A 110,892-nucleotide genomic window follows, 5' to 3' on the forward strand; every position below is an offset into this window, starting at 1 on the left:
ACACCTTCATCCACCTCCACACCTCAGCTCTCCTGCCCTCCTCCACCACCCAGGCTCTCTCCATCCTCTCCCATCACCTCTGAGGATGTGAGAAAAGAGTTCAGTTCTTTGTCCAGGAAAGGCTGCTGACCTGAAGGCCTCAGCCCCAGCGTGCTGAAGGGATGTGCTCCTCAGCTGTGTGGATCTTCCATCACGTCTTCAACTTGAGCCTGAGCCAGATGTTTGTTCCTGAGCGGTGGAAAACCTCATGCCTGGTTCCTGTGCCCAAGAAGAAGAGCCCCAACACACACAGTGACTACAGACCAGTGGCCTGACGTCACGTTATGAAGCCACTGGAGAGACTCATCCTGAGGAACCTCGTACCGTTGTCGGATCATCGCTGGACCTCCTGCAGATCACGTAGCAGCCCCTTATTGGAGTGGAAGATGCCGTCATCTTCCTGCTGCACAGAGCTTATTCCCACCTGGAGGAGGCAGGCAGCACTGTGAGAGTCACGCTCTTTGACTTCTCCACCGAGTTCATCACCATGTGGCCTGCTCTGCTCAGCAATAAGCTGCTGGACACGAAGGTGGAGGCGTCACTGGGGGCCTGGATCACAAACTACCTCACAAGCTGCCCACAGTATGTGAGACTTCAGGACGTTACATCAGACACCATCATGAGCAGCACGGGGACGCCACAGGGGACGGATCTCTCTGTTCCTGTTCACACTCTGCATCTCAGACTTCAGGTTCTGCTCTCAGTCCTGCCACCTTCGGAAGTTTCTGGACGACTCCACCATAGTGGGCTGTATCAGCAGGGACCAGGAGGCTGACAACAGGAGTGTGGTGGACAGGTTCATAGAGTGGTGTGACTGAACCACCTGCAGCTCAATGTCTCGAAGACGAAGGAGCTGGTGGTGGACTTCAGAAGACAGAGAACCAGCCACCATGCATGGCTCAGTGGTGGATATTGTGGTCTGCAAATACCTGGGTGTCCACATAGACAACAAACTGGACCATAAACACAAATGCTGTCCATAAGAAGGGTCAGAGCTGACTGGGCTTTCTTAGGAGGCTCAGATCTTTCAACGTCTGCAGAAGCATGCTGCAGATGTTTTATGGCTTGGTGGTCTCGAGGTTCATCTTCTACGCTGTCGTGTGGTGCAGGCAGAAGGCAGCTGACACTAACAGATTCAACAAGCTCATCAGGAGAGCTGGCTCTGTCATGGGGGTTGAGCTGGAGTCTGTTATGGAAGTGTCAGAGAGGAGATGCTGAAGAAGCTGCTCAGCATCATGGACAACACCTCTCAACCCTGCATGCCACACTGACGTTCTGTCAGAACACCTTCAGTTGTAGACTGAGACCACCGAGGTTCACCACAGAACGCTACAGGAGCTCCTTCCTACCTGAGCCAATCAGACTGTACAATTCCTCCCCCTTCTGCAGAAGGGATTCATAATGAACAAACTTTTCTATGTGCGATATAATCAGACTCTTTCCAAGCAGACTTAAGTGCAATACATCTGTTTACTTCATATACTTCATTTTCTGTTAATCTTTCTAGTTTTTAGTATTGGTATTCAGTTTACATCTTGTACTTGTGGTATCATATTTTATTTTTCTTATTTATTTTAATTCAGATTTTTTGTAGACAGTTTACTCACTTAAGACACTTCACACAAACACTTTTAGAAACTAACTTTTGTACTTTGTTTTTTGTACTTTGTATTCTTTGTTATTTCTATTTTACTACTAATCTCTGAGTAATTGTGTTTATTCCACTAACCTTTGTTTACTGGTTTTTGCACTCTGGGCAAAATATTTCCCTCCGGGATGAATAAAGTAGATCTTATCTTAAAGCTAGCAGAGGTGCAGGCTAAAGCTAGCAGAGGTCCATACTAAAGCTAGCGGAGGTCCAGGCTAGAGCTAGCAGAGGTCCATACTAAAGCTAGCGGAGGTCCAGGCTAAAGCTAGCAGAGGTCCAGGCTAGAGGAAGCAGAGTTCCAGACTGAAGCTAGCAGAGGTCCAGGCTAAAGCTAGCAGAGGTGCTGGCTAAAGCTAGCAGAGATGCAGGCTAAAGCTAGCAGAGGTGCTGGCTAAAGCGAGCAGAGGCCCAGGCTGAAGCTAGCAGAGGTCCAGGCTAAAGCTAGCAGAGGTCCACACTGAGGCTAACAGAGGTCCAGACTACAGCTAGCAGAGGTCCATCTGAAGCTAGCAGAGATCCAGGCTGTGTCCGTAATCACATACTAACTTAATACATACTACATTCTCAATGAGTATATACTGTATACTACGTACTATAAGTATGATTTGAATGCCATCCGTTCACACTGTAGTATACTACTACATTTCCCATAATGCATTTCAAACCTCCAACGACAAAAATCGGAAGTACGGCTATCAAATATCTCGGCTGAATGCCGGCTTCAGGTCGATTTTACGCTAACAAACAGTCGCATAATTAATGTGACAATTTCAAGCCGGCACTCCTCATGCAGTTATTAGCCAGATTATGCGAATCGTTTCAATTGTAGCTGCAGGCTACTGGAGGTAGCTGCTACTTGTTCTGTATGCAAAACGAGCTGCTGCAACTAGCTGCTAGCATTCAGTAGCACGTTGTGAGGCGTCTGACAAATTTAAAACGTTAGTCAGAAAATGCCTATTTCTCAAATCTGTGGGGTGATTAGGATGACTACTCAATCACATAAAATAAAATAAAAATCGCCCCGGTCCGGCCACATATCGCGCGGAGGCTTGCATTTCGGTGGGTAGCTCGCAAAGCATTATGGGCGGTTGAGTATGACTAGTGTGGTCACCGCACATACTTAAAAATTTTCCGGATATAGTATACATCCGGGTATTTCTCGCGTACTCAGTCTTTTCATACTATCTAATGTGAACGCACTACATACTTATTTTGACGTCACACTTAGTATGAGTAGTACGTTAGTATGCGATTTCGGACACAGCCCCAGGCTAAAGCTAGCAGAGTTCCAGGCTAAAGCTAGCAGAGGTCCTGAGGCTAGTTGGATAGCTGTGCTAGCAGGTAGAGCAGCAGAGAGCAGGAGGTTTATTTTCAGAAGCAGAATTATTTCTTCATTGTAGATTTTAAAGTCTGTAGGAGCAGAAAAGTATGCAGTTGTTGGTTGTAAAAGCAAACCTTCATTGACTGACTGTTACTGTAAATGTGGAGACTTCCTAAAACACAGTAAGAAGTGAAGAAATCCAGAGCACACTGACAAACAAACAGAGGACTGAGCTGGAGGCCATCTTTCTGTTGTTCTGTGTCTTGTTTTAGTCATTTTGTGTGTCTTCATCAGTCAGCTGATTTGGGTGTGGGAGGGGGCGGGGGGGGTGTTGGGGGTGGGTTGTGGGTGGGCGGCATGGTGGGGGAGGGGGGTGGCGTGGGTGGGTGGCGGGGGTGGGACGGTGGGGGGGCGGGGGTTTGGGGTCTGGGGGGCGGGGGGGTCGGGTTTTGGGGGGGGATGGGGGGAGGGCGGGTGGTCGTGGGGGAAGTGGGGCTGTGGGCCGGTGGGGCGCCGTGGGGGTCCGCTATGGCCCGTTCTGCTGCCCGGGCCTTGGGGCTCTGGCTGTGTCGGGGGGGGGTCGCTCCGGGCTCCTGGGCTGGGTCTCCGCTTGGTGGCTCCTGCGGGGGGGCTGGGTGGACCTCCTTGGGCTGGAGGGGACAGCTCCCTCCTTTTGGTGGAGGTTTTCATGCATGCCAGACCCACCACACCGGCACCTACCAAAACTCAATAGTGTGTGTTCCTCCGGTTGCTGAGTCAGTGGAGGTTGCTGGGTTAGTGTCTGTGGATCTCACTCTGCTCTATCTATCCTTCTTGTGGCCTCCTGACATCTTCATGATTGATCCAGTTGGGATTTTGTCGTATTAGGTGTTTGTGAAGGGTTTTAGATTTGTAAATGGTTTTAAGGTATGAATTAAAGAGTACAAACAAATAAAATGCACCTTTTCTCTTAGAACACTGTCTATGCCTCACCTTTCTGTCTGTCCTGTGTTTGTTTTATGTTTCACTTGGGTGTGCACAGCCCTCAATGGCATAATGCAGGAAACAGCTTGAAATAAACATGATAGGTTAATTTGCCATGAGGGCCGGTGATGGTCACAGTCACAAAGAAGAAAAAAAATTGCACATGAAGCTTAAGCAATGACACCATGAGTGGTTGGTGTCATTTTTGAGCGGACTTGCAGACAAAAAAAAAGAAGAACGAAAAAAAAAAAACAAAGATGTTGAGTTTAGTGTCACAGAGGAGGAAAGAAATCAGAAAATATTCACATTTAAGAAGCTGCAGTCACAGAATTTAGACTTTTATGATTTAAAAATGCTCAAATCCATTAATGTATTATTCTAATAGTTACCAACTGTGCAGCCATGTTTAGGTGTCTGGACCAAATGTTTGATGTTTCTGCTGATTGTCGTGTTTTAATCAGTATTTCTGATCTCTATCTTCAGGAAATTCTACCTGATAAGATGATTTCCTCTTCTCAGCTTTTAGCTCTGCAGCAGCACCGAGAACATCTGAAGCTTTACTGTCCATCAACACTGCACAAAATGTAGGATTTGAACAGTTTCAGCTGCATTTTTAGTTTTATTTTACAGATCTTCCTAGTTTTCATCATTTAGGTCTAAAATAGTAAAATGACATACAAAGATGAAACATTTCACCTTGAAATCACCTGTTTTACTGGATTTAAATCAGCAAACGTCATCATTTTACACATGCCTGCAATGAATTGATGTTTGGTTCATTAGAAATAATTCTATAAACTGATGTTTTACTGATTGTATAAAATTACAGATAATGTTCCGGAAAAATATAGAATAAAAATATTAATTTAAAAGTTGACTGTAACAGAAATAAGCTGTAAACAATGTCCACATCAAAGGTTCTATTTATTTTTTGTAATTTTATCTTTTTATTTTTGTGTTTGAAAAAATAAGTTATTTTTAAATTATTAACTATTATAATTTATGTATATTAGCTATATGGTCAATAATTATTTAATGTAACATTTTACAGAATTTCTCTGCTTTGTTAAAGTACAGATAATAGAGTAAAATTATTGAGTACAGCTATTAATGTTCATTACTATATTATACTGTAATATATTTTTGCAATAATTTTCCCTCAAAATTACACATTTGTTTTACAATATATGTCAGATTTTTTACAGATGTTTTCAGTATTCGAAAGTGAAAAAATATTTGATTTAAAAATGTCAAAAATAATCTGCATTTTTGAAATCACATGTAATATTTAGTAAAATTACAGGAAGATTTTGTGCATGTTGACTGTAAAAAAGATTAAAAACTGTAATTAATAATAATAAATGTTCTACACACTCTACAAAAATGATTGAATAAAAATATGAATTTACATCTATCTACAAAAATCTGTACTTCTATGAACAATAATTTTAGATAAATAATTTTAAAAAATTTAAATATTTTAAAGATTAGCAATTAAAAATAAAAAATAAAAATATATTTTACAGATATTTGTCAGCACTTAGGTGAGAAAAATATGATTTAAAAATGACAAAATCCATTATTTATTCTGTTTTTAAATTACATTATTATTTTTACAAATAGTAATCAGTTCAGAAAAATCTTTTTTTTACTGATATTTGCATCTTTTTTAATATAATCCTTAAATATTTGTTAGCCTGGTTTTCTGCCAGATTTCACTGTTTTTGTTGTTGTTTTTCCAGTTTGTTTGAAATGAAGACCTTCAGTGTTTGTTTGTGGTTTCTGCAGGATCTTTGCTGTAAAATGTTTCCTTAAAGCAGCAGCAGGAGGCTGAACCCACTCTGGTCTGATAAAGACGTTAAAGGAGGAAATAAGTTCAGTCTGCAGCCGCCGACATGGACCTCAGAGCTCTGACGCTGTTTGTGGGTTTGTGCAGCTCAGGTAGGACCTTATTTACTGACGGACACGTTTACACTTTGATTCTCCAAGCTCTGCGTCAGATAACAGCAGGATACCAAACTAAAGTGTTAGACTGCCACCTCCAGCACTGAGCGCTGGAACAAAGACAGTAAGACGCCTTCTGACAAGGTTTCAGTGTTCACTGATTCATTTAAAGCATGATGTTAAAGCGCTGAGGATATTTAAAGTCCAAAAGCTGAAGGTCCGATCAGCAGGACCCCTTTGATGGATGGACAGAGTTTGTTTTTTCTGCAGTGTGTCAGAGTGAAGTTACTGAGTTTTATCAGCTATAAACATTTCCTTATAATTATAAAAAGATTTAATAATTTAGTATTTATGTAATTTAATTGGTGACACTACAGTCCATAAGAGTGAAGTTAGTGAATTTTATTATCTATAAAAAAATCCTTAAAACAGTGAAAACATGCTGAATATCAAAGTCAGAGTTGTAGTTTGAGCAGCAGGATCCAGCTGAAGGCTGCAGTGATGGTGGAGAACCTACAGAGGATCAGAGGGAACCTACTGAGTGTTTCTGTCTGTTCACTGCAGCAGTGGTCTCATTATCCTCCTCCTCCTCCTCCTCTTTCTTCTCCTCCTCCTCCTCCTCTTTCTTCTCCTCCTCCTCCTCCTCTTTCTTCTCCTCCTCCTCCTCCTCTTTCTTCTCCTCCTCCTCTTTCTTCTTCTCCTCCTCCTCCTCTTTCTTCTCCTCCTCCTCTTTCTTCTCCTCCTCCTCCTCTTTCTTCTCCTCCTCCTCCTCCTCCTCTTTCTTCTCCTCCTCTTTCTTCTCCTCCTCCTCCTCCTCTTTCTCCTCCTCCTCCTCCTCTTTCTCCTCCTCCTCCTCCTCCTCCTCCTCCTCTTTCTTCTCCTCCTCCTCCTCCTCCTCTTTCTTCTCCTCCTCCTCTTTCTTCTTCTCCTCCTCCTCCTCTTTCTTCTCCTCCTCCTCCTCTTCTTCTCCTCCTCCTCTTTCTCCTCCTCCTCCTCCTCCTCTTTCTTCTCCTCCTCCTCCTCCTCCTCTTTCTTCTCCTCCTCCTCTTTCTTCTTCTCCTCCTCCTCCTCTTCTTCCCCTCCTCCTCCTCTTTCTCCTCCTCCTCCTCCTCCTCCTCTTTCTTCTTCTTCTATTTCTCCTCCTCTTTCTTCTTCTTCTATTTCTCCTCCTCCTCCTCCTCTTTCTCCTCCTCCTCCTCCTCCTCTTTCTTCTTCTTCTATTTCTCCTCCTCTTTCTTCTTCTTCTATTTCTCCTCCTCCTCCTCCTCTTTCTTCTCCTCCTCCTCCTTCAGCGCCTCCTGCTGGACACCTTCAGTCCTCAACATTAAACCTCCTCCTCACTCTCTCATCATTAGGGTCCGAGCACCGAGGGTGCCTCGGACAGGCGGTGCAAGGGCACCGACTGTGGTGCCTCGGACAGTCAGGCACCAGCGGTGCCTAGGACCCTATTGAAACCCTAGCGTTTATTTTTTTTACTTATTTATTTTTCTCCCGGCAAATTAATTGGCTTTTTGGTGGCCTTATCATATCCCAAAACACATGAAATTTGGCGTGCACATCAGAACTGGCGAAAAATTTGATATTTTATGGGAGTTGCGCGTGGCAAATGGCTCTATAGCGCCACCTGCAAAATTGAAAAAGTGGTCATTAGGCCAACTGCCATTTTCATAATTAACATGTGTAATCACACTGCAATCCTGATCAATTCCATAGGCCAACATACCCTTTCAGTTGTGGCGCCACCTGTTGGATGGACAAGAAATGCTTTATAAGTAGCCTGTACGTTTTCCAATCAACCTTAAACTTTACATGACTGATCAGAGTCCAACCCTGATCACATCCACTGTTTGAAATACACTCTCAGACGCAGCGCCACCTGGTGGATAGACAGGAAATGCTTTATAACTGCCCTGAACATGCTCCAATCTGGCTGAAATTTTACATGTATGATCAGACTCTGGTCCAGATGCGATTCAGAGGCCGACATGCACTCTCAGTCACAGCGCCACCTGGTGGACGTGCGTGGATTCACCAACAAGCGTGGATGCGAGGGCCCGTCCATCGCTGCTTGCAGCTTTAATTTATTCTATTTTATGTCACATTTCCTCCAACTAAAAGTCTTCTGTGTTTAACATCCATCTTAAATCATTACATTTACATTTTTTTCGAAAATATTTTATTTTTTGCCTTTTTTTCGATAGTGGCAGTGAAGGTAGACAGGAAACAGGGGAGAAGAAGAGTGGGGGGAAGACATGCAGCAAAGGGCCACAAGCAGGAATTGAACCCGGGCTGCTGTGTCAGAGACCGGCCCCTGTACATGGGTCGCCCACTTAACCCGATGAGCTATACAGGCACCCCACATTTATGGTTTTTAAAGTTATTTTATGTTTCTAACTCAGTATTTAATTTAGCAATAAATCTAATTATTTTCCTCAGTCAAAGTTTGTATTTTAGGGCTGATCTCTGCCATTTTACTGATTTTCATTGTTTTGTTAAATTACTGGGAGTCTTATTTTGAAAGCCTCCACTTCCAGTCCCATCAGTGAGTCCTGCTGAGGTCCGGCTGGTCGGAGGTCCAAGTCCCTGTTCTGGCAGACTGGAGCAGCAGCGTCAGTCGGACTGGAAACCAGTGAGGGACAAGAACCTGGACTGGAACCTGAAGAAGGCAGATCAGGTCTGCAGGAGGATCAGCTGTGGTTCTGTGGTTTCATTCAGGAGAACTCTGGACCAGGAACCTCCACAAGACTTGGTCACCAGATATGACTTCAGAGGACGTCGAGTATCGCCCCGATTCAGAGTGGAGATCACCTGCTCAGGTGAGGAGGAACCACCAATAATAATAATAATAATAATAATAATAATGGCATGTATCACTAAAATAATGTTTTTTTTACTCATTTAAATACAGTAGAAACAAAAATTTTACTGTCAAATGCGGCAAAGGAATAAATTAATAAATTACTATTTGGAATAAACATTTGCCATAAACATTATTTACAGATTATTTACAAAAATACAAGATAATCTGAAAACACTTTCAAAATTATTTTGCAATCTTTATAATCGGTACTTTTATTTCAAATAGTGAGAAATTTCAGCAAAATAAGGAGATTTTTGCTCATTTAAACAGTAAAAATTTTATAGTGAAACTTTTTAAAGAGGGAAAAAAATGACTTGTAAAAATACAGATTTTTCAGAAAAACTTAATCACAGATTTGGTCTTTTTTCTTTGTTGTACAGTCTACATGTAAATTAATGTTTCTTTCTGTTCTTTTAGCAGAAATTATCTGTAATTTAACAAAACATGGACAATTTGGAAAGTTGAAAAGAATGATGTAGAAATTCTAGTTTTTGTCCAAACAAAATTTATATTTGGGCTTGTTTTTTTTTTTTTCCCAGTCAACATCTAAACTAATAGTTTTTCCCGTGTTTTTATTTACAATATATTATTTATAATTTTTCAGACCAGAGAAAATCTGTATGAACATAATGATAATATTAAAAAGTGACTGATTAGTTTAATCTACAATATCAGAAAATGGTAAAAAAAAAAAAAAAAAAAAAAAAAGAGTGTTGATCAGTGTTTCCTCAAACGTCACGGCAGGAAAACCTGAAAATATGAATAAATTATTCCAAAAATATTCAGATAAAAACTGTTGAAATGCTGTAATTTTTTACAGTGTGAATCAGCTCCGACACAGGAATGTTGTAATGATGGAATTTGTCCAAATGTTGAACCTTCTGATCTTCTATCTCCTCCTGCAGACTCTGTGAGGCTGGAGAACGAGACTCACCTGTGTTCAGGTAGACTGCAGGTGAAGAGGAACCAGGTGTGGTCCTCAGTGTGTTCAGATGGATTTGACCAGCAGGATGCTGAGGTGGTCTGCAGGGAGCTGGGCTGTGGTTCTCCTTCAGGGTTTGAGGAGGAACTCTATGGAGAAGCTCCAGAGTGGATCCCAGAGTTCCGGTGTGGAGGCCATGAGTCTGCTCTGCTGCACTGTGAGCGCTCAGATAGAGACACCTGCTCACCTGGAACCACCGTCACACTCACCTGCTCAGGTAGGAGGAAACATCTCCAGCAGCACAGTTTGAACTTCAAATCCTGGTTGTGTTTGTTTATCCTGTGCTGTTGTTTCCACTCAGATCCAGGAGTCCGGTTGGTTGGAGGATCTGGCCGGTGTGACGGCACCCTGGAGGAGAGAAACTGGGATGAATGGAGTCCAGTGGACTATCCGGACTGGAAGCTGTGGTCTGCCAGCTTTGTGTGCAGAGACCTGGACTGTGGATCTCCACTTTCAATCAGGAGAAGAGAGACGGGTTCAAAGAGCATCTCGGGATTGAGATATGGCTGCCTATCCGTGTATCGGAATTACTGTTTCGGAGCACATCAGACCTCCTCTGGTGTCATAGAGCTCACCTGCTCAGGTAAAACGATCAAGAGTCAACTTTACAGTGTGTTGTAAAATGTGTATCCAGTGAAATATAACAGGGAAAACAGTTTCAGTGTATTTAAATCAGTGTAGACCAGTTGTGGGTTGTGGAACCTGACGTGGAACCTCACTGGTGGGGAAGCATGAGCTGGTGCAGGAGGTGGAACGGTACCGGATAGATATAGTTGGGTTCGCCTCCACACGGTTCTGGAACCAGACTCCTGGAGGGGGGTTGGACTCTCTTTTTATGGAGTTGTCCAGGATGAGAGGCACTGGGTGGGTGTGGAGATCCTCACAAACCCTCGGCTGAGAGTCTCTTTGTGGAGTTCTACCTGGAGAACCAGAAGGTCGACTCTCTGCTGCTGGATGTTGTGGAGGGAAAACTGACTGTTGTTGGTGTTGATGCACCAAACAGCAGCTCAGAATACTGAACCTTCTTGGAGTCTCTGGGTGGTTCCTGGAAGGGGTTCCACCTGGAGACTCCAAAGTTCTCCTGGAGGACTTCAACCTCTCATGTCGGTCATGATGGAGACACTTTGAGGAGGTGATTGGGAGGAACGGCCTGATGTTGACCTGAGTGGGGTTCTGTTGTTGGACTTCTGTGCTAGTTATGGATTGTCCATAACACACACCATGTTTGAGCATAAGATGACTCATCAGTGTAGCTGCTACCAGAACACCTCAGACCAAAGGTTGATGATGGACTCTGGAGTCGTGTCTTCAGAACTGCAGCTGAATGTCTCAGACACTTGGATGAAGAGAGGAGCAGAGCTGTCAGTGATGGTGGAGAAGACGTCCAGACAGACCTGGTAAACCCAAACCTGTAGTGAACTGGGAACGTCTGCTGGAGGTCCTGGTCCAGGGGGTTTTCAACTCCCACCTCCAGAAGAGTTTCTCCTTCATCCCGGGTCAAATTCAGGACGAGGAATCTGAGTGGACCATGTTCAGAATCTCCATTGTAGAAACAGCTGTTAGGAGCTGTGGCCAGAAGGTCTCTGGTGTCTGTTGTGGTTCCAACCGTAAAACCTGCTGGTGGACACCAACGGTGAAGGAGACCACCAGGCTGAATGAGGACTTTCAGGCCTGGTTGGTATACGGGTCTAATGAAAAACAGCAGACAGGTACCTGGATGTTGGACTCCACCAGGGCTGTTCTTGTCTCTGATTCTGTTTGTGGTCTTCATGAAGTGGATCTCAAGGTCCAGCTGGGGTGAGGAGGGTGTCTGGTTTGGGGACCTCAGGATCACGTCTCTGCTTTATGTAGATGATGTGGTTCTGTTGGTTCATCAGACCTTCAGCAGCTCTGCAGCAGTTTGCAGCTGAATGTGAAGCGACTGGGATGTGAGTCAGCTCCTCCAAGTCTTCATCATGGTTCTCAGCTGGAAACTGGTGGATTGTTCCCTCCAGGTTGGAGGAGGTTCTGCCCCAGGTGAAGGACTTTAAGTATCCAGAAAACTTTATTTTTTACATCCAGTTACCCAACTTTACGATTCTAAATGTCTAGAAAACACTTCTTCCTGCATTAAACACCTGAACAGTCAACATGTAAATGAATCATCATAATCTTTATTCCAGACTCAAAATGGTCCATAAAATTACATACAAATACAAATTTTAAAAAAACAAACAAAAAAAACAACAAAAACACTACACATGTAAACTATATAAACACTCTCTCCAGTGTCTCCAGAGCACAGAAGTGTACCGGACACTGCTCTGCCCAGGTTTGACAAAGGCTTGAATAACTTTATTGTCAGAATCCATGAGTCGCTTAATAAACTTAAAAATAAAATTTCTAATAACAACATTCAGTGTTCTGACATTATTTTGCACAAACAACTGGCTCGCACTGGACCACCGAGGGACCTTCATTAGAAGCCTAAAGGCATCATTGTATGCCACATGCAACTTTTTAAATCTGGCTTTTGTGTAGCCACACCACAAATGGGCAGTATAAAGTGGTGTGCAAAAGGCTTTAAACAAAGCAACTTTAACATTACGTGTACACGATCCAAATTTTCTAAGGAGTATATTAGCTTGTGCTTATAATTTACAATACTGCCTTTGAATATCATCATCATCAGACAGGTCGTTCCTGATGATATGACCAAGGTATTTTACCTTTTCCACCACAGAAAGCTCCTCTCCCACCAGATAGAACGCAGGAAAAACAGCTTTACTCTGGTCTTGAGCCCTCACAACCATCACCACACTCTTTAGAATTAAATTTAATGTCATACTGCTCTCCATACTCTGAGCAGACCTTGAGCAGTTGCTGCAGGCCAGCAGAATAGGGGGGCATGATGACCAAGTCATCTGCATAGAGTAGGTGGTTCAAAAGTCTCTCCCCCACCATGCAACCAGTTTTACAGTTATTTAAGCTCACAGAGAGATCATCCATGTAGAGGTTAAAAAGCATAGGGGACAAGATCCCCCCTGCCTCACTCCATTGGTCACATGAAAAGGCTCTGAAATTGCACTTCCCCATCTGACCTGCACTGTTTGGTGCGTGTACCAAAAGTGTAAGACCCGAATTAAAAGATCATGAATTTTACGTTGTTGGAGCTTTTCAAACAGCTTGCAGTGGTTCATACGGTCAAAGGCCTTAGAAGCGTCTCAGAAGCACAGGTGCATGGTGGAGTTCTGCCTTCTATACTTACTGCCTCTTTCAGGGCATAAATGCACACGTCTGTTCCATGGTGTATCTTAAAACCAAATTGCTCATCTGAAATGACAACATGCCTCTGTAATCGAATCAGCAGAACACTTTCAAAAACCTTTGAAAAGACACTAGGCAGGGCAATAGGCCTGTAGTTGTCCACATTTGTGATTCTCCCAGTTTTATCCTTGAGAACCGGGACCAGCAGTACAGCCAGCATGGAGCTGGGTGAAGCACCATGCATTAAAAAGGCAGTAAAACAAACTGAGAGTAAGACCACAATTCTGTAGCTGGCGAATTTCAGGTGTTCCGCTGTGATGTGATCTAAGCCACATGATTTACCCATAGGCAGTTTTAATACAGCTTCAGCTACCTCATCTGTTGTAATAGAAATATTGTCAGAGCACACATTACCAACATTAAAACAATCACTAATTACACAATTAAAAAGGTCACTGTAATGCTTTCTCAACAACTTCACAATATTTTCAGGTCCCATGACTCCTTCAATACTTGAAGGCAAAGGAACTTTAGAAGCATTTATACACACGTGGACAAAATTGTTGGTACCCCTCAGTTAAAGAAGGAAAAACCCACAATTCTCACTGAAATCACTTGAAACTCACAAAAGTAACAATAAATAAAAATTTATTGAAAATTAAATAATCAAAAACAGCCATTACTTTTGAATTGTTGATTAACATAATTATTTAAAAAAACAAACTAATGAAATAGGGCTGGACAAAAATGATGGTACCTCTATAAAAGATTGAAAACTATTTGACCAGAGTGACATGATTAACTCAGGTGTGTCATTTAATTGACATCACAGGTGTTTCCAAACTCATAATCAGTCAGTCTGCCTATTTAAAGGGAGACAAGTAGTCACCCTGCTGTTTGGTGAAAAGGTGTGTACCACACTGAACATGGACAACAGAAAGCGAAGGAGAGAATTGTCCCAGGACATCCGAAAAAAAATGATAGACAAACATCTTAAAGGTAAAGGCTATAAGACCATCTCTAAACAGCTTGAAGTTCCTGTGACAACAGTGGCTCATATTATTCAGAAGTTCAAGACCCACGGGACAGTAGCCAACCTCCCTGGACGTGGCCGCAAGAGGAAAATTGATGACAAATTGAAGAGACGGATCGTTGGAATTGTATCCAAAGAGCCCAGAGCAACCTCCAAAGAAATTAAAGGTGAACTCCAAGGCCAAGGTACATCAGTGTCAGATCGCACCATTCGTCGTTGTTTGAGCCAAAGTGGACTTCATGGGAGACGACCAAGGAGGACACCACTGCTGAAAAAAACCTCATAAAAAAGCCAGACTGGAATTTGCAAAAATGCATGTTGACAAGCCACAAAGCTTCTGGGAGAATGTCCTTTGGACAGATGAGACCAAACTGGAGCTTTTTGGTAAGGCACATCAACTCTATGTTCATAGACTCAAAAACCAAGCATACGAAGAAAAGAACACTGTCCCAACGGTGAAACATGGAGGAGGCTCAGTAATGTTTTGGGGCTGCTTTGCTGCATCTGGCACAGGGTGTCTTGAAAGTGTGCAAGGTACGATGAAATCTGAAGACTATCAAGGCATTCTGGAGAGAAATGTGCTGCCTAGTGTCAGAAAGCTTGGTCTCAGTCGCAGGTCATGGGTCTTCCAACAGGACAACGATCCAAAACACACAGCCAAAAACACCCAAGAATGGCTGAGAGAAAAGCGTTGGACTATTCTAAAGTGGCCTTCTATGAGCCCAGATCTGAATCCCATTGAACATATGTGGAAGGAGCTGAAACATGCCATTTGGAGAAGACACCCATCAAACCTGAGACAACTGGAGCTGTTTGCTCATGAGGAGTGGGCCAAAATACCTGTTGACAGCTGCAGAACGCTCATTGACAAATACAGAAATCGTTTAATTGCAGTGATTGCCTCAAAAGGTTGTGCAACAAAATATTAAGTTATGGGTACCATCATTTTTGTCCAGCCCTATTTCATTAGTTTGTTTTTTTAAATAATTATGTTAATCAACAATTCAAAAGTGATGGCTGATTTTGATTATTTAATTTTCAATAAATTTTTATTTATTGTTACTTTTGTGAGTTTCAAGTGATTTCAGTGAGAATTGTGGGTTTTTCCTTCTTTAACTGAGGGGTACCAACAATTTTGTCCACGTGTGTAATCCCAACTTCCTTCCAAAAGTCTTTTACATCATTTAACAACAGTTTTTGAGCTGGGGAGTCAGCCCTCATCTTATTTTCTTTTCTTTTTATGTGTCTCACGGCATATTTAAACTGTCTATCAGTGTTTTTCTTCAGCTCATAAACCGGGCCAGCCCTTGGTCTTCCTACAGCCACCCAGCTTGTTAAGGCCTCTCTAGCCCTCCACAGATGCTCATTCCATCCAGGTCTGATCTCATGTTGTTTGCGCCTTCTCTTACAGAAGGGTTCACTTGAATTCTTTAATGCAGTCACCACCAAATCATACATGCTACACAGATCCAAGTAATGGCTTGGGTTGTCACAGTTCATATTTCCACACTTAATAGCATCATATGGAATTGGGATATTTCCAAGACTCGTTTCTGTGAGGTAATGGTAGTACTGTAAATCACACTCAGTTAGCCTGGCCCACTCAACTTTGCCATCGCTGGCATGCTTAACATTGTTTGTTAGCTCAGGTAGGCTGCTTACATTTAGCATGACAGAGATTGGCATGTGATCTGCTGTCGCCATCCCATATAAGATTGCAATATCTTCAATACACTCATGAGCATCTGCTGTGCATAGGCAATGATCCAGCCAGGATGTGGTGCCCCAGCCTTCACTAACACATGTGTAGCTGTCACTAGGTAAAAAGGTCTTACTTGACAAACTTAACTTCTTCTCAGTACAAAACTGAATTAAATGCTGACCAAACGTGGACTTGACATCTGAAATATCTGCATTAAAATCACCCATCATATAAATAGCAGTGCAATCACTTTCTTCAATAAAAGAGCCAATAAAGGCCAGTCTGTGCAAGTATTCAGCCTCATTATCACAACATTCAAAAGGCATGTAAACGTTAAGAATAATAAAAATATTTTTACAAGAAACCTTTATGGCTATACACCAATCAGCATTTAAATTGAATATTTTTGTTTTGTGACTTTATGAGATTTTATCTGTAATTTTAACTAACAGGGAAAAATAATATAATTTAAATAAAAATAGACATCACAGATGAAAACTGTTAAATGCTGTAATTTTTACCGTGTGAATCAGCACTGAGCACTGATGTTATGGACCAGAATCAGTAGTTTGGATGGAATTTGTCCAAATGTTGAACCTTCTGATCTTCTATCTCCTCCTGCAGACTCTGTGAGGCTGGAGAACGAGACTGACCTGTGTTCAGGTAGACTGCAAGTGAAGAGGAACCAGGTGTGGTCCTCAGTGTGTTCAGATGGATTTGACCAGCAGGATGCTGAGGTGGTCTGCAGGGAGCTGGGCTGTGGTTCTCCTTCAGGGTTTAAGGAGGAACTCTATGGAGAAGCTCCAGAGTGGATCCCAGAGTTCCGGTGTGGAGGCCATGAGTCTGCTCTGCTGCACTGTGAGCGCTCAGATAGAGACACCTGCTCACCTGGAACCACCGTCACACTCACCTGCTCAGGTAAAGCTGCAGCCTTCATTTCAGTTTTTCTTCTTTTTCAGTCACTTTCTGTAATCAGTCCCTTTCTGTCCAGACCCTGATGATGTTCGGTTGGAGGGAGGAGCCAACCGTTGTGCTGGTAGACTGGAGATGAAACATGACGGAGTCTGGAGAGTGATGAAAATCCAAAACCCCGAACGGAACCTGAACGTGGCGGCTCTGATCTGTGGACGGCTGGACTGTGGTCCTGCAGTCTCAGCAGTAAACAGAACAGAATATCCACATAAAGATGCTTGGTGGGTCAGTCCCTACTGCCCTCTTTCTGGTCTGAAGGAATGTGTGACAGTGAATCATGAACAGATCTCTGACAGCTTGGAAGTCACCTGTTCAGGTAACACCAATAATCACAGCAGCAGTAGATTCCATTAGACATAAATGTCAGGTTCCACAGGGATCCTGAGAGAACAGAACTTTTCAGGTCCAGACTCTAATCCTCAGTTGGATTCAGGTCTGGACTCCAGAACTTCCTCCTTGTTGTCTTTAAACCGTTTCTGAGTATCTTTGACTGTTTGCTTCGACTCATGGTCTGGATGGAAAACTGATCTTCTCCAAGTCTGTTCTCTTCAGACTGCATCAGGTTGTCCTCCAGGATTTCTCTAGACTTTGCTGCATTCATTTACCCTCTACCTTTACAAGCCTTCCAGGACCTGCTGCTGAGGAACATCATGATGCTGCCTCCACCATGCTTCACATCATGATGTCTCATAGGAGTCTTGGTGGAGCAGAATCAGTAGTTTGGATGGAATTTGTCCAAAAATTGAACCTTCTGATCTTCTGTCTCCTCCTGCAGACTCTGTGAGGCTGGTGGGCGGGACTCACCGGTGTTCAGGTAGACTGCAGGTGAAGAGAAACCAGGTGTGGTCCTCAGTGTGTTCAGATGGATTTGACCAGCAGGATGCTGAGGTGGTCTGCAGGGAGCTGGGCTGTGGTTCTCCTTCAGGGTTTAAGGAGGAACTCTATGGAGAAGCTCCAGAGTGGATCCCAGAGTTCTGGTGTGGAGGCCATGAGTCTGCTCTGCTGCACTGTGAGCGCTCAGATAGAGACACCTGCTCACCTGGAACCACCGTCACACTCACCTGCTCAGGTAAAGCTGCAGCTGGAATCACTCCCAGACAGCAGGTAACGTTCCCACAGCGTTGGAGAACGTTACCCACAAGTGTTCATGATTTTATGGAGAAAAAACTCATCAAATGTTCAGAGAATGTTCTCAGAAAGTTTACCGTGATGTTCCTGTAAAGAACAAAAAGTCTGAATGCAGCATTCAGAGGATGTTGTCAGAAACTCAGATCAGGTTCTCAAACCAATATTCAATACGTTTTCCAGATGTTCTCCAGACCTCAGATGATGTTCATAAAACGTTCCTGTAATGTGACATTATTAAAGGAGGAAGGTTTAGCTTGTATGTTGAGGGAACGTTTTTCTTCAAAACACTGATGATAACAAATGACGTTTTCAATGAAACATTCAGAAAATGTTTTTAAGGTGTTACCACCTCAGACGACAGAACGTTCTTTAAAAGATGTTTCCACAAAGGTGGAACGTTCTGTCTGCAAAGACTGTCTGTTGTCTGAGGTGTTGATGTCAGGATGCAGGAACGTTTTCTGAAGACGTTCTGAAGATGTTGTTGAGGGAACATGTTCTAGAATCTGTCAAACGTTTCCACAACGTTCCATGAAAACAAAGGTTCTCGGTGCAACCTTGAGTTTGGAGAACGTTCAGTCTAACAATGTTCTCACCAAGACATCTTTAGTTCTTCTACTTTTAAGAAGAACATTGTGGAAACAGAGAAAACGTTGTTCAGAACACACCAGTAGAACCTTCTCAGAGCTGCTCCTGTCTCCTCTCAACTCCAGACCAAGTGAGGCTGGTGGGAAACAGAAGCACCTGTGCAGGTGAGCTGCAGATGAAGGTCCATGGAGAGTGGAGGCCTGTGGTGGACTGGTACTGGAACCAGAAGTGGACATCAGCAGTGTGTTCTCAGCTCAGATGTGGTTCTATCGTGACTACAGATTTAGAGGACTTTGGATCAAAGAGACCCGTGTGGCATTTCAAGTCCTCCTGCTTCCAGTCGGCTATTTCCCTCCAGGACTGTCTGCTTCTGAACAATGTGATTGAATCCTCCCGGAGTCTGCAGGTGATCTGTTCAGGTAACAACAGCTTCAGGTGTTTCCTGTGAAAGATGAACTAAGGAGCACAAATTCTGCTTCTTGGTTCCTTCTTTCCCTCAGTGTGCAGCTGCAGCAGCCACAAAGATCCACCATGGAGACATTATTTATTCAGATGACCATCATGAGTTAGTTTTTACTGTTTGACTGGAAATTATCTTTAATTTGATAAAACTCTGAAAATATGGAAAGTAACAGTTTAAAAAACATTTTATCAGAGTTTTCTTCCACTAACAGTAAATATCTGTAACAAAACATGTTTGTTATTTAAAGGGGACATATTATGCAAACCTCACTTTGTAAAAGTCTTCTTACAGTCGTGTGTGTTGCAGGAGCTCATTATGAGGTTCGAATTTGAAAACTGTTTCCTCCCTGCCTTGCTACACCACATTTTGTGAAAATGTCTGCTCAAACGTCCGATTTTGATTTGGGTCCGCTTATGACGAAATAAGCGGATTTAACTCCTCCCCCTGACCCTACCAGCGTGCGTTGTCCTGGGTGAGGGAGGGGGTTCTGGAGTGGCGGTTCCCTCACAGCGCCACTCTTCTCTCGTTTCCCGGAGCTCGGCTTCTCGTTTCGGGCGCCGGGCAGGCTCGTGCGAAGTGACCAGGCTCATGGCACCGGTAGCAGACGTAGGCGGCTCGGTCTCTCGTTCCTCTTCTTCCCCAGGCCCGCACTCAGTCATCCTGACGTGCGGCTTGAACGCGGAAGTTGTGGGGGGGCCAGGACGTGAACGCGTGTTCCGCTCTCTCTGCTTCTCGTAGTGCCTCGCTGAGTGTTTGCTTTCCGCACAGCAGCGGCGCCGGGTGGCTCCCCACTCTCGGCTGGTGGTGGCTGGGGAGATGCTCCGGCGGCCGCCGAGGCACTACGAGAAGCTGAGAGAGCGGAACACGCGCTCACGTCCTGGCCCCCCACGACTTCCGCGTTCAAGCCGCACGTCAGGATGGCTGAGTGCGGCCCGGGGAAGAAGAGGGGCGAGAGACCGAGCCGCCTTCGTCGCCGCCGCTCTCCAGACGGCTGCTACCGGTGCCATGAGCCTGGTCACTGCACACGAGACTGCCCGGCGCCCGCACTGAGAAGCAGAGCTCTGGGAAACGAGACAAGAGTGGCGCTGTGAGGGAACCGCCACTCCAGAACCCCCTGGCTGGCTGCCGGAGGCTGGGGAGATGCTCCGGCGGCCGGCTGCTGGAGCATCTCTCCTCCTAGCGGCTGCTGCCTGTGGCGGCCCACCGTTTCGCCGCGGTGGGTTCTTGGTGTGGTGGAGCTGTCGGGGATTACGGGAGCGAACTCTCCGCTGGCCGGCTCTTTTCCTCTTGGGTTTGCTCCCAAGAGGCGGCTCAGTCCCTCGGTGACAGCTTGTTGGAGCTCCCTCAGTTCTTCCTCCATATGCAGACGGGCGAGCGCCATCCCACTTCTGACACCAATGTAGCACTGAGCGTCCTCTCCCAGAGAGGGGAGGGGGAGTGGACTGATGTGTTCATTTGCATACCTGGAAGCAGCCCAGAAACAGCCTGTTCTGAGGAGGGCTGGTGAGAGTGAATTTTTCAACTGCTGAAACTCCAAACAAAGGATGATTTTGGGGCGAACAAACTAAAATACTATGTTTTTGGGCTTCTGAGACCTATATGACGTGACTGAAAAATAGCATAATATGGGACCTTTAAATACAGTAAAAAAAAATCTAAAATTAAAATGTAAAAAAATAAAAATGTGATTTTACAGTCCAACTTTGCAAAAGAACAAAATAACATTTGTAAATATTTAATGTTTTTATTGATGTTTTGTCCTGTTTTCTAGTTCAATACTTTTTGTGATTCTAAAGATAAAATCTGTAATTTAACTAAACTGTGAAAATTAAAAAATATCAGTTATAAAGGATACATTTTCAGTCCTTCATTTTTTCTTTCAAATGATGGCAAACATCTGGAAAAAAATGATTTTTTTCAGGTTTATGGTCAAAAGCTGTTCATAAAAATACTGATTTTTAATGTGCACATTTTTTTCTAGTTATTTTCTGTAATTTAACAAAACTGAAAAAAGAGCATTTTATTACATTCTAAAAAAATCTTAATTGACAGAATTTTTCTAAAAATCTCATCAAATGTCTGTAAAAGAATGAATTAGTCTTAAATATAAATCTACTTTTCAGTGAGATTTCGTCTGTAATTGAAATAACAGTAATTCTTCACCAAATAACAGTTAAAACAGCTGATTTTTTACAGTGTAGATTAAGGAACCTCTGTGTTTCCAGATCTGCTGGTTCAACCAAACATCTCCGTGTCTTCGTCCCGTCTTGAAGTCCAGCAGCAGAAGGTTAGGGTCCTCTTGGGCTCCAACTTCAGCATCATCTGCTCCACCAGGCCTCAGTATCCAGGAGGTTCCTTCCAGCTCGTCTTCAACTCCTCCAGCTCAACGCTCAACTACGTCCTTCCAGCCGTCACACATTCGGCCGTTTTCCTGTTTCCTGCTGCAGAAGGCCTCCACAGAGGGACGTACACCTGTATTTACCACCTCAACGTCTTCTCCCATAACTTCTCCTCCTCCAGCCGGCCCATCTATCTCATCCCCTCAGGTAGCTTCAGAGTCCAGGAGGGGAACACAAGTTCTACTTTCTGCTCAGACAGACCTCCTCAGGCTTATTGGTGTCTTAATTCCAGTACAACGACAGACACTGTGGTGATTTTATTCATGCAGAGGCCAAACCTGGACTGCATTTTCTACAAATCTGTACTTGTTCCTCTTTTAACAGCAGTTTGTGAAATAAATCTGAGTCAGAAAGTTCAATCTTAGCAGCTTTAGCTGTCGAAGGAGCTTCCTTGTGCAGCGATAAACTGCTCCAAAAGCTCCTGCTACACTTGAAACCTAACCATGACACACTGGTTAGCTTTATTTAGTCCACCTTTACTCCCTCCAAACAACTTGCTTTTTGGTTTGACCAGTTTTTAATGGTTTTCAAAACAAAATACATCTATAAATGAATGTACTTTAGCCATTGAGGTAGCTTCTATTTGCAGAAATAAACTGCTCTAAATGCTCCTGCTACACTAGAAACGTAACTTTGACACACTCGCACAAGTTAGCTTGTTTGGTCCAAGTTTTCTACCTTTAAGCAACTTGCTTTGGCAGCTTTATAGCCCTATAAGCTGCAGTCAATTCCAGCCATTTTCAGTACAAAAAATCGCTCATATTGTATTTGTAAATAAAAATATGACGAGAAATACAGGGAATATTGGACGCGCATCGCGAGGTGCATTTCCTTGAAAACGACCGATTCGTGGATCATATACCGTCTTCAAGACATGTTTTGGACAAAATATTTTACTGGCTTGTTTTGTCTGGATGTCCAAGGTTGGATTATGGCCGTTTTTTGTGGAATATTTTTTTCTGTGTGTAATAATGAACCCAGAAATGTGAGTCGCACTGTGTACGTTGAAGCCGTGTATAGAGAACGGATGGATGGATATTCGTTTTTGTCGGACAAATGTGTTTTTCTCACCCGCTGTGGTAATCACATCTGAAAGTGGTTTATACCGGCGGATTCATGAGAATCTAAGCTTTCCATCGGCGTATAGTGTTTGTATAATCGCATTTGCAGCTTCAGACATTTAAGGAAATGTTTACGCAGATCTCAAAGTCTTCCACGGGCACTGAAGTGCAACGGGTTAATTGCTTTCAGCCCAAAATACATCCGGAAATGAATCAACTTTAGCTCTCAAAATAGCTTCCTTGTGCAACAAAAAACTGCTCCCAGTGCTCCTGCTACACTTTGAATGTGACCGTGACACACTCAACACGTCCAGCTTTAGTCCACCTTTACTCACTTCGAATAACTTGTTTTTTGGCAGTTTTTAATGGTTTTAAATATATCTATAATTGAATACATTTTAGCTGTCATAGCAGCTTCCTTGTGCAACAATAAACTGCTCTAAATGCTCCTGCTACACTTTGAAACGTAACTGTGACACACTCGCACATGTTAGCTTGTTTAGTCCATGTTTTCTCCTTTTGAACAACTTGGGGATTTTTTGTAGCAATTTTTACAGCTTTTAACATAAAAGACGAAGAGAAAAGAAAAATCTTTTCTGTTCAAAGTAGCTTCCTCGTGCAGTGATAAAGGTAAAAAGATGGACTAAATCAAGCTAGAATCAAGCTAACAGTGTGTCACGGTCACATTCAGAGTGTAGCAGGAGCTCTGGGAGCAGTTTATCGCTGCACCAGGAGGCTACTTAGACAGCTAAAGTAGATTCATTTCAGGATGTATTTTGTATTAAAAAGTGTCTGTTTTGGACTAAATGAAGCTAACTTGTGTGAGTGTGTCATGGCTACGTTTGAAGTGTAGCAGGAGCTCTGGGAGCAGTTTGTTGTTGCACCAGGAGGCTAATTCTAGAGCTAATCATTGAATTAGGTCAGTTTTTCATGTTTATAGTTACAACTTGAATCATATTTATTCCACAAACTCCTGGTAAAACGATAACAAGTGTAGATTTTAAAAAATTCTTAACAGCTTTGAAATGAAACTAACGACTAAACAGTCTGCCAAGTGTCAGGAGCAGAGATTTAACAGGTTTTCTGTTATTTTATTCTTTGTTTTAGCGTTATAAAGACACAGACAGGTTTGTTGGTGAAAGAGCATTCATTTATGGATTCATTTAGTCTTAAATTCTGTTAAACAAAACTGCTGAAAACAAGTTGTTTGAAGGGAGGAAACGTGGACTAAACAAGCTAACTTGTGTGAGTGTGTCACGGTTGTGTCTGAAGTGTAGCAGGAGCTCTGGGAGCAGTTTATCGCTGCACAAGGAGGCTGCTAAAACTGAAGTTTGTCAACTTTCTGAATCCTACTTATTTCATAAAGACAGGAACCAAAAGTGAAGCTACTTATCACGTTTAACTGCAACAATAATGTGTTTAATCCTAAAATAATGTCAGTAATAATGTGTTTTCTTCTGTTTTTCAGCTCCTCTGATGGATTTGATCATCAGACTTGTCGTCCACCTGCTGGTGATGGTTCTTCTCATCTCTGTCACCTGCTTCTACTCTAGAAAATAGTACGTATAATAAACGTTTAACAGAAACAGAAAACACTGTACGTAGAATAAATGTTTCATAGAAACAGAAAAGCTGTTTTAGTCTTTATCAGACTTGTTTTCTGTCTCATCTTTCCAGCTCTGTAGAAACCAGAAGCAGAAATGAAGAAACAAACGTCGTCGCTGAGCTCCAGTGATCCACGATTTACCAAGAAAAATCCAGAAAATGATCTGTCTGCTTTTGTCCATGAAATAAACTTTCATCCAGAAGTGAAACAACAACAACTTCTACAGAAAACAACAATATTTCAGCTGATTTAAATCCAGGAAAAAATACAGTCAGGTTGTAAAAATACTGATTTTTAATGTGGACGTTATTTACAGTTTTGGCTTTTTATGCTTAACATGTAAATGAATTCTATTTTTAAGTGTTTTTAATGGATATTATCTGGAATTTAGCAAAACTGAGAAAATCTGTAAAATAACAACTAAAACACATCAAATGCTTTATTCCGTCATTGGTAATTTTCCTCAAAAATAAAATTAGTCTAAATTTACAGTCAAATATGAACGTTATTTACATTTTTCATTCGCTTTTAAAATGTTTTTTTTACAATTAACATGTAAATTATTAACATTTTTCAGTGATTTTAAAAGATATCTGTGATTGAACAACAGTTAAAAAACTTTATAAAAAACTTTTTCAGTCTTTAATATTCAGAATTTTCTTGATAAATGACAACAAATGTCTGTAAAACAATGTATTTTTTATGAATCTAAATACAATAAAATTAATCTAATTTAACAGTCAAATATAAACGTTATTTGCAATTTTCATCCTTTTTTAATGCTTTTTTCCACAGTTAACATGTAAATTATTATTTTTGTAATAGATATTACCTCTATTATCTGTAAAATAAATGCTAAAAACATTTTTTTAGTCCTTCATTGGTGAATTTTCTTAAAAGTGAAATCAAATATCTGAATTCTTTTTAAAATACATTTAAATACAATAAAATTAGTCTAATTTTCAGTCAAATATGAACAATATTTACAGTTTTCACTCATTTTTTAAAATTGTTTTTTTCCAGTTAACATATAAATTGTTAACATTTTTCTGTGATTTTTATTAGATATTATCTGTAAATGAAGAAAAATGTAAAAATCTGTGAAATCAGACAAAAAAAAACCTTTTCAGTCCTTAATACGCCTATTTTTCTTCTAAATGGTAGCAAATGTCTGTAAAATGCTTTTTTTGTGGCTTCATGTCCAATAAAAACAATCTAATCTTACAGTCAGATGTGGACGTTATTTAAGGTTTTCACCTGTTTTTATTTCAGAGTTAGCGTGTAAATTATGACTTATTTTCAGAGATTTTACTGGATGATGGATGATGGATGGATGGATGGATGAATAGGTAGGGAGGTAGGTCCCCCCCCCCCTCTATCCATCTCTATCTTTATAGTTTCAGTCTACAGCAGGTACTCACTGTATTTCTCTGCTCCTGTACTATTGTGTTTGTGATGAATGAAGGTCTTGAGTCTTCAAGTCCGAAACATCTCTCAGGTCAGACAAACACAAACCCCTTGTTGTCCCTCTAACCGGGTGTGGATCCTTCTTCTCCCTCTAACCGGGTCTAGAACCTTGTTGTCCCTCTAACCGGGTCTGGATCCTTGTTGTCCCTCTAACCGGGTGTGGATCCTTCTTCTCCCTCTAACCGGGTCTGGAACCTTGTTGTCCCTCTAACCGGGTCTGGATCCTTGTTGTTCCTCTAACCGGGTCTAGAACCTTGTTGTCCCTCTAACCGGGTCTAGAACCTTGTTGTCCCTCTAACCAGGTCTAGAACCTTGTTGTCCCTCTAACCGGGTGTGGATCCTTCTTCTCCCTCTAACCGGGTCTGGAACCTTGTTGTCCCTCTAACCGGGTCTAGAACCTTGTTGTCCCTCTAACCGGGTCTAGAACCTTGTTGTCCCTCTAACCAGGTCTAGAACCTTGTTGTCCCTCTAACCGGGTGTGGATCCTTCTTCTCCCTCTAACCGGGTCTAGAACCTTGTTGTCCCTCTAACCGGGTCTAGATCCTTGTTGTCCCTCTAACCGGGTCTGGAACCTTGTTGTCCCTCTAACCGGGTCTAGAACCTTGTTGTCCCTCTAACCGGGTCTAGATCCTTGTTGTCCCTCTAACCGGGTCTGGAACCTTGTTGTCCCTCTAACCGGGTCTGGAACCTTGTTGTCCCTCTAACCGGGTCTAGAACCTTGTTGTCCCTCTAACCGGGTCTAGATCCTTGTTGTCCCTCTAACCGGGTCTGGAACCTTGTTGTCCCTCTAACCGGGTCTAGAACCTTGTTGTTCCTCTAACCAGGTCTAGAACCTTGTTGTCCCTCTAACCGGGTGTGGATCCTTCTTCTCCCTCTAACCGGGTCTAGAACCTTGTTGTCCCTCTAACCGGGTCTAGATCCTTGTTGTCCCTCTAACCGGGTCTGGAACCTTGTTGTCCCTCTAACCGGGTCTGGAACCTTGAATCACCTTATTCTTGCTCTAAAACCCCTTCCCCCTCAGGAGATCTCTCTGCCTGCCTCCAGGATCAGATAACAGCCATAAAATGTTACGACCTGCTGGAGCACATGGGAGGCTGGCACATAGAGACACACTCTTTAAGAAACAAGAACATCTTCAAAATTCATATTTCTGAGATGTATTTTGTATTTTCAAGTGTACCAAAGTTACTGAAAGTACTTCATCTATAGCATATCCAAAATTGACAGTCCTATCCCGGTCCTTCCGATTAGCCACCCCGGGCCTGGACATGGCAGATGAGGATGCTAGATCTAGTCAGTGGAGATGGATCAGGAGAAATACTCATAGCTGGGAGGTGAAATAGAGGCGGTGAGGGAGTAGACTCTGCTTTCCCCGCCTTCTTTTGCCTCTCCCAATAGGCAGAGATCCAGGAAGAGGAAGTCTAGATCAGGTGGGGGTGTGGCTTGTTAGAGCCTCTCTGGGACCATGCGGCCATTTCGGGTAAGTTTGTGTTGTCAGGTCGTGGTCTGGGTTTTTTCTTTTAAGATAGCATTAGCAGTTAGCAATTAGTACATGCACCTTGGATGAAGGCTGTTTGTATAGTCTCTGTCTGTGGTGAGTTTGGCTGAAGTAATGAAATATTTCAGTAATTAGCAGTTAGCATGTAGCAATATCAAGTTTGGTGAGCTCGCCTGATTTTGGAAGTTAAGCAGGGTTGGGCCTGGTTAGTACTTGGATGGGAGACCTTTTGGGACTACCAGGTGCTGTGAGCTTTTATCTGGACCACCTGCAGAGGACGCTGCTGCTGCTTTACTGCAGACACAACACACACTAGAATACTTTATTTATAAACCTCATTCATTTCACAACAAAAGTGCTACACAATAAAAATAACAAACCATAAAACACTAAAATGCAATGACTTCATTGACAGTCTAACAGCAGGAGACCATGGGGTGGTGTGTTTAACAGTCAGCGTGCTTTTTTTAGTCTCTGGTCAGCCTTTTTGAAAATTTTTCTGCTTTTATTTTGGCAGTGTCGAGGCCAAACTCTTAACTGGTGCTGTGTTTATTCATGTTTGTAGATTTATTCAGCTGAAAGTGAAACAGATCGAGACATTCTCAAGTTTTCTTCTGTTTTATTTCACATCTTTGAAGAACCACATCATCAGCAGTTTGTATTTTTAACACTGAAACTTCACAGACGGAGGTCTCACTCTGTCGTCTGCTCACAAAACCAAACCAAAGGCAAAAAAAAAAATGCTTCTTTAAGGAAATGCATGGAGTCAGGTGATTCTTTAACAACAACAACATGAGACACCAGAAACAGCAGCTCCTCCTCCACAGACTTCTCTCAGCTCTCCGAGTAGAAAAATAAATAACTTTCATGCAGCATTCGTCTGAACATCAAAACACAAAGAAAGAAACGGTCATGAACTCCGTTTGGTTAAAGGGACGTTTTCCTCCACGTACGGAAGTCCAGCAATGACAGAAGCGACAGAATCTGATTCACTCCCAGCAGGTCTGAGACATTTTTCAAAGTCCTGCACCTCCTTGGAAACACCAGGAATTTCTTTGAATATCTATTTTACAGAAATGAAAACAAAACTAGAATCAACAGGAAGAACATTCATCTATAATATTTAGTCCACAGGTGTTGGTGCTACTACATACGATAGATAATTATAAAAACTACACAGCCTGCAGTTCAGCTGAAATATCCCTGAATTTTTGTCACATGACCGTCGGTCGGAGCTGAGTTACTGATCGCTTCACCGTTTCTCTGAGGACTGCAGAATAATTTGGATTTTACAGAATCTGGTTTAAATAAACAGTTTATTTTTGATAAATTTTTAAATGAGAATTTGATGAAATGTCGCATTTCTTCCAACAAAACGACACGTCTCAAATCTATAGTTCAGGGACCATCAAACCGAACAATTCTTTCTGATAAATTCTGTAATTTTTGTGATTTTTTTTTTTTAAAGATAACTTGCCTTGCAAACCCGCCGGCGGGTTTTGTGTGAAAACAACTGAAGCCTGAAAGAAGCGATTTATAACAGCAACTAACTCGTAAACTTTAAAGTTAAGCTATTGTATTTTAGTTTGACAATTGTTTGTCCACAAAAAAACACTTTTCTATGACAAAGGACCACAAAAAAAACATGTTGCATAAAAAGCTGTAAAAATAAATTATTCAGCATTTCTGCTTTGAAGCAAATCTCTGAAAAAGTTTTCTCAATGATTGTGTGGTCCATAAACGTCAGAAGATGTTCTGAATTAGTCCAAACAGCACTCAAAAACCTAAAATGTTAAATTTAGATTAAGATAATAAAAGAAAACTGTCCCATTTGAGAAATGCAAAAGTTTTTTTTCTAATTATTGAAACAGCCAGTGAGGGCAAGATTATACGATTTCTAGCTTGCAAACTCAGGGCTGATTTTGTTACCAATTAATCGGTTCTGGTTTAAATTAAACAAATATTTGGTCAAAAAATGACCAAAATCCACAGGGATTCGCTTCACCATCATTTCAGAAACGACAAACAGAAATTATTCAGGATTCTTGCTTGAAAAAACCCTTGAAACAAATATTTATTATTTGTTTTCTGTTTTCAGCTCTAATTTGATCGTTTTTATGTATTTAACCAGAAAATATTCCTACCTGAGATGATCAACACAAACTGTTTCAGCAGTCCATTAATAACTTCAGGAGAACTACAAGTCCCAGAGTGCACTGCTGTAAGAATCATCCAATCAGAGAGCTCCATTCAGACAATCCACCTAATTCTCAGTTTAATGTGAAAACAGAATGCTTAACGTTTTAGTGATTTCAAACTGGATAAAACACGTGTTTCACTGATGCGTCTTCACTTGTTTTATTTAATTTTTTTAGTGTTTAATGAAGGAAAAGAACGTGAATAGTTTAAATCAACGTCTTCTTTTGCTACTGAGGATTCTTGAGGAAGTGAAAACGCTTTTTGAGAGCCAATGTTCACTTTAACACGCGCGACAATTCTTTTTTTACCTTTATTTAGTTTTAGTCTGTAGACACAGCTTCTGATTCTGATCTTTTTGGATTTTTAGTTTATTTCTGTGACTACAAACCAAATTATTTACTGTGTTGCCACAAAACAATCGACATCGTTGCAGCAAAACATTTTTCTTCGCTACAAACCAGCGTTTTGATGAAGTGTATTTTGTGTTTAAACCAAAGCTTGTAAAAACAGAATAATTTCGTCGTATTTCGTAGACTTTTTTGACGTGATTTCTTTAGGGCTTCAACTAATTATTAATTTATCTTTTATAAACATCAGAAAAAGTCAAACATTAAATCTGAGGTGTTGTCGATTAAATTTACAGCAGTTTGTAACAAAAGAACCACCTCAAACCAGCATTTTATTCTTTAAAAATAACTACATTCTTAAAACGTTTGCGCATTCATTTTTCTGTCAACCAGCTAATCAATAATTAGCTGAGTGTTGCTGCTTTTTGTTTGTATTTTCTTTTTTAAAAAACTTAAGATAAAGAAAGGAAATAGAATAATTTGGTTTGCAGTTTTAGAAGAAATTAAAAGCTTTTTCCCTTTTTTTTTGGTGTTATTTTGACACCATCAGGCTGCCATACTGAAACACTTTGATTTGTTTTGTGCCTGTTTTTTTGTCGTTAATGGACTTCCATATAATTCCATATAAACTAGTTTATCTGAAGTCTTTTGTAATTCCAGCCGTTCATTTAGTTCATTTCTTCTTGAACGCTCCCTGAAACTGAAGATTCACTCTTTGGTCGGACGTCACAGTTTTCCCATCATGCTCTGCTGCGCGGTGGCGAATATTCAGGAAGCTCAGACTGAATCTGACCACTGAATCTACTGATGATCTTTAAATGGACCAGTTCTTCAGTCTGACTCCGGAGTGAAGTGGCTGCTCTAATTCGTCTACAGACACGACAGGATGTGATGTGACTGACAGGAAGCAGGTACGAGGAGGCGGGGCTTATACGAGGCGGCGAATCAGGTTGTTCTTCTCGGGTTCCAGGAACTCGTCCAGCAGAGCGGCCGTGATATTCCGAAGCTCCTCCTCCAGCCGACAGACCTCACTGCAGCAGAGAGAGATGATGTCAGCGAGGCCACGCCCACATGCCATGATGTCACACACATATGAGGTCATAATATACTAATACAACAAGCGGGTCAGCTGACCTTTTCCCCGGCGCGGCGCAGAACTCGGTGTAGTATTTAATCTTTGGTTCGGTGCCGCTTGTCCTTAGCGTCGCCACGACGCCGTTCTGCAGAGTGAAGGTGATCATCTGACTGCTCCTCAACACGGGAAGAACCTGCACAGGTAAACACACCTGTTCAGAAGGTCTCAAACTACAGATACCAGCTGAACAATTATCCAAAATCAACTTAAAACCAAGTGAAAGAAACTAGTCCAGAACCAGCTCTAAGACCTGTCTAAAACTAACTCCAAAACACACTCCAAACCCAGTCAAAAACAGTCCAGACAATTTAAAATCTAGGAGAAAACCTTGCTCAGAACCAGACAAACAGTCTAAAACAAACTTTGGCTTAAACCTGCAGTCTAACCAGCTGTGACAAGAAAATGGTCCCAAACACACGGTCCAAAGCAGCCCAAAAACCAGCCCAAACATCTCCAAGTACGACATTCAACACCAGCCAATACCATCTAAAACTGGTCCCAAAACCAGTCCTAAAGTAAGAACAGCCTATAGTAGATCTAAACCAAGTCAGAATCAATGCAAGCCAGCCTAACACCAAAACCGAGTAAAAACTGATCTAAAACACAAGTAAAAAAACTGATCTAAAACACAGTAAAACCTGAATCTAAAAACCCAAGTAAAAACTGATCTAAACACAAGTAAAAAACTGATCTAAAAACCAAGTAAAAAACTGATCTAAACACAAGTAAAAAAACTGATCTAAAACCAAGTAAAAACTGATCTAAAACACAAGTAAAAAACTGATCTAAAACCAAGTAAAAAACTGATCTAAAACACAAGTAAAAAACTGATCTAAAGATCAAACCAAGTAAAAAACTGATCTAAAACCAAGTAAAAAACTGATCTAAAACCAAGTAAAAAACTGATCTAAAACCAAGTAAAAAACTGATCTAAAACACAAGTAAAAAACTGATCTAAAACCAAGTAAAAAACTGATCTAAAACCAAGTAAAAAACTGATCTAAAACACAAGTAAAAAACTGATCTAAAACCAAGTAAAAAACTGATCTAAAACCAAGTAAAAAACTGATCTAAAACAAGTAAAAAACTGATCTAAAACAAGTAAAAAACTGATCTAAAACCAAGTAAAAATGATCTAAAACCAAGTAAAAAACTGATCTAAAACAAGTAAAAAACTGATCTAAAACCAAGTAAAAAACTGATCTAAAACACAAGTAAAAAACTGATCTAAAACCAAGTAAAAAACTGATCTAAAACACAAGTAAAAAACTGATCTAAAACCAAGTAAAAAACTGATCTAAAACACAAGTAAAAAACTGATCTAAAACCAAGTAAAAAACTGATCTAAAACCAAGTAAAAAACTGATCTAAAACAAGTAAAAAACTGATCTAAAACAAGTAAAAAACTGATCTAAAACCAAGTAAAAAACTGATCTAAAACACAAGTAAAAAACTGATCTAAAACCAAGTAAAAAACTGATCTAAAACACAAGTAAAAAACTGATCTAAAACCAAGTAAAAAACTGATCTAAAACACAAGTAAAAAACAAGTAAAAAACTGATCTAAACCAGTAAAAAACGATCTAAAACCAAGTAAAACTGATCTAAAACACAAGTAAAAACTGATCTAAAACCAAGTAAAAACTGATCTAAAACCAAGTAAAAAACTGATCTAAAACACAAGTAAAAAACTGATCTAAAACCAAGTAAAAAACTGATCTAAAACCAAGTAAAAAACTGATCTAAAACAAGTAAAAACTGATCTAAAACCAAGTAAAAAACTGATCTAAACACAAGTAAAAACTGATCTAAACACAAGTAAAAAACTGATCTAAAACCAAGTAAAAAACTGATCTAAAACCAAGTAAAAAACTGATCTAAAACCAAGTAAAAAAACTGAATCTAAAACCAAAGTAAAAAACTGATCTAAAACCAAGTAAAAAACTGATCTAAAACCAAGTAAAAACTGATCTAAAACCAAGTAAAAACTGATCAAAACCAAGTAAAAAACTGATCTAAAACACAAGTAAAAAACTGATCTAAAACACAAGTAAAAAACTGATCTAAAACCAAGTAAAAACTGATCTAAACAAGTAAAAAACTGATCTAAACAGTCCAGAGCACCCCACAACATGTCCGAATATTACATTCAAAACAATTCAAAATGATCCACAACCAAGTCCAAGGCAGTCCAAAACCAGCACGAAACACTTCTAAACTGGCCCAAAACCAAAATGAGCCTATAATAGGTCCAAAACCAGCCTAAAACTGGTCCAAAACAAACTCTGAACCAGTCTAAAAACATTCCAAACACACATCTAACTTTGAAAGTCGAGAACAACTCTCAAACTATCCAAAATCCTAGTTCAGAATCAGTGGCAAAACCAGCCTCAAAACCAGTCTAAAATCTCCAGAACTACCTCTAAAACATATCAAAAATAATAGTCCAGATCCAAACCAAAAACTACCCCTAAAACACGCCTAAAACCAGATCCAAAATACCCCAGCACCCCCAAACCCATTCTATATAACGTCCCAATAACTACGTTCAGAGAGAATCTAAAACATGTTTAACTTTGGAGGTCCAAACTAATCTCAAACTATCCTGAAACATGCCTAAATCTAGTCCAGTTCCAGACCAAGCCAGTCTAAACTAAGCCACAACAGTCTAAAGCAAACTTAGTTTAAACCTCCTTAAAAACCAAGTAAAAATATTAGTCCAAAACCAACCTAAAACATGCCAAACAATTTGAAAATCCAGTCTAAACCAGATCCAAAACCAGTCCAAACCAGCATGTGACAAGTAAAAACTGGTCTAAAACTCAGTCCAAAGCCACCCCAAAACATGCCCAAATACTGGGTCCAAAACAATCCCCACATGCTCCGAAGCAAGTCCAAGACAGTCCAAAACCAACAAGAAACGCTTCTAAAGTGTTCCAAACAACCTGAACCAGTCTAAAACATTCCAAACACGTCTAACTTTGGAAGTCCAGAACTAATCTCAAAACTGTCCCACAACGTCAAAACCACGTCCAGATTCAGTGCAAAACCAGCCTAAAAACGTAAACCTCCAGTACTACGTCTAAACATGTCCAAAACGCAGGCCAAGATCCAAACCAAAACTACCTGAACCAGTTTGGGAACAACATCCAGAACCACTCTACAACATGTCCTTAAAGCATCCGAACTCTAACCAGTATAAAACAGTTAAAGGAGAGTTACCTACCAACAGCACTGAAGGTTCAGCCAACACTGATCTGATTCAGACTTTTATCTCTTTACTTAAACAGAATTCACTTTTGTACATGTACAGTTGACGTTAGATTTTCTCTGTTGTTGAATCAGCTTTGAGTAAATGTGTGTTGTGTCGCTGATGCTGTTTCTGCTCTCACAGATCTGAGGTCGGCTCGGCTGCTGTCGTAATCCCGTAGTAACGTCTCTAACGTGGACAATCTGGACGCCGCCGCACGTCTTTGGGTAAGAACCGTCACCATCAAAGTTTCTGATGCGACTGAAGATTTCTGGATGGTCGGAGGTCGTTGCAGACGACGTAGGAGGTTTATGAGACGTGGTAACCGTACCTGGAGACAGAAGTAACAAACAGAGGGTGAAAATACTGAAAATTCTGCAAATTTTTTTTACTGAACTTAGTTTTGGGACCACAAGTAAATAAACAGATCTGAAATGACATGGATTAACTCATTGAAGCTAATTTAGGTCAAATCACCAACACAAAATAAGAATTACTACGGTGGCCGACAGGGGCAAACACGCTGCAAACACAGAAATGATCCAAAACCAGAAACTCACAAACGCATGAAACACATGCAAGAAAAAAAAGCTGCAAGAGAAAAAAAATACTGCAAGAGAAAAAAATGCTGCAAGAGAAACATGCTGCAATCACAGAAACGCGCAGAAGCAGACTTGCAAAATCACAAACAGATGCAAATGAAAAGTGTTGCAAATATATAAAAACACACACAAACCCCAGAACAAGCGCAAGAGAAAAACGCTGCAAATTCAATCCACAACGGAAGTGCACCAGACATGAAGAGACGGAAGAAGGAAAGCAGAAGAAAGAAGAAGTGAAAGTTCTGATATTTTAGTGTAAAAGGACGTTTTCATTTAGTTGTAGCATCATTACTTGCTGCATCTTTATACAAATATATTTTTATACAATATTATCGAAGAGCAGCGCACTCCGTTTGTGGATTGAATTTGCAGCGTTTTTCTCTTGCGCTGTTCTGGGGTTTGTGTGGTTTTTATCATATTTGCAGCATTTTTCATTTGCATCTGTTTTGTGATTTTGCAAGTCTTGCTTCTGCGTCGTTCTGTATTGCGCATGTTTCTCTTGCGGCATTTTTCTTGCATGTGTTTCATGTGTTGTGAGTTTTTGGTTTGGGATCATTTCTGTGTTGCAGCACTTTTGCGGTTTGCAGCGTGTTTGCCCTGTCGGCCACCGTACAAAACACTTCATAACTCCAAAATGACAAAATGTTCACCTTTGCGAAATAGGTTATGTTATGTAATTTATTTAAGAATAAGTCCTGAAGAGACTTTATTAGACACACACACAAGGATGGAATTAAGTTCAGTTTTACTTTTTATGTTTTAGTTCCAGAATGTTTTCAGTAGAAAGACTGCATCCAGACGAGCGTAATTAAATAAGTTGACTTGATTGTCTTTAGTCTTATTGTTAATTAAATTACAGATAAATTCCACCTGAGGCCTTTTTACAAACGAGCAAACACAACAGTTGATTCTTATGTGGGAATATCTACTTTCAAGAACCAGAACTGAACAGAAACTTTGTTCAAATGTAATACAACTAAAACAATAACTGTGTGAGTCCGGTGGCAGATACCAAAACTCTTAATGTTTGCTGCCCTCTGCTGGAGAAGCTTTGTAAACCTCCAAAACAATTCTGTTGTTTGATTTTAATCCAATATCTTAATATCTTAACAATATATAAAGACTTCATATATTAAAATTAAAACAAATGCAGTGAAGAAAAACTTTGTTACGTTTTGTAAAGTCACAAATTCATTCATTTGTTTCAAACATTTACGAGTGCAGAAGAACACTCACTTTCTTGTGTTCAGATTTAATAAAGTCGATATTTTGTGACACAAATTTAGATTTGACATTTGCAAAAGTTCCTAATAATGTTTTCACTTTGTCAGTGTGGGTCATTTTGGGTACAGGAGGTCTCGACTTACGGCAGAGTTCTGTTCTACAACCTGACGTAAGTCGAATCCATCAGAGGAGTCTGATTATGCTGGGAGCCATAATGACGGGCAGAAGTTAGAATGTAGCACAGTCCAAGATGGCGTACAACCGGAAGAATTTAAACAAAGCCGTCTTAATAGCGCTGCGTACGACGTATCATCCGCTCGACTCATACTAGTTCCACATAACCAGTTCAGACGTAACGATGAACCGGCATACGTCGTAAACCGAGGACCCCCAGTATGAGGATGGTAAAAATGCAGTTTCATCCATTTAAAACTGGATTTAATTAGGTCCACTACACAGTAAAGTGAGCCGTCTCCTCTGTTTATGTAAACTTATATCTAAATAACTTATTTTTGAGCTCTCTGTCTGATGAATATTGTAAACAGTGAATTTAAGTATCACCCATCATGGCCCTTTGAAGATGTGGAGCAGTAGAATCACTACGTCTGGTAGATATTGTCAGCGTTGGTTCAGCGTCAGGTTTTCTTGTGGAGTAAGCGCCATCTTCAGCCACGACCACCGCTGAGCTGACGCCGTCTTTTCCTGGAACATGTTGCCGCAAAGAAAACCTGAAGAAAACAACACAAGAGAGGCCCGACTTACTCGGCTGAAGTAGTTGAGTGTTTGCACAAATCTGAGCAGTAAAATCATGAACTTTTTACCAATTGACTCCTCAAATGCAAATATGACCTGTGTCCTGTTTTGGAGAGTTCGTGGATTTGTTCCCGATCCATTAAACCCAGGGAAAGTTTCCTGTGGACACAAAGAGACATCGACCCATTTCACCACTTACACTTTGACAGAAAACACAGAAATGCAGTCAGATTAGCGTCGTGTTCGCTAATAACTGCAGGTGTTGTTTCTAGATGTGGCCATCGCACCTCGAAGTGGAAGCCCTCGATCCGAGCGAAGGCCTGAAGGATCTTGGAGGAGACGGTGGTCGCCAACATGTAAACGTTCTGAGTGTCCGCCGGCTCGTGATGACTCTCCTTCCAGTTAAAGAACATCCACCAGCCCAGCAGTGCTGCCAGCTCGTTTCCTGTGAACACCTTCCAACCACACCTGCAACACAGGCAGACACAGGTAAGTACCCCTGCAACACAGATACATGTGAAGGACACCTGGAATACAGGGAAATACTGCAATAAAGGGAAATACAGGTACACCAGACCTGCAACACAGAAACAGGTAAATAGGTCTTCCACACAGGTAGATGAGGGTAAACTACACCTGGAGCACAGTTAGATACAAGAAAACTACACTTGCAGTACACATCCAGGTAAACTACACCTGCAGCTGTGGGTAGATACACCTGTGACACATTTAAAATAGGTAAACTACATATTTAACAGAGACAGGTACAGGTTCCATCAAAGGCAGACACATAAAAATGCCTATAATACAGGTAGTTACAGGTAAACTACACCTGCAGCAGAAACAGATACAGGTAAACTGCCTCTTCAACACCATTAGATCTGCCTGAATCACAAGTAAATCCAGGTGAACTACAACACCAGTAAATGGCACCTTCAGTACGTCTGCAGGTAAACCACACCTGTAGTGTTTTAGTTTACGTTTCAGCTCTCACTACTCTGAAGTCTTTGAGCAAACGGTCGGTACCCGTCAGACTTCTCTGCCACGGCCAGACGGTCGGCATCAGGATCCGTCGCCAGAACAATCCGAGCGTTCTCCTTCTCTGCCAGAAGAAGAGAAAGCTCCTAGAAACCAGGAGAAAGAAATACTTGTGATTACTTAGAGAGAAAATGAAATACTTAGCTTCTGAAATAAATTCAGGATCTGTCCTACCAGGACGGACTCTCCCTCCTCGGGGTTTGGGCAGCGTACGGAGGAGAAGTTGGGGTCAGGATCTTTCTGCTCGGGGACGGGGATGGGAGGAACGAAGCCAAACACCTGGAAGGCCTCCTGGACGAAGACGTGTCCGACGCCATGGAAGGACGAGTGGACAAACTTCAACGGACAGCTGCTGTTCAGTTCCCTGGAGACACATCAGATGTCATCAATGTTCATATTTTTTTTCTGAGGTACTTCAGCTCAGTTACGTACAACGACCGCATTCAGAAGACAACACCAAAGATGAGGCAGGCAGCAGTTCCAAGAGTAAAAGGACAAACTCTTGACAGCTCTGGATCAGCTCTAAAACATAGACTAGATTAGGTAAACTAGCTCCAGTAGTTCAGGAACCCATTGCAGAAGTAGAGGAACTAACTCCAGAGGCAAAGGGACTGGCTGTATTTGTCCCTGGACCAGCTCCTGATGTAGGGTACTAGATTCACAGTCAGAGGAACTGACTGCAGATGTCCCTGAATGGGCCCTGTAGGTGGAGGAACTATACTTAGAGGTAGAGGACCTGGATCCAAAGATATAGGAACAGTTGCAGGGGTGTAGGGACTAACTCCATGGGCTCTCGGACCATGTCCAGAGGTAGGGCCTTATTTCAGGGGTAGAAGAACTTCTCTGGCTCTAGAGGACCCTGGGCCTCAGAGGTTTGTTAACTAGATTCACAAATGGAGGAACTGACATCACAGATCCCAGAGACAAATCCAGAGCTAGGTATATAGAATCAAAGTTAGAGGAACTGACTTCATAGATCCAGGAACCAGCAGCAGTCCTAAAGAGAGTGGCATCATAGGACCCTGGACCAGCTCGAAATGTAACAGGACTTGATTCAAACGTGGAGGAACCGGCTGTAGAGTTCTCCTGATCAGTTTCATAGGTAGAGGAACTTCCTCCTAATGTCCAGGATCAAGCAACTGAGGTAAAGGGACCATCTTCATAGGTCCCTAGTCCAGTTCTAGATGTAGGGGAACTAGTTTCAAGGACAGAAAACCTGTCTCCAGAGGTCCCTGGACCAGATCTACTGGTAACAGGACTACATCCAGAGGTAGGGAACTGGTTGCAGAGGTCGCTTGACCAGCCTTGGAGGCGGGTGTCTAGATTCCGAGGTAAAGGAACTGACACCATAAGTAAAGGGACTACTTTCATAGGTCCCTAAACCAACTCCAGATGTTCGACTAGATTCAGAGGTAAGGGAACTGGCTCCAGGGGTAAAGGGACCACCTTAGTAAGTAGAGGAACTGGTCTAGAATTTCCAGTAACTAACTACAGAGGTAACAGGACTATCTCCATATGTCCCTGGACAAGCTTCAGAGGTAAAGACCTGGTCATAGATGCATGAACTCCAGCAAGGAGCAAGTTCCAGTTGTTGACAACTTGGACGAAAAACACCTGGATGAGCACCTGAGACAGAAAAGACCGAATCCCTCTGATGTTGTCCAGGTTGAATCGACAAAACCTACTGCTGTCATGTTCAGGAAGAAGCAGAAGATCATTCTCAGGTTCCTCACTGTCCTGAGCCGCCATCAGTAGAGGCATCTCCTTCCTGAGGGGACTTGGTCTGGTCCAGGTTCAGCTCTAGATGGAACCTTGACCTCCGAGGTAAACAGGTTAGAGGCAGCAGGAAGAGTATCTGTGAATACCTGTGGAAGCAGAGGGAGGAGAGTTCGTCCATGTAGCAGCTGTTGATCTGGGTCAGGGGGTCGGTCCTCAGGGAGCTGTGGTCCACCAGATCCTGGTCCCAGCAGGAGGCGCTCCAGGGCTCCAGCTCCTCCTCGATGCTGCGAAGAATCTCCTTGTCATGAGGTGAGGCGATCTGAGCGCCGTTCGACCAGTACACCTGCAGAAGGAGGAGAGGTTCGGCTGTGTTCTGGTTTTTAACAGAAAACTCGGTATTTGAAGTTCTGCGCTTGATTAAGACTCACCTTGTATCCGTTGTCTTCTTTAGGATTATGAGAAGCAGTGATCATCACTCCGGCTGCTGCTCCCAGCTTCTTCACAGCGTAAGGCTGGAAAAAGCAAAATAATCAGTGCACCAGCGCCCCCTGCTGTGTGCACATAGACGTGTACAGTTTGTTTCATTTTAAAAAGCTCATTTCAGACAAATGCAGCTTTTAAGCTTCAAATATACGAAATTAAAAGTTACTACTATTGTAAAACAAAAAAAGTGCAAAGAAAATTGTAAATTTTACTCATAAATGTAATAGTTTGATAGTAAACTCCAAAGTGTTTCCTTTAATTGATGGTGTTTCCATGACGTTGACATCAAAACCAGAAATGATGGACAGCAAAAGTTTACCTCAGTAATTAAAAGGAAGTCTGAATAATGTCGGTACCTTGTTGAAAATGTTAATGAAACATCTCAAAACATTGGTAATAAAATGTCTGAAAGAGCTGTTGGAAATATTTTAAAATGTATGAAAAATGTCCAGAAGTCTTGAAAAAACATTGATTAAAAAAACAAAAAAATCTTAATAAAATGTCAGAAAAAGTTTATAAAATTTTTTAAAAAATATTAATAAAAATTAAAAATAGTGTTCGTAAAAATAAAAAGTTAAATGTTAAACATTTTACATATAATGATGTTTGAAAAATGTCCTAAAGTCAAGATGAGAACACCAAAACAAGCTCGATGAAACGTCTATAATTGTAAAAGATAAAATGTTTTAAATGTTAATGAAAAATAAAATAATATTAATTGAATTTTTTTAATAAATTCAAAAATTATCTTTATGTTTTTAAAAATTCCAAACAGTTTTAATAAATGTTTACATGAGAAATTTACACTAAATAGAGACATACAGACTTAGAAACATGACAAAATGAATCTAATTATTAAGTCTAAATTATAAACAGACAAATAATTAAAAATAAAAATAACACAACCGTGAGATTGAACGGTTTGATAAAAACAGCTGTGAGTGTTTCCTCACCACGTACGGCGTCGGGACAAACGAGGAGAAAAGATGAACGGGAACTTCTCTGCTGAGCATCACGGCCGCTGTCAGCTTTGCCAAACTGAAACAGAAACAAAAAGCGAGCGAGGAATTATTTGGTAACATCTGTCCATCCAAGTTTCCATAAAAACCAACAGAAAGCTTCAATTTATCCACATTCTTTGACTCTGAACTGAAGTACTCAGTGAACTAGAGAACACAAAGTAACGCTATTAAAATATCTACTAAAGGTTAAGAATTTAAAAAGAAATGCTAATACAGAGTGTTCGAAACAATGTTAAAAAGGTTTGAAAAAACAAGAAATAATTCACAGCAATGCTAAAAAATTTAAAATGATTTAAAAATTCTAAATATAGTTAATAAAATGTGCTTTCCTCATAAAAAAAGTCAAAAGAATGTAAATATGATGTCCACATTTTTAAAATAGAAATTTAAAATACTAATAAAAATTCAAAACAATGTTAACAAACTGTCCATAAAACTGTATCAAAATCTTTAAAAAAAAAGTTAATAAGAAGATTTCTAAAATGGTTTCATAAAAAATCTAATTAATGGTCATAAAACATCTGAAAAATTTGAAATGTTTGTAAAAAAAAAGTCAATAATATGTGTAAAAAATGTTAAGAAAATTAAATAGAGTTAATAAAATATCTACAAAGGGTTCAGAATTTAAAAATTCTAGTTCATAAAATGTGCTTTATTCATAAAAACTCAAAAGAATGTAAATATGACGTCCACATTTTTAAAATAGAATTTTTAAATACTAATAAAAATTCAAAACAATGTTAACAAACTTCAGCACATTAAAAAAATGTTAATAAGAGGATGTCTAAAATGTTTTCATAAAAACATCTAACTAATGGTCACAAAATATCTGAAAATGTTGAAATGTTTATAAAACAATGTCAATAATATGTGTAGAAATGTTATGAAAAATCTAAATGACGTTAAAAAAATGTTTGTAAAATGTAAAAAATATTTCAATAAAATACATCAAAATAATAATGTTTGAAATTTCGTATCTAGAATGTCTGAAAAGTTATTTTAAAAAGTAAAATATTACATTATGTATTACATTATATATTCTAAACTATTTGAGTTTTATTTACCGCTCACTGCTGCAGCCGCTCTCCTCCTGTCCTCTGGTGTCGAAACCAACGACCAAACCTCTGCTGCTGACGTCTGGAAAATACCTGCACAGGTGAGAATACAAACCCTGCAGACAGACAGAACAGGTAGGACGTCAGTTTACCTGCACAGGTGTGTTAACTAATGTGGACGTTACAGGTGTGAACTGACCTGTGTGGACTGGATGACGGTGAGGTCGTTGATCCGGTTGAATCCGGCTCCCATCGGCGCTCTGAGTCCGGCGGTACCGAAGCTCATCCTGCTGCAGAATCTGGACCTGAGCTCGTCCAGGTGACCTGCAGCCATCAGAGCGTCCAGCTGAGCCCGAGTCCAGCGGTTCTGGACCGAAGGAGAGAAAATCAGCCGCAGGTTAACTCTCACCTGAAACTACCTGCAGGTAAGAAAGCCTGACTTCAGTCTGCAAACATTTTATTCTAAAACTCGGCGATTCTCAGAGTTTTCTGTCAAGTAAAAACTAAAGTAAATGTTAAATTATATTTTTATCATTGGGGGGTGTGATAATAAAAATGTTTGTTCAATAATTTATTATTAATTTATTATTAAAATAATTAAAATAGAATTCATAAAGTGTTTGGAAAAAGTCAAAGGAATTGAATACGATGTTGATGCAAAGTTCAGAACAATATTGTCGAATTATTACATTTTGGAGAAGGAATTCCAACCAATCTTAATAAAATGAAAAGTACTAATAAAATGTCTGAAAGTAAGAATGAAAGATTCAAAACAACTTTTATTAAATGCTTTTAAAAAGTCTTAAAATCAAATCAGATATATCTCAAGTAAATGTCCAACAGTTGTCATTAAATATTCAGAAAAATCAATATAATCTTAATAAAATATGAGAAAAAAATGTGCAAAATGCTACTATAATAGTCTAATAATTTGTACATTAAATAACAATTTTAATGAAATAAAAACATTTTAATAAACATTCATTAGGACAATCTTCAGAAAATATGTGGGACAAAGAATTCAATAAAATTTTGATGCAAAGTTTAGAACAATCTTGCCGAATCATTTAAAAACATTTTAATAAATTCTAACTGATGTTATACAATAGCAAAACATCAGAAAACTACCAACAAAACGTCTCAAAATGTTAATAAAATGTTCAAAACTTTGAATATAAAAAATGTGAACCCAATATAAAATATCTAAAGATTTTAAATTAAAAAAATCAAAACAGTGTTAATAAAACACCAATAAAAAAATAAATAATTTCATCAAACTGTCTGAAAAATGTCTTGAATGGCTTGAAATCATTTTTAAATACTTCCAAACAACCTCAGTAGAAATATCTGAAAAATATTAAAACAAAAAAGCCCGAAGAGAAATTTTAATCAGGTTAGAATCAGGGTTTGTTTCAGGTTTAAGGGCCTCAGAATGAGTTTTACTGATCCTCACGAAAACTACGGTCAGTAGAAACAGTTAAATCTATTTATTATTAGAAAAATAAAGAGTCTGAAAGTTATTTAATTTAAAAGGTGAAGAAGTCTTGGTCCTACCATTACAGACAAGATAACCGACGTTCATACGTGTTCTCTGCCAGAGGATAAAGATAGATTCTAACATGTGTGAGTCTTTTCCAGGCGGCTGACATTTACAGCGGAGGTCGATAACATCTGAGGCAGCCGCGACCTTTAAACAACCAAAGTCAGGAGGCCGACAGAGTTTCACTAAACTTCACACAGGAATGAAAACTAATTATTTAGATCCAATGAAACTCTGTTTGTGTTTTAGTTTAGGAGCAACGGTGCCACCATGTGGACAGATTTTAACACTGCGGGCTACACATTGGTTTATTCACAAACATTGAGAGTTGGAGCTAAGAATGCAGGTGTCATCTGCATAGAAACTGATTTTTACTTTTGTTTAGCAGGTTAAAAAATAATAAATAGACATAAAAATAATAACTAAGCATGTACGAATAATAAATAAGCAGATACAAATAACAAAAAAAACAAGCAGAGGTCCTAATACGGAGCCTTGTGGTTCACCATAAGTAACAATAAGTGGGAAAAAAATATTTACAGGATAAAATGTGAATATTTTAATCTTCATGCTCTTGTTCTGCTGTTACTAAATATTATCTAAAAATAACATAGAAACTCCTTTTTTTAAAAAGCATTTTTCATTTGTTTGTACCCGAGACCACAGCTCAACATCCGTCTTCCGTATTTACAAACTCTAAGATTAACAGAGTTGGAGCTAATAATGAGGGTGTCACCTGCATAGAAACTGATATTTACCTACATTTATGTATGTACAAATGATAAATAAGCAGGTAGAAATAATAAATAAGCTTGTACAGATAATAAATAAACAAGCAGAGGTCCTAATAGAGAGCCTTGCGGTTCACCATAACTAAGAATATGTGCAATAAAATTTGTTTTACAGGCTAAAATCTGAACATCTTTGTCATCTTCATGCTGTTAAATAATCTGCTCCATAAACAACACAGAAACTCCTCATTTTTTAGCAGTTAAATCAGTTTTATTTCATTTGTTTACATCTGAGACCACAGCTAAACATCTGTAATTTCAAAATAATGGATTAAACTTTACTGATGTTGTGCAGACAAACCAGAGAAATGTATCCAGACTAACAGATGCATTCATGACCAGCCTGTTCTGTGGTGATCTGAGCATCTTCCAGATTTTTTCACACCTTTTTTTAACTCACAGCTACAGAGCATCTGATGCATGAATAAAGCTGCAGGCGGCATCACGGGCCTTTTATGCGGAAAACTGCTGAGTCACGCTGTTCTGTAATCGCCTGATAACCCCCAGAGCTAATCTGCATCACGAACCAGACAGCAGCCGGCCAGCAGCTCCGCACTGCGGCCGACGCAACCTCACTGACCGGCTCCCTCACTCAAAACTCCCACTGAAAATCCGTCGATTTAAGGTTTAGCTGCGTATTTGACAGAAATCTATACGTTAAAATACAGAAGTGTTCATATTTTCTGAATGGCATGTTGTGCTGTATTCGGTGTAAAGAGTTTAAATTGTATCATTCTGTTTTGAAGAAATTAGATGTTGACCTGATCCCCAGAGCTGCGGTTCTCTCCCAGCCGGCCTCGTAAGCGGCTCATGAAGTTCATGTTTAATGACGAAAAAAGCGGCTTTTAGTGAGAAATTATTGGGCCGATTTGTTCAGAAAACCATATTTATCTGTAAAATCTTCATCTGAAACGTGTGTTTTCATAATTTATCGTCCGGATTTAGTCTCACGTTAAAATGGTTTATTTCCAAAGGGAGTCTGGGCGATGTTGCCTCCGTTTAACTCGCACAGACCGGGCTGAAGTTTGCCCCACTAACAGACACTCACCCGGTCCCAGGTTAGCCACTGGTGCACCGCCTTGTCCAGCTGCGGGTCGCCGGTGCTCTGGCACCTCATGTTGGCGTTCAGGTCGCCGTTGACCTGGTCGTTGTCCCCCATGCTGACGGACCTCAGGCTGGCAGCAGCAGGGCCATCGCACGGCTGCCGCTGCGGGTGAACTCCGCCTGGATGTCCGCCTTTAGCTCCGCGCAGCGCGGCCACAGCGAGCTACCGTTACACCGCGTGACCACCGGAGGCCGACAGCAGCCCGTTAACTGCCCGTTAGCCGACAATAACCCTCCTGAACGCTCCAGAGGGAAGTTTGAGGGAACAGAAACCTGAAAGTTCCAACCGAGTCAAGGTCCGTGAAGGCAGCACGCACAACTTCCGCTTCATTTAGAAAATAAAAGCCTTTCATATAGATTTATTGAAACTTTACCAAAGAAAAACACTTTAATCACGTGTTAACTTCGTTTTTCACGTGTAGTACATTCATATTACTAATGTTATTATTAGACTGTGCCTTAAACAATACAATTAAACTCAAAAATTCTCAACTTCCGGGACAGTTGTATCTAACTACAGGAAGCTTTAAAGCTTCTGGCCAGTTTGGCATTTTTGTTTTGGCTCCTGCCTCATTTTCCTCACTGTTGGTCTCATTTTTCACTGCAACATGAAGAAATGTCTTCTCTACAACTTGACCATAAATTAGAAGAAAAATAAATGATTCCTTGATTTTTTTTTGTTTCACATAAATTTAAAAAATGTAATTATTATATAACAAAAATATAATATGACAACAAAGAGACAAAAATTACATGAAAGAGACCTAAAAATAACCCAAAATCAGACAAAAAATAACCAAAAACAGAAAAAAATAACTAAAAAGAGACTATATTTTCCAGAAACAGGCTAAAAATAAACCAGATACAAAAATAACCAAAATGAGCAAAAAAAACAAAACAAAACAGAGACCAGTTAAAACAAAATTACAAGAAAGAAACTGAAAATAACCAAAAGAGACAAAAAACCCAAAATGAGACTAAAAATAACCGAAGACCACAAAAAATGACCAAAATAGGACAAAAATGACCAAAAAAGATACAAAAAATAAACACAAGAGACAAAGAAATACCTGAAACACACTGAAAATAACCAAAATGAGACTAAAAAATACTGAGAAGACAAAAATTGCCAAAAATAGACTAAAAAAAAAATACCTGAAGACACTACAAATAACTATAACTGTCTGGCTCTTCACAGGTAAATTGAATTTTTCCATAGTCTGGTTAGAGTGAACGGTTTTATTTTTGGCACATTTTCAAATAAAACCTGCAGAATAAAGTGATTCCAAAGAAAATATCCCAATTTTAAACTGAGGTTCGTTAATTTTTAAAATTAAACGGCACGTCACGCAGGGGTAGTTCAAGTTCTGCTGCAAAGATGAAAATCCATAGATTTATTCTGTTCTTTCAACATTTTTTGTTTTTAATGACAGCATCCTGCTCACAGAAACCAGAGGACACAATCTGAATTATTTTGGAACATTTTCCAAATATTTATTATGTAATTTGGACTTTTTTTAAAATCTCAAAATGTATTTTTTTTTATCTCAAAACTTTAATATTTTTAAGACTCTACTTTGTAGATTTTTTAAAAATCTTGTACTTGTATATTTTAGAACAGAATTTAGTGCGTTAATCTCTAAGTTGTTTACAAGTAGAGGTCGAGTTTTGTCTGTAATTTCCAGAAATGCTTGTTCTCTCCGACACACTGGTTTTATGAAATAGATGAATAAACTTGGTAATATTTTCTAACAGCTGGTCACACAAAGGTCAATAGAACATTAAAAATCCAGGAAAATAAAATCATTTAGGCATTAGATGTCCTCAGTGACCTCGGCTTGTTTTAACTGTTAATAAGTGAAGAAAACCGAAATTAAAGCCTCAAATTATCCATTAATTAAATTTAAATTCAAAGATCCAATAAGCCATGATCTGAAGTCTTCATGTAAATGAAGGTCATGTGAGGTCTGAAAAAGGCTTCAAGTCAGTGTTTAGTCATTTCAAGTCCTTCCAGGTGACGTCTCTGCAGCGTCCTGGAGGCTCTGCGGAGCTTCGGTCAGCTCACAGTGGAACAGGTGAGCGAAGGCGTCCAGCAGGTGAGGGACGGTTTCCTCCACGGTGACGTTTCTCTGCAGCTCGGCGCTCAGCGACGTCACTCCTTTTCCTTCGATGCCGCACGGAACGATGTGCTGGAACCAGGACAGGTCGGTGTTACAGTTCAGAGCCAGACCATGAGATGTGACGTAGCGACCGCAGTGGATCCCTGGAAACACAAACACACGCTGTACAGTCATGTTTGGCTGTTTGAGGGTCGTTTGGATGGTTTTGTAGAGCCAGAGTGTGTATGAAAGCACAGAAAAGACACAAAAAGACACAAAACGACCAAAAGAGTCAGAAAATGACCAGAAAAAGATGCAAAATAATCAAAGACAGACAAAAACGACCACAAATGTACACAAATAACCAAAAATAGACACAAAATCATCACAAATACATTTTAACAACCACAAGACACAAAACGACCACAAAGACACAAAACACCACAAATAGACACAAAACGACCACAAAGAGACACAAATACATTTTAACAACCACAAAAAGACACAAAACAACCACAAATAGACACAAATACATTTTAACAACCCCAAAAGACACAAATACATTTTAACAACCACAAAAAGACACAAAACAACCACAAAAATACACAAAACAACCACAAAGAGACACAAATACATTTTAACAACCACAAAAAGACACAAAACAACCACAAATAGACACAAATACATTTTAACAACCACAAAAAGACACAAACAACCACAAATAGACACAAACAACCACAAAGACACAAAACAACCACAAAGAGACACAAAACTACCACAAAGTGACACAAAACTACCACAAAGAGACACAAATACATTTTAACAACCACAAAAAGACACAAAATGATTAAGACACACCACAAAACAACACACACAACACCAGACCAACACCAAATGACACAAAACACCACAAAGAGACACAAAACAACAACCACAAAGAGACACAAAACAACCACAAAGACACAAAACAACCAAAGAGACACAAAACAACCACAAAGAGACACAAAACTACCACAAAGTGACACAAAACTACCACAAAGACACAAATACATTTTAACAACCACAAAAAGACACAAAATGATTAAGACACAAAACAACCACAAAGAGACACAAAATGACCACAAATTACCACAGAGACACATATCAACCAAAAAAGACAGAATATCATCTGAAACTCTCAAATAACCACAAAGAGGCTTGAAGAAATGCAAAGTGACCCCGAAATAAACACAAAACGACCAAAAAGAGACAAAAAACTTCCAGAAAATGACTGAAAATAACCAAAAGATGAAAAAAAACCACCAGGAAGAGACTAAAAACCACTAAAGAGACTGAACCGCACCGATGGCACAGATCTTGTTCTCTCCGACCCAGACTCCGGTGTGAGGAGACGTTGAGGCATCGATTCCGAACCTCCTGCAGAGATCGATGACGGTTTCCTCCAGCTGACCGACGTACCAGCGGACGCTCTGAGACCAGAACAAGAACACGTTAAAACCTGACCCGGTTCCTTCACAACTCTCTGACCGCTTCAGTCCCACCTTCTTGAAGCCGCCCAGGTTCAGAACCGGGTAGCAGACCAGCTGGCCCGGTCCGTGGAAGGTGATGAGTCCTCCCCGGTTGGTCCGGTGCACGTCGGCCCCAGCAGCCGGAGCCGGTCCAGCAGCGGTTCTGGATACGGTTTGTTCCGGATCCCGGTGGTGTAGACCGGCGGGTGCTGACACAGCAGCAAGGCATGAGCCGGACCGGACCGGTGCCGGTTCACAAAGACCTGCTGGAGCCGCAGAGCCTCCTGGTAGGACCGGAGACCCAGACGGACCACCTCCACCACCGGCCTGCAGCCCGCCATCAGAACCAGAACACCCTGTCAGAACCAGAACAACTTGTCAGAACATCAGAACACTCTGTCAGATTTATATATGCGAATTAGGATTTTTTTAATTTACTAATTTATTTTCAAACATACTTTTGATATTTGGTATTTTTCAACATTTTTAAGCAGAATTTTGAATTTTTTATCTATAAATTTAATAGATTTTTAAATAATAATAATCAGTTTGCTCCAATTAATTTTAATCAAAATTTCTTAATTTAAAAAGCTAATATTTTTACATTTTCAGTTTTGATGTAATTTAACTCTTTCTATGTCATAATGAATCTTAAATTAACAGTTAAATAATATTTTTAAGCTAAATTTCATTTTCATCATCCAGCAATTTAATGTTTTAGATTTGATTTTTTATGTTTTCATTTTTCCTTTTTAAATCACAAAAATCTGACATTTAATTTCCACATTTGACTTTTTTTTTGCTTCATTTATTTATTATTTTTACTTTTGTTTCTTTCTCTTTTTCATCTCATAGTTGTAATATTTTAGAACAAATTTGGGGATTTTTCATCTCTAATTTTTGACTTTTTTTTAAATCTCACAATGTCAAAAAATATTTGCTCAGAGTTTTACTTTTATAATGACTTTGAAATGTCTAATTTGAACAGTTTCATGCCCAGGCTTTCACCTTCTGACTTGTGGTGACTCTTTTTTTTCTAAACCATGCTAACTTTTATGTTCTTGTTTAATTTATAAACTGTCTATAAATACTGTCTGTTTGTAGTTTCCTTCAGTTTCACAGTAATCAGAGATATTTGTCAGTTAATCTGTTAACTCTCAGTTCTGCTGCTTTATTTAATAAAGAATAAAACCTTCAAGTCTGTTTGACCTCAGGACAAAAATCAGCACAAACTGCGCTAAAAGTCTGAATCAATAATAATATGAATAAAATAAATATTAATAAAATAAAACCTGCTGCAGCTTCAGTTTTAACTGACTTCATATCAGAAATGTTGAATTTTTACCTTCAGCTTCATAAACTCCTCAACCTCTGCTGTCTGCGGCCGCCGCCATATTTGTTGTTCTGCTCTTCTTCTACGGTCGCATTAACGGTAGTCTGCTGTTCTTCTTCTACGGTCGAAGAGGTCGCAGTTTGCGCGAAACCCTTTCACAGTAAAAGTATTCCTTAGAAATCCTTATTAATTAATCGGTTCGTCTCTGGTAGTTTAATTAGATTTAATTTCTGAAAATCTAAAAATCTGAAGTATTTTCTTTTTTATTTGTTTATTAGAAAACAGTCACAGTGACTGTCAGCTAGAATTTAATTTAAAAAAAATGTGGTCTTATTTTACAGTTTTATTATTTTTCTCCAGAGTTTTTCCCTATTTTATCTTGTGAGGCTTTTTCCTTTATAGTTTTGACACTTTTTAAGTTTGTATTTTGTATCTCATAATTTTTATTTCTTTACAGGAAGTAACCCCCAAAAGTAAAATGCAGTTTATTTTACAGGTCAGTGTCATAAATGTGACTTTCTAATTTATTTAGTACGTGATTGTTTTTTCCCTCATAATCTCATCATATTTTGCTGATATTTTAAAAACATTTTAATATCATAATTTATATCTATTTTAATGTAATAATTTCAATATTCTGCAACAGATTTTAAATTAATCTTCATCTTTAAATCTTTAACTTTTTAAAATCTCATTATTGTAATTTTTCAAGTTTTACATTTTTAAAATAATGTAATTTACATTTTTGGGTTGAATTTTTTATCCTTTCTTTGACATAATTTGGATTACTTAATCTTTACATTTTGCCATTTTTAGCAGATTTTTATCTTAAATTTCTTTTATTTTAAACTCAGAATTTTTGTATCAACATTGGATTTTTTTTATCTCGTAATTTTAGCTACTTTTTCTACGATCTGTGACGTCTTATTATTATTTATTATTATTATTAGTAGTAGTAGTAGTAGTAGTAGTAGTAATAGTAACACCTTATGCTTTTTAATAACGGACCCTCCATAATTAAACGCAGTGAACGAGTGAACTGATTTTATTTTGAAAGTTTCCTCAGAGGAGGCTCGCGCCGCTCTGGTTGGCGGGCTGCACGCGCGTCCCCTCTGTGCGCTCGCGCTGCTCGGCGCGGCCAGGGCGGGGTTTGTTTTGAGAGCCGGAGAGAGAGAAGAAGATGGCGACCGCAGGGTCCGCCGAGCGGCCTGGGACACCGGCCAGTGCCGCCGCCGGCACGTCCCGGTCCGGAGCGAGGCCCGGAGCCGGTGCCGCTCTAGGTCCGGCCCGCCGGAGGAAGACGAGCCCAAGAAGTGCGCGGCGTGCGCGGAGACACAAGCCGGCGGCGGCTCGGCCTGCGGACACCCGGCCTGTCCGCTCTGCCTGGCCCGGAGACACTCCGGCAGCGACGAGCGGCTCCGGAGGAGAAGCGACCCCGAGAGGAGCAGCAGCAGACCGGCCAGGAGGGACTGCGACAGCCGGAGAGGTCGGTGTGTTTACAGGGTGAACTCTAGCTCACATTCCGCTGCATCAGCACCGCCGCCGGGTGTTTGTTCACAGAGCTGCCGCCAGAAAAACACAGAACCGGACAGCAGCAGATTTTAGCTGCTTTCTGACAAACTTTAGTAAAGTTTAGTTTCCGCAGCTGGAGGCCCGGAACCGGAGCTGATTAACCGCTGACCGGTAGAACCGAAACGGACCCAGAAACCAGTAGAGTCCGAGAACAGCTGCTTTAAAACCGGCTCCAGTCTGGAGACTACCGGCTGGAGGTCCCGTTAAAATGAATAAAACTCTGATGAGGTTCAGTATTCAGCCGCTTTTAGACACAAATAAAGTAAAAATAACGTTTAAAATGTAGAATAAAAACGGCTCCGATGGAGGTCAGTGTGAAGCTGCTGAATCACCATTAATACTAATCAATGAAAACATCCTGAAATGAGAGTCACGTGACCCTCCAGGGTGATTGATCTGATCAGCTCCATCGATCTGAGGGTTTAGATCTGATCTACATGTGATTAAAGCTCCATTATTAGGAGGTTTCCATCAGTTTGGTGCTGAGGTCTGCTGATGGGGACTAGTCTGGACATGTACAGCTGTAGGTGGAGTTATTTACTGCAGTACTAATAGTAGTACTACTACTGTAGGTCTTCTACTGTTTGTGTCTCACCGCTGATTAGTTTTAATTATTGATTTACTCTGAAACAGCATTTTAAATCATTATAATTCCTGCTGCTGGCTGTCGGATTCATAGTATTTCATTTAGACAGTGTGAGGTGATAAAAGCTGTAAGTACTGAACATTTAATATCTCTACATTTCATAGTTACAGGCTGATAGAAAACACATAATTACTGGTTTAATATGGTGTAGATTTATGTTTTGTTTGGACCAAATCATGTATTTAAAGACTCTATGGTTGATTTTTTTTAATTTATTCATGATGTTTTATTGTCCAACAGATGAGTAATTTTGACAATAAGCAGATTTATTGATGGTGAAAATGATCTTTATTAGATTCGCTCCGAGTCTAAAATCCTGCCGTCTGTGTAGGATTCTAACTGAAATATTCTCCGTTTAATGCCTTACATCTCCGTTTCTGTGTCTCCTCAGAGCTCTTCCTGCCTCCGGCGCTTATCCCAAAGTCTGCAGACATTTTTTCAAGCCCGACTGGGAAACACAAGGTCAGTCAGACTGCTGTCGGGCTGATTAAAGGAACAGATAACACACATAAAAAACAACAGCGACTGCAGCTTCTGTGTTTTATTCTGGAGCAAACAAACTCTGTATTGAATATTTAAGTAATTTTCTATCTTTTGTTTTTGCTGTATTCTGCAGGTGTTACAGTTTATTCTGTTACAGTTTATTCTGTAGGTGTTACAATATAATTGTTCCTAATAATTATGTCTAAAAGCTACAAAAAGTTTCGTGTAACAAGCTGCTATTCAGTAAAACAAAGTTGAATCTTGTAGGTGTGAGTGTCCTTATAATATCTTAATAGATGAGCCAAACTAGTCGGTTCACATCTCTGAATTTGCTTCTTTAGAACCTTTATAAACTGAACTGCTACATTATTTTAATCTAGTTCTTTTTGTAGACAAAAGAGGTAGATTTCTGGTGATGTTTGGTCCATTTCTGTGATGATTAATGTCTTAAATTGAAAGTAATAATGTTGGTTTGTGACTGCAGCTGTTGCTGTCTGAGGACAGAGAGGACCTGAAGAGGAAAAACTCTCTGATCTGTAAAGACGAGTCTGGATCAGTCCGTCGTGAAGAAGAACCTGTAAGCTCCAGATGTTTACGTTCAGACACCAGGGAGTCACTTTAAAGACAAATACACACGGATGACTGTCTGTTACAGTCTGAATGTTTTCGATCTGCAGCAGCTGACATGTTTGTAAATTTACTGTTTCTTTTTTCAGGGAGTTCTGTCCGACTCCGAGAACGAAGAGCCGATCAGCCGGAGGATCAGAAACATCTCGGCCTTCATCAGGAAAACCAAAAACTCGTCAGCCTTCACCAGGTGAGTGATCAGCGCTGGACTGTCCCACTGTTGATTCAGACAGTGAACTAACCACAGACAGCACTGTGACCTCTGACCTCCGTGTTTCTTCTTCAGTGGTTGTCAGAGGAGTCGCAGCTGCACCGACCCGGTGGAGGACCGAGGAGGGAAGCTGAAGGTGGTCGCTCAGCCGGCGGCCATGTTGGACCGGGTACGTTAGTCAGTTAACCATTGATGCAGCGTTAGAGGGCAAATGTAGCGTTAGAGGGCAAATGTAGCGTTAGAGAGGAAATGTAGCGTTAGAGGGCAAATGTAGCGTTAGAGGGTAAATGTAGCATTAGAGGGTAAATGTAGCATTAGAGGGTAAATGCAGCGTGAGAGGGCAAATGTAGCGTTAGAGGGTAAATGTAGCATTAGAGGGCAAATGTAGCGTTAGAGGGTAAATGTAGCATTAGAGGGTAAATGTAGCGTTAGAGGGTAAATGTAGCGTTAGAGGGTAAATGTAGCGTTAGAGGGTAAATGTAGCGTTAGAGGGTAAATGTAGCGTTAGAGGGTAAATGTAGCATTAGAGGGTAAATGTAGCATTAGAGGGTAAATGTAGCGTTAGAGGGTAAATGTAGCGTTAGAGGGTAAATGTAGCGTTAGAGGGCAAATGTAGCGTTAGAGGGTAAATGTAGCGTTAGAGGGTAAATGTAGCGTTAGAGGGTAAATGTAGCATTAGAGGGTAAATGTAGCATTAGAGGGTAAATGTAGCGTTAGAGGGTAAATGTAGCGTTAGAGGGTAAATGTAGCATTAGAGGGTAAATGCAGCGTTAGAGGGCAAATGTAGCGTTAGAGGGTAAATGTAGCATTAGAGGGTAAATGTAGCGTTAGAGGGTAAATGTAGGGTAGGATGTACTGAGGCTCCACAAGCTCCAAAAGACATAGAAAACTTGTATTCTCTACAAAATGTCAGTAAATGTATCATAGAACAGCTGTAGTTCCTGGTTGTTCCACCAGGTGGAGCCTCTTACTGTTTAATACTGTAGAGACCAGAGGAGGCGTCACTCAGACTACAGTTCATGTTGTTAAGATCAGCCCCAAAGATCTCGAGTATTTAAAACCAGATGTGACTCTTGTTTGACCTTGTTCTTGTCTCGTCCACCAGGTCGGTATCAGTCACAGCTTCGCGGCAGGAATCCTTCTTTCCTCGGAGAACAGCCGCTCGCTCTCGGCTCCCATCACCGCCCCCGACCGCCGCCTCACCTGGCGAGCTGTGCTGACATCATCGACCCCGCTGGGCCTCCCCCGCCTCGACCCGAACGCTCCATCAGCCCCGAGAGCAACGACAGCATCTCTGAGGAGCTCAACCACTTCAAGCCCATCGTGTGCTCGCCGTGCACGCCGCCCAAACGCCTGCCGGACGGTCGCCTCATGGAGCCCACCATCGTCAAGTCCACGCCCAGGAACCTGACCCGTGGCCTGCAGAAGGCCACCAGCTACGAGGCGAGTCCGGCCGTGCTGCAGAAGTGGAGGCAGATCGAACTGGACCGCCAGAGCCTCAAAGTCAACTCCAAGGCCACGCTGACGAGTCCCGTCTCCGAGCTGCACAGTAAGACCAACGGGGACGATGCTGCCAAGACCCAACCGCCGCCGGCCGGGAACCGGAGGAGGCTACTGTTCGACCCGCCGGACGCAGACTTCCAGAAACAGTCAGTGAAGATCCGAGTTCCTGCGATCCGCTACAACAGCGAGTCGACCTTCAGAGGAAGCTCCGAGTCCTGCACTCCCGAGTCTGGTAGCGGGGGGGCGCTGTTCGGACGCAAGCAGTCGTTCTCGCCGTACACCAAGAACTCTGGTTTCCAGTCGTGTAAATTAGTGCCAAAGGACCCGCCGAGTCCGAGGAAGGAGTCCGACAGTAGCATCCACAACCAGTCTACCTCATGGAGGGGCCAGAAGAGGAAGCAGAAGACCAAACACCTGGACTCGGGCCGCGACTCGGACCTGAAAAGGAGCCGACCCGTCAGCCAGGAGGCTTTTGACGAGCGCTACATTCGGCAGCTGCAGCAGGAGCGGCAGGACCGAGCACTCGCCCTGAAGCTGCAGAGACAGTTCGACCTGGAGAACCAGAGCGTCGGCCGCCGCCGGAGCCCCGACAAGTACTTCCTGCGGTCCTGGATGTCAACGCAGAACCGCAGGAGGCGGGGCCTGAGGAGGTCCCGGCGAATCAACAAGAAGCACTAGAGAGGAGCCGGCGCCGGCTCAGCACAAAGACAGGAGGGAATTCAAATATGCAAAGTGCCGAAAGGTTTGACGAACGTATGAATGTTGTTCAGCCGCTGCTGAGGACTTCCTGGAGACGTTTGTTCCAAACACCAGCAAATCACCAAAAACTCGCTCACAGAACATCGAAACGCTCATCAGCTGATCCGAACAGATTTAAACTAAACTCTGACGGAGTCGCAGCGAAGTAAACCCAAACATCCATCAGCTTCCAGACAGACGAGGTGTTTGATCAGTTTGAACCAGAGAAGATGAATCGGTTTAACCCTCTAAACTCCTGATACATTAAACTCACTGTGGTTCATTTTTAATTGCAATATAAAACCTGAACCTCCAGGAAACAGAACAACCATAAACACAGACCGAGAAATGTCTTCAGTGTAGAAAAAATGTAAAAAGTCAAATTTGTTTGATAATTAATTTTACAAAAATGGAAATAAAAACAACCAACAAGTCCAACAAGACGACAACATCAGAGGGGAAACACTCTTGACAAGTCACATTATAGATACAGGAAGTCCTCGGTTTACGATGTCCTCGGCTTCCGGCATTTCGTCGTTATGTCAGTTACGTTTACCGGTCCTCAAGTTTTCTTTTTTCCGAAGAACTAATCGATATCGCGATGCACGTTACGACTTTGTTTACAATTTCGCCGGAGTTCCAACTTACAGCTAATATCAACTTGCATTAGACGTAACTCCGACGTAAACCGAGGACGCCCTGTGTTTCACTATTTAGACTTTTATTATGGCTCTTCTCTGCTCTGTGGAAACGCTGCCTGCAGTTCAACCCAAACATTTCTGAAATTTTGAGTTGATGATAATGTCACGGTTGCACCCAAAAGTGGATCATTTTTAGTGTCTTACAGAATCGGACCAAATCTTTAAATGAGACGCATAGAAATATCATAAATTTAGGTTTAGCTTTGGTTGATTTTCACAGTGAAACCTCACAATGCGTTCAAGAACTGTTGGAAAGTTGAGAATCCAACAATGTTCTCTCCAATAGAAACCTGCCGGCAGGTTTTAGGTTTCAGAGGGTTAAAAAACAGAAGAAATAAAACTGGAAAAACAACGTGAGGAGCTCGAACCGGTGAATCTTAAGGAGTTTTGACTCAAGCGATTAATCGATTGATGATTCTCCGTCAGAAACGACAGATCTTCTCCCGTCTGGAGGTTCATCCGGCTGCAGCGATCGGCACAATCTGCTGTCTTTACTTAGGATTGAGATTTAAAATCAGTTTGATGAGTCTAATCGACCCCAAACCTGAACCAGAACCAGTCGGATCGTCACGCTTCCTGGAGCTGATGGTCTTCCAGTCCGCTGTGGAGCCGAGGATCCTGGGTAATGCAGTCTTTACAGTCCTTCCACAGACCAACTAACTGAAGCTGATTGGTCGGATGTTTTCTACTGCTGTGGTTCGCCTCGTGTGATTGGACGAGATTCACTGGTGACGAAATAATGCAGTTTTTCTAGTAAAAGTCGAAGGAGGACGAGTCAGTCGATGTTAAAGTTTTATTTTCAGAGCCGTATTCACATCATTTCACTGCAATGTAAAGTCCTGAACCTCTATGGAAACTACAAATCATTAAAAAAATGGCCTTTTTCCTTGTCATTTTGGATCTTTTTTTGTAAATTTGTTAGTTTTTGAACTAGTTTTGAATAATGTTGGCCACAATTAAGTCATATTTGAGTAAATTTGTGCAGATTTCAAGTTATTTCGTACCATTTTTCTAAATCTGGACTAATTTTAAGCCACTTTGAACCAGTTTTGAATCATTTTGGCCAAAATTTGAGTTTATTTTTTTGACTTTTTGTTATTCTGGACATTTACTGAGTAAATCTGGACAGCTTTGAAGCTATTCTGAACCATTTCTGATTTGCTTTTAGTTATTTCAGACTGCCTCAAGTTATTTTAGACCAATTTTTAAGTTGTTTTTTATTCTTTTTATACTTTTTTTGTCATTCTGGACATTTTTTGAGTAAATCTGGTCAAATTTAAAGTTACTTTGGACCATTTCGGAGTTATTTTTGAACCAGTTTTGAATAATTTTTGGCCAAAATCTCAGTCATTTATGACAGTTTTCAAATCATTTTAGACTTTTTTTGTTGTTTTGGATGATTATTGGGTAAATCTGGACAGGTTTAAAGTTATTCTGAACCAGTTTTGAGTCATTTTGTACAAATTCTGAGCGTTGACATAGTTGGACTGATGGAGATCCCAAACAAAGAATCGATGAAAAACTGATCTAATGGACCCGACACACTACATAGATTTATATTTTTAGTTTTTCTCCGTCTTCATCTGCTCTGTGGAAACACTGCCTGCAGTTCAGCCGAATGCCACAGATTCCTATTTTTTCCATTTTCTTTTCGGTATAAACTGTTTATTTTCATTTTTTTTTTTTGTAAATGAAACGCGTAAAGAGATTTTGATGAAATATCACAATTTGAAGCTGAGATTTGATTAATATTCCTGCAGGTTGTACATGATACGTTCAAGGACTGTAGGAAATTAAAATATTTGTCTCTTTCTGTTTGTGGCTCATATATGGTGTAATTTCTGTGATTTTTTTAAAACTTTCTGACAGATTTCGGGGTTCAGAGGCTTAAAATCCTTCTGGAAATTTAAAAAGTCGAATATAAATGAGCTGGAATCTTATTTCCTCACTCAAACATCAGTTTCACATCATAAATTATCAAGTTAAAGCCTGTAAGATTTCACGTTATCACAAGATAATTTATAATAAGAAGAGATTGTTGTTTTATCTTGAAAAAATTATAACAAAACCAACTTTTTTCATGTTAGATCATCAAACAGTGATCCTTTTTTGTTTTTTCTTTTGGTTTAATGGCAAAATAAAAATATAAACCTCAAATGTTAAATTTAAACCCAAAGACAGTCGCAGTTTAATGAACATTTTATTTTCCCGATTATAAATGAAACGGTTTGAATCTGGTGTGAATACGGCTCCTGTTTTTACATTCCTGCTTCCTGAATGATTCCTTTGTTTTGTTTTTTTTAGCGTTTCTGTGTTTGTGAATCTCCGGCTGCTTCCTTTTTATCAGAGCTTTACTCTCCAACACCGATATGCACATTTTCTCCGAACTAAAGCTTTTCGTCCTCCGGTCCGACAGCAGAGTTGTTCTCCGAGTGCCAAAATGACGGACGGTTGTTCGTAGTTTATAATTCTGTAGTTTTGTATGTGAGGCTGCTGGAAGAGAAACTAAAGGAGTTCAAACAGTCGGTGTCCTGTCGTCTCTTCTCTGTCAGCTGTTCTCTGTTTTTATTGTCAACAGGAAGTGAAGAGACTCACCTGGACGAAGCGGAACCAGGTGATGTAAACCCTGAGAGTCGCCTGACAGGCTGGAGACAATCCTGAGAGACATGACTGTGGGCAGAGAGCAACCAAGCAGTTTTATATTTGAAATACCTAGATTTTAAATGTGATTTTTAAATTTTATGCTACATTTCTATTCATGTTTTGTCTTTTATCTATTCTATTGGTAATTTAATAATTTCCAAACCTATTTTCATTATTTTATCTATATTTTGCATTTTAATGGGATTTTATTTATTTTACTCTGTTGATTTATTGGTGTTTTTATTCTGTGTATGTTGTTTGCTTTTTAAATTCTTTTGTAATGTTGATTTTTTTTAAAACAAGTGTTTTGTTTATATATTTTATTTGCTGTATTTTAAATGTTTATGTATTATATTAATTTGATTTTTTTATATATATTTCAGCATTTCCTGATTTTAGACTTAAATATTTTTGGGTTTTTTTAATTTTCTTTGTGTTTTTGTGTGTGATGTCATTTGTATTATAGTTTTATTCTTTTTTAAATGATTTATTTAGATTTAAAATTTTTAATACTTAACTTGATTCAAACATTTATAGGTGTCTTATTTTTAATTTGTCGAAAAATTTTTTGGTACTTTAATGTCATAATTTTTTTTAAAGTATATATATTTTGGTCTTTATTTGTTATTTTATTGTTCTATGTTTAATATTTTATTTATATTTTAATTAGTTTTTCTTATTTTATAATTTGGATTTTGGATAATATTTTTGCATGTTAATTTCCATAATTCTTGACTTTATTATAAAAAATAATTTCTTTTTATTTAAAAAAATGATATATAAGTTTGTAAACGTTTTTAAAATTTATTTTCTGTCTGGGTTTTTTAATTTTCTTTTTCCACGTGAACGCGCACGCTGCCGCTTCGTCCACCTCAAACGTCGCCCGTTTGAAATTTCGCATCGAGCCAATCAGCTGCGTCCAGGTCACGGTGCCGTATTTTGTAGCGAAGATGGCTGCCTCTCGGAACGGGAAGAGCGGACTGCTGGAGAAAGTAGGAATCAGTTGTTATATATCACCTGGTGACTTTAAACTAAACTGTGAGGTTTTATTTTGTCTTTGAGCTCAGACCGAAGCTTCACAGGCTTCACTTCTCTGCGTGGACGGAGATTTAAAGCCCGCACCCGGGCCGGAGTTAGCGGCTAAGCTAAGCTAATGCTAACCGGCTCGTGTAGATTATTTCGAAGAAAAATGAAAATAAAAACAGAATTAATGATCAGTGCAGCTGAGAGTTTGTTTCCTGTAGAGAGAATCAGTCAGTCTTAGTTTCAGCTGCAGCTCTTTGTTCGTTTCTTTGCTTCCAGCTGTTAAAACTCAAACATCTGCAGTAATAAAAAAAACAGATTATTTAACTTTATTTACGTTTTTAATCTGCACAGTTTTATTGTGTTTTATTCTAATATTAGAATTGAATGAGACTTTATGCAGATGATCAGTTGATTTTTATATTTACAGACTCTGAGGTAAACTACAGACGTGTCATTGCAGGAAGTTTGTTTCGTTTTTGCTTTTTTTTTACTGAAACGTGGCACAATCAGAACTCTGGTTCAGGTTAGATTTAGGATTTTAAATGTTAATGATTCAAGAGATTTGACTGTAAGAGATGACTTTAATAAATGTAGAACTAGATATTCACAGTGGTTAAGCTTCTAAAACAACATTAGAGCCATGTGCTGTTTATGGACCTGATTTATATTTAATCAATTTTTAAAAATAATTTATTATTTATAACTTGAGTTTCCGTGATATTGTCTTTTTGTGATTTTTTTTTTTAAATTTAGACTTTAATTTTTGTATTTTTCTATATCTATATTTCTTGATATTAAATGTTTAGATTTTACATAAGTGTTAATTTGTAATGATTTTTTAAAATAATTTCCAAATTATACTTGTACTTGATATTGTCTTTTAATTATATTTTTTTATTTATATTTTATTCTATGTTTTATGTATTCATATTTCTTGATATTATAAATTTATATTTCTGTTTATTTTTTATCTTTATTATATTTTGGTACTTTGTTTTCATAATTTCTATATTTAATGTATTAGATTCTTTCAAATTAAATTTATTCTGTGTTTTATATTTAGTTTTTTTATATATTTTTAAATTATTTTATTTTTAATTACTGTGTCGTTCATCTATTTATATCAGTGATGCAGCTTAGAATTATTGTAATTAATTCAAATTAAATGAATCTCCAGTGTTGTGTTTTAAGCATGAAACACAAAAGAAATTCTTAAAATGGCTTTAAAATCTTCAAATATGCCAGGAAACAATCCTGTAACCTCAGAAATATTCACTTTAATTAGTTTTGAAAAGGAAAATCTGAGACGCTGAAATGTAAAGAATATTTGGACATTTATTATCAAAATAGTTGTCAGTTTATGAATTAACTTCAATTCTGCAAAAAATTTCGTACTTTTCTTTTTATATGATTAAATTAACTTTGATTTTAGGAATTATTTCATTTTAATGACCCATTAACCGGCTTTCTGCAGCTTCTTAAATGTGAATATTTCTGCTTTCTTTGCTCATCTCTCATCATGAACTGATCGGTAAAGTATTGATTGTTTGTTTGTGTTTTAGTGGAGGATCGATGAGAAACCGGTGAAGATCGATAAATGGGACGGAGCCGCCGTGAAGAATTCTCTGGACGACGCTGCAAAGAAGGTCGCTTTAATGTCGATCCTGTTTATTTTAATTCACTGTATTTTTTTTAAAGCTCGTCAATAAAAACATTTAATTGTTGAGTCAACATATAAGATATTTTATTACTTAATCAGTGAATCATTTCATCGACAAAATGTGAAGAAATGATAAAAGAAATACCCTGAGCGCCTTTTCCTTCAGTCTTTAGCTCCAGCTAAAGCCTCCAGGTGTGTCCTTCTGTCCTTCTGCCTCCTCCAGGTGCTGCTGGAGAAGTACGGCTACGTGGAGAACTTCCAGCTGGTGGACGGCCGTCTGCTCATCTGCACCGTCTCCTGTCTGTTCGCCATGCTGGCTCTGGTCTGGGATTATCTGCACCCGTTCCCCGAGTCCAGACCGGTGCTGGCCTGCTGCGTCATCTCATATCCTCATGAATAATATGAAGAAAAATCCTTGAAAGTATTTAAAATGTTTAGACTTCTAGAAATATGAAAAATAAATAAATAAAAATACCTGTAAAATTTCCATAAAATATGAGGTTAGCAAAAAAAAATTAAAAAATAATATCCATTTCTTTAAAAGCAAAAATTGGAGACATTTTTATTATTCTAAAAAAAATTAAGTATTAAAAGTCTGAAAGATATTTTCAAATTATAACATCGGTACAAAAACAGAGATAAAATGTAACAAAAAACATCAAAATATTGAAGAAAAGCGTTGTAAAATCTCATAAAATATTTACACTGGAAATATTTAAAGTAGCTTTGAAAGATTATTTTAAGAAAAATGTAAAATTTTCCTAAATTACAAAGTTACGGATAATAAATTAAACAAATATTATAAGCTAAGAAAAAATTACCTTTCTTTAAAAAAAATGTACATTTTTATTATTTAATAACATTATTATTATGAAAATAAAAAGAGTAATATTCAAAATACATTATAAAAAATCTGAAAACTTTTTGAAAGATATTTTCAAGTATTAACAATGTAAGTACAAAAAATAGATAAAATCTAAAAGTTGTTAGAATATTTAATAAAAAAATCCTGTCAAATCTCTGAAAGATGATTTTTAAAATGACTTGCATTTAAAATATCATTTCTCCTAAAAGTGTAATTACACTTTAAGTTACCTCCTGAACAATTGTAAAATATTATTTCCAACAAAATAGTTAAATCTGATAAATATTTAGATAATAATGATAAGAGTAAGAAAGATGTTAAAAGATGTTTAAATTTCTGAAAATGTTTAAAATGACGACAGTAAACTCTCATAAATCTAAAGAAAACAGAATAAATTCTGGAAAAAAAATCCCCAAATAAAAAAACCTCTGAAAAATGTTTTTTAAAATAACTAGAATTTAAAATACTGTTGTCATTGTGTGCTAAAAATATCATTAAAATATGCAAGAAAAAAAGTGCACTGCCTCCTGAACAACGTGTAAAGTATTATTAAAATGTCCAACAAAACAAGCTAAAATGTTTTAAACATCATCATGACAGTCAGACGGGAATCTAAAAGACATTTAAGATATTAAAGTTTCTAAAATAAATTCTTGTCCAATCTAAGTTTACAGGAAGCAAAAGAAAAGCATCAATAAAATCTCATTTTTATTATAAATTTTTCCGTTGGATGTTAAATGTTTACTGCTAAAAAATATGAAAAATCACTTTTGATGTTTCTTTAGTTTCTACATTCCTTCACCGGTTTTCCTGAATAAATGAATGTAAATAATTAGACAGATAAAGTATAAATAAAGTTCCTAAAGTAGATGTGAAGCCTGAAGACGGTAGAAGTTTTTCCTGGAGTCTGTTTCTGCTCCTTGACTCGTCTCCTCACGTACTTCATCATGATGGGAATCCTGACTCTCTACACGTCCTACAAGGAGAAGAACATTTTCCTGGTGGCGCTGCAGAAAGATCCAGCTGGGATGGATCCGGACCACATCTGGCAGCTGTCCTCCTCCCTCAAACGGTCGGTCACAGCATCGATTAGCTATCGATTGATGGGATGATATTTGTCATTAACTTCAAGACAAAACGTCTGCTGGGAAGAAAAATCAGTCATTTTGATGGTTTCAGAGTTTTCAGATGCTTGAAGAGACTTTTTATTAATTCATGACATCAGATAAAACAAAAATAAACAAATAACCATCAATAAAATGTCTACAGTAAAATGAACCCAAAAATTGTCAATAAAATGTGTAAAAAACTATTTAGGAAATAGTTATTTCTGTAAATGTTTAAAGGATTCCAAATAATTAAATTCAAAGTTAATTGTCCAATAAAAAATAATAAATTAGCACTAAAAAAAATCTTAGAAAAACATTTCTAAATATTGTCAGATTGTACGTTCATGAAAAAAAATCAGTGAAATCTATTTTTTAAAATCTTTTCGTATTTTTAATGCTTGTCAAATTTTAATAAAATCTTGAAAAATATCAGTAAATTACCTAAAAGGAGAAAATGATTTAACATTCTAAATATAATAATAATATAAAATATAAATCAGTAAAATATCAACTTCTAAATCCTTCTAAAAAATTAACAGAAAAATAAGTACAAATAATTTCATTGAAAAATAAATATTTAAAACACCTAAAAATTGGTGTTTATAAAATACTAAACAATAGTAGCAGAATCTCCAAATACCCACCAAAATAATTGTAAATTTATGTAAAATATGAGTAAATATTGCTAAAAATGTCTAAAAAATAACCTCAAAAATCTAAAAACTCACCCAACAAGTATCTGTAAATTGTAAATCTGATAAAAATCCTAAATTAACCCAAAAATGTCAATAAAACATGTAAAAAATATTTAGAAAATAATTTTCTGTAAATTTTTAAAATACCTCAAATAATTACATTTGAAGCCAATTAAAAATACAAATTAAACACCAAAAAATCTTGGAAAAAAATTTAAAAAATGCTGTCCAACAAAACAATTCTGCCTTTATGAAAAAAAAACCCAATAAAATCCCTTAAGTATGATTTAAAATATCTTGAAAAAAATATTCTTTTAGCGCAGATTAAACCTCGATAACCTGATAATGACTCTTCTGATCTCCAGGTTCGATGACCAGTACACTCTCAGAGTCTCCTTCACCGACGGGAAGTCAAGGAACTCAAGGGAGGCCGAGTTCACCAAGTCGGTGTCGGCGTTCTTCGACGAGAACGGGACTCTGTCCATGGACCAGTTTGAGAAGTCGGTTTCCAAACTGCACGACACTCTGGCAACAGACAAGAAAACCAAATAACTCTCTGAACACACGACGACATCTCAGCTTGGTTCAGACACTGGAGGGGTTCTTAGTTTCACTCGGTCCGTTGGTTTCAGTTCGGTCCTTCAGCGGTCGGTTAGAAAAAGGTTGTTAGTCGTTTCCACTGCAGGAACTTTCCCAACAAAGTCACCACGTTATAGTTTTTTTCTCAACATTTTAAAGTCCTGCAGCTACAGACAGATTGAAAGCTTTAAGTCTTGAATTTTAGCTTCCTTTTTTTTTTTTTTTATCCTTATTAGACATTTTTCCACTGCAGGTTCAGGACTTTATTTCCAGGATCCAGCAGTAAAACAGTGGAGCTTTGTTATGTTGGAACATAGGATGGATTTTATGTTTTTGGTGACGTTAAAGAGAAAAATTCAACCAATCTCAGAAGTCCTTACTCTAGACTAAGAAGTAGGAACTTTTTTTGAGTCTCTGCTGGGACGGTTCTCGCAGTGGGAACATGAATAAAAGATAAACTTGCAAGTTCCTGCAGTCAGAATCAACCTTTTGTTTGCTTTTCTTTTTAGGTCGGAGCAGGAAGTGAGATCAGAATCGTGGCAAATTTTAAGCAACTTTCTTCACGAATGATCAGCAGCGTCATCAATAATAGATTAACTGATGGCAGGATTTGATTTCAGTCACTTTCGCTCTTCTTTAATGCGACGTCGTTAAACACCGTAGAAGTCTTTGTCATTGTGCCCCTTTAACAGCTAAACTAAATATTGGCTAAACAATCCATGACTGATAAACAGAAATCAATGTTTTAATCAGTTCCAGTTTGTCTTAAACTCCTTAACTCTGGTTGGAGGTCATTAGGCATCACAGTAGTCTTTGTCATGGTGCCCCTTTACTAGCTAAACTCCCACAATGCTCTCTGCTTTAACATGAACTGGAGTCTGAGTGACGCCTCCTCTGGTCTCTACAGTATTAAACGGTAAGAGGCTCCACCTGATGGAACAACCAGGAACTACAGCTGATCAACATTTACTGACATGCATGACCTTGCATTTTTCGATTTTGTCTTTTTTTATTTCATGTCTCCTGTCGATTGTTTTTTGTCTCGCTTTTGGGTCTTATGTGCGTCTCCTTTCCGATGTTTTGTGTCTTTTTTTTGTTGTCTTGTTTTCATCTTGTATTGTTTTTGTTTCCTTGGTGTAGTTCATTCTCATATTTTGCCATTTTTTGCCTTGGTTGGTATCCATTAACCACCTCATAAGTCTTTGTCATGGTGCCCCTTTGCTAACTAAACTCCCACAATGCTCCCTGCTCGCCAACATGAACCTCCTGTTAAACAGTGAGAGGCTCCACCTGGTGGAGCAATCAAGTACTACAGCTGATCTGCAACACATTTACCAACACGCACAACCATTTTCTCGTTTAAATTATTAACGACAGGAAGTCTGTTGACGGTTAATCATCGGGACACAAAAGTTGACTGCATTCTCTGTGATAAAGAAAACTTAGAGTTAATCGACTTTGCTGTTAAATGAGCGACAAACTGAAACCAGCGAACCGCCTGAAAGGAAGGAAATCTGTCGTAGCTTTTACAGCAGGTTAGAAATGGTTTCATAACTCCATGATTCCAGGAAACAAGCAGACTTTAGAAATAACAACATCCAGTTATCTGTTCTTCTCAGAATCTTCTTCTGCCCTCCAGGCTTTCCTCATTCCTACAGCACATGTTTGTATTTTTGTTGAGCATTTTATACATTTTGAGAAAAATGAGAACTTGAGGGACGTCCAGCAGCTCATTGGATCATTTTAAACGGTTAACAAGCGCTAATTGAGCAGATTCATACGCTGTCTCGTTCTCTGTACAGGTCAAAGCAACATTTCAAGTTTTAAAAACGATTATCTATAAACTGACGCCTTCGCTGTGTAATTGGTAGAAAAACTCGCTAGCATTCAGAACATTCAGGAAGTTTCAGGCTTCACCAATCGCAGTGCGACGTGTCACAGGGTGGGCGGAGCCACCTGAAAGGTCACGCAGGTGTGAAGCGAGCGGTTGTCGTCATGGAGACACAACTGGCGGTGGCGGGAACATAATTTTTTTACGTTCAGTGAATCAGTTGACGTTGCCGAGCGCCTCGTTAGCATCGTTAGCATCCGTCGGTGATCTGAACAGACCTGCTGGGTGCTAGCATGCTAACGTTAGCTCAGACGACGGTGGTTCTTCCAGATGGACTTGTGGACGCCTTAAAGCAGGACGAGGACTGAATGTGGACCGTCTGTTGTGTAACTCTGTCTGTGAATATTAAAGATGGACTGTTACCCAAAAAAGAAAAACTCTGAGTCGGTCTGTGAAACTCGAGGCTGAATGTGGAAGAAGTTTGTTTTTAGAGTTTGGATTATTGGAGGGGAAGACTGGGAGCAGGAACCTCTGCTGAAAAACACTGTTAATGTGTCTGTTGGAGACTTAAAATACCACAAAGGGACGACAAAAAGACGCAAACCAACACAACTGACAACTTAGAATGACAATACAGGGACACTAAACAACAATAAAACGACACCAAATATACACAGACACACACAATGATGACAAAATGACCAAACAGAAACACATACTGACATCAGTGACAAAACTGCAACACAAAAAAAGACCACATAGAGGCGCAAAAGAACCAAAACTGGATGTAAAGTTCACAAGTTGACACACAATGACCAAAAAGAAACGCAAAGTGACAACAGTGATGCAAAAATGATTACGAGGCGCAGAATTGCAATTTACACAATGACCACATAGAGACTAAACAATCAAAACTGGATGTACAGTGATCACAAAATGACCACAAAAAAGACACAAAGTGACAACAGTGATGCAAAATGACCACAGTAACACAAAACCACTCACAAAATTGCTTAAATATGAAAGCAACACCATTTATTCTCACTCTATGTTTATGTTGAAGATTTGATCTGATTATGTTTATGACTGATGGTGAGTTGTGTGTCTGTTGTGTAGTACCACATGTCCTCCAGCAGATGGAGTATTTGTGCTGCTGCTAAACATGACCTGAATGTAATCTCTAAAATCTGCAGCTTTTATTTCAACACAGGATCCACTGAAATTATATTTTCCCAATAAGAGCCTTCAGGAAGACATACGGAACATATTTCCAAAATAAAAGCCTTTAATCTTGCAGTGGACCACGGATGGATGACTGAAGAGGACCAGGTACAGTTACGAGGTACTTTTACTTGACACTCCCATGTAGAGCTACATTTTGCTGCTCTGTACTTGAGCAGTACTTTTACTTGGAATGAAGTGTTTTTATTTTGCTGTAGTAGTAGTTTCATTGAAATAAAGTGACACTTGACTTCAGAAGTAGAATGAAAACAGCTCCTACCTACCTGAACTCTCTCATTCAGGTCTACATTCTGCATTGCATGCTGGTTACATCGCCCCAGAGCTCATTTGTATGAAGTAGACTTCACTACTTCAGATTGGAGGTCCGACGAATCATAAAACTTTCGTAAAATGTCTAAAACCAGCCGTCGTTGAACTAAAACGCGGACAGATTCAGCAGCTTATTTCTCACCTCCAATGCTTTCAGAAATACTTTTTGCCCAACTGTTTTTGTAATTAAAGGGAAAGTTTGCGAACTGACTTCAGGTCTTGCTCCCATGGAAACGCACCACATCTGAAAATCGCCCCCAATTGGCCACTAGGTGGTCACATGACAGACCTTCAGACCTTCACTCCGATAAAATTGTCGGACCAACATGGCAGCTTAGTTGCAAACTTTCTCTTTTACTGCGAAAACTGTTCACCGATTTTCTGAAAGCATTCGAGGCGAGAAATAAACTGTTGAATCTGTCCTCGTTTTACTTCAGCGACGGCTGGTTTGGACATGTAACGAAAATTTTGCAGTGCGTCGGACTTCTGCTCGCCACACCGAATTCACCAAGTCAAGTCTACATTGCGTCGCGATGCAACCAGAATGCAACGTGGTATGTTTCACACCGACAATGAATGGGATGCGAGATACTGACGGATCCTGTGGACAGGAACCATGAGACGTCTTTGTGTCAAGGACTGACGTAGAGGAGAAGTGGTTGTTCGGGAAGTCATAAATCCAGCTGTAGATGAAGTTTTCTAGACCAGTTGGGAGAAAATGATGGAAATGAATGCCGAGCTCTGGTCCATGAAGACCATTTTCACTTGAGTTCCCCCTGTTCAGTGGCATCATCTGTGGCCCTGTTGGATCTGTAAGCAAATTGCAGGGGTCCAGGGTATCTGGGAGGGGAGGCACAGATGTAGGTTCTGACTTCACGATGACTAATATCGGTGCTACAGGGTGAAGGTCATTAAGGCTGGAGACTGCTGCTGTCTTTGAGACTGGAACCCTGATGGAGGATTCGGAGATCAACTGTGGATTGGCTCAAACAGATGTTGAAGATGTTGGTAGACACCCCAGCAAGTTGGTCAAGACATGCTGTCAGGACCCAGCACTTTGTCGGTGTTTACTTTCTTGAAGGTCTGTCTGATTACTGGGTCCCATAGTCACTCTAGGGTGAGTAGTTGGGTCAGCACATGCTGTCAGGACCTGATACTTTGTTGGGATTTACTTTCTTGAAAGTTCATCTCACTAGATTCTTGTCCTGAATGACTATGAGGTCCTCTGTCCACATATAGTCTGCTAGCCAGTTTGGTGTAGTTGGCATCAAACCAGCCGTAGGAGGTGTTACGCTCATCCAGAAGCGATGCAGTGGATAGTTCCACTTCCTCAGTGTAATCTATGGCTATGGGATGTGGACTCCACCTTTTCCCTGTAGTCCCTCTTGGTACACCTGCTAGTTTTTCTGAAATCATACAGTATTTGGTTGCTTTGTAAACCTCAAGTTCCCCTGAGTTGAAGGCAGAGGTTTATTCTGGTCTAGTCCTTGGTTTATGATTGGGGTCAGTGCAGATGGAGGTAATATAACCAGTGACAGAGTCTGTTTACTCATTGATTTCACCTTCAGCTGCTTCCTCAAACATCTGCCAGTCGGTTGCTGTAAAGTCAGACCTCGCCAGCCATTTGGTCCCTCGTCAACGGTAAGTTGTTCAAAAAATTAGATCTAAAAACGTTAATTTGCAAACATATAGAGAAAGAATGAATGAAGGACGGAGGCTGTAAACTGATAAATTAGTTCCTCAGTCTTCTGCAGAGCTTTTCACAACAGGAGTCTGAGACCAGAGGGGGCGGAGCTAAGCTGCTGCTGATGATTCATGAATGAAGCTCTGCACTGATTGGCTGATGGTCAGTTCCATTTTTTTTAAACCCACAAAGTTTGAGTGTTAGATCAACATGTGATAAATGTGTTTTATTGTGACAAAGGTCCTCAGAGACACCTGAAGCTGCAGATGACTCACCTGGACAGACTGAACACCTGATTTAGGGGAGTTTGTCACTGATCAGAACTAAACCAGAGGCCAGTTTACCAGTATACCTGTTTACGCCCCAGTGTACAGCTACAGGTGTGTTTGTATATTCAGGTGTTAAGCTGCTGCTGTCAGCACTCAGACTGCTGAGTCGTCCTCAGAGCAGATTATCGGCTCAGCAGAGACTCGTCCTGCTGATCACATGTGACACAACGAACTACCTGTCAGATGGATGATGATCAATATTGCTATCAATACTGGTGGTAGAAACTCAACCTACTCTGACACAAAGTGACACAATACGTCAGTAAAATGACCAAACAGGGATGCACAATGATCACTTTGGGACACAAAATGAAAACCGAAAGACGCAAAAAAGAAACACGATGCAAAATAGCCAAAAAGGATAAAGGATATTACACAAGGATATCGCACAAAAGGATATTAAAGGACAGAAAATGACAAAGAGATGCAAAGCTACCACATCGGGGCACAAAACGACAACAAACAAAGCACAAAAGGACATGAAAATGATGCAAAAAGACCACAAAAAGATTCAAAATGATGACAAAGGGATGCAAAATTAGCAGAAAGCGATGCAAAATGATCCCATTGGGACACACGATGACAACAAAGTGGCGCCAAATGAACACAATGGGGTGAAAAGTGACCACAAAATGTCAGCAAAATCACCACAAAGGGATGCAAAATTTTCACCTTGGGACACAAAAACGAAAACAACTACAAAATAAACATAGAATACTGAACCAAAATGAGAACGAGGGGGATATTAAAATGACAAGGAAATGATGTAAAAAACAAAACAAACACAGAGCGACGCAAACTGGCAACAAAGGGGAAGCAAAATGTCAATAAGGAGGCAGGAAATTACATAAAAGGACAGAAAATGGCACAAAGGGAAGCAAAATTTTTAAAAGGGGACACAAAATGATGACAAAAGATCATTACAATGACAAAGAAGTGATGCAAAAAGACGACAACGGGATGCAAAATGGCCAAAAGGGAAGCAATGGCACAAATCATGGCACAAAAAGACAAACAAAACAACACTGGAGACATAAAATGACCAAAAGAGATGCAAAATTAAGGATTTAAAGGTTTTAAAATAACATATGAGAACTATGGGAAGCAAAATGACATAAAATGGCCTCAAAGTAACCAAAAATGATGCACAGTTGTGAGAAAAATGACTAAAGCGACAACAGCTGCTCAGACTTCACGTTCTGCTTCTCCTTTTTATTTTTGACCTTAATAAAAGAATGTTTGTCCTTCAGTCTGTCCATCAGTAACTCAGACTGACTGAATAAAAACTCGACTTTATGGTCTTCATTTATTTTCAGTTTGTGTTTTCCTTCAGCGTCCTGATTAGAGGCAGCGTCGGAGCAGATTAGCGTCTCTGTAATGATCCGTCTGCTGACCAGAGCGTCTGTAGATTATAAATACAGCTGATTGTTGTGAGCAGCTCATTCAACCTGCTGTCGCCCCCTTCATCGTGGTCATCGTCATCACTGCTGCTGCTTCAGGTCAGTCGCTTTCCTCAGGTTTGTGCAGGTCGTTCAATAGAAGCAGCTGGATGTGTTCAGTTCAGTTACTGTCGAGCAGCGTTTGTTTTCTGTTAGTTTAACTTTGTTACTGAGTTTATTCTGAAACTCTATTTTCATTTTTACCCGCTAGTGAAGCTGTAAACTGGATGTAGATCAGTAAATATATCATAGATCAGCTGTAGTTCCTGGTTGTTCCACCAGGTGGAGTCTGGTGTTTAATACTGTAGAGACCAGAGGAGGCGTAACTCAGACTACAGTCCATGTTAAAGCAGAGAGCATTGTGGGAGTTTAGCTGGTAAAGGGGCACCATGACAGAGACTAATGTGATGCCTGATGACCTCCAACCAGAGTTGATGAGTTTAAGACAAACTGGAACTGATTAAAACATTGATTTATGTTTTCAGTCATTGATTATTGAATGAGAATGTCAGTATTAAGGGATATATTAATGAGTACTTTATTAAGTACAAACCAGCAGCACCTCTTATAACCGTCTGATTTCACGTATTAGTAGCTGATAAACTGCTGATAACCTTGTTGGTTTGGGTTTGTGAGACGCTGGTTTCCATGGAAACGATATCATGGTTCATTAGGACGCTCAACAGGATGAAGATTTAAACTGATGTTCAGATACTGACGAAGATGTTTGTCAAAGAAGCTGCAGATTCTGAACTGATGATTTAAAGTTTTTATGTTTTTATGTTTGTTCTGCAGCTGAAGATTCTTCATCATGAGTCCAAAACATGTCGTCTACAAGAAGGTTTCCAGAGACAAGTCGGTCAGTCACAGCTCATCATGTACTCACAGTAGTACTAACTGTAGTAGCTGTAGGAACTGAAGTAACAGGAGTAACTGTAGTAACGATAGTAACTGTAGGAACTGTAGTAACTATAGTAAATGTAGTAACGATAGTAACTGTAGGAACTGTAGTAACTATAGTAAATGTAGTAACGATAGTAACTGTAGGAACTGTAGTACGAGGAGTACTCTTTCTGCTCTGCCGCAGATGATAGTAGTAGTTGGACTAACAGTCGTAACAGTAATATCAACATTAACAGAAGGAGCAAAAGTAGTAACAGGAGCAGTGACTGTACTAACAATAGTAGTAACAGTAGTAATAACTGTAGCAATACTAGTAGTAATAGCAGTAGTACTGTGTGTACTTCAGGTAGTAGTATTTATAGTGGTATAGAGCTGGGCGATAAGTCGAATTAATTCGATTAATTCGCCTTTTTAAAACCTGACGATTTGAAAATTTGCCAAATCATAAAATCGAGGCGAGCTTAAATAAATAACAATACATATTCTTCTTCTGCCTTCCACGACTTGTGCACTGGCGTTTGCTTCCGCCTCTCATCTCCTTCCGCCAAAACACTCACACCCCCGTCATGGCGGACAGAACAGCAGACAAAGAGTTGGTCGCTAGAAAAGGGCCTCATGTTACATCGATTATATGGAAGTGGTTCGGCTTTGACAAGACTGACACAGAGCAAACTACAGTCATGTGCAAGGTTTGCAAAAGTACTGTGAAAACGAAGAGTAGCAGCACAACTAACCTCTTTCAGCACCTCCAGCAGAGGCATCCTAAAGAATGGGAAGAGTGCTGCAGCTACGGGAGTGCGGCATGGCTAGCACTAGCCATAGCAAACAGACCGCAAAGAAACAACAAAAATCGATGAAAATCGTAATCGTCCAAGATGACTAAAAAAATCGAGATTTTATTTTTGACCATATCGCCCAGCCCTATAGCGGTATTAATAGTAGTACTAACAGTAGTACTGTATGTACGTCAGATGGTAGTAGTAGTATTTATAGTGATATTAATAGTAGTACTAACAGTAGTACTGTGTGTACTTCAGGTTGCCGTCTACATGGCAAAGAGAGATTTTGTGGATCACTGTGACTTTGTGGATCCAGTTGGTGAGTTTGAAACAAACAAACAAACTGTTTTCTGTTTGTCTTCTTCAGGTTTGTTTCGCTGTTTTACTAAAAGTATCGATGAATGCGATGGATCAGAGGAAGTTTATCATCAGGATGAAATACTGAAGTTTTGTCCTAGCCATCATAATTTGTCCACAGCGTCCTGAAAATGTTTTCTAAGTGTTGCCTTTAGAACGTTCCCTGTTGTCCTCTAACACTGTGGAACATGTTTTATGAAACGTTCTCAGAATATTGCAGCTAAAGCGTCCTTTTTAAATAATCACATTACAGGATTGTTTTCTAAACCATCGTCTGGAGAACTTCTGTCATCATAGAACCTGAACATCCAGAAGCCTGCCACTGTTGATTTTTATGCCTTCTATAATGAGGAATGACAAATATCCTGAAAAATGTTCTTTAAATGTTATGTTAAAACACAATTAAAACTTTTTGATTCACAGATGTTGGCATCAGCAGCACAGATTATGGTTTGAAGATTGAAGAAGAAACAAAACTCAAAATAGAGAAAAGTAAATAGTAGATGAAACAGAAGTGTCAGCATTAGTGTAAAAGATAAATACCATCCAGATGTTCCTCCACATCAGACTGAAACTCGTGAAAGTTTGATGCAGATGTGGTGTGAAGATGTTGTCCTACAGATGTTTTGTTTCTACAGACGGTGTCGTCCTGATCGATCCAGTGCAGCTGAAGGGGAGGAAAGGTCAGTCTGTTGGATGTTCTACCTCCTTCCTGTGGGTTCTCCTGGTACTTCCTGTCCAGTAACTCCTGTTTATGTGTTCAGTCTACGTGATGCTGTCGTGTACGTTCCGCTACGGCCGCCAGGACATGGATGTGATGGGCGTGGCCTTCAGGAGGGATCTGTTTGTGGTCACCCGGCAGGTTTATCCTGAGCTGCAGGACAAAGAGAAGCTGATCCACAACAAGATCCAGCAGAAGCTGCTGAGAAAACTGGGAGACAACGCCTTTCCCTTCTTCTTTGAGGTGAGGAACCCCCCGGCAATCCAGATGTTACGTCTAAACTGAGGTTCTAATACAAACCCAGGTTTAATCCAAACAAACTGTTTTCACCCAAGAGGAATGCAAAGAGTTAAAACCCTGGATATCATTGTACCAGAGTGTTAAAAGCTTGGATAATAGCATGTTAAACTGTGAAAAATGTAGATATTATCACATCTGAATGTCAAAAACCTCAATATTAATGCACCAGAGTTTCAGAAAACTGGATATTAATGCACAAAAGCATAAAAAATCTGGATATGAGCACACTAAAGTGTAAAAAAACTCAATGTTAATTCACCAAGGTTTAAATAACCTGGATAATAACACAAAAAGTGGCAAAATCCCCTGATATTAATGCACAAAAGTTGTGAAAACCTAAACACCAATCCATACAAGTGTCATAAACCTAAAAAGTAATACACAGAGGGGTCAAAACCCAAGATATTAATAAACAAAAGTGTCAAAAACTTCAAAATTATGGCACAAAAGTATTAAAGTCTGGACATTAACACACCATCACACATCAAAACCTGGATATTAATGCCCAACAGTTCAAGTAACCTCAATATTAATAACCACACACCACACATAAATAAACCTGGATATTACCACATAGAAGTGTCAACAACCTGGATATTACCACACTAAAGTGTCAAAACCAAAGCACAGATGTGAAAGTACCAAAGTTTCTAAACCTGCATCTTGAAGCAGTTTGGAGGATTAAACAGATGAAACAGAACAGATGAAGTGATGGTCAACCGTCTGAAATGTGAAATCCATAAAACTAATTTGGTTTTCAGTTTCCAGACAACCTGCCGTGTTCTGTGGCTCTGCAGCCTGGACCGTCTGACGTAGGAAAGGTAAAAAAAAAAAAAAAAAGGGAAGGTAGAGGACCATCCATCCATCCATCCATTATCATCCATCCATCCATCCATCCGTCCATTATCATCCATCCATCCGTCCGTCCGTCCGTCCATCTGTCCATCCATCCATCCATCCATCCATCCATTATCATCCATCCATCCATCCATCCGTCCATTATCATCCATCCATCCGTCCGTCCGTCCGTCCATCTGTCCATCCATCCATCCATCCATTATCATCCATCCATCCATCATCATCCATCCATCCATCTGTTCATCCATTCATTATCATCCATCCATCCATTATCATCCGTCCATCCATCCATCCATCCATCCATCCATTATCATCCATCCATCCATCCATCCATCCATTATCATCCATCCATCCATCCATCCATTATCATCCATCCATCCATCCATCTATCCATCCATCTGTCCATCTTCAACCTCTAGTTGTTTCCTCAGATATTCGTCTTAATTGTATTTAATGTGTGTTTGATGTATTTTTTGTTTAATCCTGTTGGTGTTCTGGACAGAAATGTGCCGTGGAGTTCGAGGTGAAGGCGTTCTGTGGAGAGATCCAGGACGACAAGATCGACAAACAGTGAGTGAAGCCTCATGAAGCAGAACCTGTGGACGGAACCAGCTGGTCCTCCAACATTCTTCAACATTCTCCTTGTGTTCTCTGCAGGAGTTCTGTTCGTCTCACCATCAGGAAGATCCAGTTCAGTCCAGAGAACAGTAAAGTTGTTCCAACAGCAGAAACCACCTTTGAGTTCCTGATGTCTGAGAAACCTCTGCATGTCAAACTGAGCCTCCCTAAAGAGGTGGGTCAGAACCGGATCAGGACCTCAGAATGATGTTAGCAGATGTTCTAACTGTTCTTCTTTAACTCAGTTTATGAATCTTCTGATTCCAAAACCAGCCAAAATAATTAAAGTATCACCAACACCCATCAACCAGAAGCTAAAAAGAGATTTTCTGCTTTCTGACGTCTTTGACATGTGGATCCATCAAGAATAATAACCAAATCTAATCAAGTTTATAGTCATTTTGGACCATTCCCTGTTATTTTTGACCATTTATTGTCATTTCTAACAATGTATAGTCATCTTTTGCCATTTATTGTCATTTTAGACCTTTTGTAGTCAGTTTGGACCATTTTTGCATCCATTTAGTAAAAATTCACTTGTTCTAGATAATTTTGAGTCATTTTGGGTTTGTTTTTCAGACATTTTAACACATTTCCTTGTATATTTGGACAACTTTGGAGTTAGTGTGGACAAGTTCCATGGTATTTAGGACATTATTTTGTAATTTTAGACAATTTATGAGTCATTATTAACATGTTTCACAATAATTTGCATATTTTTTTGAGTCATTGTGAACAATTTCTTGGTCACTTAAACACATTTTTGTCACTTGGGACAATTTCTGAGTCAATTTTGACAATTTTTTTTGTTGTTTTACACTATTTTTGAGGCAATTCGGAAGAACTTAAAATCTTACTAGATTATTTGTAAATCAATTTGGACAGATTTAAAGTTATTTTGGACATTTTTTAAAATTCTTGTAGGCATGTTTTGTCATTTCGGACCCATCATGTGCCACTTAAACATGTAACAGTCTGACAGTCGGTCCTTGTGTCTGCAGACCTTCTATCATGGTGAGCCGCTCAAAGCCAACGTTGAAATCACCAACTCATCCAGCAGGAACATCAAAGACATCAGTGTGTCAGGTAGACTTCTGTCACATCTCTGTTTTACTCTGTAGATGAAACACCACGACTGTTCTCATCACCGTTTGTTGTTTGTGTTCAGTGGAGCAGGTGACCAATGTCGTTCTTTACTCCAACGACAAATACGTCAAATCTGTGGCCAAAGAAGAGACCAGGTCAGTTTGACCGCTCACTTCAGTCATTAAATGAAACCTTTTTGTAAACTTTTGGAGTGGATTTGCCAACGTTTCAAGATATTTTGGACCATTTTTGAGACATTTTGACCAACTTTTGAGGAATATTTGACTTTTTTGGCATTTTACAATTTTGGAGTAGACTTGTTCGGGTTTAAAGTTATTTTGATGATCATTTTTTACAAATCTTTAGACATTCTGTACAAATTTGGAGTCATTTTTGACAGTTTTTAAAGTCATCAAACTAGGCACTTTAGATGATTTTTGAGTAAATTCTTTGGTTTCAAGAGGGTTTAAGGTATTTTTGGGCCATGTTTTAGTTGTTTTGGACAACTGTTAAGTCATTTTTGTCAACTTGGGTTTAATTTTTCACATTTTAAGTCATTTTGAACAAATTTCACATCAATTTCAATAGATTAGATAGAAATATGGTAGAATATATGTTATTTTGCTCAATTAAGAATTGCTCAATTGCTCAATTTTGGACAAATATTAATCACTTTAGATAATCTTTAAGTAATTTTGGACATTCTGTCACTTTGGACAGTTTATGAGTAAATTTAAACAGGTTTTATGCTATTATGGACCATTTTTGAAACATTTTGGCCAAATTTTGAGATTGTTTTCAAGTCATTACAGACTAAACTGTCATTTTGTACTAACTATGAGTACATTTGGAGACATTTACAGTTATTTTGGACCATGTTTGATTTACCTCACATTTTTTTGAGTCATTTTAGACCAGTTCAGATCAATTTTTTGAAAAAGTTTGAGTCAGCTTGGACAAGTTTCAAATTATTTTGGACAATGTTTGAGTTATTTTAGACATTTGAGCCCATTTCTGTCTTGTTGGGCCATTTTTTAGTGAATGTGAACAAGGTTTAAGTTATTTTCGACGTATTTTGAGTCATTTTGGACAATTTTTAAATCAGTTCTGACAAGGTTTGAATTGCCTTGGACAAGTTTTCAGTTATTTCGGGCTATTTTTGAGTTGATCCATGTTTGTGGTTTGGTTCACAGCGACTCTGTGCCGTCCGGTACCAGCCTGAAGAAGGAGTACACCCTGTATCCTCTGCTGGCTCATAACAAAGACCGAAGGGGACTCGCTCTGGACGGACGACTCAAACATGAAGACACCAACCTGGCTTCATCCAGCATGTAAGAGACACCACACAGTCAACCGTCCAAACACTCCAGAACTCTAATTCTCAGAGTTAAAGAGAGAAAAAATAAACAAAAAACAGATTTAGTCTTTTGATTGTGACACCTAAAGTGGATGTAAAAGTGATTTGGTTACAGTTTTTAGTATTGAGTTGGATGTTCAGACTCTGAAGGTGGATGCTGCTGACAGTATCTGTGTCTCTGTCAGTGTGAAACAGGAAGTGCTGAAGGAGGTTCAGGGGATGTTGGTCTTCTATAAGGTGGTGGTGAGGATGATCGCCTCAGGGTGAGTCTGAACTCTTCCATCCAAACTGACTCCATGATTACAGTTGACTGAGGTTTAAACATTGTGAGGAGTTGAGTTTTATGTAGATATCAATGAATCGATGAACCTGAAAAGTTTCAGGACTCCAGCTAGATTAGATCTCAAGCTATGGCTCCTCAACCATTGAGTTTGGTGCAAAGAAAACATCACTCCAGCTCTATAAGAGTTTTAACTGAAAAACGAATGTTACCCATGACCCCAAATGAATGCAATGAGTCGAAGTGGTGAAGCTTACTGAGTGTCAGTGAACTCATCGTGTCTCTGCTCTCTGCTGCTGGACTCCATCAGGATGGTGGGATCAAGGTACGTCCAATCAATCAATCAATCAATCAATCAATCAATCAATCAATCAATCAATCAATCAGACTTTAAAGCACTTCTCGTAGTCAAACCCTGTCCTTCTGAGGTAACATCTGGACTCACATCTGTCTCTCTGCTCACAGTGAAGTGTCTCTGGAGGTTCCTTTCAGGCTGATGAATCCCAAACCTGAACCAGGTAACAATGAAAGAAATCTGAATGAGAAATTTATAAACTCAACAGAAGATAAAGTCTCATGTAAACAATAAACCAGTGGCTCCAACAAGATCCTTTAAAAAAAACTAAAAACTTCTGATTCCCAATGACTGAAGAGGGTAAATGTAGCGTTAGAGAGTAAATGTAGCGTTAGAGAGTAAATGTCGCGTTAGAGGGTGAATGTAGTGTTAGAGGGTAAATGTAGCGTTAGAGGGTAAATGTAGCATCAGAGGGTGAATGTAGTGTTAGAGGGTAAATGTAGCGTTAGAGGGTAAATGTAGCATCAGAGGGTAAATGTAGTGTTAGAGGGTAAATGTAGCGTTAGAGGGTAAATGTCGCGTTAGAGGGTGAATGTAGTGTTAGAGGGTAAATGTAGCGTTAGAGGGTAAATGTAGCATCAGAGGGTAAATGTAGTGTTAGAGGGTAAATGTAGTGTTAGAGGGTAAATGTCGCGTTAGAGGGTGAATGTAGTGTTAGAGGGTAAATGTAGCGTTAGAGGGTAAATGTAGCATCAGAGGGTAAATGTAGTGTTAGAGGGTAAATGTAGCGTTAGAGGGTAAATGTAGTGTTAGAGGGTAAATGTAGCGTTAGAGGGTAAATGTAGCATCAGAGGGTAAATGTAGTGTTAGAGGGTGAATGTAGTGTTAGAGGGTAAATGTAGTGTTAGAGGGTGAATGTAGTGTTAGAGGGTAAATGTAGCGTTAGAGGGTAAATGTAGCATCAGAGGGTAAATGTAGCGTTAGAGGGTAAATGTAGCATCAGAGGGTAAATGTAGTGTTAGAGGGTAAATGTAGCGTTAGAGGGTAAATGTAGTGTTAGAGGGTAAATGTAGCGTTAGAGGGTAAATGTAGCATCAGAGGGTAAATGTAGTGTTAGAGGGTGAATGTAGTGTTAGAGGGTAAATGTAGCGTTAGAGGGTAAATGTAGCATCAGAGGGTAAATGTAGTGTTAGAGGGTAAATGTAGCGTTAGAGGGTAAATGTAGCGTTAGAGGGTAAATGTAGCGTTAGAGGGTAAATGTAGCGTTAGAGGGTAAATGTAGCGTTACAGGGTAAATGTAGCACTAGAGGGTAAATGTAGCGTTAGAGGGTAAATGTAGTGTTAGAGGGTAAATGTAGCGTTAGAGGGTAAATGTAGTGTTAGAGGGTAAATGTAGCGTCAGAGGGTAAATGTAGCGTTAGAGGGTAAATGTAGCGTCAGAGGGTAAATGTAGCGTTAGAGGGTAAATGTAGCGTACGAGGGTAAATGTAGCGTTAGAGGGTAAATGTAGCGTCAGAGGGTAAATGTAGTGTTAGAGGGTAAATGTAACGTCAGAGGGTAAATGTAGCGTTAGAGGGTAAATGTAGCGTTACAGGGTAAATGTAGTGTTAGAGGGTAAATGTAGTGTTAGAGGGTAAATGTAGCTTTAGAGGGTAAATGTAGCACTAGAGGGTAAATGTAGCGTTACAGGGTAAATGTAGTGTTAGAGGGTAAATGTAGCGTCAGAGGGTAAATGTAGTGTTAGACAGTAGGATGTACAGAGGGTCTGAAAGCTCCAAAAGACGTAGAAAACTTGTTTTCTCTCCATAATGTCAGTAAATGTATCATAGATCAGCTGTAGTTCCTGATTGTTCCACCAGGTGGAGCCTCTTCCTATTTAATACTGTAGAGACCAGGGGCCTCATTTATAAAACATTGCGTAGGATCCATACTAAAGTTTGCGTACGCCTATAATACGAAAAGGGCGTATGCCCTTCACCCCTGATTTATAAAACTGTGTGTAAGCACAGCTGCATGCAATTTCTTGATAAATCAGACACCAGCTGGAAGATTGCACAGGTGGATCCACCTCACATTCCGCCCACAACACACCCACATTTTACCATGAATGGTCAATGCAAAGTAACTCATGAATGTATCTGTATAGAAATAAGCTGCTGATCCACGGCATTTCACGCAGCGCCGGCCGGCAGTCTTTTCACTGCTGTGCGTCAGGATGAATGAATCATGTGTTGACCCAGGCCACCCTGCCACTAAATTTGCTATGATCATGTCCGATGTACAAATAATTTGTAAACTGATTGAATGTACATTTTTTCGGTTCACATAGAGAAATTCATTTTCACTCGGGGGTTGTGGTGTGAAGCATGTGTGCCTGTACAGGGCTGATTAATGGTTGGACGCTCATCACATTCGGCCGCATATGGATAAATAAACAAAATTCTTTACTTTTTTTTGCCTTTTTACTGTGATGGTTGCAGTGAAGAGTGACAGGAAATGGGGAGAAGAGTAGGAAGACATGCATAAAAGTGCCGCGGGCAGGAACCGAACCCGAGCCACTGCGTCAGAGACCACCCCTACAAATGGGTCTTCTGCTTTCCCCGATGAGCCATACAGGCGCTGGGTGATCAATAAACAAAATTATTTAATAAAGATCACCGCACAGGCCCCAGATGTGGACCAGCCCTTCGGTCAAACGACCGAATGAAATAACGTTCAATCCGCTCCTGTTAATATATGAACATAGTTCTGCAAATACAGTCGTCGGCCGACTGACGCACTATATGAACATCTACAACAATGAGGGTTTATGATTATCAGGCTCTACAAGTCTAATATGTGATAACAATAAAGGTTTGAGATCAATCTGGTTTCAATTCACCACTTCACCCTCCGGCACTGCCGTTCCCTCTGTCTCCAAAATGTGCTTAAGCAAGCATCAAAGTTGGCGCACCGGTGCGCACATTCTCACACCAAGTTTGTTTTAGAAATCACAACGAACACAGCGTACGCCACTTTCTACGCAAAGTTTGTGATTTACGCCCTGTTTTGTGCGTAAGCAAGCATCAAGAATCAAGGTTGGCGAACCGGTGCGCACATTCTCACGCCAAGTTTGTTTTTATAAATCACAACCTTTGCGTAGAAAGTGGCGTACGCCACTTTCTAGCCCTGTTTTGTGCGTACGCAAGCTTTATAAATGAGGCCCCAGAGGAGGCGTCACTCAGACTACAGTTCATGTTAAAGCAGAGAGCATTGTGGGAGTTTAGCTAATAAAGGGGCACCATGACAAAGACTACTGTGACATTTAATGACCTCCAACCAGAATTTATTGAGTTTTAGACAAACTGGAATCAACTCTGTGAGTGTTAATCATTTCTAGTTAGTCTATTGTTGGTTATCTGTGTGAATATGGTTGTGTGTACAGTGTGTGTGTGTGTGCGCGTGTGTGTGTGTGTGTGTGTTTAATCTGTATTGATCAGCATTAATCTGTGTGTTAATCTGACGGACGTGACGCAGATCCTTATTTACATGATAGACTGATGTCAGCGATACACAACAACAAGCTGCTTAACACATCTGTAGCTGAGTTATAAATAATAATTATTAGCAGCAAGTTTTATATTTTATCGTTTGTTAAATTGTATTTTAAGTGTGAGTATCTGCAGATTTTCCTGTAACACTTCACATGTATTTAGTTGATTTAATGTGAAAGAAACACAGATAAATGTGGTTTTACTTTCTCCTGTTAGTTTGTTTTAGTTTTAAAGATTGTAACTGAAAGAACTGATTTTATGCCGTTTACTTTTTGACTTTTTAATATATAATTTGAGATATTTAAATGTGTAAAAACAATGAAATTGCCTTTTTTTATACATCCATCTATTAAATTCCAACCAAACATCAGTAAAATTCACTTCCAAATATATTTCATTACAGTGTTTTTTATGTAAACAAACATCTATTTTCTTTAAAAAACTTAAAATCCTGTGATACTTTACAGGTTTTTAAAGATATTTTCTATTAGACATATAAACTCATATCTTCTAAATTGGTTTGTTTCTTTAATTTAATGGATAATTTCACACATTTCAAAGATATAAAACCAAAACTTGAAAGTAAAAGGGAACATTTTCATAAAATTCTAGGTTTTACAGATAATATGATGGTATTATCTCATAAATGACAAATCTAATATTTGGTATTTATGAGATAATTAGACTCACAGAAACAGACTGAGGCTTATGTTTGTGTTTTTGGACCAAACCTGACTTCATTTTAATTCATATTTTCTCTTTTCTTTGCTTCGCTGTAGCACCTCCAGTCAAGGAGAGGTAAGATTTCTGTTTTCTTACGTCCAGTCGGTGAATCAGCAGCTCATCGGTCGTCTTTAACTCATTCTGTCTGGTTTTGAATTTCTGTACAAAGTTGATGATAACAAACCTGTTATGTCAGGGAATATTCTGGGTTCAAGCTCTCGGATCAGTTTTCTGTAATCAGAGGATTGATCTGGGTTTTATTTCAGTCTATTCAGTTTATAGTTCAGTCTCCATCACACGTGTGCATCCAGATTATAAAACACTTCTTTCTGTCCACACACTTGAGATGGGTTCTCTGAGGACCGTCATATGTAGGACGACTGGCCTGAAATGGGAGTCAGCACTTCCTGAAAACACACCTGTAGTTCGAGCTGAGTCATAATAACCTGGCTGGTTTTACCCTGAACAAAAATACAAAGGCAGCATGCAAACAGTTGTCCGTTCTGACTCAGAGAAAAGAGTTTAATTTAGCCAATTAGCCTGATGAGGTGAAGTTTTAAACAACGATCAGATCTTGACCAGGACTGAGACGCTCCCTGGTCCAGGTTTTATAAAAAGCCTCCTTAAAATGCAGCTTTATTCAAACAACACGATGCCACAGATAGAAGAGAAAGACGAGATCGAGCTGTTGGCAGGTCAGCTGGTGTCATAGCCAGAAGGTCCACAAATACAAAATCAGCCCAAAACAATCCGCTAAAAGTCCAACCTTAGACAAGTCAGTAAAAACAGTCTTGAAATAACTCCCAAACCTGTCTTAAAGGAGTCCAGAATCAGACTAATATCAGTTCAGAACTAGTCTAAAATTAGTCCAATACTAGTCCCAAACCAGTCCAAAACAAGTCCAAAAATCAGTCCCAATCCAGTCACAAAAGATGTCCAAAACAAGTCTAGAACCAATGTAAAACGAGTCCAACGCCAATTTTAAATCAGGCCAAAACCTTTCCCAGACTAGACCAAAACAAGTCCAAAAATCACTCTAAAACCAGTCAAAAGCCAGTCTTGAAATAAATCCGGAACCTGTCTTAACAGGTGATTAATCAGTTCAGAACTAGTCTAAAAATAGTTCAAAAATCTGTCAAAACTAATTCCAAAACCAGTCTAAAATAAGTCTAGAACCAGTCCAAAAACAAATCCAAGAACTTTTCCCAAACTAGACAAGTTCAAGAATCAGTCTAAAAGTAGTCTCGAAATAAGTCTGAAACCGGTCTTAACAAAGTCTAATATCGGTTCAGAACTATGACAAATAAGTCCAAACAAGTCCAAAATCAGTCCCAACCTAAGTCCAAAACCAAGTTTAAACAAATCCAAAAATCAGTCTAAAACTATTCTCAAAATATGTTCCAAACCAGTCTAAAGTTAGTCCAGAACCATTCCAAAAACCAGTCCCAAACCAGTCCAAAAAATCTTAAGTCCTATACTAAGTCCATAACCATTTCAAAAACAAATCCAAAACCAGTCTCAAAACCATTCTCAGAACCTGCCTAAAACATGGATGCAACTAGTGTAAAATGAGTCCAGAGCCATTCCAAAAACAAGTCCAAAAACTGGGCCAAAACCAAATTTAAAATATCCCCAAAACCTTTTCCAAGCTAGACCAAAATAAGTCCAAAGTTAGTCTCAAATATGCTCCTAACCAGTCTGGAACCCCAAACCAATCCAAAACTCAACCACAAACCAGTTCCAAAGTAGTCCAAAACCTTTCTTAATTAAGTCCTAAACTAAGTCCAGAACCATTTCAAAAACAAATCCAAAACCTGTCTAGCACCAGTCCCGTTACCTTGGTACCTGTTACCTTGATATTTTTGTTCTGCAGACAGAACCAGGACATGATGTGGTTCTGACTGTGTTCTGTCTGCTGCAGTGAACCAGAAGACATGGTGTTTGAGGACTTTAAACGGGCCTATCTGAAGGGAATCGTCTACGGAGACGACGACGAGTCGCCCACCGAGGCCTGAACTGCAAAGATGGCCGACAGGGCGGTCACCGTCCAGTGTGGTTCTCCATCCTGCTCACCGTGGTTATTTTTAGTGACTGTTTCCTGTAGCGCCACCCTGAGGACAAAATAAACCCTCCGAATGAGTGTGGCTGTGAAGGACTCTGCAGCCTGCAGGGGGCGCTAGCAGGAAGCAACATCATTAACAGGTGTAACAAAACAACTCTGTCTCCTAGAAAGTTTAATTTTGATTTGTGTAAAGTTTTCAGAGTTTGACGTGACTCTGACAGAAGGTGGTGAAGCTCTGCGCGACAATAAAATACTCTACGTCTTTTAGTTCTGAACATGAATTCAAACCCTCACGTGTGAAAAAGATGGTTTTGAAGCTAACAACTTATGACCCAGATTTAGTTTTTATTATGATGACCCGCCCTAGTGGTAAAACAGGAAGTCTATTTATGGAGCCACAGAGTCTGAGTTGGGAGGAGGTTGGGGTTGATGGACGGGACAACTTGAAAGTCGACTGCGATTGATTTGCAGAAATACAAACCAGCCCAGTTGTTTTTCTTCTGTAGACGTATAACATGAGGTGTGTCAGGTCATTCTGTACTGTACAATGGTCTGACTATGTGAGACTAGATTAATATTTATGGTTTCTGTTGAAGAAAATTTGTTAAGTGAGTGCGATGACTGAACATAAATATCAGCCGAAGATGGTTTTTGGTTCTGAAGACACTGTCGTCTCCTTAAACCCAGAAAACATCTTGACTTGAACGCAGCATGTTTGTTTCCATCGACCAAAACTTGTGTTGAGCCTGGACTGTTTCCACCCTCCATCCACCCCGAGCTCCTCCTGCAGCTTAATAATGCAGAGTTTTGTCACAATATCAGGTTTTTGATTATATTATTGCCGCATTTTAAAAAACTGAACTCAGTAATAAAGACATCATTCAGATTTGTCTTTAACCTCGTTTATTGTGTGTTTTGTCTCTTTTTTGGCAAATGACAAATGACATTTACGACATTATCATGAGTGTGTTGTTAACTTTAAGGTGTTTCTGGGAGGCAGAGTTCAACAGTTTTTCTTGATCATCATCCCTTTAATGAACACGTTGGTTTTAGATGAAGAAAACAGTGAATGTTTGGTTTGCAGGCCAAACTGTGTTACTCAGGCTTATGTAGACATCTGTAGTTTTATTCCAGTGTAAAAACAGTTTGCTAATCTGTCTGTAGTAGAGTGTTTACAGCTGAAACATGTTTGTAAGTTTAATTAAAACCTGATAGTTGAGTTTATTACTGGTAGAAACCTCTTTATGTTTCTGTCTCGTTGCATGATGATGCAGTCAGAAATGTTTTTCTTACAGTTCAGCAACAACGAATAAAAGGTTCTCTGAGGATTTTAATGAACAACTGCAGGTTTCATTTCTTAGTATGTGATTAAACACTGTCTTCTTACTGTGTGAGTCAATATTAATGTCTAACTTTGTCAATAATTCATCAGCAGCAAGTTGTGTATTTGTAGTTTATAAGCATTTCTACATACAGACTAACTGTGGACAGCAGGGGGCGCTGCTGCTGTACAGACTTATTGATTGTAGTGTTTCATAGTTCATAACCAGTCAGTGCTGCTTCCTCTCATGAAAACCTTTGCTGTCAAACTAAAGGAATGTGCTGCTAACAGTGTTTTCACATGATTTTTAATCTTTTATGATTTTATTCGAGAAGCTGGTGGAGCTGAACTGCAGACGCTGCTTCAGGTGGTTTCTATCAGAAGGTAAAACTTTGTGACTTCATTAAATATACAGAAATTATTGCACAAAATCAGATGATTCTTATTTCAGATTTTATTTGAAATTAAAGTTGGTTGTAGAAAATGTAACAAAAAACAGATTTAGTGTTGAGACTGTAACACCTGGAGTGGACGTAAAACTGATTTAGTTGCAGCTTTGACCAGAACTTAAATGTGGTGTTCGGCCTTGAAAATGTCACGTTTGCAGTTGCACTGAGGAAGTTGTGAAGGTTTGCTTCCTTTATGTGCCGTCCATCCACCCCGACCTCCTCCTGCTGACTGATGCGGTTTAGAAATGATCACCTCTGTGTACCTCAGCGGTCAGTAACCCTGAAAATATTCATAGTATGGAGGTAAAACTGTGCACGGCTTCATCAATTAAACTGATGTTCTAGTAGATAAAACTCAGCTGATTCTGAAGAGGTCTGGTGGGGACTCTTTCAAATTTGTCAGGTTTTATTTAGGATGACTCAGCTGCAGATATTCAGAGTTTTTCCACTCGGGTATCAGGTTAGAAGCTGGATGCCAGAGACCTGGATGTTTTGTCGCTGCTCGAATCCTCCCTGTGGTTCACTCTGAAAACAACCAGAGACTCGTGTTGCTTTTGTTCCATTGTTGAGCACCGAGTCGAGGGAAACCCGCCCTGCTGGGACGCTGGTGGGATCATCGGATGGCTCGCTGCCTGGAAGACTTTGGAAATCTCACACCATCTCTCAGACAAAGAGCGAGAGGAGATAAAAGATTCAGAGCTGCTGATAAACAGGAAAACGATCAGCGAAGACAAGGAGGACACAATCGCTGCAACACCTCAGGATGTTATTACAGCTTCCCTGGTAGAGTCCGTGAAAAAATGAGACGAGGAACACCAGAGATTCTGTTGAAGAGAGTTTAATGAGCAGCTACAGGATCAGACGTCGTTAGAGGGACATTCAGCAGCTTAATGTGACTTCACACAACCTTTACAATCATCATGACAACAACAGAAACCAACACGTCTGAGAGCCGCTACACAACACGACTCACAAACCTCTAGAGTTCAACACCAAAGGACCATTTGAATCTGTCCGTTAGTTGTCGTTTTTTCTTCGTGGAGTTGTTTTGTGCGTTTTCTTGGTTGTTTTTTGGTCTCTTTGTGGTCATTTTGGTGTCTTTGAATCATCTTGTGTCTCTATGGTCAATTTGTTCGTCTTTGTTATTATTTCTAGTTTCTTTGTGGTCACTTTGTGAGTTTATGTCGTCATTTTATGCCTCTTTGTGGTTGTTTTTGGTGTCTTTGAGATATTTTGTGTCTCTTTGTGGTCATTTTGTGTCCCATGGAGTTCTTTGAATGTCTTTTGAGTCATTTGCATCCTTTTTGGTCACTTTCTGATCTCCTTGTGGTCATTTAGCCTATCTTTGTTCATGTTTTTAGTCTCTTTGTGGTCATTTTGTGCCTTTTCATTGGCAGTTTGTGTCCCATTGAGTTCTTTTAGTGTTTTTTTCAGTCATTTTGTGTCTTGTTGTGGTCGCTTTTAGTCTGTTTGTGGTCATTTTGCATCTTTTTTAATCATTTTCTTATTGTTTGCCTTTTCTTTGTGGTCATTTTATGAGTATTTGTGGCCAGTTTGAATTATGTCCAGGTTTGTATCTACTTGTTGTTGTCTGTCTAACTGTCCAGTCAGAAAAGTTCAGGGGTTTTACTTATGTGTCTTTAAACATGTTTCTTCAGACAGTTCTATCTGTTAAAGCGGTGTGAAGGTGTGTTTGAACGGCGACACTCAGACGTGACGGTTTCTGTTTCACATCATCAAAGTGGGATTAAAGTTGAGCAGAGCAAAGCCTCCAAACAGAACCAGCTTCAGGCACAAACACTTTGACTTCACAGGGTTTTGAATGACACAGCTTTGTGTGTCTGAGCTTTTACTAAGCCTGTCGTGCAAAACAGCAAATCTCAGCCGAGGGCGTCTTCAGACCTGCAGATCGATTGCTCTGGTCTGGATGGGTGGATTTTCACTCAGAGTTCTGTCCCCTCATTAGGACATTTTTCCATTGCAAGAACTTAGCCGAACTATTCTAGATTTTCCAACCCCAAGAGCCGTCCCTGTAGAAACTCATTCAGGGAGGAAAACGTACCGACTCCGGCGTTCGTACTTCTAAAGCAGCCCTCATGAACCGCTGTGCAGATCTTGACTTTGGTTATACTTTTATCAGCAAACAGACTGTTCTTCCAAAATACTATGGAAACGCTAAAGTCTGATGTCATTTTCCTGGAGTCAAAAACAAGATTTTTACTGTAAAAGCTGAAAGCTAAACTAAAGAAACAAACCTGTTTAGAGTCGTAATATTAAGAATAAATTCATACTGATGCCCTCAGATGAGCTATTATGACATTTTTGGAACATTTTTTTGATACCCAATTTATTTTTTTCCTCGGTAGACTATAATTGATCAAACATCGTTGCCTTTGAATAAATGTTCACAACTTGTTCTATCCTTTGTATAAAACAAGTTGGGAAATTGGAAATGTAATTAACTGATAAACTAAATTACAGTTTTAACACCGTAAAAATGCAGTAAAATACATCTTGTCTTTCCTAACATCAACATAAAACACACCTATAGGTGAGCTTAACAAATCTCTAGAACTGGAGTTATGTGGTTTACCACCAACCAGAGCTCATTAAGGGCCACAGAAGACTTTGTCATGATGCCCAGTTAGCAGCTACACCCTCACAATGCTCTCTGGTTGCCAACAACAAAGTCTGAGTGACGCTTCCTCTGATCTAGAAGCTATTATTTGTTTTTTGGGTTCTTTGAGTTCACGTCACAGTCGAAGATGTTAGATTCTACACCTTAATCATCACCTCGGTGTGAGTTCCTGCGGTGGAAAGACGTCCTGAACAATCTGCTATCAACCCAGATATGAAAAAGGCTTCATGCTTTGTTGTTTGGCTCCTTGATTTCACCCGTCCACAACCCACAATTCAAAGCCCACAACTCATTAGGAGGATCTTTGTAGTCCATGGAGTTGAGGTTGGATCGCCTCCTTTGTGGCCAGACCGATGACCAGCTGCTCTAAATGAACCATAGACCAGATGAAGCACGGATCTGAAGACGTCCTCTAACATAACTTTAAGTCTACCAGGGTTCTGTGGTTCCAGGTGAAAGAATATTCCGATGCTGTTAGGAACAGGAACTTTTCTTGGTTTCATGAACTCTCTTTTAACTAATTCAAAGGGGACCTATTTCTACTATGTCTGATTGCAAGATAAACAATCTACGATGCATCAACTTAACTTTGTGTGTCATTTAAACTTAAACTTTTGTTATTTCAAGCTTAATTTAAGTTAAGTTAACTTCAAATTTGTTTGATAATTTATTTTTTCTTCATCTTGACTTCAGGATTTCAGGTCCTGTCAACTATCTTGGTGAGCTTGGACATTTTCAGATGGTTAAAACTAGCTCATGGTACGTGTCCACAGGATCCGTTGTTTCTACACTTCTCATTCATTGTCGAAGTGCAGCTACGCATTGAATGTTAGCAGCGTTGTGTTTTGAGAGTTGGCGCATACGGTTGGCACTCAGCAACCCAGAAACTCCCCAAAACTTATAAACTAGCTGTTTTAGATGTAAAACGAGACAGATTCAGCAATTGTACAGTTTATTCATCATCTTAAATGTTTTTAGGAACCAATTTTGGGATTTCAAAAGCCGCCATGTTGGTCCCATGAATGAAGTATTTCTCCAATTAGCTGCAGCCAATGTTTGTTGTAGGAGGGGCAAATTCAATTGCCCTTTAAGAGACTAAAGTTGGGAAGTAGCGCAACTGTTCATGCTAGAAAACACTCCAGTGGACATGTCACATAAGATCCCCCATCCAAGCCTAAAGTTGGGGCTGAAGAAACAGATTGTTGTCAGCCCAAATCTAATCCTGATTCTTCATGCTGGCAGTCATACGTGTTATGAATTTGAGCAGTTCTCCTAATTCAAGCAGCAATTTTAATCAGATATTGATTCAGTTATAGTACAAATTAATCACACTGGACATTTTTCCTGAGCTGAAGTGTTGACCGGAGCTCACTAAGCATTACAGAATACGTTGTCATGGCGCCTGGTTAGTAGCTAAACCCACACAATGCTTACTGCTAATCAACAGCCAAGTCTGAGTGATGCTTCCTCTGGTTGCTGCAGTATTAAATTGAAAGTGGCTCCACCTAGTGGTACTACAGCTAATCTATAATACTTTAAGTGTGAATTGTCCAGGAAAATGTTTTCGGCAGATACTAAACAATCAATGGCACGGATCAGATCAGGAGTAAAAGAAATTGAACTTCCATAGGTAAGACTGATAATAAAAATACTTTTAAATTTAGAGGAAAAGCTAATTCCCCTAACTCAATATGTTGGTTGAACATAGTTTCATTAGAGGTTGATTGAAACTGATTAAAAAAATTTTAAAATGTAATTCTCATGTTGTTGTTTAGTCTTGATAGTCTTTGCTATATCTTTTTTCATGAAGGGCTGAGGATGCTTGGTGGTTTGTCTAATGTTTGCACTGTTTTTAAAAAAAATCATCTTGTTGTGTTGGTGTAAAATAATTTATTTGGCTCCTTCTACAGGCAACCAATTTATTCGTCACTGAATCTAATGGGATGCTGTGGTGGTAGGTGAAGGAGTTGTGGTCCCGTTGTTGCGCCAGTCGTATCCCATGTCGGGCACTGTTGGCATAGGCCCTCTGGGTAAGGCCATATCACAGCGATCAGGGTGGAGCAAGTAGCCAGAGAGGGTGCTTCTGGCCTCGTTGCCGGCGTACATGCCGTTAGTACGCGTATCTTTCACCTGGAGCCACACCTTGTCACCCCTGTACAAGTGAAGGATGACGGTGTGCGATACAGTCCCTAACATGGATGTCCCCGTAGTTTTCACCACCGGATAATAGTTATGAAAGATGCCGACTTTCAGGATTCGGTCGTAGATGGTGAGGTGGTAGCTGAAGATGTAGGTGCCATTGATGGGGGCGGTGTAGATACCAGTCATTACGTCATAATGCCCCTGGTAGTTGTAGTAAACGTGGGAGAAAATCACGGGGGTGTCAGGTGGGGGGAAGCTGGATGTCAGCGCTACAGAAAAGGCAGACTGGATAACGGGCATGCAGGGACCAGGAGGACCCATCATCCCCATATCCCCCATGTGTCCCTTCTGACCCTTTTGGCCTGTTTGCCCTACAGGACCCATCCCTCCCTGGACCCCCTTGGTTCCTTTGTCCCCTTTGTCCCCTTTCTGTCCATCTGCTCCATCTGTACAGTTGCAGTCCCCCTTGGGACCCATGTCTCCTTTCAGACCCATTGGTCCAGGTGTGCCAGGCGGACCCATATTACCCATGTCTCCCTTCATACCTTTGTCACCCTCCATCCCTTTGGCACCTTTGAGACCTCTGTCTCCGACAGGACCAGGCAGACCGGGTTCCCCTGATGGGCCCATGATGCCCTTACAGTCAGTTGGACAGATGCCATCGTCTCCTTTAGCACCCGGGTCCCCCTGACGACCCTCAAAGCCCTGTATACCTTTTTCACCTGCAGATCAACAGAAACCCAGTCAGGAGCTAAACTTGACGCTTTACGGGCCAAAGTACCTGATACCTGCTGCATCTCTCACCTTTGAAGCCTCGGTCTCCTTTTACTCCCGGTGGTCCCTGAATCCCCATGCCCCCCTTCTCCCCTTCATCTCCTTTCTGTCCTGAAGTCCAACCAAACCACAGAGGAAAGCGTTAGCAGTGGCAAAAACAGCAGAACCACATGAAACAAACAGCAGGATGCCAGTTACCTTTAGGTCCTGGTCTTCCCATGAAACCTGGAGGGCCTCGGGACCCCGTCATTCCTCTTCTTCCAGGACTACCAGGGGCACCTGACAGAGGGACAGAGACTGGTTACATTAAAGTACGTATGATGAATGTAGAAATATGAGCAACTCTGCTGCTGGAAGGAGTGTGACAGAAATGCAGTCTGTACCACCTCCCTACATTACTTGGTTCTGGTCAGGGAACACCTCGCTACACATTATGGTTCTGGATCAGGATCTGTTATTGCATATCGGGTCCACGTTCAGAACCATCTCACTACATGACTTGATCCTGGTCCAGGACCATCTTACTATGTGTCCTGGCCCTGGAAAAATGTTGTCTCATTAAGCAACTTGGTTCTGGATCAGGACCTTCTCATTACGCTTCTGCCTTGGTGAAGTACCGCCTCATGACCCTGGTCCTGGATAAGGACTGTGTCGCTACACATAGTGGTCTTTGATCAGGACCACCTCACTGTACGACGTGGTCCTAGAAAAGGATCATCTCACTACATGTCCTGGTCCTGGATCGACGACGCCTCACTACACACCCCTCATCCTGGTTTTTGTTAGTTCAGGATTTAAATCTTTCTATGTGAAGACATAAAACTGTTCTGTAAAGTCCTAAGAGGTTAGGAGGGTAAATCCAACCTCTTTTGGACACTCGTTATTAGACTAGAAACTTGTTTTTAGTTTATTGTGAAGATGTAGCATTAAGGTCTTGCACGATGTTCTGGGTTTACGGCTGCTGGACTCGTAGTCTCACCTGGCAGGCCTCGGTCCCCACGGTCCCCTTTGGGCCCCTTGTTGTTCTGGCAGTGTGTGCAGAGGCAGTACCAGGGCATCTGTGCAGGGGGCACGCCAGACTCCTTCATCGCCTGACAGTCAAGGAGGTTGGTGGGTGGGTAGGGTCCGGGGAGAGGAAGCGAGGAGTTCGGCTCCATCCACGTAGTCCGGGGCATAATGTGGTTCATCGCCGTGACGACGGTGAGGTGCGCCAACGCCAAGAGGACGTGAAGAAGAAAGGTCGGCATGGTCTTAAGAAAGACAAACTGTCTTTAACAATTTACTATTGTTTTTGCAGATAATTGAGTAAAATCACATAAAGAAGCTTTAATTTAACCACAAAAATGTAAATTATACCAACATTATATTTTTCAAAATAGTAATTTACACCATTTGACTGTAAAATTGCAATTTTTTACCACATCTAAATCCCCCAAAATATCATTATTTGACAGATATTTGCACATTATTTACAGTTTTGTCCTGTTTTGTTGATGGTCAGTGTGTAAATAAATACATTTTGTTGAGTGATTTTACTCGATATGATCTGTAACTAAACAAATGAAGGGAAATCTGTAAAATATCAGGTTTGGATGAGGATTAAAAATTGCTAAATCATTTGTATAAGCTGTAATTTTACAGATTTATCCTGTTTTGTCAAATTAGAGTTACAAATTATTTTTTATATAAGTATTAATCTACACGTTGATGGAAAAAATGGACCAAAAAAACAAAATAACATCAAATATCTGTGTTTTTAAATAATAATTTGTTCATTTATAGTGTGTGATGATAAAATCCATTTACTGTATTTAATGTGGATATAAAACATCTTTCTGCTAGAACTTATTATTATTATTATTAAGTTTTGTATGGTTAATATTTAAACTTTTCTTTAAAAAAATAATAGTAATTCATTTTTAAGCTTTTCTCTGGAGCAACAGTCTGATTCTTAATACGCCTGGAAAGCAAAGTTGTTTTAAAGGTGTTTTATAAATTACTAATTCAGAGAAAAAATGTTGATGAAAGACATTCATTGAAAGTCTTAAAACATAAACAAACTAGTTATCTAAACAGTTTGATCTGTGATTAACACCTGTAGAACAAACAACACAGAAATACATTTATAAATTTTGTAAAGCTTAATTAACTTAATTATATTTTATGTTTTTATAATATTAATATTAAACTAAGAGTTTAGAGGTGCTTTACAGACCAGAAAAATAAAAAAAACATTAGAATGTGAGTCATAAGCGGCTTTTAAAAACAATCTAAACCATGAATCTAATGTTTTGTATAAAATAAATATAAAATTTGATGTTTAAATGTTCCAGCTGTGTGTTTTTTATTCAGCCTTCGTACGTTGCTTTATTTAATCATTTTTAATAATTATTCTTTCATTAATCTGATATTTTATCACAGTTTGCCGTTAATCTGAAGATGGATTTAAATCAAACTCACCGATTCGTTGCGTCTCTGCAGATTCTCCTACAGCTGAGCTCGGCTGTCACGCAGCGGCTAATAAAACACCTGGACCCCGCCCACCGCAGGCCCCGCCCCCTCAGGTGTGTCAGCGTGTGTGTGTTGAGTAAGAAGTAGGCCTGTGTTTTGTGTCTTTGTCTTTGATGCATAATGTGTCCTCGTTCCAACAGGCAGGTGTCACGTCTCCGTGACCGCACACATTTTCCACATCAGGAATCTTCTACAGTCATTTTTTAAGGGTTACATGTAATGTGTGACCCAGAAAACACCGTCTGACCATCATTTATGCAACATTTACAGTCACACAACATCTCTTCCTGAAACAGTGAAAGGAAAAGACGGGCCACCGAGTCTCAGAAGGCTTTTCATGGAGGATTCCATCAGTTTCTATGATTTTCTGTAATTCTTTTCAGCTGCTCTTTGCCTTAGGGGTTGTGTTTTGCTCGACCTTCTCTTCAAAATACCCCGAAGTTTTTCTATCAGATTCAAATCAGGCCACATATGAACAACTAGTAGGAAAAAGTAGAAACGACCTGTCCAGAAACTGCTCACAGGGTACATTATCCATGTGGATTTAAGTTACAGAAGACAACAGAAGTGAGAGTATCTTTGTCCAGGTCTTTGTTCTTGGGTGATGTTGTTCTTTAGCTGGTTCTCCTGCTGGAATATTCCTCTTCTTCAGCCTTCTGCGGACAGCGAGTCATCTAGTCAGCCAGTATGTTGGTTTATCAGGACATTCATCTATAAATATCATCTCTCCAACATCTCCGTTCTTCACTGTCAGGACTATGCATCCACTGTGGTGGTCCTGGTCTGGTTCACACCAAACATTCAGGACTAGATCTGAAACAAGTTCATCTGACCAAAGAATGTTCTCCCAACGTTCATCTAGCTTCTTTTATGTTCTTTTGCAAAATTTCATCTGAAAATTTTGCATCAAAGAGGAAACAAGGTTTATTTTTTTGTCCTCCAAACATAGAGGTTGACGTTATGAAGATGTTTAAAACCACCCTCATAACCTTTAGAAAACTTGTCCAAAACCTCTACAAAACCGCTTAAAAATGAGTCCAACACGAGTCCAAAACCTCCTCAAAACATGTTCAAAACTGCTTCAAAACAAGTCCAAAACATGTCCATAAACTGTCTAAAACCTCTTCATAACTTGCTCTATATCTCCAACACCTCTGTTCTTCACTGTCAGGACTATGCATCCACTGTGATGGTCCTGGTCAGGTTCACACCAAACATGCTGGACTCCATCTGACACAAACTGATCATCTGACCAAGGAATGTTCTTCCAACATTCATCAGGCTTTGTTCTTTTGGTTCTTTTGCAAAGTTTCATCTCAAGATTTTGCGTCAAACAAGGTTTTTTTTCCTTGTTATGACGTGTTTTCATAACTTGTGAAACTCTGATTTCCATTGATAACCATTATACCAAGTCTGAAGCAGCTGCTTTCCACAGCTAGATGATGAAAGTGGTTCAGTGTCTGTGGAGTCCCTTTAGGAGGACGACTACTGCAGCCATGATTAGTGGTACTATGACTCCTTCTATACCTCCTGATTGGTGCTGACTCTGTGGTTCACTGGATTTTAGTTGAACTTTGAAGTCTATCACATTTTTCATTCTCCCATCAGTTCTTGTCCATGTGGAGCCATGATGTAGACAAAGATAGACACAGCTCATAGCATAGCTGAAGATTTTTATAAGAAACTTTCTGTGATCTCAAGTCCCAACATCCTCAAACATCTTCAGAAATGTTGAAAATTCATGATGTGATGATGTGACCGAAGTGATTCCGGATAAAGTTTCCAGGATTTTTGGGCTCCTGGAATCGAAGCGGCAGGATGTGGGAGTATCAGCTGCTCAGGTGGCCTACATGACTGCAGCCTCCACCGCTGACCTACATGGACGTCCCATCCCAGTTCCCAGGATGAGGCTTTAATAAAAGTGACTCTGTGGAGCATTTTGTCTGAGAGGGATCCGGTGACGGGCTTCAGTCCATCATCCATACAGGCAGGGATTAGCGTTACACCTGAGCATTATGAGTTTGGCCTCTAAAGTCCTAATCAGGTCAGCTCACATTAACAGCTCCTCTGGGTGAGAACAGAGCCAGCTGGATCCTCCTCAGCACTCCATCACTTTCACAGCAGCATTCACAGTGTCTGTTTACCGCTGCCCCAGCTACTGTACTGTAATGCTGTAGTACTGTAATACTGTAGTACTCAGAGCCTCTGTCATGATGACTGTCTGGAAGAGCTGCTGCGTCTAACTGGGACAAACAAGCAGCATCTAGTTTACAGGAAACTGAATATTACAAGTTTTCAACCCCTTTGAACCAAAAACAGCAAAATTTAAACAGAAAAACTGAAGCAAATCAAACAGTCTTCATAACTTTGATTCATCACAAAGACACAACGTTTAGTTAGAATAAGTCAAACCATTATTTATAAATTACACAGCAGAGTATTTCCTCTTATGGACAATTGAATACAAAAACTTTAGACGAGATTGAAAATTCAGGTCCTAAAGTAGAAACTCAAAGCAAAACAACTGAATCAATGTGTGATTTCTAACACGTCTAACATCATGAACTTGGTTCTAAAATGAGCTGTGAACATCAGAACTTCCTTAGTTTTGGATCTATGGGCTGAATCTACGTCTACAGCGCCGTGAAAAAGTATTTGCCCCCTTCTCGAATTCTTATTTTGTTGAATATTTCCCCCACTTACATGTTTAAGACCATCAAACAAATGTAAATATTAGACAAACATAACCAAAATAAACACAAAATGCAGTTTTTAAACAATGATTTAATGTTTTAAGGGAAAAAACTATCCAAACCTACCTGGCCCAGTGTGAAAAAGTAATTGCCCCCCTTGTTAAATCATGAATTAACTGTGGCTAATGACATTTTTTGGAAAGCGAGTTCAATTTCACTGACCACATCCAAACTTGATGACCTCCAGACCTGTTCAATCAAGAAATCACCTGAATAGAACCAAATGAAGACGACCTAAAGATCTCAAAAAGCTGAAACAAAATGATCCAAACAACTTCAAGAACAATTGACATCTATGAGTCTGGAAAGGGTTCCAAAGACATTTCTACAGCCTTAGGACTCCAGAGAACCACGGTGAGAGACATTATCCACAGCGGTAACCTTCACTACCAAGACGACCCCAAGAGCACAGAGACGACTCATCCAGGAGGTCACAAAGGAACCCAGGAGAACATCTGAAGACCTGCAGGCCTCCAGGGTCTCAATTAAGGTCAGAGTTCATGACTGACTTGGTAAAAATGGATCCATGGCAGAGTTCAAAGGACAAAACCACTGCTGACCAAAGCAACATAAAGGCAAACAAACACCTGAATGATCCCTAAGACTTGTAGGAGAATATTCTAAAGAATGACAAGACCAAAAGCCAAACTTTTTGGAAGATTTTATTGTATTGGACAGATTTTTTACTCCTCCCTCCCACACCCCCCTGCTTTCAAACAGAGACTCACTGATGGACAATAATCACTTTAATGTGCAATTGTGGCGAAGAAGAGGGAGACACGAGCTAGTTGCTGGTGAGTCAACTTTATTCTTCTCGAGCCACACACAGAATGCCGCGAAAACAATGTCAGCAACAAAACTATGGGGTCTCAGGCACGCCCCTTAAACCACCAAGTCCAATGGGTGAGAGAGGTTCTCTCACCCATTGGACTTGGTGGTTTAGGGGGCGTGCCTGAGACCCCACTGTTCTGACAAGCGCCTTGTTTTGCAGGTTCCTCCCACTGACTCGACGGTGGTCCAGCGCAGCCGCTATGGGAGGCGTCTTAGGCCCCCGTTGGGACGTTAATTTGCCTGCCATGTTCCCTTCTGGATGTTCGGGGGGGGGGGGGGGGGGGGGGGGGGGGGCTGTGTAGTGTACAGCTGAGAGAGGTTCTCTCACCCATTGGACTTGGTGGTTTAGGGGGCGTGCCTGAGACCCCAAAGTTTTGTTGCTGACATTGTTTAAGCAGACGTTGCACCTCATTGCACTATCACACTTTTACACTTTTTATAATACTTACTTGTATTTAATACTTTTTGTACAGTTGTTCGTTGTTTTGTTATACTATGTTGTTTTTGGATTTTTTTTGGAAGCGTCAACAAAGTTTCATTGCAGAAATACACTGACAATAAATATCCTTGAATCCTTGAGAAATGTCAGCAAAAGGCCTCAACTTCCTGCTGTCAATCTAGATGATTAAATAATAATAATTAATTTAGGATACTACTACTAATAATAATGATAGCCTGTAATGTCATAGCTCCACCAGCAGAGGTCCCTGCACGCCCCTCTCATCCCGTCGCTGCGCTGTCCGGGCTCCGCCGCTGGGGGGCGATGCCCGCCCGGGCTGCTCCTCCTCGGGGTCTTATGGAAGGATGGCGGAGGCAGGGGGACCGGAGTCCGCCGCGGCCCGGTGTCTGGACGAGTCATCGGACAGCGAGCCGGAGCAGGAGCCCGGAACCCCGCAGAAACTCATCCGAAAGGTGTCCACGTCGGGCCAGATCCGCAGCAAGGTGAGGGGGGCCGAGCTTCGGCGGGTTCAGCGAGAAAGAGTCGGTGGTCAGCGGCTGTTTCCATGTAGCGGGGGCGGGCCGAGTACGGCCCCGAAGGTGCACCGCTGTTTGCGGGGTAGACACCGGCACACGGAACTCCCTTTTAAAATCTGCTTGTTTAACGGTTCCTTTATTAATGAGCAGTGTAATACGGGTTTTAGTATTTTAAATTAAGCTTTACTGAACATTCAAGAGCCACTCTGTTATCCGGCTCACACCAGACTCTGCGGTATTTCTCAGTTTTTAACATTCCTTCTTTTACACCCGCTTTGACACGTTCACTCGCTGCCCCGACCTCCGCTACCCACTGGGGGCAGCGGTATCAGACGGTGCACACCGTTGTAGAAAAAAGGTAATTCAATTAAAACCAGAGCTGCTTCATGGATGTTAATTATGCCGAATTGAAGACAGAATGTGTTTGCACCTCGAACTGGTTTATTATTTGTTTTCATTTTGCGGATCTCTTGTAATATTAATGTTAGTTTAAATTTGCCGGATTTTTAAATAGAATTTGGAGAGCAGTGCCGGTAGAGGCGGCGTTAACGAGCAGTGCACGGCGTTTAAAGGAAGGAGGAATTTAATGTAAATCTAAGCTGCTCGGTGGGTGTTAAAGACGCCGAACTGAAGACTGGATATGTTCGCACCTTTAAACAGTTTAAACTTAATTTAAACTGTTTGAGTCTTTTCTAAAAATTAATGTTAAGTTTTAATTATGCGGATTTTTTAATGGAGTTTGGTCACAGAGCTTCTTCCTTCGAGAGAAAACGGGATATTTTGAGGTGAGGCTACAGCTGTTACACTAACACTCTGTAAGGGACTTAACGGGAAATGTAATCAACAAGTAGTTTATTTTAGTTGATGTCAGAAACATTAAAGTGGGAAATAACTGGGTTTAAATTTCTATTTTTAGCCGTTTGCGTCGCCTCTAGCTAACTTAATTAAATAAGAATCCGGATCAAACTCGAATTTCAACTATTTTTGGGGAGAAAAAGTGTCATAAAAGCAGTTAAAATACATAAATATAAGAGAGAAACGTTATAAATGTCGTTTCTTTGTGCCGTTTACACATTTCCACCGGTAGTTGAAGGCTAAGATAAACATGCTAACTCCTGCTAGCTGGAGGGTCGTAGGCCCGATGGGAAGCCCCGCCGTCTCCCACTGCAGCCCCGCGTCAGAGGTGAGCCGCGCTCCGGGGTGACGGCTGACTCCAGGTCGGGGTGAGAGAGCGGTGGAGCCGGTTAAAGGCTTCTAATGCTCGGTTAGTTTTCGGCACCGGGAGACATAACGGTCTTCGGCGGCGGTTCACAGCCGTTTGTCTGCTTCTAAAGCCGCTTTAGGCAGCGATTTGAGCAGGACTGCAACTCATCTGTGAACCTGACTTGTATTTATTGATCAATATTCGACAACACTGATTGATTATTGATTATTTACAGCTGTGGTTGCACGTTAAAGTTTATTTTAGGAGTTTGCTGGGCTGCTGCATTCAGGGACAAGTTAAAAGCTCGGAAAGAAATGTATCGGCAATTATTTTGGCAACTGATTTTTTTTCTCAATTAAAAATACTCCAAACTTTGTAATATGGTGATGTTAGGATGATTTATTTATAAAATTTCGGCATAAACAAACTATATAAGGAGCAATTTTTACTGTTTTCTGTCCAAAAATATCAGTCAATTAAGAATAAATTGGCTGTAAAATAGCAGTCCTCCTTGACAGCATACATTATCTTCAATTTCTGACTAAAGTGGATTTTTTTTTGTTCTGCCTTTAGTGGGACACAATTTCTGTTTATTCCAATTTGTTCCATTTTTCTTGTAATGATTTAATTAGAATTACCTCCGTTGTCAATTTATGTGTTGATTATTTTCTAAGTTAATCGACTATTTGTTTGGCTGACAAAATGTCAGAAACGAGTGAAATTTAAATAAATAAAGGCAGGTTTTCTTTTAATAATTTCAGCCATTTTAATAGTACATTTTCACATGTTTAAAATTATTTAAGCATTTTGTGACTAATATTAGATGTTTTATAAAATAAAGTAGTTGCACGGTCTATAAATTCTCAAAAATAGTGCGAAATGTTGGTGAAATTCAAGTTTACTGTTAAGAAAAATGAAATAAACTGAAAATATTTACATTTAAGAAGCTCCAATCAGATAATTTAGACTGTTTATATTTTTGTAAAAGATTCTCAAACTGATTAATTGTATTTTATTAACATATTCTATATAATTAATAATTTTTTGACAGTTTTTTAAATTTTATTAGCAAATGCTCAGACATATTATTCATTTTTGTTATATTTTTTTAAATAAATTAGTTACTTTATGCACATTTTTCTGATATTTTCTTAACAAATTTTGTGATATTAATAGATTAATTTAATGTTTGACCACTAATAGATTAATTGTTCAAACTCTACTTGTATATGGAATTAAAATTAATCCCAAAAATTATAAGTTTTGGGATAAACAACTTTATTTTCTTGTGTAGCTGATTGTTGAACCAACAATAACATCTAAATCTTTAAAAGGTGAACAGAATTTTTTGGGGGGGAGAATAAAACACATTCTAGACTCAAAGATGGAATAAACTGAGTGTTAATTAACAGCTGATGTTTTAGTTTCCTACGGCCCCTGAAGGCAGCATCTGGGCTCATATTGATTCGGATGCTGTGGTTTCCGGCGCCCCCTGAAGGCAGCTGAAGTCCAGGAAGTTTGGCTGGAGCCTGGGTTTCTATTTAAAGCTGCTGTTTTCAGAGTCTGAGACAAAAACACCAGGAATGAGTCATGTGGGAAAAACGAAGTGTTTCTGCTGGAAGGAGGCGCTCAGACGCAGAGGAACGACTTTAATCTGTCCCTGAATCACAGATAAACGGTTTATACTTTCTGTTAAAGCACATTTAAACACATAAAGCTCAACAAGAGAACCAGGAAACTGTCTCCTAATGCTGAATTTTTTTTTAAATTAACTGTGACTATTTGAGTTTAGCTGCTGGGAAAAATAAAAAATAGATTAAATTACATCAATTTAATGGTTTCTGTAATTCAATTTGCCTCAAAGAACATTTCATAAATCCACAGTGCCTTCATTCCTCCAGGACACTTTTACCATCCAAGTGTTTCTCATAGATCAGGGGTGTCCAACATGAGGCCCGTGGGCCAAAACCTCCAGAGGGTCCAATCCTGCCCTGAAAGTGTAAAAATTCCAGAGAAGAATTTAAAATAATTTCTAGACCATGACAAGTTGTTTGGATCATAAACTAAAATACTAGACTGTTTATTGTTCTTTAGTCGTTTTGTGTCTCATTTTTTTGTAATGTTTTGTCTGGTTTTTGTTGTTTTTTTGTCTGACTTTGTTGTTTTGTTCCTTTTTTGTCATTTGTCTAATTTTTGTCTCGCTTGTGTTTTTTGGTTTATTTTTTTTTGTCGCTTTGAAACTTTTTTGTCCAATTTTTCATCTTTTTGTTTTGTTTCGTGTTGTTTGTCTGATTTTTGTCATTTTGTGTCTCATTTTTTTGTAATGTTTTGTCTCATTTTTGTTCCTTTTTTGTCATTTGTCTAATTTTTGTCTCGCTTGTATTTTTTGGTTTATTTTTTTTCCATTTTTTTGTCGCTTTGAAACCTTTTTGTCCAGTTTTTCATCTTTTTGTTTTGTCTCGTTTGAATTTTTTTGTCATTTTGTGTCTCATTTTTTTGTAATGTTTTGTCTCATTTTTGTTGTTTTTTGTCTGACTTTCACTGTATCTCATGTTGTTGTCATTGTGATCCTTTTTGTCTCGCTTGTGTTTTTTTGTCTATTTTTTCCTCATTTTGTTCCTTTTTTGTCATCTTTTTATCTCGTTTGTGTCCAATTTTTGTAATATTTTGTCTTCTTTTTGTTGTTTTGTCAGACTTCTGTCGTTTCTCATGTTTTTGTCGTTTTGTGTTTCCTTATTGTGTTGTGTTTTTGTCTTATTTTTGTAGTTTTGTCTCACTTGTGTTGTTTGTAAACTTTGTCATTTTGTTTCTCGCTTTTGTCATTATTGGTCTCATTTGTGCAGTTTTTTGTCTCGTTTTCGTTTATCCTGTATCGCTCTGTAACTTTATCAAATTTATTGTCTCTTTTTTGTTTTGTTTCATGTTGTCTCATTTTTTTCGCTTTCTCATTTTTGTAATATTTTGTCTTGTTTTTGTAGTTTTTTTTCTGAATTTTGTCGTTTTGTTCCTTTTTATTTTTTGTCTCGTTTGTGTCTTTTTTGTTTTGTAGCTTTTTGTCTTTTTTTTTTGTTCCATGTCATTTGTCTCATTCTTTGTCATTTTGTGTCTCATTTTTTTGTCATTTTCGTCGTTTTTTGTCTGACTTTTGTCATTTTGATCAAGTAAAAGACAACAGTGTTCAGCTCCAGATATCTGTGACTAAATGTTGTGTTTCTTTGTAGACGCTCTCTGATCTGGAAGTTGTAATGTGGAAATGATAAACTGAGGATGAATGTTGGTGAAACTGAATTTATTTTTCTTCAGAAAGTTCAGGTTGTTCATGATGTTTTGTAAAAAGATAATTCCTTAAATGTGAACATTTTTTGCACTAAAACAGAGGAAGCATGTGGAGTTGTGGTTAATTACAGGTTATTTTGCTCTGATTTTACTGCTCACTGGAGAACAAATTGTGCTGAATGTGGAAGCTGGACTAAGATGAGTTTGACTCCTGATTTATACATGAGATTATAATTTTGTTGTCTTTAATTCCCTTCAGTTTATCATTTCTATATGATCATTTTTAAATTCTTAACTTGAGTTCGAATGGCGTTGGAGACGTCTGGAATGAAAAAAAGTTCAGAAAACGTTCATTTATGTTCACTTTGGTCTGTTAAATGTAAAAACGACTGAATCTTTGAGCTGTCAGGCTATCATCTAGCAGCAGAGTATTGATCCAGAAAAACAGATTAAAACCTTTTTAGTTTGCAGACGAGCTGAAAAATGACCAAATTATCAGATGTATTCACTGCATAATGTGTGAAACACGGCGTTCAGACGTTTGTTTTGCTGCAGTCGAAGGTGAAACATAAACTTCCTGCAGCTTCAGTTTCTTTGTTGAACTCGTTCATCAGTTAAAGCTTCGGCCTCTGAATGGACGCTTTTGTCCGACGGCGTCACAAGACGACTAAACTGCCGCCTGCAGCTCTTTCCAGGAAAAGCTGCCAATTATGTGGAGTTTTCTTTCACCGGAGGATTTAACGTCTGAAAGTCCAGAACTGAAGGTCGGAGGGTTCGTTTAGAGCTGAAGGGTTTCTGATCGATCAGTTAATCTGATCAGGATGCAGTCATGAGGTGAAGCTAGAAGAAGAGTTCAGGTTTTTACTTCACTAGAGGGGGAAAAAAAGTCACATTTAAGAAGCTGCAGGAATTTAAAACAAACTTCTGATGACTTTTTAAAGTGAAATATTTCAGTTCTGTTCATCTAAACGTGTCGACTTCACGTCTGAATAAACTTCCTGCTCAGTTTTCTGTAAACGTCACGGATTTACAATGAAGCAGAGTAGTTCAAAAATATCAACCTTTATCCCAGTCCATATTAAATAATGAATGGTTTTTAATCTGTTTATCACCCCGGCTGGTCGAGGCAGACGCCCACCCTTCCTGAGCCTGGTCCTGACAAACAACTCGTTTTTCTTCACTGGCGCTCATATAAATATGTTTTAAATAAAAATACAAACAGGAAGCGTGCTCACAGGAACACCATGGATTTGTTGGGTTTTCATGTTGTTTTTTTTGTTGGATTGTGACCTTTAAATCCTAAATTAATCAGAATAATCGACATAATTACAAATACTGAAGGCTGTTGGCCAATATTTTATTGTATTTTATATAATTTTTGTAGGATTTTACACATAAGTTCTGTACTGTTGAGTCTTAACCTGAGTTTTGATGTTTTTCAAATAAATTCATTTTATAATCATATTTTTCTGCTAGAGAAAACCTCAACTAAGTGGCTGTTGTTGTGGATGTGCCGCATAAATACCAGGAACTTCACTGTTTTTAATAAAGATGAGGAGAAAACAAACGTTTAACCAACATATTTACCTGTCAGGATTCACAACAATTAAATACGTAAATATACAAATAAAGATTTTTACTTTTGATTATGTGCTTTCATGATGTGTTTAAGCGAAACCATCAAACTTTCTGTTCAACAGTGTGTCGCTTGTAGAAAATGTTTCTCCATGCTGAATGTGTCTCCGACTAGCTGCTCTGTTCACTGTTTCTGAGCCATGCTGCATTTACTTACTGCTTTTACATCTAGTTAAATGACTAAAAATTTGCTCAAACTGACCATTTTAAAGTGATTTCAGACAATTTTTGTCATTTTTGTGCAAGTTTCAGTCCAGTTGCAAGTCTAAAAATGTCCAAAATGATTTGAAATTTGTCCAGACTAACACAAAACGTGTCCAAACGGAGTCAACAGTTTTCCACAGTACCTCAAAACTTAGTTAAAATGACTCCACTCCAAATGTGTCCAAAATAAGATGAAAAATGTTCCAAAGGACTTAAAAATTGTGCAAAATCACTCAAAAAGTGTTCAAATTGAGCATTTTTAAGTTTATTTTGGACAATTTGAGTCCCTTTGAACAATTTTTAGTCCAGTTCTGAGTCTCTGCTCATCATCAGTAGAAAATGTTTCACCATGCTGAATGGATCCCCAACAACTAGCTCCTCTGTTTGTTTCTGAGCCATGCTGCATTTATTTATTGATCCAGTATTGATCCAGTCCACTGCCTGCAGTTCACCAGAATTTTTCACCGTAGGTCAGTTAGTTCTGACTAGAATTTAATTATTTTATAGAGTCTGGTTGCTTTATTTTTAGTGAATTTTTAAATGTGAGCTGTAAAATAAAAGTGGTTTTAATAAAATATCAGTTTTAAGTTGAGATTTGTTTAATTTTCCTGAAAGAACTGAATTGAAAGTCACAAATGATGAGTTCAAGGACAGTCTGGAAGTTTGAAACCCAATGTGTGTTTTTTTTTTGACGTGTTTGTAACGTCAAGATTCAGATGAGAAAAATTCCTCACTTTAAACAGTAAAAGGATCAGTGGAACCTCATCCTGGTGTTCGACTTTATTCGTTCTCTGTGTTTCAGACGGTTCTGAAGGAGGGAAACCTCCTGAAACAGACGAATTCGTTCCAGCGCTGGAAGAGACGATACTTCAAACTGAGAGGAAGGACGTTGTACTACGCTCAGACCGCCAAAGTAAGAGCCTCAACCTGCTGCTCACTGTAGCTGTTAGCTGATGAATATCCAGTTATCAGTTCAGTGTCGCCTGAGGCAGAGAGAAGCAGCATTAATCGATCACCTGATTGACGATCAATCGGTGCAGCTCGGCTCTAACGGAGTTTTTCTCATCTCGCAGTCGATCATCTTTGACGAAGTCGACCTGACGGACGCCAGCGTCGCCGAGTCGAGCACCAAGAACGTCAACAACAGCTTCACCGTGAGTCTCTAAACCTCTGCTCAGTGGATCCATCCGCCGCTAGAAATAGTCCCGACAGTTTGTTGAATAAAAGCTTTCAGGGAAAATGAAATGGTTTTATTTTGGAAACACATTTGATGAGGAACGTTTAGTCTGAATAAAAAAATCGGTTCCAGACCAAACAGACAATTTTATTAATAAAATGTTGAAATTTATTGATAAAATGTCATTAAGATGTTAATTATACTTCATAAAAATTTTATTAAAATGCCTAAAATTATTGATGAAATTTTAAAAAATCTGAAGTCTTTATTTTCAAAATGTGTTTGATAAAATGCTTAAAAATGTGAATAAACTGTCAAAAATTATTGATAAAATGTCATTAAAATATTAACTAAACTTCAGAAAAATGTTAATAAAATACCTAAAATTATTGCTGAAATAAAAATATTTGAAAACTTTATTAATAAAATGTCTAAAATGTGTGTTTGATAAAATGCCTAAAAACTTATGTCAAAAGTTATCGTTAAAACATCTTAAAATTTTATTAAAATGTCTGCAGTTCTTGATAAAATGTCTAAAAATATTATTAAAATGTCAAAAATGTGAATAAAATAACAAAATATAAAATGAATGAAAAATATTCATGAAATGTCTAAAAATCCATCAATAAAATATCCAAGATAAATTATGTAAAATGTAATTATTGTAATTATTTAGATTTTAGTAGATGTCAAGGCACTTTTGAGATATTTTATTAATTTATTCACATCTTTTGTTATTGATTACAGAATTTTTGGTCATTTTTAGTGATATTTAATTAAACTATATTATTATAATTAGAGCCTCCAGAAAAACGCGGGCCAAAATCCTTGATTATGCGAATAAATATGCTGGGTTTTTATGCGGAGAAATTGCAGAAAGTTGTGAAATATGCAAAAATATGCGCGATTCACCTGCTGTCTGGCCGCGGAGGGATGAGTCCTCTAATCATACACATCTGGACTGACAGTCTGTGCTCTGGGAGGGGGAGAAGCTCACAGCAGCACCTGCTGCTTGTTGAAAACAGTAACTGCAGAATGATCCCAGTTTTCCTGTCAGTCTCCAAAACGGAAGAAAAAATCGCTAGATTTGTGGCGAGTCGCTTTTGACAAAAAAATCGCTAGGAGCTTTGAAAAGTTGCTAGATTTAGCGAGAAAGTCGCTAAGTTGGCAACACTGGCGCCGCGCTCCGCATCAGTTCGTGCTTCTAGTGTGTGTGTGAATGAACTGATGACGTCAGACCCGGCGTCACATAAAAACTCACTCACAACTCCATTTATATCGGTTATAGTTTTCTCATTTTATGCGGAAACTGTGAAATCAAGCAGGACCCGCATATTTCTCTCTTTTTGTTTTTTTTGTGGAAATGTGAGATTCTTGGGAGAATTATGCGCTGTTTTGCGGGGATTATGCGGCCTTTTGGGAAATAACTGACCCCCGCATAATCAGCAGCATTTTGGTGATTAATGCGGGAATTCATGCGATGCATAATCGCGTTTTTCTGGAGGGTCTAAATAATGAAATATAGTCTTAATCGTTTTTATGCATTTATTTAAAAAAAATCAGATAATTACATTTATTTTTTCAGTAATTTTAGAAATAATATATATATTTACAGACATAATATTTGTATTTTTATTAACATATTTCATACACTTGATACCTTTTTTTTTATTTGTGTTATTTAATGCTGATTTTTCAGACCAGTAATCATATTTTTTTACTTTTTTAAAAACATTTTTACATTTTTTTGTCAACATTTTAGTGTGTGTGTGTGTGTGTGTGTGTGTTTGATGCTGTAATGTTTTAATGATAAAACTCGGATTCCTTCGTTCTTCTTCTGTGGTGGTTTTCTGGTTTTCTGGACCCCCCTCCTCTCAGGATTTTGGGAGGAGGGGGTAGTCAGCATGACGACAGACAGGAAGTAGGCGTGAGTCATAGGAGGGAAAGTGGGCGGGGCTAGTGGAGGGAGAGAAGAGAGCGAGGCAGGCACAGACGAGATGTCGGACCAGAACTAGAACCAGAACCAAGACAAGGACTAGGACCAGGACTAGACCTGTTGTTCTCCTGGTTCCTAACTGGATTCTTTAGAGTGGATCTGATCCAGATCAGACCAGGTTCTGGTTCAGGACGGGACGGTCAGACGAGACGTTAAAGAGCGGAATCAGGTCAGTCAGGAGGTTTTATTTACAAACTGGAGAGAACAAAGTTTGTTTGTTTATTTTTTTAGAACTGTTTTTACTTGTGGTTGACTTTTAGATGTTTTAGTGTTTTTAGGGCATTTTATTAATTTATTTTTAGCTGTTCTATTAATTATTTCTAGATATTTTACAATCTTTTATTAATGTTTTATTTTGTAATATTTGTATATTTATTTGACATTTTTCTGTTTAATTCATATTTTATTATCTAATATTTACATATTTACTTAATAATTTTTAGACATTTTATTTTACATTATGTTTTATTTACTTTTAGATATAGCTTTTATAGATAATTAAATATATTTTACTGGTAATTTTCAGACTTTTTTATTTTCTCAAGAAATATTGTAATTTTAATAATATGCTTTTGAACAGTAAATGTATATATTTTTAGAAATATCAATATTTTCGAATATTGTAACATTTTTATTTTAAGTTTTTTTTTTTAATGAAATAACATTTTTCAGATAAATTATAAATAGTTTTCAGACATTTAATGAATAGTTTTTTTGGTGCATTTTTTAAAATTAAGTAAACATTTTTCAGATACATTTTTGAATGTTTTTATATTTTAATAATATTTTCAGGAAGTTTATGATAGTTTTAGTCGTTTTAATAATATTTCCTGATATTTAATGTCGACATTTTATTCATAAATTAGTTGTTTTGTCTATAAAGTGTCAGTAAATGGTGTAGAAATGTTGATAAGTTTGCTTTAAGAAGATGTTCAGTGTTATGTCATAAAAGAGGATAGGAACCAGAAAATGTTCACATTTAACAAACTGGAGTCAGAGGATTAAAGCTAAACAGGAAACAGAAGGTTTGAACTGAAATGTTTTTATCTTCGATCGTCTAAACTGAAAATAATCCGAGTGACTCAACAAACAGCTTCTTTAAAGTCAGCTTTTAACGTTTAGC

At 39.4% G+C, this 110,892-nt stretch overlaps 8 protein-coding genes across 16 annotated transcripts; 5 read left to right on the plus strand and 3 right to left on the minus strand.

Moving 5' to 3' along the window:
* The first annotated feature begins 3,485 nt into the window (after positions 1-3,485).
* On the plus strand, positions 3,486-25,182 carry LOC127536731 (scavenger receptor cysteine-rich type 1 protein M130-like). 3 transcript variants are annotated; one of them, XM_051957931.1, is made up of 12 exons: positions 3,486-4,555; positions 5,760-5,912; positions 8,450-8,731; positions 9,681-9,974; positions 10,059-10,340; positions 16,363-16,656; positions 16,730-17,026; positions 17,486-17,779; positions 18,549-18,842; positions 21,112-21,432; positions 23,815-23,905; positions 24,024-25,182. In XM_051957931.1, exons 2-12 carry the CDS (start codon positions 5,867-5,869, stop codon positions 24,079-24,081), a joined length of 2,553 nt encoding a protein of 850 aa, XP_051813891.1. In that variant the 5' UTR covers positions 3,486-4,555; positions 5,760-5,866; the 3' UTR covers positions 24,082-25,182. The 3 variants fall into 3 exon arrangements, with proteins under 3 accessions (XP_051813891.1, XP_051813892.1, XP_051813893.1); XM_051957932.1 differs by lacking the exon at positions 3,486-4,555 and having other exon boundaries at positions 5,627-5,912; positions 8,459-8,731; XM_051957933.1 differs by lacking the exons at positions 3,486-4,555; positions 16,730-17,026; positions 17,486-17,779 and having other exon boundaries at positions 5,631-5,912.
* Positions 25,183-27,516: 2,334 nt separating this feature from the next.
* Positions 27,517-45,496, minus strand: pgm2l1 (phosphoglucomutase 2-like 1). The gene is given in 17 exon segments (XM_051957948.1): positions 27,517-30,494; positions 30,598-30,731; positions 33,991-34,020; positions 34,022-34,133; positions 34,135-34,244; positions 36,327-36,382; positions 36,385-36,402; positions 36,496-36,586; positions 36,715-36,895; positions 37,454-37,551; positions 37,640-37,829; positions 39,331-39,527; positions 39,613-39,696; positions 40,621-40,705; positions 41,754-41,860; positions 41,944-42,111; positions 45,124-45,496. Coding segments are annotated over 17 exon segments (1,875 nt in total). The 5' UTR covers positions 45,235-45,496; the 3' UTR covers positions 27,517-30,391.
* A 902-nt stretch (positions 45,497-46,398) lies between these two features.
* Positions 46,399-50,259, minus strand: lipt2 (lipoyl(octanoyl) transferase 2). Its single transcript, XM_022217168.2, is given in 5 exon segments — positions 46,399-47,442; positions 48,621-48,747; positions 48,820-48,923; positions 48,926-49,142; positions 50,132-50,259. Coding segments are annotated over 5 exon segments (723 nt in total). The 5' UTR covers positions 50,144-50,259; the 3' UTR covers positions 46,399-47,179.
* Positions 50,260-51,239: 980 nt separating this feature from the next.
* rnf169 (ring finger protein 169) lies at positions 51,240-59,122 on the plus strand. Its single transcript, XM_022217172.2, is given in 8 exon segments — positions 51,240-51,381; positions 51,384-51,605; positions 52,729-52,799; positions 53,305-53,397; positions 53,537-53,637; positions 53,734-53,827; positions 54,764-54,893; positions 54,896-59,122. Coding segments are annotated over 8 exon segments (1,737 nt in total). The 5' UTR covers positions 51,240-51,299; the 3' UTR covers positions 55,840-59,122.
* A 951-nt stretch (positions 59,123-60,073) lies between these two features.
* On the plus strand, positions 60,074-67,445 carry spcs2 (signal peptidase complex subunit 2). Its single transcript, XM_051957946.1, has 5 exons — positions 60,074-60,235; positions 61,832-61,915; positions 62,153-62,312; positions 63,731-63,866; positions 64,964-67,445. Exons 1-5 carry the CDS (start codon positions 60,194-60,196, stop codon positions 65,148-65,150), a joined length of 609 nt encoding a protein of 202 aa, XP_051813906.1. The 5' UTR covers positions 60,074-60,193; the 3' UTR covers positions 65,151-67,445.
* Positions 67,446-71,970: 4,525 nt separating this feature from the next.
* On the plus strand, positions 71,971-87,217 carry LOC110967529 (S-arrestin). Of its 7 annotated transcripts, XM_051957940.1 has the most exons (16): positions 71,972-72,071; positions 72,807-72,870; positions 73,952-74,012; positions 74,689-74,733; positions 74,815-75,014; positions 75,833-75,892; positions 76,432-76,499; positions 76,587-76,722; positions 77,549-77,633; positions 77,716-77,788; positions 78,827-78,964; positions 79,176-79,253; positions 79,581-79,595; positions 79,736-79,788; positions 83,878-83,896; positions 85,743-87,217. In XM_051957940.1, exons 2-16 carry the CDS (start codon positions 72,823-72,825, stop codon positions 85,834-85,836), a joined length of 1,173 nt encoding a protein of 390 aa, XP_051813900.1. In that variant the 5' UTR covers positions 71,972-72,071; positions 72,807-72,822; the 3' UTR covers positions 85,837-87,217. The 7 variants fall into 7 exon arrangements, with proteins under 7 accessions (XP_051813899.1, XP_051813900.1, XP_051813901.1 ...); XM_051957939.1 differs by having other exon boundaries at positions 71,971-72,071; positions 79,581-79,788; positions 85,743-85,845; XM_051957941.1 differs by lacking the exon at positions 79,581-79,595.
* A 4,751-nt stretch (positions 87,218-91,968) lies between these two features.
* Positions 91,969-93,286, minus strand: LOC110967525 (otolin-1-like). The gene is made up of 2 exons (XM_022217170.2): positions 93,238-93,286; positions 91,969-93,155 (listed from the first exon to the last, which is right to left on the minus strand). Exons 1-2 carry the CDS (start codon positions 93,284-93,286, stop codon positions 92,227-92,229), a joined length of 978 nt encoding a protein of 325 aa, XP_022072862.2. The 3' UTR covers positions 91,969-92,226.
* Positions 93,287-100,042: 6,756 nt separating this feature from the next.
* LOC127536735 (diacylglycerol kinase delta-like) lies at positions 100,043-108,002 on the plus strand. Its single transcript, XM_051957947.1, has 3 exons — positions 100,043-100,244; positions 107,399-107,509; positions 107,670-108,002. The coding sequence occupies exons 1-3, from the start codon at positions 100,107-100,109 to the stop codon at positions 107,760-107,762; spliced, it is 342 nt and encodes a 113-aa protein (XP_051813907.1). The 5' UTR covers positions 100,043-100,106; the 3' UTR covers positions 107,763-108,002.
* Positions 108,003-110,892: the final 2,890 nt, after the last annotated feature.

Source organism: Acanthochromis polyacanthus, chromosome 13 (assembly GCF_021347895.1).
Source record: "Acanthochromis polyacanthus isolate Apoly-LR-REF ecotype Palm Island chromosome 13, KAUST_Apoly_ChrSc, whole genome shotgun sequence".
Taxonomy (NCBI): domain Eukaryota; kingdom Metazoa; phylum Chordata; class Actinopteri; family Pomacentridae; genus Acanthochromis; species Acanthochromis polyacanthus.

Excerpts from the sequence above, each read along its gene's own strand:
- LOC110967529 (XM_051957935.1), top strand. The coding sequence starts at position 73,481 with ATGGCGGACAGAACAGCAGACAAAGAGTTGGTCGCTAGAAAAGGGCCT. Across the intron at positions 75,015-75,832 it reads CCTTTCCCTTCTTCTTTGAG|TTTCCAGACAACCTGCCGTG; the intron begins GTGAGGAACCCC and ends TTTGGTTTTCAG. Across the intron at positions 75,893-76,431 it reads GACCGTCTGACGTAGGAAAG|AAATGTGCCGTGGAGTTCGA; the intron begins GTAAAAAAAAAA and ends TGTTCTGGACAG.
- LOC127536735 (XM_051957947.1), top strand. The coding sequence starts at position 100,107 with ATGGCGGAGGCAGGGGGACCGGAGTCCGCCGCGGCCCGGTGTCTGGAC. Across the intron at positions 100,245-107,398 it reads CGGGCCAGATCCGCAGCAAG|ACGGTTCTGAAGGAGGGAAA; the intron begins GTGAGGGGGGCC and ends TCTGTGTTTCAG. Across the intron at positions 107,510-107,669 it reads ACTACGCTCAGACCGCCAAA|TCGATCATCTTTGACGAAGT; the intron begins GTAAGAGCCTCA and ends CTCATCTCGCAG.
- LOC127536731 (XM_051957931.1), top strand. The coding sequence starts at position 5,867 with ATGGACCTCAGAGCTCTGACGCTGTTTGTGGGTTTGTGCAGCTCAG. Across the intron at positions 8,732-9,680 it reads AGTGGAGATCACCTGCTCAG|ACTCTGTGAGGCTGGAGAAC; the intron begins GTGAGGAGGAAC and ends CTCCTCCTGCAG. Across the intron at positions 17,780-18,548 it reads CGTCACACTCACCTGCTCAG|ACCAAGTGAGGCTGGTGGGA; the intron begins GTAAAGCTGCAG and ends TCTCAACTCCAG.
- LOC110967525 (XM_022217170.2), bottom strand. The coding sequence starts at position 93,286 with ATGGGGATTCAGGGACCACCGGGAGTAAAAGGAGACCGAGGCTTCAAA. Across the intron at positions 93,156-93,237 it reads AGGAGACCGAGGCTTCAAAG|GTGAAAAAGGTATACAGGGC; the intron begins GTGAGAGATGCA and ends GTTGATCTGCAG.
- spcs2 (XM_051957946.1), top strand. The coding sequence starts at position 60,194 with ATGGCTGCCTCTCGGAACGGGAAGAGCGGACTGCTGGAGAAA. Across the intron at positions 60,236-61,831 it reads AGAGCGGACTGCTGGAGAAA|TGGAGGATCGATGAGAAACC; the intron begins GTAGGAATCAGT and ends TTTGTGTTTTAG. Across the intron at positions 62,313-63,730 it reads GCTGGCCTGCTGCGTCATCT|CGTACTTCATCATGATGGGA; the intron begins CATATCCTCATG and ends CTCGTCTCCTCA.